Source organism: Paramormyrops kingsleyae, chromosome 4, assembly GCF_048594095.1.
Source record: "Paramormyrops kingsleyae isolate MSU_618 chromosome 4, PKINGS_0.4, whole genome shotgun sequence".
Taxonomy (NCBI): Eukaryota; Metazoa; Chordata; class Actinopteri; order Osteoglossiformes; family Mormyridae; genus Paramormyrops; species Paramormyrops kingsleyae.
This window is the reverse complement of record NC_132800.1, coordinates 16,721,747-16,847,396: the sequence shown is the minus strand read 5'-3', so window position 1 is coordinate 16,847,396 and position 125,650 is coordinate 16,721,747. Positions and strand designations below refer to the sequence as shown.

Sequence of the window (125,650 nt, the reverse complement as noted above, 5' to 3'; positions counted from 1 at the left end):
CCCCCCCCACCCCCCAGCCAGGGCCCGACAGAGCCGGGAGGGCCAGGCCCCGCCAGGCAACCGCCGAGAGTGAGCCAGCACACACCAGAGCATCTAACCCCGGACATCGAGAACCACCAACGCATCGGCAGCCGGAGGCCCCATCCACCGGCAGGGAGTGTGGCGGGGGGGAATAGAGCCTGAGATGTTATTCCAGGTGGAGTCTAAGACCCAACCTGACACATGCGTATAGACAAACAGGCGCACACATACACAAGCATGCTTGTGTACGTTTTACAAATTCAAAGCGCCAGTTCACAGGGCTGCCAACTTTGATCAACTGGCTGGCGTGAGATTTTTAATTCGGAACAAGGCTGCACACACATGCATACGCATTTATATGTATGTAGCAGTTTTATCACCTTGTAAATTGCCTGTAGGGTTTGCAAACTACCATGCTTCGTCTGTGCAGCTACATGAGGATAACGCGACGCATGTGCAAGGTGCAGTACCACCATAAATTGGGGTGGCAGTATGGTCACGTTTTGTCACAGGACATTGTCTTTACATATGGTACAGATAGTATTAAAGTAGCATCTTATTTTTTAAGAATGAGTGGCCAGAAGAACTGTATATTTTCAGAGGCAAGAAAGAAAATATTCCAAACATTACTGTGCCCTTCTGTGTACAGCGGCTTCAAAATTTAATGCCAGTATAAGTTTATAAGAAAGCAGTGTCATATGTACAAAGTACAATGGAATTTTAACTTGAAATTCTTACTTGCCTCCTTTCATAAGTAGCGTTATTTTTCAATACAGTTCCATCCATCCATCCATCCATCCATTTTGTGCCACTTATCTAATCTAATATATATAACATATATATAACATATAATCTATAATGTAGTATATATTATATATAATCTCTGGGTCTGCCCTGGGGCCTCCTCCCAGTTGGACATGCCCTGAAACACCTGAAATCCGAGATCCAGTTGCAGAGAGTGGTGTTCAAGCTTAACCCCCTTAGTTCCACAATCAGCCTTTGAGGGACATATTGAAGTCCATGAATAACATTCTAACATATGTGATTCTCTTATCCAAATGTGTCAGGGAAAGGTGACGGGCAGAGGCTATGGTATCCCCAGTAGACCTGTTGGACCAGTATGCAGATCGGAGAGGGTCTAGAGAGGTAGGAAGATTGGTCTTTATCTCTGCCATGACCAGCCGTTCGAAGCGCTTCATGATGATTGACATGAGTGCTATGGAGAAGTAGTCATTCAGGCCTGTCACTGACGGCTTCTTCAGCACTGGGATGATGATGGTTGATGTGAAGCATACTGGGACAGACGACTGGCTTAAAGAGGTGTTGAAAATGTCTGTGAGATAGAGTACTCCTCACATCAGCTGTGGACAGACAGAGTAACTTGTCGTCGGCTCCTTATTCTGTACATCAGAGTCTGCAAAAAAGTTGTTTAGCTATTCTGGAAGGGAGACATCACTACCACTGATGTGTGGGTTGGCCTTGTAGATCGTGATTGGCTGAATGCCCTGCCATATGCGGCGTGTGTCTTTGGTGCAATTAAAGTGTTCATTGATCCTCTGTGCATGTGCCTGATTGGCTAGCTGCTGCGCGAGTAGGGGCCAGAAGTCATACTGTATCGAAGGAGTAGGTGGCACAGAAAAAAAAATGTTGCGGACAGGAAACGGAAGCCCAATGAACACAATGTGAACTTATAATCCTCTTTTTGTATTTGTATGTCTGAAAGTTCGTAAGTAGAGAAACGCCTGTAAGTCTAACATAACGGAATACATATTAATCTTTACTCTTACTTTCACCTACATTAATTTTTGAAACCGGTGGAAACGCAGGCAGGTTCTCAAAAGGCAGCAAGTGAAAACCAGCCCAGTACTGGCTCCGTGTTGGTGGAAATGAGGCATCAGTACAGTGTTCCCAGGTCTAGCCCAAGGTCTGCTTAAAATCTGCCCAGTGGAAGCTGAAACTAGCCCAATATGTGAAATCCCAGTATACTGTATCTCAAAGAAATAAACCAGTTTGTTGCATCCTCATCACTTTCAAATAGTGCCTCCTGTCTTCTGCAATCCCCCCCCCTTGTGAAACTGAACAGGTAAGAAGTGTGCGCACATACATTAACACGTAGGTCCTCTCTCTGTATAAACACACTGGGTTAGAGGGCGAGTGCCACCTTCTGTATTTATGTTCGGGTGAGTAAGCCTAGTGTAGTCTGGGTTTTTCTGCTCTATCTTTGGTTTTAGTTGTAATCTTAACAGGGTAGGGAAGAGGTCTTATGTTTTGTTAATTTCTTTCCTTTGACGCGTCCATGTTCTTTTCCCTGGGTCTGGCCCATCCTCCCGTGTTCCCAGCACCCAAATCCCTGTATTGGTTCAGTCAGAAAGACTGAAAGCTATTGCTCACCATGAAACCATGACACTGAAATCTACTAATCAAGCCAGAAATCTTGATGTAGTTCTGGACTCAGACCTAAATATCAACAGTCACATAAAGACAATTACAAAATCAGCCTCCCACCACCTTAAAAATAGAGCAAGAATTAAAGGATTTCTCTCTAAACCAGATACAGAAAAGCTTGTTCATGTGTTTATTTTCAGAAGGCTAGACTATTGTAATGGTGTCTTCACATGTCTTGGTAATAAATCAGTCAGCCAGCTGCAGCTCATCCAGAATGCTGCCACCAGAGTCCTCACTAACACCAAGGAAGTAGAGCATATTACAAAGCTCCTTAAATCACTGCACTGACTTCCTGTGCATCACAGGATTGATTTAAAAATATTATTTCTTGTGTACAAGGCACTAAATGGCACTAATTTCCTTGAACGTTGTGAAGCATCCAGACCCCTAAGGGCATCTGGGAAAGGTTTACTCAGTGTCCCAGAATGAAGACCAAGCAGGTGAAGCAGCTTTTACTCTCTATGCTCCCTGTCTGTGGAACAAGCTTCCTGAAGACCTGAGGTCTGCTAACACTGTCAGCTCATTATAATCAGGGCTTAAAACGTTACTGTTTGCTGCAGCTTTTCAATAAACTAAATCAGGAGGAGTTTAGTCATACGCTGCCTCTACAATGTCACTTCTTTTCAGTTAACAATTTATTTGTTATTTGGGCTTTTAGGCTTTTTAAAATGATCTTTTAAATCAACAATGAATGCGTTTGCAATTCCCACCCCAAAGTTCCGAGGTACCAAAAAAACAATAGTACTTTGTGTACTGGAACTTTTGGTACTGGTACTCGACCCAAAGTCAATGGAAATGGGAAAGTACCAAATGTACCGTACCTGGTGCAGCGGAAAAGCAGCCTGAATAAACTTGCCTTGCTTCGCAATTGGATTGAAAGGTTACTGCCATAAACAGCTCATGTAAATGTGAAAGACCAGAAGGCAGCGGGAGAGAGAAAGAGAAGCTCCACTAGCAGAAGAAAACGAAACACAGTAAAACACACTCCACCTCATACAGGGAGAGAGAAGCGTGTGTGTGAACAGACTCACATTGTAAGAATTCTGATCTGGTCCTGGGCACTAATACCGGTAGGATGGTGTCTTTGGTAACTAGAAGGAGACAGAGAGAAACAGGGATGTGAGTGAAAGGAATTTACTTGTGGGAGATGGACTTCACTCACTGTGGAGACAACAGCAGTAGATTATTATCATTATGAGGGACAATAACAGGCATTTTAACAAACTGCAAATCATGGGAGTTACACATAATAAAGATTTTTCTTTCTATAATGTAGAAGAAACATGTTTCATGTGATCTGGGTTTTGCAGCCAGTAGAATGTGGAGCTCTTTCGCCAGTTATCACAAAGATTTAAACATGAAAACAAACTGACTTGGTCACACAAATGTGAGGCTGACTGTACTGCAAACTCTCTCTGCATGGTCTACATCAGGGGTGGCCAGTCTTACCCGCAAAGTGCCAGTGTGTATGCAGGTCTTTGGGATAACCTTTAGGTCAGCTGTTCGACCCCAGGTATGAGGACTCTTCAGCCAATCAGTCCTCTAATTAGTAATCCAGCAAAAGCCTGCAGACAGCAGCCCTTTCTGGGTAAGATTGGCCACCCCTGGTCTATATTAACATGAACAAACTAGAAAATGTATTAACCTGTATGATGGATCTCTGCCATTTTCTTTCTGCAAACATTCTCCAGTTGATCTTTCAGTTCAGAAACCCCCTTCCTTAAATTCCCAAAATCAGATCTTGGACTGACAGAGATTCTGGGTCCAAATCCAGCTTCAGGGTTGACAGGAAGACCCTGGAACCTCTACAGACACACAGTCTGATTAAACAGCTTCATCAAAACAAATGTGTATTGTAATGTAATTAACAGGACCATTAACATCTGACAAATGACAGACTAGCTGAAATACAAATGAGAACATGCATCCATTTGAATACTCTGGTTTTCTTATTGTCAAAGTAGCTGTTCTGTTACCTGCAGGAAATGGATGTGATCCTCTGTGTGTGAAAGCTGCTCCAGCTCAGAGTGTCTCCTCTTCAGTTCATCAATCTTTTGCTTCAGTATCTTCATGTGTCTTTCAGCCTGACTCACTGCAGCCTTCTCCTGATCTCTGATCAGCTTTGTCACCTCAGAGCGTCTTCTCTCAATGGAGCGGATCATCTCAGTGAAGATCCTCTCGCTGTCCTCCACTGCTGACTGTGCTGAGCTCTGTTGGTGACACAGGGAGCAGAGGAGGGTAAATTACAATTGGCCCTTTTTGACAGGAGGTATAAAAACAGCACAGGGCTGGGGTTTGGAGCGTCACCATGCTGGATGCCTCAGGTACTGAAACCCAGCCAGCACTGATTGGAAATGATCACTCATTAAGCTCATACACTGTCAGCTGCAGGGATTTGGCAGAGACTGGTGGCTGTATGGGGCAGGTTGGTTGTCACCATTGGGTCTTAGTTTAATAGGTGACTTTTTGGTTTATTTTTCCATTACACTGGATTGTGCAAAGTTGCATTTTTCTCAAATGGGCCTTTTATGGTACTTTTCTAAATAAATAAGCTACTACTGCTGCAACACTTGGTTAAACTCTGTTATCTAGCAACTTTGTCCCATTAAATCACTGACACAGAATAACCCACAGCAGCACTAATTTGATTAATACCCACAAGTCTGTTAATCTGCAATCTGAAAGAAGATTCAATATGATCACAAGCCAGCTGTTATCTTCTCTTCAGGTTCATACTCACTGTGATTGAGGCCACAGCCTCTCTCAGCTCCTGCAGCTCCTTCTCTCTCATCTGAATTCTCTGCTGAAATTCTCTCTGTGTTTCCTCCATTTGTTTCTACAGATTGTAAACAAGATGGCAAAACAAGTTTGTTTCATTAGCTGAGATCATATTCATTAATCATCCTGTCCAGGGTGGACCCCAGCCTTGGGCCCTATGCTGCCTGGGAAAGGATCCAGGCGCTCTCTGTGACCCTGACCGGGATTACCGGTTAGGAGATGGATGGATGGTTGGATGGATAGATATTATTAAATGATTTATTGACTGTAGGTAGGATAAACTGACCATTGACCCTTTGTTCCTGTTTCCACCTGGTATTAACATGCGTCCTGGGTGATCCAATCACAAGTGGGCAGCGCTAATTACAGGTGTGAAGGCACCCAGGACACATTGAAGATCCATTGAGATCTGATCACTGAAACTGTTGTGTATGGCCACTAACAAAGAGATACATGGACTCAGAGTTGCCGTTCCTACTGCTATCTTTAATGCAATTGCAATAGGTAGATAAACAGTACAGCTACCCGCGCGCTCTGCACATACAGATCTCTCCAGTATATATATAAACCACATTACCCATAAAGCAATGGTAACTAATACGGTGGCTTCACCAGCCCGCAATACACAACAGAAACCACATTGGGAGGTGGTCTGGGCTGCATATGGCCACATTCTTATAGCAATGTGAAGGCGAATGTGTCCTGGGCTGCATTGCAGGACCGGCTACTCAACTGACGTCCTATTTGATTTATGTCAGATCGCATGTCAGTTGATAATGAGCCACTGTGTAGTAAACTGCACTGTGAACAACAACAATGCATCTTTTCTCCTGTGACACTAAAAACTCTGAATCTGCTGGGAAGTTGGTTTAATATTGGACTGTTGTGACCCATTCATATGGAAACCGTGTCATAGTGTGCATCACTGATGTTCTATGCAAATTCAGAAAAGATCATGTGTAAGATGTGATTTATTAAAGATGTTTCAGAATTTGCACAGATCATATATTTAATGTGCATGTTGGGGCGCGGCCTGGTGCAGGCAGGGAAACAAGGTGACGATCCACTTAAAAGCTCCAAGACAAAGGGATTTAAGTAAACTGAACAAAACTGGAAAGACACTAAATAAAGGAACAACAAGGGGTCAGAACTCACCAGGGAAAAAGTAGCTAAAAAAACGACATGCAGACTAACAGAGGGAATGGGGCAGCTAGTGATGTAAAGCTTGACACCGAAGCTCTGAGGTATGTGACAAAAAAACGATTCACTACATTCTGAAGCACAGCTTGGAGGTTTCCGCCATTCTCCCCTAAACATGTGACCATGGTCATCTGAAGCTTTGTTTTGCACTCAACCATGTGACTGCTTTGGAAACCTCATTACCGGTTTCGAATGTCGGCACACACACACTGCAGCATAAGTTTTAATCATAATAATGATTTAATGATAATTTATCAATAATTAAATCATTTAGAAATACAATGAACACAATAAGAACACAATTATTATTATTAAAGTTCAGTTTATTTGTATGAATACATAATATCAGATATGGGTGAGGGTATTACCCGATAATCTGTTTAATATTCCCAGTATAGAGACCAAGAAGCAAATGATTGATGAGGCTTTGATCGATATGATTGTGAAGGATTCACAACTATTCACCATAGTGGACGATGCTGGATTTAGGGAGTTTGTGGATATCCTGGATCCAAGCTACATTCTCCCATCCAGGCAAACATGAAAGGGTCTGGTGGCAGAAATATTTAAGATAGAAAAAGAGAAAGCAAAGGAAGAGGTGAAAAAGGCCAAAGCAGTAAGTCTAACATCTGACATGTGGACATCCATACGTATCCTCCTGAGACCCCACCCATTCATTTATGTCCATTGTAGTGGACATTTTATTTTTGCATCTATCTTTTCACTAATGTTAGGAAACATATTTATTCTTGTTGTACACTAAAGAGGACATGCTGTGAAATTAAAAATAAAAATAAATTTAAAAACATCTAAATTGTAAGATGTCTTATTTCCTCCAAAGACAAATAACCTAAAATTGAAGGACACTTTTTTCCTTGGGTCTCAGGAGGATATGGAAGCTTATTTAGTCAGACACAGAACCTGCCTTGTACATGCACTGAATTTGGTCGTGAAGAAGGCTATTGATCAGACACAAGGACCCGACGATATCAGATCCAAGGCAAGGCAGCAGATGGGCAGACCCACTCTCAGAATGATTCAAGAAGTGGAAACCAGCTGGAATAGCACCTATTCAATGCTGCAGTGATCACATGATCAAGGAGAGCCAGTTGGTGCTGCATTGGTCACTCTGAAGACAGAGCTCACAGCCCTGACCTCAGAGGAATATCACGTAATTTATGATTGTCTGGGTGTTTTATGACGTTTCAATGAGGCAACTGTTCCACTTTCTGAAGAGAAATCAGGATCCAAGGTAATTCCTCTCATCCACATGCTTAGACATGCTGTGAATCTGAAACTGTCCCAGACACAAAATGTTAAGGCCCAGCAGTTGTGCAAGAACCTCTTGAAGTTGCTCACTGAGAGGTTGTCAGTCTATGAGACCATGAGCATAATGACACTGGCCACACTGCTGGGTCCAAGATATAAAACTGCAGGTTTCTGTAGCCAATCAGGCACCAGAACCAGAGCCTGCAGGAACCTCATCTGGTTCTGCAATGCATACCGGTACTGTTGCAACCTTTCACGTTTTAATGATAATGTTCAATTAAACTGAATTGGGATAAATAATTATTATTGCACAGTACAAAATACACAGTGTATATAATGATTCATGCTTTATCATTTTAGTTTGAGGTCTGTGGGATCTTCTGGACAGTGATGTGGGGGAGAGCAAAAGGGTCAAGGGTTCTACAGCAGATGCTACTGTGGAGGTTCAGCAGTACCTCAGTGACCCAAATATGCTGCGTTCTGAAGACCGTTTGCAGTTCTGGGATATGCAGAAGGCTGTGTATCCACACTTATATGAACTTGCAATACAGTTTCTCTGCACTCCAGCGACCTCTGTTCCCTGTGAGCAGGTATTCTCTAAAGCATTGAATAATTGTGAATAAAAAACGTAACCAACTTAGTCCCCACGCTGTTCAACAAGTACTGTTCCTCAACAAAAATCTGTAGTCCAATACCCCCTCTTGAGTTACACATGCACCACTTCCCAGTTAATTCAAAGGTTGCCCAATCCACAAGACATTGCACAGCCTAACTTAACCAGTACATTAATGTTCCTAAAGCACTACAGACCACTTGAATGTTTGCCTATTTGTATATATCCTGATGCACTACACTCAGTCAAAATGAACTGCTATTTACTTATTTGACCACCTAGTGTCACTAATGTTCACCATTTAGAAAATCATTGAGTACAGAATCATTTTTTGACACACTTGCTTCCAAAAGCTTTGTTTTGCCATCATTATGGGCAACTAAGGGAAGATAACCAGGAAAAGCAACCAGGTCGAAAAACAGGCTGCGACTAAAGACAATGACCTAACATTCCACCACCACCACACAAACAATGAATCAGCAACAAACAGGAGGACAAGCACTTAAATACAACAGACAACCAAACTAACGAAGAGGCAGATGTGACACATAAGACAATTAACCAATAACAACGGCGCAGGGAAAACAGGCAACAGGTGCAGTAACTTATACTAATGAACACAAGACTAGGAAAACTCCAACAAACATGGAAGGTAAGAAACACTAATCACACACTAGGAATTCAACACTTAGAAAATACAGAAACATGTGGAACATAATAAAACAAGGCACAAGCTTCACAAGGAGAACACAGAACTAATAAACACTAGGAAGAATAGAAAACCAATAATTAAATGAAAGAGCTGAGGTTGGTTCCTGACCAGCCTCAAACCCATGACCAGCTGGTCCCAGCCTCAGTGCTATACACTCAACCCACTGAGACAAATGCAGCCATGAGGGGAAAAGGAAGAACACACTAGGGCCAAAGACAATGAGACGACAAAGGGGATGGACAGCGATGGCTGCTGGCCACACGGGGAAGAGACACAAGGACAGCGATGGCTGCTGGCCACACGGGGAAGAGACACAAGGACAGCGATGGCTGCTGGCCACACGGGGAAGAGACACAAGGACAGTGATGGCTGCTGGCCACACGGGGAAGAGACACAAGGACAGCGATGGCTGCTGGCCACACGGGGAAGAGACACAAGGACAGCGCACTGTGACGAAGCTTCATTATTTATGTCAAAGCTGCTCCACACTTTATTAATATTAGTGAAATGTGCCGGTAAAAATTACATGAAGGTGAAATTAAAGCGTGTAGGTAAGAATGTGTGTTCAGTAGCCTAGAAAATGGATGTGTGAATAGAAACATATAATAAGAGTGTAATTGTTTATATAGTTTTATATTGGGCTGTCAGGGGCTTCCTGGTCAGAAACACACGAAACACACAGAGGTTCATTGGCTGTAACGTGAAAAAGTTCTGACCCATTTTTTCGAGCTGCGCAACAAGCTTAAGCTATTCATGCATCAGACTGATGAACTCTGTGACAGAATGTATGACTTTCAATGGCTTGCGAAGTTGTCATACCTTGCTGATATTTTCAGTTTCCACAACACATTGAATTTGGCACTTCAAGGGGAAACAGTCACAGTCTTTACTGTACAGGACAAAATTAACGCAGCACGCATGAAGACGGAATTGTGGTGCACTCGCCTCGATCGCTTACAATTCGACAATTTCCCTACTTTGGCAGACTTTCTCCTCACAGCTGAGGAGGTCCTGGACAGCGATACCATTGCAGCTTTTAAGGAGCACCTGCGTGGCCTTCACACGCATTTGGGAAGATACTTCCCAGAATTAGACATGGACTTTGAGTGGATCAGAAATCCATTTGGAGACCAAACCCACATTTAGCGTGTCAGTTCTAAGTTTTCTGCAAGAGAGGAAGACAGCCTTGTGGACATTGCATCTGATGGATCACTGAAGATGGCATTTCCAGAAAAATCCTTGACTGACTTCTGGATCGACATCCAGCCTGAGCACCCTGAGCTCGCGGAGTCTGCTTTAAAAATATCAATGCCGTTTTCAAACACCTACAACTGTGAACTTGGATTTTCAACACTGGTTGGTTTGAAAACAAAACAGCGCAACCAGATCAATGTGGCCCCCAGTATGAGATTAAGACTGTCCAGTTTAGAGACAGACATTCAGTCAGTGATGCGTAATATGCAGCAGCATTATTAGAGCTGTTGTGGATAGGCCTACCTAATTCCTCACAACCATAGGTTTTACCTGGATCTTTCAAAAAAATGTAGTTCCAAACAAATTGACCTCTTTTGAAGTATGTTCCTGTATATATGAGATCATGTGTGTGTGTATGTGGGTTTTGTGGGTGGGGTGGGGGTCGGAGGGTAGCAGTACGTGGCTCAGGGTGGTCTCTGAAAAATTTTTTTTAGACAAAGTGGTCCTTGGTCTGAAAAAGTTGGAGAATCAGTGATCTAGGTATATGTAAGTACTGAAAGACCTTTTTTAATACGTACATTTGTACTGTGTTGAGGTAGGTAAGGTAAGGTAAGGTAGGTAAGGTAAGGAGCACACGCTGATTACAGTGCCTTACCACACCCACCACATGACCAACCACCTCAGGGAGGAGAACCTGAGTGCAGCCGTGCAGTGGGTGACGCCTCAGCACCACACCAGTCTGAATGGACCAGTGTGAGTTTTTTCAAGAGGCTGGAGTGTCAATCCTGAAAAAAAACTGTGTTGATATAGTTTCACAAGAAATATATTTATTTAAGTAATCACATTTACATTACATGTAATAATATTTTATAATAATGACTGTCTAATAAAAATCGCAGCATTAATATGAAATACAATTTTAAAATTATACAAAGAAGACAAGCATTATTATGAAATATAATATCTTTTATGGAATTATTTAAAAATAAAAGGACACATTATTGAAATATTTATTTATTATTTTATTTATCTTTAGATATAATTTATTCCTTTATTTATTTTTTGATATACTTATTTATTTTATTTGAGTATCATGGCGTTCCATACAAACATCTTAGGCATTTTTGTTACTATTTTTGTTGGCTGTTTCTGAGATGATGGAGCCGCTACTCTTATGCTGAGCTCCATTTACCTCGGAGGCCGGAACTCTGAGCTGGGAATGACGTCACAGACGAGTTAAACACGTTCCAGTGCAGCCATTTAGAAAAACCAGGGACCAGTTTCAAAAAGAAAAATTTCTTGTTTACCCAGATAACTTGTTAAATTTAATGTGCCATATTTAAAACATCTTAGCTCACACATCTTAGCCATTCAGATGCTCAGCCAAACAGTAAGTGAACCTCTTCACCTTGTTTGCTTGCTGTATATATTCAGCTGCAGCCACATGATTCGATGTTTGTAGGAGTTTCAGTAGGAATTCAAGCAGAATTTTTTAAACTTGCACTTTCAGTTAATTTTTCTTTCATTTTACCAAACCAGACGTGGTCTGAGTGTTTTGTAGCAATTACACTAACATCTCTTAAGACAAAATCCATTTATTTAATATTGACTTTATATTTATATAAGAAAACTTCTGGCCTGACCTGTATCTCCTCCCTTTGTGCAGCAGCTGAGACTGTATCATGGCCTCTGTGTTTATCCATCGTACAGAGATAACAGATACACTGCTGGTCGGTACGGCAGTAGACCTCCAGGGGTTTATCATGCTGGGAACAGATCTTGTCCTGCAGATGTCCAGTGGCATCAGTCAGCTTGTGCTTCTTAAAAGCTGGAGACTCATAGTGAGGCTGGAGGTGAGTTTCACAGTAAGAGGCCAGACACACCAGGCAGGACTTGACAGCTTTGTGTTTTCTCCCAGTACAGACATCACACTCCACATCTCCAGGTCCAGCATAATGGTCAGCAGGAGTAGCTGCTTGTAGTCCAGTCTTCTTCAGTTTCTCCACCACTTCAGCCAGTATGGTGTTTCTGGCCAGAACAGGTCTGGATATGAAGGTCTGTCTGCACTGTGGGCAGCTGTAAACTCCACGCCGATTCTCCTGATCCCAGCAGCTCTTAATGCAGCTCATACAGTAACTGTGTCCACAGGGAATAGCTACTGGATCCTTTAGTAACTCCAGACAGATTGGACAGCTGAACTGGGTCTGATCCACTGCAATACTGGCTTCTGCCATTTTACCACAAACACTGATATGATTAAGTTTTGTTTTCTCTCACTTCCTGCTTCTCAGGCTGCAGCAGGTGTGGTTTTGGACTGAGGCCAGACTGAGAAGAGCAGACTGGACAAACACTGGAGTTGGAGTTTAAAACTAAAATAGTACATTATGCAAACTATACACACAATAGACATTTATTTAGCTTTTATGAGAATATCTGACATTTTTCCGTAAACAAGCTATATCCTACTCTTTGATTTTGTACCATAGATAGAAATTAGGTAGAAAGGCATAAGAGAGCAGATCTACTGAGAATGAATTTCTGTGTCTGTTTGGTATCATGTAGTTTCAGGTGAAACATGCAGGTTTGTGCAATTATAGACAGACTATGTCAGGATTAGACAGAACAAGCTTTGACAAATACTGTCAATCCACAGATTTGTTTTTTATATTATTCTATATATAGTATTCATGAAAATAAAGGGTGTAGCACATATATGTCATATATCTTCATTTTCTTTCTGGGTGTTTGTGCTGGGAGTGTATTTGTGTTAGGAAGGAGAGTCAGGTGACCAGGTTCAGATTGATAATTTTTCCCACCCAAAATTTTTCCATGATCTAATAATGAAAGTTTATTCTAGATATTCATTAAACACTATTAAGTTAAAGTCTCACATTTAAGCCAAAAGTTTCAGCTTCAGCCACCCGCAGGAACAGAAAGATAAAATATCAAAATAGTATCCAACAAATTCCAATATCTGCTTATCCAGTACAGGGTTATGGGACACACACATCACAGGAAGCACAGAGTACAAGGCAGAGACACCCTGGATGGGAAGCTAGTCCATCACAGGGCAAACACTCACTCACACGCTGAGGACAATCAAGAGACACTAATTCACCAAACTGCATGATCTTGGACAGCAGGAGGAAACCTGAGGAAACCCACAGGAACACGGGGAGAACATGCAAGCTGTACATGCAGAACCAGGAGTGGGAACCAGACCCACAAGCCTGGAGGCGTGAAGTGAGAGCAGCTGGTCTGAAGTCCTGAAGGGAGCTGGAGCCCTTTCTTTGGAACAGTGTGGATCCGTCCTCCATTACTGCTTATCCTGTACGGGGGGAGCCTGGAGCCTGTCCCAGGTGGCACAGGGAGGGGGGCACGATGGATAGGATAGTAGTTTATAGCAGAGCACAGGCTCACACATACAGTCTCACACTAAGGGCAGCTTAGAGATCCCAATCAGCCGATCGCAGTTTAATGTTTTCCAAAGTAGGAGGAGAAAGTCCACATTGGAAGAACATGCAAACTTCACACATACAGCAGGAGGGACAGGAAACAAGCCCAGAGCCAGAGGTTACACCCTGAGACCCCACACCCCCCCCCCCCCCCCCGCCACAATCACACATACTGTTAGGATCTATTTAAAAGTTACATTTTAATGCTACAAAATTATGACTGACTATGAACTTCATATTCCAGAACTGTGTTGGAATGTAAGCTGACTTTAAGAATGTTACCTTACAGGATTTACCTGTTTCCCCACCCTTTACCTAAGCAGGTGTGATCTTTGTTCCTTCAAAGCAGACACACTCACTTGCATATCATTACATTTACATTTCCAGTATTCATCAGATACTGTTGCTGAAAGTGGTGAACAAGTGAGGCAAACATGACACTGCAAACACGCCGCTGTCAAGGTGCTGCTTAGGCACTAGTGCAGCTAGGCTGATATTTCTGAGTCCACAGAGATGTCACTGGCGGTCGGTGTCGTGTCACCGGGATGAAAGACTCGTGGAGCAGGTGTCAGGCAACTAACAGGGACTTATTGGGATCAGGATGTCAGGCTAGAGAACAGGCAACACATGAGGCACTAGATCAATGATCAAATTGGGAAATACAGGACCAGGAAGCACTTAAATACAGGACTAACGAGGGAACAGACTGGAGGCAGCTGGGAGTGTTTAACATGAGGGCTGGAACGAGACGTGAGACCAACAAGCACCAAACATGGCTTGTTAGAGCCAAGCCAGGGAGGAGGCAGGACATTCAATTCAGTTAATTTATTTTTATATAGCGCCTTTCACAGCAGAGTCGTCCCAAAGCACTTTAGATGGATGTGTTGTGATGCAATAAAACATCATTAGTTTTAATTGATTGATTGGCTAATGGGTGTGCTCCCAATTATTGTGAATTACTCTCAGGTGTGTTTGTCATGTGACCATGCCATGTGATTTCCTATTTAAGCTGCAAATAGACCAATAAACAAGAGATTGAGTGTCCTCACCGCATCCAGTGTCCAAGTGGTGTTTATTCTGTCCAAGTTTATGGAAATGATTTAGCCGGTATCAAGTCAAGCTCTGTTCAACAATTAGAGAGAATAATACAGAAGTGACGTGAGGGGTTAGCAGAGTTGGGGGGCGCTGAGGGAGCTGCAGAGCAGTCGGGCAGCAAGGTGACCACAGGACGGGAAGAGGAGGATGGCAAGGGACCTACAGGGCAAGAGCAGAGACTGGCACCCCCTCTCTGGGAGACAGAGATTCATCCTGCCCCATTCTTGGACCCCTACTGATACCAATGACCACCCCAGACACTGGGACCAGAGCAGCCCGTGTCTGGGATGGAGGCTGGGGCCCACATAGCTGGACCCAGGGCAAGTCCAGAGGGTCCCACTCTAAGTCCTCCAGCAGGACATCCTCTGGGTCCATCCTCTCTGGGCTGGTGGCAGCCTGGAAGTTTGGCACAGGGCTGGCAGCGGCTTGTAGGCAGGCGCCGGTGGGACATCAGGATACAAAGCAGGTACCAGCAGGCCGTCAGGAGGCGAGATGGGTGTCGGCTGAACATCAGGGAGCAGTGTGGCAGGTACCGGCTAGATATCAGGGAACCGTGCCAGATTCAATGAGAATCCTGGAGGCAAGCAAGGCCTCACCTGTGTTGGACGCTGAGGGTGCGGGCTGAGCGGCCCTCTCTGGGCCAGGAGCCTTAAGTGCAGATGTAATAACAGGCTTCCCGGGCCAGATGCTGTGCATATGGTGCCAGGGGCAGCCAACTGCGGGGAGCCTTGGGGGAGCTGATTGCTAGCTACAAGGAGCCAGTGGGCAGATGGTGGCTAGCTGGGGAGAGCCAGCAGGAGGACAGGCAGCTAACTGCTCTCGCTGTGCTAGGAGCCTGGAGCAGGAACAGGGCAGTGCTTTCTGAGTCACAGGCTGTAGCCATGACATGGACAGGCTCAGAGTCAGGTTCAGGTGTGGGTCCAGGCCATGCCTTAAGTCTGCAGTTCTGGTGGTGGGAGCTGAAGGAGAGCTTCAGGGAAGTAAACAAAGAGAGGTCACATTTTGCTTCAACACAGTTTTATTGGAAGTCTGTACACAACACAGACGCATGTCAGCGTGCTGCCTTCCTCAGTGTGCTACTGACCATGTACAGTTCCCATTTTAATAGACACTTCCCTGCGAAACAACCAATCGTAACACAACAGGTTTGATGAACATCACCATGGCATTACCGGGTCACGCCCCAAAAACATGGTGTAACAGTAGATGATGTGAAAGGAATAACAAAGCAATGGTAATAGATATGTAGGATCACACATGCACATATCACAGGGCCTAAATTCCAGGTGGCCTGAGACAAGGCCGAGCCTGGTACGAGAGGCACCAAAGGGGGGTTACACACATAAACACACACACACACACACAGATAACAAGGGAGGCCAGCACTCCAACTTTTATTGCCCAAAGATTTAGGGACCTACAGACAAGCAGAGTGGACTTCACGGACAGGGGTCCCTCGACTTGGCACACAACCCCCTCCACATACACTCTGCCTTACATCTCACTCACCCAACAGACGGACACCCTAAAGGAAATTTCATTTAAGTTTGGCTTTTGTATACCCTGTATATTGATTTACTCACGACTACTAGTCTCAATATACAGATACGTTATGTTTGTATGTGTCCTTAGACAATCTTAGTGTTTTGTGTGCCACCCTTATAACCATGTTCACGGAGTATCACCTATTTCACCCCTTTGCACTTGAACACATATAAATTTAAATAAATAGATAGGTATAGCTACCATTGTATGTATGTTCTCATGGTATACCAGAAGAATCTGGAAAGTGAGTGTAATCAATGGGTCCTAACTTTTAGAGAGTCTGCTTTGTTAAAAACCCCCCCTTCTCTTCCAACATTCCTTTGTGGTCCTTATCTGATCTTGGTGGACAGTCACCAAGTTTCTTTGCTCCTCCATGCTATGTTAAAAGAACTGAATTAAGGTGTATCTTATCCATTCTGGAGAAGATGAATTGGCACAAGCCACACCAAACAAAATATGTTGTTTCCAGATGTGCAACTTATATTGATATTACCACAAACTAACGGCCACGCCTATCTATGGATAAGATGTGCTGTTTGTAATAGGAAAATTCGATGTAATATCCACACAAAGTGTAACATCTGTTGAGGTGCAACCCAAAACCCCTGTATCCTATACTGATGTGAATCAGTCACATAGATACAATAATTAATTGTTTAATCAATTAATGCAGATGGTATGAGGTATGTACCTGTGAAGCTGGTATGGCATGTTTGGTATCAAACTGATTGTTAATCACCCCTGATTCCAAATCTGGTCAGTGATTACCATAAAAGTGGATGTATCAAAAGTTATAACAGCTTAATGAAAATCATCAGTAAAGGTAGAATCAGGCGGGCCATAAATCCCAAAAGGACTGATACAGACCCCCTTCCGAAAGCCCGCCAAATGGATGGCCAGCCATTGGGCCGGGAGTCGAATTCCTGGTCATCCCTATTCATGAACTTTAGACCATAAAAATCTAGCACCTCAGAACAAAGCAGCGCAGAGAACAACCAGCAGCAGCGCAGAGAATAACCGCCAGCCCGAAGGAGAACATCAGCCCGGGAGGAGAGAAGCCCACAAGAAGCCCTCCGGTGAAGGCCCAGCTGAACAGAGAACAGCACCCAAGACAAAGCTTCACCAGGAGAGAGAATCTAAAGGGACTCCACTCCACTGCTCCAAACGCCGCGCCTTCCTGAGTGCCATCAGCTCAGCCATCAACTGCCAAGACCCCCCCCCCCCCCCCACTCTTCAACCAAGTAAACCAACTTCCTTTCATTCTAACAACTTAAGCTGTTCTGTTAACCTGCTATAAGACTTTAGGGTCGTGTTTCCACAAACTGTGCTTGCTTTGCAGAACAGTATTTCCCATTTCAGGTTACTCATTTAAATCCGGTCATTGCATTTTCATAGTTACATCGTTTGTTTTATTCCGTTATTTCGTGTTTGTTGTTTGTGTTAGGTGTAATGTCTGTCTTATGTCAGTTGTAGTGTTAGCTAGGAATAAATGCATGTCTTTTACACAACTTTAGCCTCCGTCATTGTGTGTCTCATAATAAGTTCCTGCCTTTGTGCGATCTTGCTACACGCTCTGAACCTCAAACTCGCCTGAAACATCGCAAGACTCTCTCTCATTGGCCGTGAGGGGAGCTTCGCTACCAATCGTGTACATTACCTGGTGATGCAGCTCGCTGGACGAGCCTTCTAACCCAGGTTACTAAGCGATACTGGTAATTAGTGAATCCCATTTAAGTCTCACATTAACAGACTCACAGGGATACCGCAATTGAGTTTGGAGGAGCCGACCATTTGGCATAACAATTGATTAATAATCAGCATTAAATAATAATTAATTAAACTTTAATTCAAACATATTGGTGGAGAATATAAAAATTTATTTGAGCTAATAATTCCTACAGGTAAAACAAATAAAATATCATAAAAAACATGTTAAAGAGAAGCCGTTATTTATGCCATTTGGTACCAATATATTTAAAGCAAATATATACCAGGCTTCCCTTCTAAGAAGGTGCTTTTCTCGATCGGCCCTCTAGGGGCCTGGTTCACTGTCTCCAGACCCATAAACCGTAGGGAGTTACAGTCATGAGCTGCTGTATTAAAATGTCGGGCCACTGGAGACGATTCATTCCTATTGCCAAAAGAACATTTGTGCTGACATATCCTGGTTATTATGTGACGTTTAGTCTTTCCGACATAAAATAATCCACATGGGCATGACAGTAAATATACAACCAATGTGAATAAACATGTGATTCTCCCTCTTACCTTAAACAGTTTGTTCGTATGGGGGTGTGTACTTCCTGAATAAAGAGTTCAAGTCAATGTCGTCAATGACCTCATCAGGTCCTGATCTTATCTTCTCACTAAATTTAAAAGTGGGATCCAAAGGTAGGTGCTTATATGCAGAAGCGTCCATGAGCTGCCTTTCTGTTTCATCAAGGTAAGATGACTTATCCTGAATAACTATTGAGCCCCCCCCCCCCCCCCCCGCCTACCCTTATCGACAGGCTTAGTGACAATATCGTCAGCAGACATTAACTCACGCAATATACTTTATTTTCTGAAGACGAATTATTTTACTATATACTGTGTACTACTAAAACTACAGAAGAGGTTTAGATTAAAGTCAGAATTCAAATAATATTTTCATAGGGGCCCTAATCCTCTTCCGTACTAATGGGATTAAATGTAAATGTGTAGTTTTCTGAATCTTAATCTGAAAGTCAGTTCATCGTTTACCCAGAAGGTGACAGCACATGAACACTGCAAAACTGCAAGCTTGGCATGTCGCTTCGTATACAATAGTGCACAATCCTTATATTAAAAAAACTACATAATTACATAAATCTATAAATGTTTGTCCTTCAAAAAAGAATAGAAGCATGTCTCCACAATTAACCCAAATCTAAAAATCGGCCTTGGCAGCATGTTACGCTGTAGTTTGGTTTTGTTTAAGCTCCATAAATTCCCAGAATTACCCTGGACTACTTCCAGTACTGAAGCCCAAAGAATCAAACACGGAGCTCACATAACTTGGCATGAGGTCCCTGAATTACCTAAAGTGGATGCAGTTTAAACTCCGGCCCATTGGGATTCAGAGCAGATACAAATGATCGTGAACCCATGTCTGATTTACAGTGAAAGGTGACTGAACACAATGCACAGCCTCTGTAATGACTCCACTGTCCAGCAGGGGGCGCCACATGAAAGCTGCACAACATGAGTAAACAGGCTTCCAGAGATGATGCACCGCAGTCCCACAGTCCTCTAGTCTTAAGTGCTCTAATCTTGTGGTCCCTCTATACCCTGGTCTCATAGTCCCTAGTGCCCAATTCCCCCTTTGCCCCACTTCCATGATCCACAAGTCCCTAGTCTCCTCGTTTCTTAGTCCCCTTGATTCTAATCCCATAGTCCACTACTCCTTAGTCCCCTTGTTCCTAATCCCATAGTCCACTACTCCTTAGTCCCCTAGTTCCTAATCCCATAGTCCACTACTCCTTAGTCCCCTAGTTCCTAATCCCATAGTCCACTACTCCTTAGTCCCCTTGTTCCTAATCACATAGTCCACTACTCCTTAGTCCCCTTGTTCCTAATCCCATAGTCCACTACTCCTTAGTCCCCTAGTTCCTGCTCCCTATTCCCCTTGCATTGACAAATAGATACTTAAATGCAAAGACTAACGAGGAGCAACAAGCAACAGGCATGAATCATCAGGGTCTCGCTAGGGAGGAGACAGGAGGGTCAGGCAGATGTGATGGGTAGGACATGACAATGGTCATGTGACACGGGCTGTTGCAGTCGCCATGAGGAACTGCAGGAATGTAAACAGCTTGGAAAAGGCAGCTGGTGTTTCTCCCCTTTATTTCTGTGTGAGCCTATAGTGGGTCCCTTGTTGGATGGGATCCTGTTTCTACTGTGTGTCAGTCGTAAGCGGATCACACTTCTGATCGTTAGGGTGATGCCTGTGGTTTATGGCATTGGCCAGAGTTATTTGGATTTGCTGGAAACTCTACAAACTACACAAACACAATAACCAGTAGCAGGACTTGTAGTCGTTCAGGCACTTGGCCCCAAATGTTTAATTACTTTGACTTTATATCTGAATGTGAATTTTTTGTAATTGACCAATATGGTTCTTATTCATGACAATATTCAGTCAATGTTCTGTTTAAGAATTGCATTGATTAAGGATTGGATAAAATTTATTGATCTCGGGGGGAAATTCTTTTGAAAGCAGCAGATACAAACATACATGTAGTGCATCAGTTGTAAATAACAAATGGAAACTTGCTTCCTTCTGCCTTTTTTTCCAACATCACAAAAATTTTGATGTAGTACTAACGTGATTTATTAAGATTTTATATTATTTATCTTTACTTAGTTAACATATGATTAATTTGATTATATTACTTATCTTTACCTCAGGACCGCTGCAGGTTTTGAGCTAATAAAATGTCTGCCGCCCCCTGCTGGCCAAAGCATCGCCGCTGCGATATCAGGCTGCTGCGCTCAGTCACCAGAGAGCGCGGATTAAGTGTGTTACTCAGTTACGCTTCGGGCAGCGCTGAACCGCGACATTAATAGGATAGAATAAGAAGCCTTTATTGTCAGTGTACAGGTAGCAAATACAATATACAGACAGAAATATATAAAATGTACATATAGAGGGGAGGGGAAAAACCCCCCACTCATCAGGATTACATTTCATTACATTTTATTTTATTCATAATCAGAATTCACTTTATTGGTACAGCTGCATGTACTATGATTTTGTTTTGGCAGTTTTTGTGCATTCACAGTCAACATAGAACAGAAGTCAGAGAAAAACAGTCATATTCTGCCTGGGTTTGGCAAGCTGAACAAACATTCAATTTTGTCTAACATACGTCACACTTCAGACAGAGTAAAAAGGGTTATACTGGTTAAAAAGCAGAGATTTTACCTTTTTGCCATGGAGAAGCAGCGACATGTGACACTCTGATAAGGTAAAAATGATTCCTCCAGCACACAGTGAGCTATCCCAGCATGCACAGGGACACAGAGGAGTTATAAACCGCAAACCCTGGGCAGAGGGGTTCAGTGAATGAGGAGGTGAAGCTGTACAGGAGGGTCAGTCCATCAGAGGAGACTCTGTAGAAGGACAGAGTACCAGCCGCCCAGTCCAGATACACTCCTACTCTGCGGGAGCCTGAGGGCTTTATGGGTATGTCAGTCTGTTTATTATTGTGCCAGACAGAGTAACTGTCAGGATAGCAGAACAGACTCCATGACTTGTCATTGACTCCAAGCCCACAGTCAACACTGCGTCCTTTCCTCCTGATTCCTTTATAAGTCACTCCTATGCAGGCTACATCTCCACTCCACTCAGCCTCCCAGTAACAGCGACAAGTCAGACTCTCTCTGCACAGAACTTGGTACCAGCTGTCAAATCTCTCTGGATGATCAGGATATGGCTGCTCTTCCCCCCATGTCACCTTCCTGTTTCCCTCTGACAGAGACAGGAGGCTGTTTGCTGTGTTGGGGTCCAGCGTCAGCTGGCAGGAGTCTGTAGGCAAGAAGAGGAACGATTAATCCCATCACGAAGCCCAGCATCTCCATCATTATTACTGTCACACCTCACACACTCACTAACACAGAACTCGCTCCAATACACACATTTTATTCCCAATATACTCATGTAGCCGCCCGAGTCTGCGGCGCTCCGGCTGCCCCCTGCGCTGAGAGACTCGCTGGGGACCGAACTGCACTTTAGCCTGCGCTCTATTATTCTGTACGATACACAAAATATAAAAACGAAGCAGGAATTCAAGTATGTGAAATACCTCAGGAAATGTCGGACGCCCGCGCGACGCCGGCGGGAAGACGCGCCAAAATGATGCGCGTGTTAAACTAATAGGCTTAATTACTGGTAGATAAAATTACAAACAGCATTTATCAAACATGTTAACCATAAAATTATACGAAACAGATTACCACTAAAAGTGAGCTTGTCTTTACGTCACAATATGAACTTCTTTCAAACCACTTTGGACACACACCTCTGTCCAGCAGCGAGCCGAGGCGATGCTCCCAACGCGGACGCCGACGCATCTAGGCTGGTTCTCCGCAAAGCGCAACACTCGCGTATCTGCACCGCGCATGCGTACACGGAAACGTTCATAGTTCTGCGGTCAAGCTGTGTACTTTGCTCTTGCCATATTTTAGTATTATTATTAGTAAATTATTATTCTGATATTCCCTGCACACGTACCACAGCAGTGAAGTCTGTGTATATTTCCCTACGTTTTACAAATTCTTTTTTCCCCCTCCACCACCCCCCCTCTGCGGAGGACTGCTTTATTTCTATTTAAATATTTATTTATTTATCTATCTATTTATTTATTTGTTTTTATTTACTTCCTCATCCTTCCTCAAGAGAAGGAGAGGGAGAGAGAGGGGGGGAAAAGGAGATGAAGGGGGATAGAGAGAGAGAGGGAGAGAGAGAGAAAAACAAAAAAAAGTAAAAACTGAATCTGCTTCAATGTCTGCTGAAGAGAGAAAACAACAACCAACATCTGTACGAATCACATCGAAAATCAAACGTTAAATGTTATTGAACAGCACACACACCCAGCATTACAACACATGCCCAGAAGCAACAGCCGATCAAGACAGCGCGCGTCCATGTACACCTGTGTGCACACCTGTGTGTGTCAGTGCGCTGGTGTTCATAAGGTTTCTCCATGTAAATGTCTAGTAGTGTGTGTGGGGAGCCACAGCCCCGCCCCCCCAGGACATGAAGCTGACATGGAGGAGACCCGGGCCCCAGACACCCAGAAAAGGGCAGAGGATAGTTCCGGCGGGGGGTCATCCGGCAGCCACATCGCAGGAGCCCCAGGGGGCCGTGGCGGCAAGCCCGCAGGCTCCGCCGACAGCCGGCCACACCAGGGCAGACCGGAGCCCGGGTCCAGAGATCCAAGGGCCCCCCCACCCCCCAGCCAGGGCCCGACAGAGCCGGGAGGGCCAGGCCCGGCCAGGCAACCGCCGAGAGTGAGCCAGCACACACCAGAGCATCCAACCCCGGACATCGAGAACCACCAACGCATCGGCAGCCGGAGGCCCCATCCACCGGCAGGGAGTGTGGCGGGGGGGAATAGAGCCTGAGATGTTATTCCAGGTGGAGTCTAAGACGCAACCTGACACATGCGTACAGACAAACAGGCACACACATACACAAGCATGCTTGTGTACGTTTTACAAATTCAAAGCGCCAGTTCACAGGGCTGCCAACTTTGATCAACTGACTGGCGTGAGATTTTCAATCCGGAACAAGGCTGCACACACATGCACACGCATTTATATGTATGTAGCAGTATTATCACCTTGTAAATTGCCTGTAGGGTTTGTAAACTACCGTGCTTCGTCTGTGCAGCTACATGAGGTTAACGCGACGCATGCGCAAGGTGCAGTACCACCAGAAATTGGGGTGGCAGTATGATCACGTTTTGTCACGGGACATTTTCTTTACATACGGTACAGATAGTATTAAAGTAGCATCTTATTTTTTAAGAATGAGCGGACAGAAGAACTGTATATTTTCAGAGGCAAGAAAGAAAATATTCCAAACACTATTTTGTCCTTCTGTGTACAGCGGCTTCAAAATTTAATGGCAGTATAAGTTTATAAGAAAGCAGTGTCATATGTACAAAGTACAATGGAATTTTAACTTGAAATTCTTACTTGCCTCCTTTCATAAGTAGCGTTATTTTTCAATACAGTTCCATCCATCCATCCATCCATCCATCCATTTTGTGCCACTTACCTAATCTAATATACATAACATATAATCTATAATGTAGTATATATTATATATAATCTCTCAGGGTATATATTATATATAATCTCTCAGGGTATATATAATATATAATCTCTGGGTCTGCCCCGGGGCCTCCTCCCAGTTGGACATGCCCTGAAACACCTGAAATCCGAGATCCAGTTGCAGAGAGTGGTGTTCAAGCTTAACCCCCTCAGGTCCACAATCAGCCTCTGAGGGACATATTGAAGTCCATGAATAACATTCTAACATATGTGATTCTCTTATACAAATGTGTCAGGGAAAGGTGACGGGCAGAGGCTATGGTGTCCCCAGTAGACCTGTTGGAAAAGTATGCAGATTGGAGAGGGTCTAGAGAGGTAGGAAGATTGGTCTTTATGTCTGCCATGACCAGCCGTTCGAAGCGCTTCATGATGATTGACATGAGTGCTATGGAGCAGTAGTCATTCAGGCCTGTCACTGATGGCTTCTTCAGCACTGGGATGATGGTGGTTGATGTGAAGCATGCTGGGACAGACGACTGGCTTAAAGAGGTGTTGAAAATGTCTGTGAGGACACCAGCCAGGTGGTCAGTGCATTCTCTCAGCACACGGCCAGGTACGTTGTCAGGTCCTGCAGCTTTGTGTGGGTTGACTCTGGATAGAGTACTCCTCACATCAGCTGTGGACAGACAGAGTAACTTGTCGTCGACTCCTTATTCTGTACATCAGAGTCTGCAAAAAAGTTGTTTAGCTCTTCTGGAAGGGAGACATCACTACCACTGATGTGTGGGTTGGGCTTGTAGATCGTGATTGGCTGAATGCCCTGCCATATGTGGCGTGTGTCTTTGGTGCAATTAAAGTGTTCATTGATCCTCTGTGCATGTGCCTGATTGGCTATCCTCATAGCTCGGGACAGGTTGCCTCTCGGCGTCCTGAGGGCAGCCTTGTCTTTAGGTCTTAAAGCTGCATTTCTGATTCTTAGCTGTGTGCGCACTTCCCTCATCATCCAGGGCTTTTGGTCGGCTCTCGTGGTCATCGATCACAGAGTTTATATACTCCTCCAGGTTAATGGCATCACCATTTATAGCAGCCTCCTTAAAAATGTCCCAGTCAGTAGATTCAAAGCAGTCTTGGAGAGCTGAGACGGCACCAGCTGGCCACACTCTTACTGACTGGTTTGTTGAGCTTCAGCAGGGATTTATACGCAGGAACCATGAACACAGTGACACGGTCTGAGTAGCCGAGGTGAGGGGGGGAAGGGCCTTGCAGGCCTCACAAAGTTGTACAAACATTGCCCAGGCAGATTCTCTCTCTAGCTGGGATGTTCACATGTTGGAAGAATTTGGGGGAAACTCGCTTCAGATTTGCCTGATTGAAGTCTAAAGCAATAATAAAAAATACTCTGGTAATTCATTGTTACTGTTTTATATGTATACTTAAAACAACTTAAAATACACTGCATTCATTCCCTATGTATTAATTACTCGATGTGTGCTATCCTTCCTTTGTAGGCTCTTCAAAGCAAGAGTAGTAACAGAGTAGGTGACCTCACTGCCCTCGAATTTAGAAAAGACTGCATAAGGTGCCTCTCCAGAATTGTTAAGAAAGTGCAAGAAAAGAGCCCTTTGAAATACCCCACTGTCAGGCAGATTGCATGTTTGGAGCCTCCTTCATGAGCAGAGACCCAGAATGGTGCAAGGGAAAGATGAAGTCTCTAGTTCAAAGATTTCTGCAGGACAAGCAATTGACAGGAGGGATTTCTGCTGGTAGGAATCAAAATAAAGGTTATGCACAGCTTTTTATGCATGAACTACATACAAGCACAGGTAAAACTACCTGCTCAGCATTTCTGTCTGACGCACCTCCGATGGTGCCGCTTGGCCGGCTGCAGGGTCGTCAGCCGGGAGCCTCCCTTCACAGATGTTCCATCCTTCCATCCATCATCTGCCGCTTGTCCGGGGTTCGGGTCGCGGGGGCAGCAGCTTCCGGAGAGATACCCAGACCTCCCTCTCCCCAGCTACCTCCACCAGCTCCTCGGGGGGGACACCGAGGCGTTCCCAGGCCAGCCGAGACATATAATCCCTCCAGCGAGTCCTGGGCCTGCCCCGGGGCCTCCTCCCTGTAGGACATGCACGGAAAACCTCTCCGGGTAGCCGCCCAGGAGGCATCCGCACCAGATGTCCAAACCACCTCAACTGGCTCCTTTCGATGTGAAGAAGCAGCGGTTCTACTCTGAGGCCCTCCCGGATATCCGAACTTCTCACCCTATCCCTAAGGGAGAGCCCAGACACCCTGCGGAGAAACCTCATTTCGGCCGCCTGTATTCGCGATCTCATTCTTTCGGTCATTACCCATAGCTCATGACCATAGGTGAGGGTAGGGACAAAGATGGACCAATAGATCGAGAGCTTTGCTTTCCGACTCAGTTCTTTCTTAGCCACGACGGACCGGTTAAGTGCCTGCAAAACTGTAGACGCCGCTCCGATTCGTCTATCCAGCTCCCGATCTCGCCTACCCTCAATCGTGAACAAGACCCCGAGATACTTAAACTCCTCCACTTGAGGCAGTACGTCTTCCCCAACCCGAAGAGGGCAAACCACCCGTTTCCGGCTGAGAACCATGGTCTCGGACTTGGAGGTGCTAATCCTCATCCCTGCCGCTTCGCACTCGGCTGCGAAACGCCCCAGTGCATGCTGGAGATCCCCAGCAGATGAAGCCAACAGGACGACATCGTCTGCAAAAAGCAGCAAGGCAATCCTGAGGCCACCAAACTGGACACCCTCAACACCCTGGCTGCGCCTAGATATCCTGTCCATAAATATTATAAACAGGACCGATAACAAAGGGCAGCCCTGGCGGAGCCCAACACGCACCGGGAACACGTCCGACTTATTACCGGCAATGCGGACCAAGCTTCTGCTCCGTTCGTACAGGGACCGGATCGCCCACAACAGCGGACCCCGGACCCCATACTCTCGAAGCACCCCCCACAGAGCACCTCGGGGAACCCGGTCGTAAGCCTTTTCCAAATCCACAAAACACATGTAGACTGGATAGGCAAACTCCCAGGCCCCCTCCAGTACCCTAGCAAGGGTATAAAGCTGGTCCAGTGTTCCACGGCCAGGACGAAAACCGCATTGTTCCTCCTGAATCCGAGATTCGACTATCGATCTTTCACAGATGTTTTGCTCCTTTAATCCCGGAACATCTCAGGGTGGTGGAGCAGCGAAAGGGACGTTTCCCTAACACTCTCCGCAGCCTGCCCTGAGATCCCTCTCTCCCCCACGCCTTGTCCTTAATTCGGACCCAGAGCCAGAAGCTCCCTTACTCTGCCTCATGAGCTAGATCTTGCATTGCTCTCCTCTTCCTGTGGCCTGTGAGACCAAAGGTAACACGTAGGTCCTCTCTCTGTATAAACACACTGGGTTAGAGGGCGAGTGCCACCTTCTGTATTTATGTTCGGGTGAGTAAGCCTAGTGTTGTCTGGGTTTTTATTTTCTATCTTTGGTTTTAGTTATAGTCTTAACTAAACAGGGTAGGGAAGAGGTGTTATGTTTTGTTAATTTCTTTCCTAAACGACTTTGGTTATGTCAAGATCGCAAGAAAAATAAGTTGTGATCTTGAGAAAACGACTTTGGTTATGTCGAGATCACTACAAAAATAATTTGTGATCGTGTTGACATGCTGCCTCACCGTAACCCTGATTAAACGCTAAATCATCGTGTCCCTGATGAAATGCTGAGTCACCAAGGCCCTATTGAAATGCCTTGTCACCGTGTCGCAAATTAAGACAATGTCACGGTGTCCCTGATGAAATACTGGTCCCCACACTTGAAATCACTCACTGAAAATATGAATCTGCCCTGTCCACTAAAACAGTCTTTAATATCCAAACAAAGACTTATTTTTCCCTCCTTTTTCCTTCCTTATTTTTTGCCACCATAAAGCTCAAGGACAGATGTCATGAGAACAGACATGTTGTCGTGACTTGAAGAAGGAAGGACTCAAGGGTAAAAAAGGGGGTTTACTGAACTAGATGGGCAGAAACTGGAAACAAATAGCATCACGAGGGATCACAAACGGGAGGACTGGCAACCAGGAAGGGCACAGGCTACAGGAAGGTTTAACATCAATGACCGGACTGGGGCTGACAAGACAAATGGACACTTAAATGCAAAGATTAACGAGGGGTAACAAGCAACAGGCATGAATCATCAGGGTCTCACTAGGGAGGAGACAGGAGGGTCAGGCAGATGTGATGGGTAGGACATGACAGTGGTCATGTGACACAGGGTGTTGCAATCGCCATGAGGAACTGCAGGAATGTAAAGAGCTTGGAAAAGGCAGCTGGTGTTTTTCTCCTTTATTTCTGTCTGAGCCTATAGTGGGTCCCTTGTTGGATGGGATCCTGTTTCTACTGTGTGTCAGTCATAAGCGGATCACACTTCTTATCGTTAGGGTGATGCCTGTGGTTTATGGCATTGGCCAGAGTTATTTGGATTTGCTGGAAACTTGGCTGCAGACACAAACACAATAACCTGTACTATAGCAGGATTTCAAGCACTCAGCCCCAGATTTTTAATTACTTTGACTTTATATCTGAATCCAACTTTTTTGTAATTGATCAATACACTTCTTATTCATGTCATTATTCAATCCACATTTTGTCTGTGACAGAAAAGTGAGGATCAGAGAGCAAGAGCCTTCCTCAAATGCTCAATGGTGACATAACTTTACCAACCATGGGATTTGACCCCATGGCCTTCCGGATATTGGCATGGACCCCTAACCTGTCAAATTACACACTGCCCTGACTCATTCTTCGATGAATTTCCTGGAAGGATACTTCTTCCCTACTGGAGCTTCAGATTCTTCTGGCATGATAATCCAGTGAGCTTTACAAACAGAAAAATTATTACAACCATCACCGCAAGACTTAATGTGAGGCTGCGGATGTGAGGCAGCCCTCTTTTCCAGGTATATCTTTCTAAATGGTGCATTACATCATTTTTGTGTTTCCCTGAAGGCACCATCAGTCTACCAAACAAAGACATCAGTCTTCCAAAACAAAGACCAGAGTGCCTGTCCTCTCTTCCCCTCCCCGTGGAATGCTAATGGTAGCTGCTTTTTGGCAGCCGAGGTTGTACCATGAGCGCATATATGGGGGTGGTTCAGTGCTTTTTCCCAGAAGGCTTAGCTTATGCTGGAAAGCATCCTGTCTGGATGGCGGCTGCTGTGATGGTCCCTGCCTTGATCTGGGCTCTCCTGCTGTCTGTGGCTCGTTCTGCGCAGTCGCAGGAGATAAGCATAACAATCAACCACATTCATTTATTTTGATTGACAAGCAGCAGATACTGTTTGAGAGCAGAACCACTGGTCCATGTAATGTGTCAATTTGAGGCTTGACACTGATTAAGAATAAGAATAATGTATTGATATCAGGGGGAAATTCTTTTGAAAACACACATTTTGAAAACCACACATACACACTGTTCTTCTGTACAGGACTCTCAGTACTACTCCATTGTAAGTTGTTTACAGTCAAACCCATTGCAAAGTCCTAGTTGTAAGTTGCACTATTTTGCACAGCACATAAATTTGTCTCCTTTCTCATTCCTCTGTTCATTCATTAGTTAGTTCATTCATTCATACTTTCATTCAATATTGTGCTGTGTGTTTATGCTGTCATGAATAAAGCTGTTTTGGGCAAACACTACTTTGTTTCATTGCATGACTGCATATTCTGAATTGAAAAATTCAAGAAAATTTGATTTGACAAAGTGCAAACACCCAAAATACAAAAATAGAATGCTGTAAAACAGAATAATAATGAAAACGATCATAAATTATGGATGTGCAATGAGAAAATAGAGAGCACCGGAGTTTTGATGAAAAATTAATGTTCCAAAGGTAAAGGTCAAAAATTGAAACACAAAAGCTAAAAATAGCAAAATTGAAAGCAAAAAAGATAACGTAAATATGATATTTGCAAATGTAATTAAATGCAATTAAAGATATTTGTTGTAAAAATGGTATCGGGTGACTAGCTTGCCTAAGGGCACCTTCAAACACTTCGTACTTCATATTGCTCTCAGTTTCTACAATGAGTCGAGTTTAAAGGTTAAGTTTGCTCAGAAGGTCGCGCTGTTGCCACCAGAGTCGATTCAAGTCAAGTCAAGTGGACTTTATTGTCATGCCAGCCACATTTATACGGTGGTATGAGACGGCATTTCCCCAGGACCACAGTGCAACATAAGACACATGGGGGCCTGTATGTTTACAATTACAAGGCAAAGAGCAGATAAAGTACTAAAGTGTCAACATGGGGGATGGACACAGACCACACTGTGGATCTTCCTTTTTTCCACCATAACAGCAGCAGTACCCAGTCCACCCGGAGTTCCACCACCCAGTCCACCCACCTAGCCCACCCTACCTGCCTGCTTCCCATTGAATATGAATTGAATGCTAGCGGGTCTCACTTCCCATGTGAAAAGCATGTTAGTGTAGCTTTGAATTATATCGTGATAATCATCAATACCATTTGAAATGAAAAAAATCATGAAAAAATATTTTACCATATGGTCTAGGTTGATTTCAAAACTGATTTACACACAATTGTTTTACGTACTGTCTGTCTGTAGACAGCTTTAATAAGGATAAAACTTATAAAACGATAACCGACAAAAGAATACAATTAGGAAGCAATCAGTTCCCTGTACATGATCAGCCAGAAAATACTTGTATGCATCTAAACTTTTGTAAGCTTTGAATGACTCAAGCGTGTATTGAAATGTGGCGTTAACTAGATAGTTGACAATGATGTCATAGTACTTCAGGTCTGGGATGTCACCCACGCTGCAACACAGCAGAGGTACAAAAGATGACTCAGTTAGGAATACAGATTATGTATATCAACCTTGTTGAGTTTCTGTTGATATCTGGTATTACCTGATATTTATAAGTTATCTAAAAGACTAGATAAAGGAAGATCACCATCAACCGCAGGTGTGTCACCACTGCAATCCGTCATTTGTTTTGACTGACAAAATGGCGGCAGGGAGCTTTGGAGATAATCTTGTCCCTGGACACAAACAACACACACAGCAGGCCTGGGTTCTAAGCATCTTGGTCAAGGGCCCAAATGTGACATCACTCTGCAGACCCCAGGATTTGAACCAGCAACCATTTGACCACAGATCACCCACAACAGACACAGACTGATAGGAAGACCTGATAACCACTAACATCCACATGAACTCAAAGCCAAACCCAAGGTTTAACAGGCTCCTGGAATAGAGGGCTCAGTTCTGTTTAAGAAGAAGTTCATTAGGAAACAGGGATGGGTTTGTGGTTTGGTGAAAAGCAGATCCTGTCTGTGTTTACTGGGGTTTCTTCTGGAAGCTCTGGATGGATGGATGGATGGATGGATGTTTTCTCCAAATATAAGGCTTTGTACATCTACCAGAAATTTCACCTTTTGTCTAGTCTGTCCCTAGAACATTGCTCCTGTAGTTATGTGGAACATCTGCCTGGTCTTTAGCCTACCTCTCATGAACATCACTCTTGTTCAGTATTACATCTCTTTTGATCTGGTCATTGTTCACTTGAACATTTGATGAACAGTGGGTAACCACCACAGTGTGAATTCTTTCTGGTCAAATTTATACCTGACTCCAGTCATCTTATTTCTAAGAGGTCCATACCCTTCACATACATTTTCCCATTACTGACTTTGATTCTTTAACCCCATGTCAGATAAATAATACAGCAATGTAGAACATGTGTGTTGTTTGTTAATTAGGACTGTCTTTATTATTAAATATGGCAAGGCTCCCCACCCCCTGTATAGGATAAGCAGTAATGGAGGACGGATCCACACTGTTCCAAAGAAAGGGCTCCAGCTGCCTTCAGACCAGCTGCTCTCACTTCACGCCTCCAGGCTTGTGGGTCTGGTTCCCACTCCTGGCTCTGCATGTACAGCTTGCATGTTCTCCCCGTGTTCCTGTGGGTTTCCTCAGGTTTCCTCCTGCTGTCCAAGATCATGCAATTTGGTGAATTAGTGCCTCTTGATTGTCCTCAGTGTGTGAGTGAGTGTTTGCCCTGTGATGGACTGGCTTCCCATCCAGGGTGTCTCTGCCTTGTGCTCTGTGCTTCCTGTGATGTGTGTGTCCCATAACCCTGTACTGGATAAGCGGTTTATCCAGTATTTGTTCTTTCTTTTTGTGGCCTTTGCAGAAGCTGGTCATTGTATTTTTGGTGTAGATTTGATATTTTAACTTGGTATTTTTAAATAAATATCATGAATAAATTTTCATTATTACATCCTGGAAAACGTCCTGATAGCAAAATAATGATCACACTGAACCTGGTCACCTGACTCTCCTTCCTAAGACAGATTCAGTCCCACAATAGAAACAGAAACAAAACAAAGAAAATGCCTCATTTGCATATTAAATGAGCATGCAGTTAATTTGCATTGACCATTTATGGTTATTTGTGGGCGGCAACTAAGTTGGAACTCAGCACATTCACAAGTTAATGTTTGTAAGCAGTGGTGGAAAAAGTACCCAGTCCTAATACTTGAGTAAAATATTCTAGCCGAAAATGCTACGCAAGTAAAGGTAATCCAGTAAAATACTACTTAATTCAAAGTAAAAAATAGAATATAGCATTTCAAGTTATAGTGCATCACAATAAGGAAAATGGATATTTTATTTTTATTCAGAAAAAGTGATGATATTTGCGGAGTTTACCGGCGCGGATTAGCGCAGTAGGCCTAAATTTATTATTCTGTCGAAAACGAAAGATTACGGAGCCTGCGAAATCCCGAAAAATTGTATTGTGCGCATAAGATATTATCTTGTTCGCAAAAGGTAATTATATTGTGTGCACAAGATAATATCATTCTCGAGCGAGATAATTATCTTCACAAAACTGAACTCCATACACTGAAACAACACATTGTGCAATAACACCGCAGTATGTGATAACTCAACTTGGTGTCAATGAAGACTCCTTTTGCTAATGAACGTGTGAGATGATATGCATGCATACATACTCTGACGTGACAATAATTTCTCTAACAAATTTGTTTTCCTTAATTGTAACAGACTAAATAAAGCAGAGGTAAAAATTTCTGCGAAGACTAAAAGATTTCATAAGCAAATCAAAACTTTGAAGAAACATCATAAAAATTGCAACAAGAGATTTGAAAAAAGACAGGTAAACGCGTTTTCATAAAGTAACATGCATGTTAATTGTCACAGTTAATCAACATGCATATAATATTAAATAAGTAGTCCTTTTAAGGACTACCAGTAAAGAGCGTTTTCTCCCCAGCAAGTGAGTCTCTGTCTTTCTCTGCTCCCGCGATGCTTCAGTCCACCTGCCACAGTATTGTTAAGTAGCTGCTAATTCCCAGCACTAGTCATGGACATTTGACTAGTGCAGCCAAAATGAAAAAGGCAAGCGGCTCAGCCTAATCAAAGTGGCTTATTTCCTTTCCTTAGTTGGAGAGCTCTGATGGTGCCACCTGTAGTGCGAATACAGACCTGAATGTGGATGAAACCATGCATTTTCACCCAGCTCACTCTGTGTCTACCGGCCAATCAAAGGTGAGTATTCACATTATGATATTAGTATCTCTCTGGGTTGACAGAATGGGTTAGGAATGAAGTTTAAGGGATGAAGCAAATTGTGGTGAAAACATGCAATTTCAAGTGCTTTATAAATTCACTTAAAAGTTTTTAAAATAAAGTGGCCTGTCTAGGAGCTTTGTATGTCTTTTAAAAGTCAAATATGTCACTCTGAAACATGTCCAATATCTACTATATAACAAGAGATCTCTGGTAGAGATTCCTCTCCTGATCAACATTTTTCTGCACATACGTAGGTATACACTCACCTAAAGGATTATTAGGAACACCTGTTCAATTTCTCATTAATGCAATTATCTAGTCAACCAATCACATGGCAGTTGCTTCAATGCATTTAGGGGTGTGGTCCTGGTCAAGACAATCTCCTGAACTCCAAACTGAATGTCAGAATGGGAAAGAAAGGTGATTTAAGCAATTTTGAGCGTGGCATGGTTGTTGGTGCCAGACGGGCCGGTCTGAGTATTTCACAATCTGCTCAGTTACTGGGATTTTCACGCACAACCATTTCTAGGGTTTGCAAAGAATGGTGTGCAAAGGGAAAAACATCCAGTATGCGGCAGTCCTGTGGGCGAAAATGCCTTGTTGATGCTAGAGGTCAGAGGAGAATGGGCCGACTGATTCAAGCTGATAGAAGAGCAACTTTGACTGAAATAACCACTCGTTACAACCGAGGTATGCAGCAAAGCATTTGTGAAGCCACAACATGCACAACCTTGAGGCGGATGGGCTACAACAGCAGAAGACCCCACCGGGTACCACTCATCTCCACTACAAATAGGAAAAAGAGGCTACAATTTGCAGGAGCTCACCAAAATTGGACAGTTGAAAACTGGAAAAATGTTGCCTGGTCTGATGAGTCTCGATTTCTGTTGAGACATTCAAATGTTAGAGTCAGAATTTGGTGTAAACAGAATGAGAACATGGATCCATCATGCCTTGTTACCACTGTGCAGGCTGGTGGTGGTGGTGTAATGGTGTGGGGGATGTTTTCTTGGCACACTTTAGGCCCCTTAGTGCCAACTGGCCATCGTTTAAATGCCACGGCCTACCTGAGCATTGTTTCTGACCATGTCCATCCCTTTATGACCACCATGTACCGATCATCTGATGGCTACTTCCAGCAGGATAATGCACCATGTCACAAAGCTCGAATCATTTCAAATTGGTTTCTTGAACATGACAATGAGTTCACTGTACTACAATGGCCCCCACAGTCACCAGATCTCAACCCAATAGAGCATCTTTGGGATGTGGTGGAACGGGAGCTTCGTGCCCTGGATGTGCATCCCACAAATCTCCATCAACTGCAAGATGCTATCCTATCAATATGGGCCAACATTTCTAAAGAATGCTTTCAGCACCTTGTTGAATCAATGCCACGTAGAATTAAGGCAGTTCTGAAGGCGAAAGGGGGTCAAACACCGTATTAGTATGGTGTTCCTAATAATCCTTTAGGTGAGTGTAGATAAACATTGAAGAAATGCATGAAAGAAATTAGGAACATAAGAACATAAGAAATTTACAAACGAGAGGAGGCCATTCGGCCCATCAAGCTCATTTGGGGAGAACTTAACTAATAGCTCCAGAGTTGTTAAAATCTTATCTAGCTCTGATTTAAAGGAACCCATGGTTTTAGCTTCCGCTACACTAGCAGGGAGACTATTCCATACTCTAACTACACGCTGTGTAAAGAAGTGCTTCCTCAAATTTGTTTTAAAATGTTCTCCCGCTAATTTCCACTTATGGCCACGAGTTCTAGTATTTAGACTAATATTGAAATAGTCATTTGGCTGAACAGCATCCAGACCCGTTAGAATCTTATAGACCTGAATCATATCCCCCCTTAGTCTCCTTTGCTCAAGGCTGAACAGATTCAGTTCCGCTAACCTCTCCTCATAAGACGGTCCTCTAAGACCAGGAATCATTCTCGTAGCTCTTCGTTGCACCTTTTCTAAGGCAGCAATGTCCTGTAACTATTATTTTTACAGTTTTTACATGTTAAAGCACAAAGGAAATCAAACACCCAAATAACAGCCCTTCACTCTAATTCCCTGCCATGCTAGCAGAATGTTACTGAGACACAGCTGATCATTAATGGACTAACAATGAATGTGCCAGGCTGAAAGTAATATGGGTCGTATTGAAAACATCCTGTCAGAGTTTTCTCCAGGACCAGAGATGGGAAACACTGAAATAAATTAGGAACTTCACTGACAATCAGATACTAAGAGGTGCTAGATCTCTGCAGACCTTTACCTGAAATATAATGTCTAAAAGCTGTAGTGCTCTGTATAATATGCTATTAAATCACTGTACTATTCACCTGGTACTTAGTGAATGATCTTTAATTTACCAGGATCCGGGGTGTCTTACGAGTGATCCTGATAGTCATCTTGGACTCTCCCACAACTTCTGATCACTCTGTTCCAGAGCTAAAGAGAACTGAGGGCATATTTGTAAGTCTCTGCATATGTCTGTTGCACACAATATTTGTCATTTTAATTCCCTAAATTCTGATGTTTACGAGCAGGAAATGATCAAATTCTCCTAATGAAAGTATTGTCATGGCATCACCATCCAGCTGTAGCTACAAACTAGTTGGTTGTTCTTTTATACAGTATGTGTGACAAAGCTGGTCTAGATGTCACCGCTGAGCAACCCTGACACACACATGCACACACGCGCACACGCTCACACTTTGCTCCCACACACACACGCGCGCGCGCGCTTACCTCTGAAAAAACCATCACGTTCACTCCTCTCTCGCCGTTTCCGCCTGCTGTCGGCAGCGCGGATGCACACACGCTTCCGATGGCACACGCACATAATGTACATTACTTCCTCTGTTTACGCGCGTTCATAATCCCGGACATTGTAATTTGTCGTGCTATTTTGGGCGTGCAGTTATGTTTTATTTTTAAGCAGGCGTGCGACGGCCGGTACTCCGGTGTGCGATACTGAATCCGGCCAAACCATTGAGTAATGTCAGAAGGGGTGCCTGAATTTGGGGCGGGGAACAACTTACCTACAAAATACATTGTTTCTGTAATGAATTGTTCCTTTTTGTGGTGTGAAAACATTGACCAAGTTGGTGTGAAAATGTCTTAACTATGTGACGGTAGTAAAGTAACGGTTTTTGTATGAAAGTACTTACCCATTAATGAGAGAGTCCCAGGAAGGGGCGGAGTCTGGCCTATAAAAGAGGAGACCAGACTCTTTTTTTTTTTTTGTGTGTTTTTGTTTTGCGTGGCGTGCTAACCAAGTCAGAGCGAGAGTGCAACTGTGGTGCCTTGAGCTAGTTTTTCTATTGTTATATTGGGGATACATCCTGTTTTTTTTTTGGGATTTATTTCCCCACCTTTATTTTCCTGTTTTTGTTTTTTTTGTTTGTGCACTATAAATAAATCTCACTTCACACTGAAGTGCTATTGCGGGTGGAGCCATAATTTTTACCACCTTATACGAACGTTTACCACGTCCGTAAGCAAGTGGGGGTTCTCGCTTTACCACAATATGTCTGTTATAAACTAATGCTGACACAAATGTCTCCCCTTCTAGTTGACCAAAAAATCACTAGGCTACACCGACTTGATTAGCAGTGTCGAAAACAGCGAAGATGAATATGTACCTGAATCATGTGAGAGTTCAGAGGAGAATGACAAGATCATTCCATCAAAAAAAGGAAAATTGCCACCCACTCCAGTACTGTCATCTGAACATGTGTCAGACACTAACAACATGGATGGAATCACGCCCTGCACAATCACATCACCAACTGAGGATGAAGCCAGAGATGCATCAAATTATGACAGCAGCAGTGGGGAGTTTGTCATGAAGCTCCGGAAGAGGGTACATGAGGCAGGTTGTTCAAAACCTTTCAGCAAAATGGAAAGGCATCTAGAAAGAATTCATAAAAATGAAATGGATGCGGCTAAAGCTTTCAGTTTTTCTAAGGGGTCAAAATAAAGAAAGATTCATTTGGGCCTCATAAGAATAAGGGGAATCGTGTACACAACAATGATGTTCTAAAAGCTGGAAAAGGTGTACTGGTCCCACGTCAACAAACAACTTCCAGAAAAGCAGATGTGAAGGACTACATGCACTGTATTAACTGTCAAGGCCTCTTCAGACGATATGCATAGTGGAGGGACATGTCAAGGTGTAGCCTTGCCAAGAACTGTGAAGGTACAAAACCAGGTAAATCAAGAACTCAAGCTCTCTGTGCTTATGCACAGCCGGATCCTGAAGGTGTAAATCAGAACTTATGGCGACTGGTGAGTGACATGAAGCAAGATGAAGTAACACAGACCGTTCAAAGTGACACTTGCATTGTTAAGTTTGGAGAACATCTGTGTAAGAAAATGGGAAGTGACAAGACAAAACATGAATACAACAGACAGAAAATGCGTGAGGCTGGAAGGCTGCTGTTTCACGCTAGAAAATTAGGCAATCTTGGGGCCGGTTTTAGACATGCATATATGAGGGGGCAGACAGAAATGTGAAGGGGGCACATGGTGGCGACGGAGGTGGGAAAGGGGTGGGGTGGTGGTGGGGGTGCTCTGGATAACTGTTTTTGTCATGTAATTGGATTGCACTTTGTCAGGCCTCTACCCTAAGACCTGTCCAACTTGGGGGTCCCACCTGAAGGCTAAGCTTCTGCTGGTGTAGCTCTTAGGGTCACTGAGGCACGCAAAGCCCCTGACCACATAAGGTGGCAATCCCTCAGGGGGAAAACTGAAAAATAAAACAACAAAAAATAAAATAAAATATTCCTCATCAGATTAAAACAAGTAAAAACATGACATTTACCTTAATTGGATGGCCTATATCAAACATATTTGAACCCAACAAAACACTTTTCACTATTGCCGATATTACCAAAACTAAAAAGGGTAGGCTAAGTTATGAAAAAGAAAAAATCAATTCACCGAGTCTTGAAATATAAAACTGAAAAATAGGATCGGTCAGGGTTCATTTCACTACATGTTGTACTTGTTATAACTATGTATGTGACAAATAAAGAATCATGAAATCACACTAGGGGTATCTGAAGTCATTTTACATAAAATTTTCCTAAAAGGTGAGGTTCTTTCTTTTTAAAAAAAAAAAAAAAAAAAGAAACATGTTAAGACCCCCCCCCCCCACTGCTATTTTTGTCTATTTGGGGGGGTCTTGGTCTTGATCGGGGGGTATTGTACCCCCCGTAATTCGAACCATGATCTCACGAGTCGCTATGATTTTGATGAGAGAGCTTGCTCTTCCTCTAAACCTCCCGCAATCACGCAGCTCATTTCGCTCTGCCCTGCCTACTGAGAAACTGGCTCATTTGCATACTAACAGTGATTGGATGTTTAGCTGGGGGGAGGGTGAGTGGGGGATCTCTGCCGAGTGCCGCGTGAGCCCGTGCACAAACAGAACGCGGAGGGAAAGAGCGAACAAGAAGTGAAACTTATCATCTCGTTTGTGCCTTTTTCAGTGGATTTTTCAGCTACTGTAGTAAATCTTGTCTATATTCAGTTGGTGGGTAATCTATTATTTTCTTCCTCAACTTCTAAAAGTTTGATTTAAGGGGGCAGGACGTTTGTTTAAGGGGGCGTTGCCCCCTCTTGCCCCAGCGTAGAGCCGGCCCCGGGCAAGCTCCAAAAGACAGAAGATTGTTTCATTCCTGCAAACTTCAATCATGCAATTGAGGCTGTGAAAAATACCTGTGGATTCAAGGATGATTGTTTCATAAGAACATAAGAACATAAGAAATATACAAACGAGAGGAGGCCATTCGGCCCATCGAGCTCGCTTGGGGAGAACTTAACTAATAGCTCAGAGTTGTTAAAATCTTATCTAGCTCTGATTTAAAGGAACCCAAGGATTCAGCTTGCACTACGTTATCAGGAAGACTATTCCATACTCTGACTACACGCTGTGTAAAGAAGTGCTTCCTTAAATCCAGTTTGAAATGTTCTCCCGCTAATTTCCACCTATGGCCACGAGTTCTTGTATTTGAACTAATGCTGAAGTAACTATTCGGTTGAACAGCATCCAAACCTGTTAGAATCTTATAGACCTGGATCATGTCCCCCCTCAGTCTCCTTTGCTTGAGGCTGAATAGATTTAGCTCAAATAACCTTTCCTCGTATGACATTCCTCTAAGACCAGGAATCATTCTTGTGGCCCTACGCTGCACCTTTTCTAAGGCCGCTATGTCCTTTTTAAGATATGGTGACCAAACCTGTACACAATATTCTAGGTGAGGTCTCACCAAGGAATTGTATAATCTTAGCATTACCTCCCTTGACTTAAACTCCACACACCTGGAGATATACCCCAACATCCTATTGGCCTTTTTTATTGCTTCCCCGCACTGGCGAGAATGAGACATGGAAGCATCAACATACACACCAAGGTCTTTCTCATAATCAGCTACCTTTATTTCAGTAGGTCCCATAAAATACCTGTACTTTATATTTCTGCTCCCTACATGGAGTACCTTACATTTGTCTATGTTAAATTTAATCTGCCAGGTGTCAGCCCAGTCACTAATTAAATTAAGATCCCGCTGTAGCTGCTGAGCCGCTAGTTCAGTATCTGCTACACCACCCACCTTGGTGTCATCTGCAAATTTCACCAGTTTACTGTATATATTGGTTTCTATATCATTTATGTAAATAAGGAACAAAAGTGGTCCTAAAATTGAGCCCTGCGGTACCCCACTATGAACGCAGGCCCACTGTGACATCGAGCCTCTTATAACTACTCGCTGCTTCCTATCCGTTAACCAGTTATCAATCCAAGTCGCTACAGTTCCTAAAATACCTGTCGCTTTGAGTTTAAGTGAGAGCCTCTTGTGGGGAACAACATCAAAAGCCTTTTGGAAATCTAAATAGATGACATCATAGGCCTTCTTATCATCAACTTCCTGAGTAGCTTCCTCAAAAAACTCCAACAGATTTGTTAAACAGGATCTACCTCTCCTAAATCCATGCTGGCTATCCCTCAAAATGTTATTTGAGTCCAGGTAATCTACCATTTTCTCTTTGATTATAGCCTCCATAACTTTACCAGTTATACAAGTTAGACTGATTGGCCTATAGTTTGACAAATTACTTCTATCCCCTTTTTTGAAAATGGGCGTTATGTTGGCATGCTTCCAATCAGAAGGTACCACACCTTCAGATAAGGATTTTTGAAACAGTAATGTTAAGGGTTGGCAAATAATATCCCTCATCTCTTTTAACACTATAGGTAAGATGCCATCAGGGCCCTGTGATTTATTTATTTTGAGCTTAGCTAGGCTTTGCAAAACATCAGCTTCAGTTATATATATATTAGTTATAGACGATGTTGGATTAGTAATAAGAACTGGTAAGTTACTAGTGTCCTCAACAGTGAATACCCGTGCAAAACTATCATTGAACTCATTTACTATGTCAATGTCGTTTTCAATTATAAGACCCTTACTATCCTGCAGATTAGTGATTTCAGCTTTTAGAGCTCTTTTAGAGTTAAAATACTGGAAGAAACTTTTAACGTCATCCTTAGCCTCCAATGCGATCTTCCTTTCGACATTCCTTTTAGCTCGTCTAATGTCATTTTTTAATTCAGCCTGTAGATTTAGATACTCTTGCTTTATTATGTCATCATCAGTTATTTTCCATCTCTGGAACAAAGCCCTTTTCCTCCTTACTTTATACTTTATGTCCCTATTAAACCACCTAGGTTGCAATTTCCTTGATTTATTCTTGTTAGAAACAGGTATGAAGTCCTCTTGTACTTGCAATAATGTGCTTTTAAAAAATCCCCATGCCTCTTCAACAGTTTTGTTAATTAACTCCATCCAGTTCACAGTTTCTAGTTTTAATCTCATACAATTGAAGTTAGCCTTCCTAACATTATATATTTTTGATTTGGACTTTGCTCTTCGGGCACTAAACTTAACCTCAAATTTAACCATGTTATGATCGCTACTGTCAAGTGGTTCTAAAACATCTAATTTACCAATCCTGTCCTGGTTATTAGACAAAACAAGATCAAGAATGGCATCTCCCCTGGTAGGGGTGTTAACAAACTGAGTAAAAAAACAATCCTGTACTAATTCCACCATGTCAAGTTCATTTTCAGAAGAGCCAGCAACAATGTCCCACTGCATCCCCGGTAGATTAAAATCACCCATAACTACCACATCATTTTTATTGCTCATAATCCTAATATCACTGTATAACAATCTGCTTTCCTCAGCAGCTACATTGGGTGCTCTGTAACAAACACCGACAATTAGGCTATTTGAGTTTGTAGCATCTAATTTTACCCATATAGCTTCCGTACTTTTACTTATATCAGTAAGCTCCCTTGCCTGCAAGTTTTCCTTTACATATACTGCAACACCACCTCCCTTCTTACCTATACGGTCTTTACGGAACAATGTGTAACCATCCATATTATATTCTTGTCCATCCTTATCACTCAACCACGTTTCAGTTATTGCTATAATATCATAAGAGTCTGATGAGATAAGAGCCTCTAAATCATGAATTTTATTCCTAATACTCCTGGCGTTTAAATACAGACAACAAAGGGTAGGCCTATTACAGTGCCTACTTATAATATGATTTTTTGAGGCTTTCCGTTTCCCCCCAGTTACATACTTAACTAACCTCCCTGCCCCCCCAGTCCCTAGTTTAAACATTCCTCAACTACTCTACAAATACGCCTTCCCAGTACACTGGTTCCCCTCCGGTTCAGATGCAACCCATCCGGCTTGAACAGGTCCCACCTGTTCCAGAAGGTCCTCCAGTGCCCCATAAACCTAAACCCCTCTTTCCTACACCATCCTTTTAGCCACGCATTTAATCTCCTTATCTCAGTTAACTTAGCCTGACTTGCGCGTGGCACGGGGAGTATTTCAGAAAATACCACCATGGACGTTCTGCTTCTAAGCTTATTGGCGACTTCTATAAATTTATCCTGCAGAACAGCCCTTCTACCCTTGCCTATGTCATTGGTGCCAACATGCACCACGACAACTGGATCCACCCCAGCTGGGGCCAAAAGCTTGTCCACACGATCTGGAAGGTCTCCTACCTGGGCACCAGGCAGGCAAGACACCGTACGGGACCCTCTATCACGCGTGCACACATAACTGTCTACTCCCCTAATAATTGAATCCCCCACTACCACAACCTCCCTTTTTCTGGGGGGAGGGGGCTCCTCAGTGCCCAAGGGCCCACCTGCTTCCCCAGTCCCTTCCGGCTCTAAAGCTGGAAGCACCTGAAACCTGTTAGACACAGACACCTCAGGTGATGCCGCCTCTGTAACATGTGTACGCCTTTTCCTGCGTCTACGACCTACGGTCACCCAGCTCTCTCGACCTCTCTGCTCTTCATTCTCCCTCCCCCCCGCTAGTGGCGTACACACCATCTCCCTAAACGGCGTATCAACTAGCTCATCTAACTCACTGTTGCATTGGATGCGAGCCAGTTGCTCCTCAAGGTCGCGAACCTTGACCATGAGTGAGTCCACTAGCTTACATCGCTCGCAGATGAAGTCCGACTGGACACTAACGTCCAGAAGGGCAAACATCTTGCAAACGCAACACTGAGCCGGCCCCATAATTAACTAACTCACTATGACCCCGTACTCCCAGCCCAGTAAATTTATATAGTGTATTTAACTATAAAGATTAATTTGCGTAACAATAAATGCAGTAACGTGCGGAGTACACTAAAATAAGTTATTACTTGTGTTAAAACGGAACTTAATTATTATTTTATTTAAAATTTTAAACCTGATAAATTTACTACTACTTACCAGAAGAACTTCTGCCTGAACCAAGTATGAACTAAAAACAAGGCGAAATCGAAGTTGCTCTTGGGAGGTCGAAAAACCACAAAAACCCCCTCACAGCAGGCTACTGCCGGAGCGGGAAAAAAGTGGAAAATGTCCTCCCGGCCCCGACTGGCGACCGAGCAAAGCTCAGGAGCAACTGTCCTTTTCCGACGCTGGGTAGCGATACCGACGTTAGATATTATTAGTTATTATCGCCCCGCGGGTGTTTGCTACGGAGTTTAAACGCGGACAGAAAAACGCCGCTCAGAAAAATCGCGCTGTTAATTAACAGACAGGACAGACAAGCACTCACGCTGACCGAAAGAAGAACAATAAATAGAAATAAACAGCCACCCACGTAAACAGGTAAAGCACACAAACACTCAAAACACTCCAAAAAACAATCCCAAACAATCGCTGCAGCTCAACACCACTCTCTCGCAGCAATCCCAGCAATCCTCGCAGCAATCCCAGCAATCCCTGCGCCTCCTGCCAGGCAAGTGTGTTGCTGCGAGTGAGTTCCTTCTTTGGCCCTGAGGTTGGGCCACAACCTTAAAAAATAGCAGACATTGTGGAATGTGAAGCAATGATTGCAGGTCAAGATGAAGTTGTACAGAATGCAAAAAGGTTTAAGCACCTTTATGCAACAAAATGGAATGAGTGTGTGTCAGCTAGTGCTTTGAAGACTCTTCATGAATCAAAATGGAACAATCTGCAACTTCTCCTGTTTACTGAAGATGTGAAGAAAATGCATTTACACCTTGAATCAAGACGAAAAGAGCACCAAAGCAAACTCAACATGGAGAAAAACTCAAAGCACTGGTCAAATCTTGCTCGAGTTACTCTATGTGAGGTAATACTTTTTAATCGTCGGAGATCGGGGGAAGTGTCCAAAATGAGACTAAGTTCCTACATTCTAAGAGACACATCGGTTTTGCATTCTGGCATTACAGATGCCTTATCTGAAGTGGAGCATAAATCATGCCGGCATTTCCAACGCATAGAAATCAGAGGAAAGCGTGATAGCTAGGTACCCATTCTCCTCACCCCAGGTATGCTTGCATCCATGGAGCTGCTGGTGAAACACCGCAGAACATGTGGAGTACCTGATGAAGATCAGTTCAGGTTTGCAAGGTCTGGAGCCAACAAGCACTTCAGAGGGTCAGATGCCATTCGAACATTTCCCAGTGAATGCGGAGCAAAATACCTCAAGTCTTTGTCATCAACTAAACTCAGAAAGCATGTGTCCACCTTATCCAAAGTGCTCAATCTCAGATACTGAAACGGATCAATTAGCAGATTTCCTTGGACATGACATAAGGGTGCACAGAAAATTTTACAGGCTACCAGAAGGTACCTTACAGCTGGCCAAGATTAGTAAGGGGCTGATGGCACCTGAACTGGGCAGAATTTCAGAATTCAAGGGCAAAAACCTAGAGGAGATACATATTGACCCTGACGGTATGAACAAAAATGCAAATGTATTTTGTTGTTTTTTTCTTTGTTCTGTTGTAGTATGCCAGTCTAAATATTTTGTGTGTCTTATTTTTCAAAGCAAGTATATGTGGCCAGTGAGGTATCTGAGAGCTAGGAGGAAGATGAGACAGTGCAGCTACAAAAGGAACGAAATCAGCCACCATCCATGTCCATGGGTACGTATTATTAAAATCCGTTTAGTACTCGCCCTATATTTCATACCATTCCTGCACCTTCTGCTTTCGTAACCCCTGTTTCACTAACACTGCTATCTTACATGTTCATTATTAATACACCTTAACCCCATCCATCCATACTGCATGTACTGCATCATGTGACCACTGCTTTATATGATGCATGAGTGTGTTTGCTGTTTTCTTCCTCCCCAGGTCTTCCTGAGGAGGTTCCAGAGAATCAGTCTGAGGACAGGAATTCAAAAGAACAAAGGGACACTTCAACTTGCAGAGGTAGTTTGATTCCATTTGAATCAGATCACACTTTGCTAACCACTGACCACTTTGTATGTCGTCTCACAACCAAAGTCCATTCGGAAGGAATTCAGAACTTCGCTTACCCCGTGTTTTATCTTACAGAATTACAACAAAATTAATAATTATTTCCCTTCACAATCTACACAGTAATCTATAATAACAAAATATATAAGGTATTTACATATTTGTACATTTTATTAAAAATACAAAATTGAAATGCCACTTTATAATAAGATTTGGGAAAGTGAATAACTGAATACATTCCAAATGCCAGGAAGGTCATGTCATGTTTTCCTGTTTTCAATAAGATTATTTTATAATATAGTGATAAATATTTTTTGCCTGATACAGTTCATGTCTGAGATCTTCAAGGCCAAACTGAAAACTGTTTCTTCCAACATAAAGGTTACACTCTTAGGATTCAGAGCTTGTATGCCTCTCATAATGTCACAGTTTGTTTTGCTAAAACGCCTTTTTATCTCCGTATTTAAGTGATCAAAAAGGGTGTAATATACACCTCTTCTGAATTCATCTCTGTCCCCTTCCTTGCAGCTGTGCTGCCCCACAGTGGACTGTACAACACATCCACATCCACATCCTCATCCACATCCACAGCCTCAGACTCCCACTTTGTATTCTTTTCTCAACAACCTCAACTGCAGCATTACACATTTTTGCTGTATCTACAGCATTTTGCCACAGTTGATCATAACATGATTTACCCCTGTACTCCCATAAAGTGTCCTGTAGGACCTGGATTAGGCCCACAGCTCTAGATAGATCAAGGGAAAGTGCTTGAAGCATGTCTGACAGATATTTGGCATCCCCAAGAATCTTCCTAAGAACTGCTAGAATTCCAATAAAGGTCTATTTGTGTAAACAGGCCCAGTGCGTCCACTGATCTCTCCCCACTGCTCTCTCCATCTATCTCATGTAGTACAGCAATACAGCTGGCAGTCTGTCCATGAGATTTTTACATGCGTAGTACCTACATGCCCATCTGGTATCACTGAGACTCTGTAGCTCTCTAGCTGCATCCTGACACATGTCTTGTTGAACTGACAACCATTTCTGGTGAATATAAGAACCTGAAATGTACACATACAATTTCTGCATCAATGAAAAAAAACAATCAACATCAGGGACTGCCTTCACTGCATCGACAATAAGAAGATTAAGGCAGTGTGCACTGCAGTGCACATAAAAAGCGTGTTTAGCTTCTGCTTTGTTTCTGACTGCTACCCTACTGCATTTCCCTGACATCACTGAGGCCCCATCATACCCTTGACCAATAAGATTTGATTTATATTCAAGGCCACACCTTTCCAAACATCCGTGTTTTGCCCGTTTTTCCTATAACTGTTATCTTTGCATACCTGTGGTTGTATTAGCAAAGTCGAGAGGCTAATTGACCGAACGAATGGTCGGTTTGGCCAGGATGTTTATCATTGATCAGGCATACAGTGCATGAAACACTCTGGTACTACTGACTTTTAGTCGCCTGCATGGTGAGTTCACTTTCAGGGAAACATGGGCTAATTCGTCAGGAACATAATACTAGTTCTCTGAATTAAACTGGTTTGCTATCACCAACTAACATGCAGCCTTTACCTACCCTAAGGCAGGGCTGTTTTAAACAATATTAAATTAGCTTCCTATGACTTCTGATGTTAAACACTACACACATTAGCACGTTCAGTTTACTTACCTATGATTTTACGTCTCCGTTGCACAGAATTAAAAATTCCACAAATAACTTGCGTCTGATTACGTTCACTGTGAACATGTGTGTTGTTGTAGTTCCTCCTCTTCTGTATTAGACTGTTATGCATTAAACTGCATGCATTGATCAATACGCCTGACCAACAAGTTAGTAAAATTATTATGATAAATACTTTTTTTTGGGTGAGGGGTACACAGGGTGGCCACCTAGATTTTAGGGGGGGCCCATGGTGGATTTGAGATAAGGGGTCAGATTTGTTACCCTTAAGCTGCCAAACACAACAGGGCTTGGGCTGTTACATGGTGCTGATTTCAAACACTTTGTCAAATATCCATCCTCTTATCCAGTACAGGGTTACTGGGGTCTGTTACAGGAAGGCAGGGGAGCCCAGGAAACTAGGGAGACCATGGAAACCACACACACACAGAGCAGGGGTGGGACTCAAACCCACAACCCTGGAAGTGTGAGGCTATAAGCTACAAAACCAGGCCCTGTATCAGCTGGCTTTGTTAAACATCCAGCAGCACAAATTCAGAATAAGGACGTCATTGTATTTAGTTAGTTTGGCTGTTAATCTGTTCTGCTTTAAGGTCTCTCTGTTCAGATGACCTGAGAGCCAGGAGGAGCTGATTAAGGCCTTTTCCAGCTATGATAAAATAAAACTTCTCCTAGTGACAGCCACAGTCCATCTTCATAGTGTTTCTCCAAAACAGAGCCTTCTTCCCAGTCTGTGTTTGTGTGCGTGTCTCCAGTTCTGGCTGGAGAATGAGATGGGAAGCAGATTCAAAGCGGCCTTATCTCCGGCTTTGTGTTTCTCCACTTGCAGTATTCCAGACATGTCCAGCGTGGGGTATACAGTATCCCGGAAATAAATCTGCCTTCAGATAATTATCTCTTCCTCCCTGAAAGTGCCCCTGAGAAACTCCCTTTTCAGAGCTATAACTGTCATTTATGACGGCCATATTCCTGCAAGTAAATCACAAACTATACCCTCCTCAGGTCTGTTCCTTGGGCTTCTGATTACTCTGTCTATGCAGGCTGACATGAACTCATAATACTGTATCTTCATAATATCATTAGACAGCTGATCTGCAACCAAACACATATTTATACATTTTTTTCTACAAGACTGTCAATCAATAACTTATTCAGGGAGAGTGCAAGTGATCAAAAGGTTGCTGATCCAAATCCCATTGTCATAAGTTTGCTAGAAGGTTGCTTGTTCAAATCCCCTGGTTGGAAAACTGATTTCACTGTTGGGCCCTTGGGCAAGGCCCGTAACCCCAGCACCAGCTGACCCTGCTTTCTGAAGTGTCCGTCACTGTGGATAAAAGCATTTGCTAAATAAACAAATATAATGAAATCGACAGACATCGATTCTACATAATTAATATAGTTGTGGACACAGAGGCCCTACAGAAGGTCTTATCTTGATCCATCAAGGCACAGGATGTACAGGGGGAACAGAACAAACTGCCTGAGTCCATTTCGGTTTTGGGGGGCTGCATGTGTAGAAGCCTGAACCTCTGTTAGTGTGTCGCCTGCCTCCTCTCTTCACAGGACCCCCAGTGTGCAGAACGGTGAACAGGACATAGATGTGTGATTCCCATGGCGGTGTTCCAGGGACTGACCGGGGGGGCTGGGAATTACCACTGTCACCCTAAAAACCCACATCGTGTCGGAGTGGCGAGGAACTGACATACATTCTGAGCCCCTCCCTCTGGGATCAGGGCTGCCATCATATTTCATGGTTCTGTTTAGCGAGGGGAGGCGTGGCTTCAGTCTGGGTCATACCTGAACCCAGAATGTGATGAGCAACCACTTCATTAACAGATAAACTTTAGCAATCACACTTACTGTAATTAAGTTTTTTTTAACAGATGCTTTTATGCAAAGTGACATACGATTGAGAAAGCGGGTCAGAGAATCTCTGGGGCAATTGGGGGGTTAAGGTTCTTGCCCCAGGCCCAATGGTGATGCATTCTGCTGACCGCGGCCCTAAGTTTGCTGTTCAACTCGCTGCTTTCTCAATTGTAAATCGTTCTGCAAAAAAAAAGTGAGTCAGACCTTCATGCAACTTCAACAAAACATCGGGCGGGGAGGGGACAAGGGACGTCGCGATATAATGTAATCATACGATTACGTTTGCAGCAAAATAATAGGACAGTGAAAATGTCGGATGAAAGCAGAATGGAATATGGGAGTATGGGAGACGATCCATTTATAGCATCCAGGATTTTTAATGTTTGCGAGGCTGAGTTTGTTTATATGGCGAGGAGCCCAGCACCAAGTTACACAAGATAATAAGCTGGAGGAAAGCAGCAGGCAAAAGTTTAAATATTCTCTATTAATATACTTGGCTGGGAGTAAAGGACGGGGACATAGTGAGTTAGGTAATTATGCGGCCAGCTCAGTGTTGTGTTTGCAAGATGTTTGCCCTTCTGGATGCTTGCGTCCACTCAGACTTCGTCTGCGAGCGATGTAGGTTAGTTGACTCACTCATGGTCCAGGTCCGTGACCTAGAGGAGCGACTGGCTCTCATCCAACATAACAATGAGTTAAAGGAGAGAGTTAATACGCCTTCTAGGGAGACTGTGTGTACGTCACAAGCGGGGAGGGGGGAGAATGATGAACAGGTAGGTCGAGAGAGCTGGGTGAACGTAGGTCGTAGACGTAGAAAAGGGCGTACACAATTCACAGAGGCGGCATCACCTGAAGTAACAGTGTCTAACCGCTTTCAGGTGCTTCCAGCTTTAGAGCCAGAAGAGACTGGGGAGGCAGGTCGGCCCTTGGGCACCAAGGAGCCACCTAACCCCAGTAGGAGGGAGGTTGTGGTAGTAGGGGATTCAATTATCAGAGGTGTAGATAGTTATGTGTGCACCCGTGATAGAGGGTCCCGTACGGTGTCTTGCCTGCCTGGTGCCCAGGTAGGGGACCTTCCAGATCGAGTGGACAGGCTTTTGGCCCCAGCCGGGGTGGATCCAGTGGTCGTGGTGCATGTTGGCACCAATGACATAGGAAAGGGCAGAAGGGCTGTTCTGCAGGATAAATTTATAGAAGTCGCGGATAAGCTTAGAAGCAGAACATCCACGGTGGTATTCTCTGGAATACTTCCCGTGCCACGTGCAAGTCAGGCAAAGTTAGCTGAGATAAGGGGATTAAATGCGTGGCTAAAATGGTGGTGTAGGAAAGAGGGGTTCAGGTCTATGGGGCACTGGAAGACCTTCTGGAACAGGTGGGACCTGTTCAAGCCGGACGGGTTGCATCTGAACCATAGGGGAACCAGTGTATTGGGGAGGCGTATGTGCAGAATAGTTGAGGAATGTTTAAACTAGGGACTGGGCGGCAGGGAGGTCAGTTAAGAATTTATGTGGGGAGAGACGGAAAGCCCAAATAAATATTAAAAGTAGACACTGTAAAAGGCCTACCATTAGTGGTCTGTATTTGAATGCTAGGAGTATTAGAAACTAATTAATGACTTAGAGGCTTTAATTTCTTCAGACAATTACGACATTATAGGAATAACTGAAACATGGATGAGTGAAAATGATGGTGATGAATATAATATGGATGGTTATACGTTGTTCCGTAGAGACCGGATAGGCAAGAAGGGAGGTGTTGTTGCAGTATACGTAAAAGAAAACTTGCAGGTAAGGGATCTCACTGATAAAAATAAAAATTCAGAAGCTGTATGGATAAAACTTGATGCTAAAGATTCAAATGGCCTAATTGTCGGGGTTTGTTATAGAGCACCTAATGTAGCTGTAGAGGAAAGCAGAATGTTATATGATGATATCAGGATTATGAGTAATAAAAATGATGTGGTGGTTATGGGTGATTTTAATTTACCTGGGATACAGTGGGACACAGTCTCTGGCTCTTCTGTAAATGAACTTGAGATGGTGGAATTAGTACAGGATTGTTTTTTTACTCAGTTTGTTAATACTCCTACCAGGGGAGAAGCCCTTCTTGATCTCGTTTTCTGTAATAACCAGGATAGGATTGGAAAATTAGAGGTTTTAGACCCATTGTACGGTAGTGATCATAACATGGTTAAATTCGATGTTAATTTTAGTGTCCGAAGAGCAAAGTCGAAATTTAAAGTATACAATGTTAGGAAGGCTAACTTTAATGGTATGAGACAGAAATTAGAAACTGTGAACTGGACAGAGTTACATAGCAAAACAGTTGAAGAGGCATGGGAATTTTTCAAAAGCACATTGTTGCAAGTGCAAGAGGACTTCATACCTGTTTCCAGGAAAACTAAATCTAGGAAACGACAACCAAGGTAGTTTACTAAGGAAATTAAGAATAAAGTCAGGAGGAAAAGGGCTCTGTTCCACAATTGGAAAATAACTAATGATTTCATAATTAAGCAGGAGTATCTAAGTGTACAGGCAGAGAGAAAAAAATGACATTAGGCTATCCAAGAGGGATGTAGAAAGAAAAATTGCATTGGAGGCTAAGCATGACAGTAAAGGTTTCTTCCAATATTTTATCTCCAAGAGAGCACTAAAAGCTGAAATCACTAATTTTCAGGATAGTAAGGGACTTATAATTGATAACGAAATCGATATGGTAAATGAGTTTAATGATTATTTTTCAAGGGTGTTCACAATAGAGAACACAAGTAACTTACCACCAATTAATACGAATACAGCATCGTCTATGACCAATATATGTATAACTGAGGTTGATGTGATACTAAGCCTAGCTAAACTCAAAATAAATAAATCGCAGGGGTCTGATGGCATCTTACCTATAGTCTTAAAAGAGATGAGGGATATTATTAGCCAACCTTTAACTTTAATATTCCAGAAATCGTTATCTGTGGGTGTGGTACCATCAGATTGGAAGCATGTTAATATAACACCCATATTCAAAAAAGGGGATAGAAGTAATCCAGCAAACTATAGGCCAATCAGTTTAACTAGCATTACTGGAAAAATAATGGAAGCTATAATTCAAGTGAAAATGGTAGATTACCTAGATGCAAATAACATTATAAAGGATAGCCAACATGGATTTAGGAGAGGTAGATCCTGCTTAACGAATCTACTTGAGTTCTTTGAGGAAGCTACAAGTGAAATTGATCACAAAAAGGCCTATGATGTGATTTACTTAGATTTCCAGAAGGCCTTTGATGTTGTCCCCCACAAACGGCTCTTGCTAAAGCTTAAAGCTGCAGGGATTTTAGGAACTGTGGCAGCTTGGATCAAAAACTGGCTAACTGACAGGAAGCAGCGAGTAGTTATTAGAGGCACAATGTCACAGTGGGCCTCCGTTCATAGTGGGGTACCGCAGGGTTCAATTTTAGGACCACTATTGTTCCTAATTTACATTAATGATATTGACACAAATACATACAGTAAACTGGTTAAATTTGCAACGACACCAAGGTGGGTGGGGTAGCAGATACTAATCTAGCAGCAGAGAGGCTTCAACGGGATCTGGATTTAATTAGCGAATGGGCTGATACTTGGCAGATGAAATTTAACACAGATAAATGTAAGGTAATCCATGCAGGGAACAGAAATATAAAGTACAGATATTTTATGGGTTCCACTGAAATAAAGGTAGCTGATTACGAGAAAGATCTCGGTATGTATGTTGATGCTTCCATGTCCCACTCTCGCCAGTGTGGGGAAGCAATAAAAAAGGCGAACAGAATGTTGGGTTATATCTCTAGATGTGTGGAGTTTAAGTCAAGGGAGGTGATGTTACACTTATATAATTCCTTGGTAAGACCCCACCTAGAATACTGTGTGCAGGTTTGGTCACCGTACCTCAAGAAGGACATTGCTGCCTTAGAAAAGGTGCAACGAAGAGCTACGAGAATGATTCCTGGTCTTAGAGGAATGTCTTATGAGGAGAGGTTAGCGGAACTGAATCTGTTTAGCCTTGAGCAAAGGAGACTAAGGGGGGATATGATTCAGGTCTATAAGATTCTAACGGGTCTGGATGCTGTTCAGCCAAATGACTATTTCAATATTAGTCTAAATACTAGAACTCGTGGCCATAAGTGGAAATTAGCGGGAGAACATTTTAAAACAAATTTGAGGAAGCACTTCTTTACACAGCGTGTAGTTAGAGTATGGAATAGTCTTCCTGCTAGTGTAGTGGAAGCTAAAACCATGGGTTCCTTTAAATCAGAGCTAGATAAGATTTTAACAACTCTGAGCTATTAGTTAAGTTCTCCCCAAACGAGCTTGATGGGCCGAATGGCCTCCTCTCGTTTGTAAATTTCTTATGTTCTTATGTTCTTAAGCCTGACCCAGATGCGGCCCTGATACACGCTGGTTGGCGGCTGGGGAAACTTGCCACGCATCAGCCATCCGGCGGCTGTTTCTGCTCACGGCAGGAAACCGCCATCTAGTGGTGTGCTTTGGGAATTGCATGTAGCGCCAGAGTTCCTGGATATTGTTACAGTATCATGGACCTAAAGACTGATTGAGGTTTGACTCAAAACACAATATTGTGCAGTTTGGGGATTTGCGTGGGTGTTTCTGTGCTCATAATCACAGGTCCTGAGGGCCCATACTGTCACGCCCCCGGGAGGCGTGACAGGACAGGTGTAGCTCTTTCATCCGTGGATGACGGCTTAGTTAAAAGGGGAGGACTCACGCATTGCCAGTGCGAAGTATTAAGCCGATGAAAAGAAGCTATACCGAGCAATTACTTGTCTTCCGTCTCCCCGATCTCCCATACCTGTCCCAGTTACCTGTTTCTGTTCCTTCGTTCCACAGCCCCGCGCCCGCTCCTGACTTACCTGTTCCATCCAGTCCGACTCCCTGTGTCCTGCCCTCCGTGTGTTCTGCCGTCCTGTGCTTATCCGTCGGATTGACTCCCTGGCTTCTGACCTTCCTGCCTGCCCATCGACTACGATCCCTGCTCAACGCTCTTTGGTTTTGTTTGCTTCGGCTTGCCCCAAGGGAAGCTCTCGGGCTGCGCGTCTCCGCTCCCGCAGTAAGAGTAAAATCTTTCCGTGCCACGGGCATATGCCACTCGACATGTCACCGCTACGTGCGCATGGCAGTGGCAGCTGCCACTCCACATGCCACCGCTACGTGCGCATGGCACTCGACATCTCACCGCTACGTGCGCATGGCAGTGGCAGCTGCCACTCCACATGCCACCGCTACGTGCGCATGGCACTCGACATCTCACCGCTACGTGCGCATGGCAGTGGCAGCTGCCACTCCACATGCCACCGCTACGTGCTCATGGCACTCGACATGTCACCGCTGCGTGCACATGGCACTGGCAGCTGCCACTCCACATGTCACCGCTACGTGCACATGGCACTGGCAGCTGCCACTCAACATGTCACCGATACGTGTGCATGGCACTGGCAGCTGCCACTCGCACGTCACTGCTACCAGTACAGCAGCTGCCACTTATATGTGTGTCTGTCATCGGTCTCAACGCGACTATACACGTCTGTATACGCCACTGGACTAGAATCCCTGAAACCTACGAAATACCTCGGACGCACCTCTCGTGGAGCCCCCCCCCCCCCCTCCCCACACAAACTGCCCGCCCCCTCATCAGCGCCAATCAACACTTATTGTTTTACAAATGAAAGCGAGTTTCACGGTTTCAACCTCGGGTCTGCACAGAAACGTCTTTCTAACAGTGTGGTCTGAGGAATCGTAAAATACATGTAGCCTATATTATAATCAGTGAGAAAAAATAAGTGCAGGAACTCTAATTTTCCGTCATTTGACATTTGTGCGGTGAAAAAAAAATCAAGTCTTTAGGATGTGTTGGTTCAAAAACTATTTTAATTTAATCATTCTTCCAAGCAATAACCTATAGGCATAGGCTACTTTTTTCTAATTCGCAAATGGAATACTGAAAACCATTAAAACAACATGAACCAGACCAGTGTGATACTTGTAGGCCTAACAATAGACTAGGGCTAAAGCTGATGCGATTGGTTGGGACTCAGTGGATGCATATGATAGGGCACTGTCGTGGCTCGTGGGTAATGTAGTCTTTTATCGGTCTTGTGATATTGTCTATTCTCGGGCCACTGTCGCTGCGTCGGATCAGTTTCAGTAAGTACCGGAACGCAGAAAAAAGTGGCGGAACCCAAAAGACGAAAATACAGAAGTTCCGGAACTGCGTTCTGCTGCGTTCTGGCCCACTTCAAGCACTGATTATAATTAATTGAATTTGAAATACAAGTGAATCCCCATTTCTCGATTCAGCAATTGCGATTTCAGTTTCCCAAAAGTATTTGAAAGAATAAATAAATGCATTTGCTTACTGTCTGTAACAATCGGTGCTAATCTCTTTTTCAGTTTTAAAGTTCTATCAGGGCTAAAAGACGAATTAATTAATGTATGTCGTTAAAATTACCCTGGCATGACATTAATGCGATATATGCATTATAAATGTGCCGACAGACGAAGCATTTTTATAAGTAATGAAGAAAAATATGGAACTTGCAACTTAGAATTTGTAAAAACTGTATGAAGTCCAAGCACACAAAAGACTACTGATTACTATCTCAATCTCTTATGAGATGGCACAATGCGCTTTGCACGTAAACACTGATGACGCTACCTTCGAAAAAGATTGCGCAGGTATGAGCACACGAAATACTATAAATTATCAGTAAGGGTCAGTCCCAAAAAGGCAGCTGGCAGGGGGAAGTGACGTCACAGGCACCCGTCAAGGCAGGTAGCGGCAGCTGCCTTTCGGGAACAGTGCCTGCCGGTAGTGGCAGGTCTAGTGGCAGGTGCCGTTCAGATACAGTAGAGAGGCACCTACCAACCGCTCATGGAAGTAAACCAGAGATTCTGTGAATCGGCTAGGATAAACTGGGATACGGAAATAAATTGAGGACTTGTTTAATCCTTGTATGACTATGCATGATGTTATTGTTGTTGATTGCAAAACTCTTCATTGTCATATTTGAGAAGACAATGATTGTACTGTTTATATTTATTATATTATATTTATTAATTTTACAATGTAATAATATTTCTTATTACATTGAAACATCTCTAGGTACTATTCTTATTTGGTATGTAAATTATTTAATTTCCTCAACTTCTATAGCTAAGGAAGCTTTGTATAAAATTACGTTAAAATTCCTGCATTTAGTTGTACTATTTATAATTATAATATTCACAAAATGATCATTAAGCCGATGTACAGAATCTCTGGTTTAGGCTACTTCCAGGAGTGGCGGGTAGGTGCCTCTCTACTGTATCTGAACGGCACCTGCCACTAGACCTGCCACTGGACCTGCCACTAGACCTGCCACTAGACCTGCCACGGGACCTGCCACTAGACCTGCCACTACCGGCAGGCACTGTTCCCGAACGGATCCTGTCACTGTTTAGCGCCACTAGCGACGGACAGAAGTGGCAGCTGCCACTAAGAACTGGCAGCTGCCACTTAATTCTTAGTGGCAGCTGCTGCTACCTGTCTTGACGGGTGCCTGTGACGGAGTGGCAGCTGCCGCTACCTGTCTTGACGGGTGCCTGTGACGTCACTTCCTCCTGCCAGCTGCCGTTTCAAGACCGAACCCCCTCAGTAAATTACTCCGGACGTGTGTGCAGTTATGTATTGGATAATTCATGATGTACCTGTGAAACAGGATGGGCAGTTATGAGCACACAAAAGTGCTAATTACTAGAAACAGATTGCGGTCTAAGTATATTACGGTACAATAAAAAAGACTTTCGCGTTCATCATTTATTTTTGATCATAGAAATGCAAATAGGGAACATTATAGAGGTCTTATTAAAGAAGTGGTAGGTGTGATTATATATATCGTGTTTCTTGTCACTTTATTTCTGTCACTTTAGGTTGCTGTTACTATATATTAAAAGCAACATAGTATTATAATTTAGATTGAAACGTATTGCTTAATTTAGCCTTGACAGTAGTCTTAATATTAATGACAATTTTAATTTTCTTGATCTCCTTTGGTTGTTTAATAGTAATTTGAGAGAATGTTGTGACAGATGCATACAGAGAATACCAGATAAAATGACTAGTGTACAAATGAACGGTGTAGGAAATGGGGTCGTTATAGGCCTCTGAATTTGTAAAATTTGATAAAACACTGGTGCTTAAGGTATGAACAGACAAATGGGTGAGGGATAATTAAAAATAAAGGGGTATTCAGAAACAATTTAAACTTTATGCAGATTTGCAAATAGTTGGTGTAACTAGGCTACATAAAACAATGTATTGAAATGTGACCAAAAACAAACAATACTCAAGGACATAAACAAATGTCAAAGATAACATGCGTGTGAATTCCCATCTCGACAAAAATACATAGAAAAACGAATGTTTTTATATAGTCTCCGACAATATTGGGTAATTTACAAGTGCTCTGAAAGCTTATTCCTGCTAATCCTCTGCTAACCTCCGAAGTTACAAAAAATACCGTGCCCACCACCACGCAAAATGACCCACCATGCAGTCATTTTCGCCGCGCGCACCTCTGCGAGTATAAACCAAGCTTTAAGTGGTGACAGTCGCACGTAGCGGTGACAGGTCGAATGACAGCCGATATGTGAAGACACCAGGTCGAGTGACAGGTTCCTATGGCCGTGCCGGGTCCCGTGAAATGCGCCGATGGCCGTGCCGGGTCGGTTGCCATGCGCATATAACAGTGAAACATCGAGTGCCATGCTCATGTAGTAGTGACATGTAGAGTGGCAGCTGCCACTGCCATGCACACGTAACGGTGACATGTCCAGTGCCATGCTCACGTAGCGGTGACATGTGGAGTGGCAGCTGCCACTGCCATGCGCACGTAGCGGTGAGATGTCGAGTGCCATGCGCACGTAGCGGTGACATGTCGAGTGGCAGCTGCCACTGCCATGCGCACGTAGCGGTGACATGTCGAGTGCCATGCGCACGTAGCGGTGAGATGTGGAGTGGCAGCTGCCACTGCCATGCGCACGTAGCGGTGACATGTCGAGTGCCATGCGCACGTAGCGGTGGCATGTGGAGTGGCAGCTGCCACTGCCATGCGCACGTAGCGGTGACATGTCGAGTGCCATGCGCACGTAGCGGTGAGATGTGGAGTGGCAGCTGCCACTGCCATGCGCACGTAGCGGTGACATGTCGAGTGCCATGCGCACGTAGCGGTGGCATGTGGAGTGGCAGCTGCCACTGCCATGCGCACGTAGCGGTGACATGTCGAGTGCCATGCGCACGTAGCGGTGACATGTCGAGTGGCATATGCCCGTGGCACGGAAAGATTTTACTCCCTCTGCGCTCCCCTGCCGGGGACGGCAGCGCTTCCCATAACGGAGTGCACGGACAGCTTCGCCGGTGTATTATCGCTTGCCCTATTAAACTTCGGCATTTCTCGCATTTCTGGGTCCTCGCTTCTCTCCGCCTGTCTCGTTACACATACATGCTGGTGTTGAGCTCTGATATTCTTAAGTATTATTTTTAATAACTGATGCGCTTGGACTCGATCTTTGATCCAGTGTTTTGCTGTTTATAATCTTTCCAAGCACTTCGGGTACCGGGGTGACGCCCAGCACCGTATCAATTTGCTTCCTTATTTGTTTGTCGTTTTGATAAAAGCGTCTGATAAATATGTAAAATGTAAATAAGTATAAATGTAAATACAACACTAAATATGAAAAAAATGCTGGTAGTTTTCTCTCTGGTAGGTCTCTCTAATCTTACATCCCTCGGAGAAAAGCCTATAGTGTCACATGGGGTTAAATGTAAATGTGCAGTTTTCTGGATCTTAATCTGAAAGTCAGTTTATCGTTTACCTAGAAGGTAGAGTTTATATTCTCTGCCCGAGGCCGAGCCCAGACTTGACCCGACCCGACCCGTGGGCCGGGTCGGGCCGATATTTCCTGCCACTATCTTCGGGCCGGGCCGGGCCGGGCTGGGCGGGGCCATGATCAAGCATTTGTGTGTGTTTTTTTTTTTTTTTAAATCATTACTTAATTAGCCTAATTGGGTGGAGAGCTATGCCATAATTATAAATGTAGCTCCCTCCCGTAAGACACGAGCACAAGAGTCCTTTGCATTTAACTGAGCCGACGGTTTATTCGAAAGACAGTGGCTTCGTTATTATCACCATCATGGCAGATGTGAGAACTAAATACAGATACGGAAACACAAAATCAAGCACATTTACTTACAATATTAGCTAACAAACATTGAAATTCAAATGAAATATAAACATAAATAACAATAAAGACAGCTTAGAGAATTCATATACAGTTAACACGAACCTCAGTTAGCATTTACATGGCTAAATACAACAAACTTAACTAAAACTTAATTAACACATACCTCGTTGGCTGCTTACGGAAGGATTTAACCTTTTTCTTAACCCTTTACTTAAAGTTCGATGCCGAGCACACAAACTGGTTCCAGCAGCAAGCGAACTGGATAAGTGAAAACGTGCTTTTCTTCTAAACGTGTCTCAATAATTGCTGTTTTGCACTACGTTTTATAATAGGCTTTAAAATATTTATTTTGTTTAAAAATATTCTAAAACTTATCATATTTATTAAATATGCCATCCAAAGTTAATTACTTGTTCATTTTCTGTGTTTATCATTGTTCACGTTTTTTTTTCATTCGGATCTATTTGCGATCCATTCTGAATAAACAAACAATGCAGTTTACATGCTTCGTCCTTGTTGCATTTTTCATTAAGATAAATCTAAACTAATTTCTGTAGTTCAAACAACTTAGAATTGTAGTTGAGAACGTCTGTTACAACGGCTCACGTATTAAAAAATAGTCGGGTTTAAATCGGGCTCGGGCTCATAATTACAGTTAATGTGTCGGACCGGGTCGGGCTCGGACACAAGGTGCACGGGCTCGGGTAGGATCGGGTTTAATTTTTTGGGCCCGATCTAAGCTCTACTAGAAGGTGGCAGCACATGAACACTGCAAAATTGCAAGCTTGACATGTCGCTTCGTACACAATAGTGCGCTATCCTTATATTAAAAAGACTACATAATTACATACATAAATAAATATTTTTCCTTCAAAAAAGAATAGAAGCATGTCTACACAATATACCCAAATCTAAGAATCCCCCTTGGCAGCATGTTATGCTGTAGTTTGGTTTTGTTTTCAGCTCCATACTTTCCCAGAATTACCCTGGACTGCTTCCAGTACTGAAGCCCAAAGAATCAAACACGGAGCTCACATAACTTGGCATGAGGCCTCTGAATTGCCTAAGTGGATGTAGTTTTGACTCCGGCCCATGGGGATTCAGAGCAGATACAAATGATCGCGAACCCATGTCTGATTTACAGTGAAAGGTGGTTGAACACAATGCACAGCCTCTGTAATGACTCCACTGTCCAGCAGGGGGTGCCACATGAAAGCTGCACAGCAGGAGTAAACAGGCTTCCAGAGATGATGCACCGCAGTCCCACAGTCCTCTAGTCTTAAGTGCTCTAATCTCGTGGTCCCTCTATACCATGGTCTCATAGTCCCTAGTGCCCAATTCCCCCTTTGCCCCACTTCCATGATCCACAAGTCCCTAGTCTCCTCGTTCCTTAGTCCCCTTGTTCCTAATCCCATAGTCCACTACTCCTTAGTCCCCTAGTTCCTAATCCCATAGTCCACTACTCCATAGTCCCCTTGTTCCTAATCCCATAGTCCACTACTCCTTAGTCCCCTTGTTCCTAATCCCATAGTCCACTACTCCTTAGTCCCCTTGTTCCTAATCCCATAGTCCACTACTCCTTAGTCTCCTAGTTCCTAATCCCATAGTCCACTACTCCTTAGTCCCCTTGTTCCTAATCCCATAGTCCACTACTCCTTAGTCCCCTTGTTCCTAATCCCATAGTCCACTACTCCTTAGTCTCCTAGTTCCTAATCCCATAGTCCACTACTCCTTAGTCCCCTTGTTCCTAATCCCATAGTCCACTACTCCTTAGTCCCCTTGTTCCTAATCCCATAGTCCACTACTCCTTAGTCTCCTAGTTCCTAATCCCATAGTCCACTACTCCTTAGTCCCCTTGTTCCTAATCCCATAGTCCACTACTCCTTAGTCCCCTTGTTCCTAATCCCATAGTCCACTACTCCTTAGTCCCCTTGTTCCTAATCCCATAGTCCACTACTCCTTAGTCCCCTTGTTCCTAATCCCATAGTCCACTACTCCTTAGTCTCCTAGTTCCTAATCCCATAGTCCACTACTCCTTAGTCCCCTTGTTCCTAATCCCATAGTCCACTACTCCTTAGTCCCCTAGTTCCTGCTCCCTTGCATTGACAAATAGATACTTAAATGCAAAGACTAACGAGGGGCAACAGGCATGAATCATCAGGCTCTCGCTAGGGAGGAGACAGGAGGGTCAGGCAGATGTGATGGGTAGGACATGACAGTGGTCATATGACACGGGCTGTTGCAGTCGCCATGAGGAACTGCAGGAATGTAAACAGCTTGGAAAAGGCAGCTGGTGTTTTTCTCCTTTATTTCTGTGTGAGCCTATAGTGGGTCCCTTGTTGGATAGAATCCTGTTTCTACTGTGTGTCAGTCATAAGCGGATCACACTTCTTATCGTTAGGGTGATGCCTGTGGTTAATGGCATTGGCCAAAGTTATTTGTATTTGCTGGAAACTCTACAAACTACACAAACACAATAACCAGTAGCAGGACTTGTAGTCTTTCAGGCTCTTGGCCCCAGATGTTTAATTACTTTGACTTTATATCTGAATGTGAATTTTCTGTAATTGACCAATATGGTTCTTATTCATGACAATATTCAGTCAATGTTCTGTTTAAGAATTGCATTGATTAAGGATTGGATCAAATTTATTGATCTCGGGGGGAAATTCTTTTGAAAGCAGCAGATACAAACATACATGTAGTGCATCCGTTGTAAATAACAAATGGAAACTTGCTTCCTTCTGCACCCCCCCCCCCCCCCCCTTATGTCACCAGAGGGATAAATATTCCTGTTTGCATGTGTGTCACTGTCTGTAAGTATATCACAGATGTGAGAGAAATGCTTGTGCATATAGGCTGTAAACCCTCATGCTCATGCATTTTAGTCTCTGTAAGTGTTACGTTCCGGCTGCTGTCAGGCGCAGGATAAACGGACTCAGACCCAGGATGGCTCGATTGTCAGGGGTCATTTATTAACAAAGAGCACAAAGAGGAGAGAACATAACAGAAAAGGACAATGAAACACTGATGCAGAGCCGAAGCCGGCGTGGTGGCTGCCACAGGATCGATTCCTCTCCCCTTAGCCGGGAACCCACCTTATACACCCACCCCCAGGGGAACAGGTGCACCACATCAAAATTAGACAGGGGGGGAGAGAAACAAACAAGCCACCAGCAGAGGCAGCAGCACAGAATGTGGAGCTCATCACCAGAGGAAGGAGAGGGACGTCAGAGTAAGAATCCACCTTTCCACTGTGTTCAGGGGTATATCTGTATTGCTGCAATGACAGTGTGAGTGTATTGTGGGACACTCTGTGGCTGACAGTGTCAGTGTCATTCCTAAACACTCTCACTCTCTCTCTCTCTCTCTCTCTCTCTCTCTCTCTCTCTCTATATATATATATATATATATATATATATATATATATATATATATATATATAATGAAACCGAATTTATCTTATTTCTGGTAACTGGTAATCACCTACACTGCATCATTGATGATCAGGTGTTTGTTTTCCAACATCACAAAAATTTTGATGTAGTACTAACATGATTTATTAAGATTTTATATTATTTATCTTTACTTAGTTAACATATGATTAATTTGATTATATTACTTATCTTTACCTCAGGACCGCTGTAGGTTTTGAGCTAATAAAATGTCTGTCGTCTTCCGCCCCCTGCTGGCCAAAGCATCGCCGCTGCGATATCAGGCTGCTGCGCTCAGTCACCAGAGAGCGCGGATTAAGTGTGTTACTCAGTTACGCTTCAGGCAGCGCTGAACTGGGACATTAATAGGATAGAATAGGAAGCGTTTATTGTCAGTGTACAGGTAGAAAATACAATATACAGACAGAAATATATAAAATGTACATATAGAGGGGAGGGGAGAAGCCCCCCCACTCATCAGGATTACATTTCATTACATTTTATTTTATTCAGAATCAGAATTCACTTTATTGGTTCAGCTGCATGTACTATGATTTTGTTTTGGCAGTTTTTGTGCATTCACAGTCAACATAGAACAGAAGTCAGAGAAAAACAGTCATATTCTGCATGGGTTTGGCAAGCTGAACAAACATTCAATTTTGTCTAACATACGTCACACTTCAGACAGAGTAAAAAGGGTTATACTGGTTAAAAAGCAGAGATTTTACCTTTTTGCCATGGAGAAGCAGCGACATGTGACACTCTGATAAGGTAAAAATGATTCCTCCAGCACACAATGAGCTATCCCAGCATGCACAGGGACACGGAGGAGTTTATAGGAACCCCAAACCCTGGACAGAGGGGTTCAGTGAATGAGGAGGTGAAGCTGTACAGGAGGGTCAGTCCATCAGAGGAGACTCTGTAGAAGGACAGAGTACCAGCCGCCCAGTCCAGATACACTCCTACTCTGCGGGAGCCTGAGGGCTTTATGGGTATGAGAGTCTGTTTATTATTGTGCCAGACAGAGTAACTATCAGGAGAGCAGCTCAGCATCCATGACTTGTCATTGTATCCAAGCCCACAGTCACTCCATCCTTTCCTCCTGATTCCTTTATAAGTCACTCCTATCCAGGCTCCATCTCCACTCCACTCAGCCTCCCAGTAACAGCGACCAGTCAGACTCTCTCTGCACAGAACTTGGTACCAGTCGTCAAATCTCTCTGGATGATCAGGATATGGCTGCTTTGCCCCCCATGTCACCTTCCTGTTCCCCTCTGACAGAGACAGGTCTCTGTATGCTGTGTTAGGGTCCAGCGTCAGCTGGCAGGAGTCTGTAGGCAAGAGGAAGAGCGATTAATCCCATCAGGAAGCCCAGCATCTCCATCATTATCACTGTCACACCTCACGCACTCACTAACACAGAACTCGCTCCAATACACACATTTTATTCCCAATATACTCATGTAGCCGCCCGAGTCTGCGGCGCTCCGGCTGCCCCCTGCGCTGTGAGACACGCCGCGCTGAGAGACTCGCTGGGGACCGAACTGCACTTTAGCCTACGCTCTATTATTCTGTACGATACACAAAATATAAAAACGAAGCAGGAATTCAAGTATGTGAAATACCTCAGGAAATGTCGGACGCCCGCGCGACGCCGGCGGGAAGACGCGCCAAAATGATGCGCGTGTTAAACTAATAGGTAGAGATGGGGAGTCGACTCCAAAAGAGTCGATTCCTCGACTCTCACTAGCCCTAGTGTCGGAATCGACTCCAGGTCAGGAATCGACTCCCAGTGTCGAGTGTTTTTTTCAAGTTCAACACAGCAACAGTTCATTATAACGAAAAGATTATAATGAATGTAAAGATACAGAAATTAAAACAAAAAGATAAAGAAATGAGAGGAAAAAATAAGTAATGCCAGGAAAACAAAGAACAATAATGTATAGATAGTTTTTTTCTGTTGGGTCTGTTTTGCGGCTCAATCAATCATGATGTGGTTCAATACAGTCAATTGGTTGTGATTGGCACAAAACACTGCAGTAGGTTTTACGAACCAATATGATTTGAAGAAGCTGCGATGTGAAAAGGAGGGGGATTTATAAGGTTTAGTTGATTAAACATTTTAGTATAGGAAACATTTGTATCCTCGCTCTTGACTCCTCAGGAAGCCTCCTCGTTCCTCGCCCTCCTCCCGGTGGAATTAAAGAATTTAGATGTCCTACATGAGAGCGGAGCTCGATCGGTTTCAGGGTCGTAGGACATACGAGCGAGAAGTGAGGAAACGAGGAAGCATATTGAGACGCACCTTCTGAATCCTGACCCTATTTTAATTCAAAGTAAATGGAGTCGAGGAGTCGATTCCACCGACTCCAAAATTAGGAGTCGGGAGTCGGAGTCGACTCCAAAAAAACCGGAACCGAACACCCCTACTAATAGGCTTAATTACTGGTAGATAAAATTACAAACAGCATTTATCAAACATGTTAACCATAAAATTATACGACACAGATTACCACTAAAAGTAAGCTTGTCTTTACGTGACAATATGAACTTCTTTCAAACCACTTTGGACACACACCTCTCTCCAGCAGCGAGCCGACGCGATGCTCCCAACGCGGACGCGGACGCATGTACTAGGCTGGTTCTCCGCAAAGCGCAACACTCGCGTATCTGCACCGCGCATGCGTACACGGAAATGTTCATAGTTCTCCGGTCAAGCTGTGTACTTTGCTCTTGCCATATTTATGTATTATTATTATGGGCCTATTCATGTAATGAAAGGCCCATATTGTTCTTCACCTAGTAAACTACATTTTGCCAATTTGCGCTGAGCCCGTGAAAGCCACGGAGCTCACTTTGGTGCCAAATCGTAGGGCTTACTTAGCTGCACGGATTGACATATCGTTTGTCTCCGTACTGCTTACGGATTGCGTGCAATTGCCTCTCAAAGTCGAAAAAAAAACTTTATTATTATTATGGGCCTATTCATGTAATGAAAGGCCCATATTGTTCTTCACCTAGTAAACTACATTTTGCCAATTTGCGCTGAGCCCGTGAAAGGCACGGAGCTCACTTTGGTGCCAAATCGTAGGGCTTACTTAGCTGCACGGATTGACATATCGATTGTCTCCGTACTTCTTACGGATTGCGTGCAATTGCCTCTCAAACACGAAAAAAAAACTTTATTATTATTATTCTTCCGTGATTTTCGGCAATTAATGCGGGTCGTACCGTAGCATGCAGCCAGGTAATCTATATATCAAAAGTGAGTCCTTCATGGTGTGAGGTGTGCTATTACTTTTCTGCGCAGAATATGTTACCATGGTGACGTTATTCACGTTAAAACACACTAAAAATCCCATAGGAATGCATTGAATGCTAACTTTTACCTAGCATTAGCCTATACCTAACTAACCATGTGAATAGTAGTAAGGATCGTCTTTTTTCATGGCAGTGAATGGCCCATTGACTTCAATGCATTTCAGTCAAAGTTGTCCCACTCGGCCAGCGTTCATACCACAGCAACAAGACTCGGTATTCAACCTTAGGCCTCACCACCCAACACCCCAAGTCCAACATCTTGACCCGCACTCGTCTTTCATCCCTCGTTCTCTCCCATTGACTTCAATACATTTTGGTCAAAGTTTTCCTACTCGGCCAGCGTTCATACCACAGCAACAAGACTAGGTATTCAACCACAGGCATCATCACACAACACCTTAAGACCACCATCCTGACCCGCACTCGTCTTTCATCCCTCGTTCTCTCCCATTGACTTCAATGCATTTAAGTCAACGTTTTCCCACTGGGCCAGTGTTCATACCACAGCAACAAGACTCGGTATTATACCATAGGCCTCATCACTCAACACCGCAAGTCCAACATCTTGTCCCACACTCGTCTTTCATCCCTCGTTCTCTCCCATTGACTTCAATGCATTTCAGTCAAAGTTGTCCCACTCGGCCAGCGTTCATACCACAGCAACAAGACTCGGTATTCAACCTCAGGCCTCATCACCCAACACCCCAAGTCCACCATCTTGACCCGCACTCGTCTTTCATCCCTCGTTCTCTCCCATTGACTTCAATGCATTTCACTCAAAGATTTCCCACTGGGCCAGCATTCATACCACAGCAACAAGACTCGATATTCAACCTCAGGCCTCATCACCCAACACCCCAAGTCCACCATCTTGACCCGCACTCGTCTTTCATCCCTCGTTCTCTCCCATTGACTTCAATGCATTTCACTCAAAGATTTCCCACTGGGCCAGCATTCATACCACAGCAACAAGACTCGATATTCAACCTCAGGCCTCATCACCCAACACCCCAAGTCCACCATCTTGACCCGCACTCGTCTTTCATCCCTCGTTCTCTCCCATTGACTTCAATGCATTTCAGTCAAAGTTGTCCCACTCGGCCAGCGTTCATACCACAGCAACAAGACTCGGTATTCAACCTCAGGCCTCATCACCCAACACCCCAAGTCCACCATCTTGACCCGCACTCGTCTTTCATCCCTCGTTCTCTCCCATTGACTTCAATGCATTTCACTCAAAGTTTTCCCACTAGGCCAGCATTCATACCACAGCAACAAGACTCGGTATTCAACCTCAGGCCTCATCACCCAACATCCCAAGTCCACCATGTTGACCCGCACTCGTCTTTCATCCCTCGTTCTCTCCCATTGACTTCAATGTATTTCAATCAAAGTTTTGCCACTTGGCCAGTGTTAATGCCACAGCAACAAGACTTGGTATTACACCTCAGGCCTCATCACCAAACACCTAGCAACTGCCTAGCAACCACCTAGCAACACCTTAGCAACTACCTACAATTTCATAGCAACACCTTAGCAACCATCTAGCTATGCCTAGCAACCAGCTACTGAGCCCATAGCAACACGTTCTGACAACATACCAACCACCCAGCAACACCTTAGCAACCACCTAGAATTGCATAGCAACACCATAGCAACCATCTAGCTATGCCTAGCAACCAGCTACTGAGACCATAGCAACGCCTTCTGACATCATAGCAAGCCATTTGCAGCACCTAGCAACCACCTAGCAACACCTTAGCAACCACCTAGAATTGCATAGCAACACCATAGCAACCATCTAGCTATGCCTAGCAACCAGCCACTGAGACCATAGCAACGCCTTCTGACATCATATCAACCACCTTGCAGCAACTTGCAACCACCTAGCAACACCATAGCAACCACCAAAAAATGCATAGCAACACCATAGCAACCATTTTGCTATGCCTAGCAACCAGCTACTGCGACCATAGTAACACCTTCTGACGCCATAGCAAGCACCTTGCAGCAGCTAGCAACCACCCAGCAACACCATAGCAACCACCAAAAAATGCATAGCAACACCATAGCCACCACGTAGCAACGCCTAGCAACCAGCTATCAACATCCTTGCAATGCCTAATAACAACATTGCAACCGCCTTGCAATGCCTAGCGGCAGTTCAGTAACCACCTACCAGCACCGTACCACCTAACTTGCAAATCTTAGCAATCACCTAGCAGTGCACAGACCAGCCACTTTATTAGTAGAACAGGCTCTTCCTCGGTCAGCAGAATAGGCCCATCTCAAAATTTCTTCAGGAATTTTCCTTTCTAGTTATGGGCCTATTCATGTAATGAAAGGCCCATATTGTTCTTCACCTAGTAAACTACATTTTGCCAATTTGCGCTGAGCCCGGGAAAGGCACGGAGCTCACTTTGGTGCCAAATCGTAGGGCTTACTTAGCTGCACGGATTGACATATCGTTTGTCTCCGTACTGCTTACGGATTGCGTGCAATTGCCTCTCAAAGTCGAAAAAAAAACTTTATTATTATTATTATTATTATTCTTCCGTAGATTTTCGGCAATTAATGCGGGTCGTACCGTAGCGTGCAGCCAGGCAATCTATATATCAAAAGTGAGTCCTTGGTTGTGTGAGGTGTGCTATTACTTTTCTGCGCAGAATATGTTACCATGGCGACGTTATTTACGTTAAAACACACTAAAAATCCCATAGGAATGCATTAAATGCTAACTTTTACCTAGCATTAGCCAAGTGAATAGTAGTAAGGCGCATCTTTTTTCATGGGAGTGAATGGCCCATTGGCTTCAATGCATTTCAGTCAAAGTTGTCCCACTCGGCCAGCGTTCATACCAGAGCAACAAGACTTGGTATTCAACCTTAGGCCTCATCAGCCAACACCCCAAGTCCAACATCTTGACCCGCACTCGTCTTTTATCCCTCGTTCTCTCCCATTGACTTCAATGCATTTCAATCAAAGTTCTCCCACTCGGCCAGCGTTCATACCACAGCAACAAGACTCGTTATTCAACCTTAGGCCTCATCACGCAACACCTTAAGTCCACCATCTTGACCCGCACTCGTCTTTCATCCCTCGTTCTCTCCCATTGACTTCAATGCATTTCAATCAACGTTTTGCCACTTGGCCAGCGTTCATACCACAGCAACAAGACTAGGTATTCAACCTTAGGCCTCATCACACAACACCTTAAGACCACCATCCTGACCCGTACTCGTCTTTCATCCCTCGTTCTCTCCTATTGACATCAATGCATTTCTGTCAAAGTTTCCCTATTTGTCCACTGCTCCTCTCACTGCTACAAGACTAAATAATTAAATCAATAAGTAAAGGCACCTGCTCTTCCTCGGTCAGCAGAATAGGCCCATCTCAAAATTTCTTCAGGAATTTTCGTTTCTAGTTATTATTATTATTCTTCCGTAGATTTTCGGCAATTAATGCGGGTCGTACCGTAGCGTGCAGCCAGGCAATCTATATATCAAAAGTGAGTCCTTGGTTGTGTGAGGTGTGCTATTACTTTTCTGTGCAGAATATGTTACCATGGCGACGTTATTTACGTTACAACACACTAAAAATCCCATAGGAATGCATTAAATGCTAACTTTTACCTAGCATTAGCCAAGTGAATAGTAGTAAGGCGCATCTTTTTTCATGGGAGTGAATGGCCCATTGGCTTCAATGCATTTCAGTCAAAGTTGTCCCACTCGGCCAGCGTTCATACCAGAGCAACAAGACTTGGTATTCAACCTTAGGCCTCATCAGCCAACACCCCAAGTCCAACATCTTGACCCGCACTCGTCTTTTATCCCTCGTTCTCTCCCATTGACTTCAATGCATTTCAATCAAAGTTCTCCCACTCGGCCAGCGTTCATACCACAGCAACAAGACTCGTTATTCAACCTTAGGCCTCATCACGCAACACCTTAAGTCCACCATCTTGACCCGCACTCGTCTTTCATCCCTCGTTCTCTCCCATTGACTTCAATGCATTTCAATCAACGTTTTGCCACTTGGCCAGCGTTCATACCACAGCAACAAGACTAGGTATTCAACCTTAGGCCTCGTCACACAACACCTTAAGACCACCATCCTGACCCGTACTCGTCTTTCATCCCTCGTTCTCTCCTATTGACATCAATGCATTTCTGTCGAAGTTTCCCTATTTGTCCACTGCTCCTCTCACTGCTACAAGACTAAATAATTAAATCAATAAGTAAAGGCACCTGCTCTTCCTCGGTCAGCAGAATAGGCCCATCTCAAAATTTCTTCAGGAATTTTCGTTTCTAGTTAGTAAATTATTATTCTGATATTCCCTGCTCACGTACCACAGCAGTGAGGTCTGTGTATATTTCCCTACGTTTTACAAATTCTTTTTTTTCCCCCTCCACCACCCCCCCTCTGCAGAGGACTGCTTTATTTCTATTTAAACATTTATTTATTTATCTATCTATTTATTTATTTGTTTTTATTTACTTCCTCATATTTCCTCAAGAAAAGGAGAGGGAGCGAGGGGGGGGGGGGGGGGGGGGAGGAGGAGAAGAAGGGGGATAGAGAGAGAGAGACCGAGAGAGAGAGAAAAACAAAAAAAAGAAAAAACTGAATCTGCTTCAATGTCTGTTGAAGAGAGAAAACAACAACCAACATCTGAACGAATCACATCGAAAATCAAACGTTAAATGTTATTGAACAGCAGACACACCCAGCATTACAACACATGCCCAGAAGCAACAGCCGATCAAGACAGCGCGCGTCCATCTGCACCTGTCCGCACACCTGTGTGCACACCTGTGTGTGTCAGTGCGCTAGTGTTCATAAGGTTTCTCCATGTAAATGTCTAGTAGTGTGTGTGGGGAGCCACAGCCCCGCCCCCCCGGGACATGAAGCTGACATGGAGGAGACCCGGGCCCCAGACACCCAGAAAAGGGCAGAGGATAGTTCCGGCGGGGGGTCATCTGGCAGCCACATCGCAGGAGCCCCAAGGGGCCGTGGGGGCGAGCCCGCAGGCTCCGCCGACAGCCGGCCACACCAGGGCAGAACGGAGCCCGGAACCAGAGATCCAAGGGCCCCCCCACCCCCCAGCCAGGGCCCGACAGAGCCGGGAGGGCCAGGCCCCGTCAGGCAACCGCCGAGAGTGAGCCAGCACACACCAGAGCATCCAACCCCGGACATCGAGAACCACCAACGCATCGGCAGCCGGAGGCCCCATCCACCGGCAGGGAGTGTGGCGGGGGGGAATAGAGCCTGAGATGTTATTCCAGGTGGAGTCTAAGACCCAACCTGACACATGCGTATAGACAGACAGGCGCACACATACACAAGCATGCTTGTGTACGTTTTACAAATTCAAAGCGCCAGTTCACAGGGCTGCCAACTTTGATCAACTGGCTGGCGTGAGATTTTCAATTCGGAACAAGGCTGCACACACATGCATACGCATTTATATGTATGTAGCAGTATTATCACCTTGTAAATTGCCTGTAGGGTTTGCAAACTACCATGCTTCGTCTGTGCAGCTACGTGAGGTTAACGCGACGCATGCGCAAGATTCAGTACCACCAGAAATTGGGGTGGCAGTATGATCACGTTTTGTCACGGGACATTGTCTTTACATACGGTACAGATAGTATTAAAGTAGAGAGAGATGGAGAATACCGCTTTCGTCAAAATGACAGGTTGGGTCAAAGGTCACAAAGGTCAAATAAATCAAAAAGTGACAGGTCCGGGCTGCAAGCCAGGTGACGTCATGAGATGGCTCTTTTTTTTTTGGCTGTGAGCCAGTTGAGCGTTGGGATAGGGGTTTATTTGTATATAGTTTATTTATTTATTATAATTATTATAATTTAATTATTTATTATAATTTAATTATTTATTATTATTTAAGTATTATTATTATTTTATATTGAGTAGAGTGCTTATGAGTGTGGTGTTTTGTCTGCATCCACCGGGTGCCGAGCAGGGGACTGAGCAGGGGGGGTTGGTGCGTTAAGGTCCCAAACACTGGAGCTGAGCGGGTGGGTTACCTGATGGAGTGTGAGCGTACGCTGTACCTTGGGAAGGTCCCGGGCTTTGGAGAATCCGTGGAAAAGGGCTCGGAGAGAGCGATGCTGTGTCTGGTGCGGTACCGTGGTAAGGTCCCGTGTCTTTGGATAATCCGCAAAGGACTCGGAGAGAGCGATGCCGGAGAGCTGAGAGTTGTGCTGCGCGAGACTGAAAGAAACCCTGTGAGAATGAACAAGTTGGAGCTAAGAATGAGAGGAGGAGGTGGGTCTGTGTGTGTGTGTGTGTGTGTGTGTGCGTGAAAGCCGACACCCCCCTGCAGCAGTAGCAGTTTGGCCTTGTGTGGTAGTTTTTTTCAAACTTGTGTTTTTCCTCATGCAACCTATGTACATCCCGATAGGTCAAATCCCGGTCAAACTGTAATTTGGGGGGCCACACATCAAGTTTGACATTTTGTATTTCAGTAAATTTTGTTAAAAGTTTTGTCTTTTCCCCCCGACTCCCCGCCACACATCAAGTTGGACATTTTGTATTTCAGTAAATTTTGTTAAAAGTTTTGTCTTTTCCCCCGACTCCCCCCATACCGTCTGCGCAGTTAAAATGTACATCGAAATAGACAACAGATAAAACTTGACAGGACGTATATTTCTCCTTAAAGAATCCTAAGAAGTAACCAACCCCAGAAATTTTTAGTATGCCGAGCAGGGTTTCCCTCCTTTGGTAAAGAGACACAAGTACCCCACACCCAGTATCATCAAGGCCTTGCCCTACTGGAAAGAGAAAACTACACGGGACCTGCATAGAGTTAGTATATTATTTCTTTTATACACTTTTTATGATAAACACCATACAATAAAATAACTTAAAATAATTATTTTATTTTTAGAGATTCAGCTATTTTGGGTTTGTTTTTTTCTCTACGGGAGACGCTGCGGTTAGAAAACTCCATATAGTGAGTATATTATTTCTTTTATATGTGTGATAAAAACGCTATTCATTAAAAATAACTTATTCTAATAATAGGTATTCTCTGTTTTTTTTTATGTACAAGAGAGACGGCGCGGACCGGTCAAGAGAAAATCTACGCAAGACCTGAATCAGCAGGTATGGACGGAGCAACACCCCCCTCCTATACCCGAAGCGCTATTAAATGAAACAGACAACATCAACAACGCTAATAATGAGAATGATGCGGTTTATCAACACGACTCGCCAGCACCACCACCAGCGCCTATACCCGAAGCGTTATTAAATGAAATAGACATCATCAACAACGCTAATAATGATGAAAATGATGCGGTTTATCAACACGACTCGCCACCCGCGGCGTCTGGCGAGTCCAGGGCCCAAGAGCCCTGTTTCTTACTGTCCTTAGAGACATTATTAATAACCTTCCTGTGCTGTTAGGGTCGGCACCGACCCGTTTTTAAGTTTAACATGCATAAAAGCACCACATACTGTATATTTGTGGCATACTCTTAAAACAAAAGGCTCCATATTGAACCTTTTAGATTGGTACATATATGACACTCCTTGGACATTCTCAATTAAAAGAAATGGCACCTTTTTGAAGGCAATGGTTATATTTCCTCTGGTTAGAACCCCTATAGTTCTACAGTATATAGCACACCCAAGAACCTTTTTTTCTAAATATATACTGCATCAAAGCTTTTTGACTTTGTCAGGAATCTCTATTTAAACTAAATAAATTAAAACAAAATCAAGGTAAGGCATCCCCACACATGTAAGGTAAGATAAGACCAGTTCAGTTTATTTATATAATTCTCTAGAGGTTTATTTTATCATTATTTTTTATTGAAAACGAGAGGAATGCTGTCAAAAGAAAGGTCCAGAAAGCCACACCAAAAATATTAAAACCAATCTTTTCATGGATAAGGAAGCCTAACAAGGTAACCAAGAAGTAAGAAACAAATTGGATGATAAATAATTGTTTTGAGGGTATCTTATGGCTGATGTAAGACACGTGCTGCTTGACACCGACCCGTCTAACATAAGAGACAGGAACAGAAAGCTAACATAGGCCGAAGGTTAAGCGTGTTAAATGAAAGGCAGCGGGATAATTCCCCATAATGCCGCACTATAACAAAATCAAACGCGACGTGAAAATGTTTAATAGACCTCAATAAAAATGTCAGGGACGTCTATGACAAACGCAGATTGTTGACTAGTGGGGAAACTGCCTTTTGGATACCGAACTGTAAAAACTAGCAGCATCGCAAAAAGGGTGCTGTAAGTCTTTAAAAATATTTCATCGAATGAATTTGTTAGTGTAACATGAAAGTTTTTTCAAAGTAAGATGTACAGATGTTTTAAAATGTAACATATGAAAGTTTTTTCAAAGTAAGATGTACAGATATTTTAAAATGTAATATGAAAGTTTTTCAAAGATGTACAGATGTTTTAAAATGTAATATGAAAGTTTTTCAAAGTAAGATGTACAGATGTTTTAAAATGTAACATGAAAGTTTTTCAAAGTAAGATGTACAGATGTTTTAAAAAATGTAACATGAAAGTTTTTCAAAGTAAGATGTACAGATGCTTTAAAAATGTTCGGGTGTTTTATTTTCTAGACGCGTTGTACAAAAACGTTTTGTTATGTGTACGCAGCGCAAGCGTGTTTGTACAAAGTTTTATGCATTCATTTTGCGAATCAGTTTTGAAATCTAATATGAACGTGGCTTTTATTTTACAAAAACAAAGTTGCAAAAAATTTGTAGGCTCTTTATCAAAGCAGATTTTGTTAATATAACATGAAGTTTTTTTTTTTTTTTCTTCAAAGTTGCACAAGGGTTTTAAAATGTAACATGTATACGTGTGTTTTATTTTTCAAACTTGTACAAAAATGTGTGTGTACATTTGTCAAATGAGTTTTAAAATGTAACATGTACAGGTATTTTATTATTCAAAATAAAAGTTGTACATACATTTTGTTATATGTATGCAGCACGGTCATGTTTTTAAAATGTACTCATTTTTGCGGGGTGGTGGGAACCTCTCGTGGAATCTATCAATCTTTAGCAGCTTTTGAACCCTGAGCCACACTGGGACTGGGGCTTTTAACCGTGAGACTCGACACCTACACATTAGATCCTTACTTCAGCAATGGTTCCCATGTACCCAGTGTAGGGTCAGGTCCATCGCAAGAGAATGTCTCCGCCGTGAGAGAACGATCCACCAGCATTTTGTGTATCAACGAATCTGTAACCATTCTTTCCATTCATTATATGCTGAGTTTTCCAAAATTGTTTTTTAGCTGAAGCATAAAAAGCTGTAACTTCGAGTGCACCTGGTTTAATAGCATTTTATTTATAACAGTAGGAGCTTGTAAACTGCATTTAGCGGTCGCATTAAAACACAATAAAAACTTTAAAGAATAAAGCCTTAGTTATTTTTAATAAAGACGGCTTTCTAGTAAATGGTTTTCCTACAAGGTGATCCCGTGGCCTATACTTAAGACATCCGGGCGCCTGATTTGAGATGTTTACTGAGGACGGTATGTTAAGTTAACAGTAGTGACTGAGTTTTTTGCACTATTTGTTTATTGTTTGTTGTGTGTTCTACATACATGTTTTCACTGGAGGATCTGCTTTTATTCTCATTGTACATGTGTATAGTGACAATAAAAAGGCATCCATTCATTCATATAATATGTCGGACACAATGGCTCTGAGCACGAGGGAGTCTGCGGTGAGGCGCACGAGCTGCTAGCTGATGTAACGCTGCGAACGGTCGGGGCTCTGACATTCTTAAGGTGCGGCTATCTATCCCCGAGACACTTTAGCCAGGATCGTGTATATTTGCGCTTATTAATGCTGCAATGTCAGGGTTTTGCTGACTCTTATAGGAAGCTGGCTAGCAATAACATTTTTTAGCTGGTCTTTTTCATTTAGTACATACACGGTTTAGAAGAAAACCTAATTACCATTAAAATAAATAAATAAATAAACGTACAAAACTATTGAAATCTCCCAGAAGCATGTGCATATTTTTCTGGTTTGCGTGTGTGTGTGTGTGTGTGTGTGTGTGTGTGCGGTTACCTAAGCACAGTCGGCCTAGTGTTTGATAGGTGATGGAGAAGCGTACGGTCGTGGGGACAATAAACTACATGCGCCTATGCCAACATGTGCTTAAGTATAGCGACAAACATGGACGCTTTCTTTAACGTAAAACAGTTAAAGGCTCATTCGGTTTTGTTAACATTCTTAATTTTTTTAATTTCAAGTAGCCTCTAATCACCTTACATTAGTTCTGATTTACTGTAGTCACCAATTAGAGTATTTTAAAACAATGTCACTGAAATGTCACCACATGTTAAAGCTATCAAGGAAACATGATTATATCAGCGGAACAAACCAGTCGCCGGTATGTATAGACAGATCATGTGTTGCTCATCAATCGACAGCATTTTGAAATCTATTTGTATTTAGACAAATATATAGGGAATAAAGCGTTGTGTTTTAAAAGGCAGACATTGAGGCCGAATTTAAATTGGTCACAATTGTATTTTTTTCCGCAGCTAGAAGTGTCGGCTGAGCCTGATTTTAATTGGCATGTCGGTTTAGGATTCTTGCAGTAGAAGTTATGCAGTGAATTGCGGTACTCTGAAATTAAGTGATATGTGTATTAGAATCGTGAAGCGTCATCTTCCTTTGTTTTAGGTTCACCCCAGGCATTTTATGAATTGTAATGTAATATCAGACAGTGTGTGATGAATTTCTGAAGGCATGTTATATATGACCATTTCGTGGAAGCGTCTCATGGAAAAATGTAGTTGCAGTTTGTCAGGACTAAAGATGACTAATATGACATGGTGAACAAGTCCTGTGGTTAAAGAATGCCTGCCTGCTGCTTAAAACATTGTGTTGTATGCCGAATGTTTCTTGCCCATAGACTACATGTTGCTATACTGTTCCTTTATAATATTCAAGTATTATTTTTTAAATCATTTAATGAAATAGGTAAATATCTCATCATTGATGACTATGGTCCACCTGATTGACAAGTAACCTGTCCTGGACAGAGGTTTCTTTAAGGCCTGTTGTGGGAACCCCATGGTGTAGGATTAAGAGAAAGAATACAGGGAGTGGTACAAATGAGCAGTTGTCCTGCCCCCTTTTACTCATTTTGGATGCTTAAATTACTAAATTGTGATTTTAATGCTAATCTGTATGATTCTATGGTCTGAGTGAGTCTCCAGTACTACATGAATGGTAAACTTAAAAACTCTACTTCTCTTAGCTTAATGATATTTTCTTTTACTGTGTACGATTGGTAGAAATGAAAATCGTGATTTGCCTCTCAGCTTGTGTGTGTGTGTATGTGTGTGTGCATGCGGTGTATCAACAATGACAATTAATCACTAAATTCTAAACAAACCCACATATAAAACCCCCTCCCCACCCTCCCCAGACACCTATAAAACACAGCATTCTTGCTCTCACCCCCCACTCATTTTGTGAAAAAGCATGTCTGTTGCCAAGACTACAGCTCGTGTCTTGAGTCGTACATACTATGACCCCAGCCACCCGGGGTCATACGGAGGGGCCTCCAGACTGCAGAGAGCCGTGCAGGAAGATATAGGGAAAAAAGTGGCTACTGATGACATCAGAGAGTGGCTGTCTATGCAAGACAGTTATACTTTACATAAGCCGGCTAAAAAGAATTTCCCCAGGAACAGAGTGTTTAATACCGAGAGCCATGTATCAACGGCAGGCCGGTTTATGCGACATGCAAGGGCTGGCGATGTACAACGACAGGTTTAAGTATCTCCTTACGGTGATTGATGTTTTTTCCTAAAAGGCCTACTTGCGTGTGTTAAGAAACAAGACAGGGGTGGTTGTAACGGAGGCCTTTGATTTTATTTTAACCGAGGGGGCGTGTCCCTCAAGTTACACACGGATGCGGGTAATGAGTTTTCAGAATGAACTTTTCAGAAACTTTTAAAAAGTCATAAAATCACCCATTTCACCATTTAACCGAACGTTAAAAGAGAGGATGTCCAAGTCAAATTGTATTTTCTTACAGCTTGAAAACTACATCTTTTCATTGTGCCCCACATACAATGTGTAGTGTACATTTGAATGTGTAGTGTACACATTCAAATGTAACGCTTTTTAATAAAGTAAAAACATTTTGCCCGCAAATAATTCTATTAAACAGTAATATCAGCGACCGCTCTCCCTTAACTACAAGAGTAGCAGGACTGCACACATTAATTTAACATGGGAGCTTGTGGTGTGTCGAGGGACTCTCTGACTCGCGCGCGCGTTAGACTCCTTGGTCCATGTTTCAAGACGGGTCCGGTGGGTAGCCGACATCGCCGCGGACCCCTGGTGCCATTCGTGGGCCGTGATCCGCGCGTGCCGGCGCAACACGGTCGGGCCGCACTGGGGACGGTACGGCCCGGTCGGCAGTCGCGCCGGGGCGCGGTGGCCCCGTCCCTCGCCCAGCAGCCGGGCGCACCCCGTCAGGGGGAACCCGGAGAGGGCGGAGGGAAGGCAAGGTGACAGGTCATCTCCCTCGGCCCCGGGAAGCTGCGAGGTGGTGGCGGGCGGGGGCTGTAACACCCGCCTGCTGACCCCCTCCCCCGAGAGGGAACACACACCACACACTCCCATGTTAAATTAATGTGTGCAGTCCTGCTACTCTTGTAGTTAAGGGAGAGCGGTCGCTGATATTACTGTTTAATAGAATTATTTGCGGGCAAAATGTTTTTACTTTATTAAAAAGCGTTACATTTGAATGTGTACACTACACATTCAAATGTACACTACACATTGTATGTGGGGCACAATGAAAAGATGTAGTTTTCAAGCTGTAAGAAAATACAATTTGACTTGGACATCCTCTCTTTTAACGTTCGGTTAAATGGTGAAATGGGTGATTTTATGACTTTTTAAAAGTTTCTGAAAAGTTCATTCTGAAAACTCATTACCCGCATCCGTGTGTAACTTGAGGGACACGCCCCCTCAGATAAAATTAAATCAAAGGCCTCCGTTACAACCACCCCTGTCTTGTTTCTTAACACACGCAAGTAGGCCTTTTAGGAAAAAACATCAATCACCGTAAGGAGATACTTTAACCTGTCGTTGTACGTCGCCAGCCCTTGCATGTCGCATAAACCGGCCTGCCGCTGATACATGGCTCTCGGTATTAAACACTCTGTTCCTGGGGAAATTCTTTTTAGCCGGCTTATGTAAAGTATAACTGTCTTGCATAGACAGCCACTCTCTGATGTCATCAGTAGCCACTTTTTTCCCTGTATCTTCCTGCACGGCTCTCTGCAGTCTGGAGGCCCCTCCGTATGACCCCGGGTGGCTGGGGTCATAGTATGTACGACTCAAGACACGAGCTGTAGTCTTGGCAACAGACATGCTTTTTCACAAAATGAGTGGGGGGTGAGAGCAAGAATGCTGTGTTTTATAGGTGTCTGGGGAGGGTGGGGAGGGGGTTTTATATGTGGGTTTGTTTAGAATTTAGTGATTAATTGTCATTGTTGATACACCGCATGCACACACACATACACACACACACAAGCTGAGAGGCAAATCACGATTTTCATTTCTACCAATCGTACACAGTAAAAGAAAATATCATTAAGCTAAGAGAAGTAGAGTTTTTAAGTTTACCATTCATGTAGTACTGGAGACTCACTCAGACCATAGAATCATACAGATTAGCATTAAAATCACAATTTAGTAATTTAAGCATCCAAAATGAGTAAAAGGGGGCAGGACAACTGCTCATTTGTACCACTCCCTGTATTCTTTCTCTTAATGCTACACCATGGGGTTCCCACAACAGGCCTTAAAGAAACCTCTGTCCAGGACAGGTTACTTGTCAATCAGGTGGACCATAGTCATCAATGATGAGATATTTACCTATTTCATTAAATGATTTAAAAAATAATACTTGAATATTATAAAGGAACAGTATAGCAACATGTAGTCTATGGGCAAGAAACATTCGGCATACAACACAATGTTTTAAGCAGCAGGCAGGCATTCTTTAACCACAGGACTTGTTCACCATGTCATATTAGCCAGTCTTTAGTCCTGACAAACTGCAACTACATTTTTCCATGAGACGCTTCCACGAAATGGTCATATATAACATGCCTTCAGAAATTCATCACACACTGTCTGATATTACATTACAATTCATAAAATGCCTGGGGTGAACCTAAAACAAAGGAAGATGACGCTTCACGATTCTAATACACATATCACTTAATTTCAGAGTACCGCAATTCACTGCATAACTTCTACTGCAAGAATCCTAAACCGACATGCCAATTAAAATCAGGCTCAGCCGACACTTCTAGCTGCGGAAAAAAATACAATTGTGACCAATTTAAATTCGGCCTCAATGTCTGCCTTTTAAAACACAACGCTTTATTCCCTATATATTTGTCTAAATACAAATAGATTTCAAAATGCTGTCGATTGATGAGCAACACATGATCTGTCTATACATACCGGCGACTGGTTTGTTCCGCTGATATAATCATGTTTCCTTGATAGCTTTAACATGTGGTGACATTTCAGTGACATTGTTTTAAAATACTCTAATTGGTGACTACAGTAAATCAGAACTAATGTAAGGTGATTAGAGGCTACTTGAAATTAAAAAAATTAAGAATGTTAACAAAACCGAATGAGCCTTTAACTGTTTTACGTTAAAGAAAGCGTCCATGTTTGTCGCTATACTTAAGCACATGTTGGCATAGGCGCATGTAGTTTATTGTCCCCACGACCGTACGCTTCTCCATCACCTATCAAACACTAGGCCGACTGTGCTTAGGTAACCGCACACACACACACACACACACACACACACACGCAAACCAGAAAAATATGCACATGCTTCTGGGAGATTTCAATAGTTTTGTACGTTTATTTATTTATTTATTTTAATGGTAATTAGGTTTTCTTCTAAACCGTGTATGTACTAAATGAAAAAGACCAGCTAAAAAATGTTATTGCTAGCCAGCTTCCTATAAGAGTCAGCAAAACCCTGACATTGCAGCATTAATAAGCGCAAATATACACGATCCTGGCTAAAGTGTCTCGGGGATAGATAGCCGCACCTTAAGAATGTCAGAGCCCCGACCGTTCGCAGCGTTACATCAGCTAGCAGCTCGTGCGCCTCACCGCAGACTCCCTCGTGCTCAGAGCCATTGTGTCCGACATATTATATGAATGAATGGATGCCTTTTTATTGTCACTATACACATGTACAATGAGAATAAAAGCAGATCCTCCAGTGAAAACATGTATGTAGAACACACAACAAACAATAAACAAATAGTGCAAAAAACTCAGTCACTACTGTTAACTTAACATACCGTCCTCAGTAAACATCTCAAATCAGGCGCCCGGATGTCTTAAGTATAGGCCACGGGATCACCTTGTAGGAAAACCATTTACTAGAAAGCCGTCTTTATTAAAAATAACTAAGGCTTTATTCTTTAAAGTTTTTATTGTGTTTTAATGCGACCGCTAAATGCAGTTTACAAGCTCCTACTGTTATAAATAAAATGCTATTAAACCAGGTGCACTCGAAGTTACAGCTTTTTATACTTCAGCTAAAAAACAATTTTGGAAAACTCAGCATATAATGAATGGAAAGAATGGTTACAGATTCGTTGATACACAAAATGCTGGTGGATCGTTCTCTCACGGCGGAGACATTCTCTTGCAGTATATAGAACTATAGGGGTTCTAACCAGAGGAAATATAACCATTGCCTTCAAAAAGGTGCTATTTCTTTTAATTGAGAATGTCCAAGGAGTGTCATATACTGTATGTACCAAGCTAAAAGGTTCAATATGGAGCCTTTTGTTTTAAGAGTATGCACAAATATATGTGGTGCTTTTATGCATGTTAAACTTAAAAACGGGTCGGTGCCGACCCTAACAGCACCGGAAGGTTATTAATAATGTCTCTAAGGATGGTAGCAAACAGGGCTCTTGGGCCGTCGCTTCACCAGACGCTGCGGGTGGCGAGTCGTGTTGAGCAAAGTAAACCGCATCATTTTCATTATTAGCGTTGTTGATGTTGTCTATTTCATTTAATAGCGCTTCAGGTATAGGAGGGGGGTGTTGCTCCGTCCATACCTGCTGATTCAGGTCTTGCGTAGATTTTCTCTTGACCGGTCCGCGCCGTCTCTCTTGTACATAGAAAACAGGGAATACCTATTATTACAATAAGTTATAATGTATAGTGTTTAATGTATAGCGTTTATCACATGTATAAAAGAAATAATATACTCACTATATGCATGTCCCGTGTAGTTTTCTCTTTCCAGTGGGGTACTTGTGTCTCTTTACCAAAGGAGGGAAACCCTGCTCGGCATACTAAAAATATCTGCGGTTGGTTACTTCTTAGGATTCTTTAAGGAGAAATATACGTCCTGTCAAGTTTTATCTGTTGTCTATTTCGATGTACGTTTTAACTGCGCAGACGGTATGGGGGGAGGAGGATAGCGTCAGACCCAGACCCTCCTCCTCCTCCTCTCATTCTTAGCTCCAACTTGTTCATTCTCACAGGGTTTCTTTCAGTCTCGCGCAGCACAACTCTCAGCTCTCCGGCATCGCTCTCTCCGAGTCCTTTGCGGATTATCCAAAGCCACGGGACCATACCACGGTACCGCACCAGACACAGCATCGCTCTCTCCGAGCCCTTTTCCACGGATTCTACAAAGCGCGGGACCTTACCACGGTACAGCGTACGCTCACACTCCATCAGGTAACCCACCCGCTCAGCTCCAGTGTTTGGGACCTTAACGCACCAACCCCCTGCTCAGTCCCCTGCTCGGCACCCGGTGGATGCAGACAAAACACCACACTCATAAGCACTCTACTCAATATAAAATAATAATAATACTTAAATAATAATAAATAATTAAATTATAATAAATAATTAAATTATAATAATTATAATAAATAAATAAACTATATACAAATAAACCCCTATCCCAACGCTCAACTGGCTCACAGCCAAAAAAAAATTGCCACCTCATGACGTCACCTGGCTTGCAGCCCCCACCTGTCACTTTTTGATTTATTTGACCTTTGTGACCTTTGACCCAACCTGTCATTTTGACATAACCGGTATTCTTCATCTCTCTAAGTAGCATCTTATTTTTTAAGAATGAGTGGCCAGAAGAACTGTATATTTTCAGAGGCAAGAAAGAAAATATTCCAAACACTATTTTGTCCTTCTGTGAACAGCGGCTTCAAAATTTAATGGCAGTATAAGTTTATAAGAAAGCAGTGTCATATGTACAAAGTACAATGGAATTTTAACTTGAAATTCTTACTTGCCTCCTTTCATAAGTAGCGTTATTTTTCAATACAGTTCCATCCATCCATCCATCCATCCATCCATCCATTTTGTGCCACTTACCTAATCTAATATACATAACATATAATCCATAATGTAGTATATATTATATATAATCTCTCAGGGTATATATTATATATAATCTCACCAGGTATATATAATATATAATCTCTGGGTCTGCCCCGGGGCCTCCTCCCAGTTGGACATGCCCTGAAACACCTGAAATCCGAGATCCAGTTGCAGAGAGTGGTGTTCATGCTTAACCCCCTCAGGTCCACAATCAGCCTCTGAGGGACATATTGAAGTCCATTAATAACATTATAACATATGTGATTCTCTTATCCAAATGTGTCAGGGAAAGGTGACGGGCAGAGGCTATGGTGTCCCCAGTAGACCTGTTGGACCAGTATGCAGATTGGAGATGGTCTAGAGAGGTAGGAAGATTGGTCTTTATGTCTGCCATGACCAGCCGTTCGAAGCGCTTCATGATGATTGACATGAGTGCTATGGAGCAGTAGTCATTCAGGCCTGTCACTGGTGACTTCTTCAGCACTGGGATGATGGTGGTTCATGTGAAGCATGCTGGGACAGACGACTGGCTTAAAGAGGTGTTGAAAATGTCTGTGAGGACACCAGCCAGGTGGTCAGTGCATTCTCTCAGCACACGGCCAGCTATGTTGTCAGGTCCTGCAGCTTTGTGTGGGTTGACTCTGGATAGAGTACTCCTCACATCAGCTGTGGGCAGACAGAGTAACTTGTCGTCGGCTCATTATTCTGTACATCAGAGTCTGCAAAAAAGTTGTTTAGCTCTTCTGGAAGGGAGACATCACTACCACTGATGTGTGGGTTGGGCTTGTAGATCGTGATTGGCTGAATGCCCTGCCATATACGGCGTGTGTCTTTGGTGTAATTAAAGTGTTCATTGATCCTCTGTGCATGTGTCTGATTGGCTATCCTCATAGCTCGGGACAGGTTGCCTCTGGACGTCCTGAGGGCAGCCTTGTCTTTAGGTCTTAAAGCTGCATTTCTGATTCTTAGCTGTGTGCGCATTTCCCTCATCATCCAGGGTTTCTGGTCGGCTCTCGTGGTCATCGATCACTGAGTTTATATACTCCTCCATGTTAATGGCATCACCATTTATAGCAGCCTCCTTAAAAATGTCCCAGTCAGTAGATTCAAAGCTTGGAGAGCTGAGACGGCACCAGCTGACCACACTCTTACTGACTGGTTTGTTGAGCTTCAGCAGGGATTTATACGCAGGAACCATGAACACAGTGACACGGTCTGAGTAGCCGAGGTGAGGGGGGGAAGGACCTTGTAGGCTCACAAACGTTTGTACAAACATTGTCCAGACAGATTCTCTCTCTAGCTGGGAAGTTCACATGTTGGAAGAATTTGGGGAAACTCGCTTCAGATTTGTCTGATTGAAGTCTAAAGCAATAATAAAAAAGACTCTGGATTAGCTTAACAACCTAGTCATAGGAATGGAACTTGGCCGTTAAGTGAGGAGTGTCTGTATAGAAAATGCTGCAGCAGTACCACAAAATTAGCAGCTCACTGTGTAGGCAGTGATTGTACAATCCACCACCCCCCCCCCCAGTTTTATTGAACGTTGTATGTCAAAACTATGGGAGGTATTTTCTACAAAAAATAAAATGAAAATGATAAAAAGAAAATACAATCTCCAATTTGCCATTTAGTTTTCAAAGTCTGTGCACAAAAAACCTGCAAAAATGAAAATTAAAGTGAAATAGCACCATTTGCATTTTAATTTTCCACTCATGTATGAGCTTCCGACCGGTCGTGCAGAGTTGTTGGAGAACCAGATGTTTGAAAAGAAGATTTCTGTGTGAAATCTCACATGCAGTCAGACAGCCACAAATCAGTTGTAAGAGGTAGACACAGTCAACTGTGGCTAGTTACTTTTCTGTAACCAACAACGTAATGTCTTCAGCAACTACCGCGACCACCACAAACAGCACAACTGCAGCTGTAGTGAACACTACCGTCGGAACATCGAGCACTCTTCGAGCGTCATTTGGATCGAGTGCGACACTGCAGGGGGAGGTTCTCTGGTGTCTGAACAGAAATAGCCAAATCTTTCACCTGTGGAAAGGACAAAACTAGCTACATTTTAAAGTTTGGACTTGCCCCACACTTCAAAAACGAACTGATTTCTGCAGCTAACAATGCAGGACCATTTGTACTGATGTCTGATGAAAGTTTCAACCGGTCAATAAAAAATAAACTAGATGTCCATGTTCGATTTTGGGAGGCTGGTGGTGTCCAGTCACGTTATCTTGGATCACAGTTCATGGAACATTCAAAGGCTGAAGATCTGCAGCACCATTTCAAAGTAAGTGTAGTTAGAGTTTTTGTTCATGGAATGTTATTTGGATGATTTAAAGATACAAGATGTGTTCATTTAATTGAAGCTTATTGCTTTTAGATGGAGTTTTAAAATATTTCTGAAATTATAAGCAAATTTGCAATCAAACATGGTGTAATCGTTTCAGTTTTTCTTTCTCATGTCAAATTGTTTAAATAAAATATTTCTATTCTTAGGATTGTGTGCGCCTACTAGACATGAAGAATCTCCTTTCCATCAATATGGATGGGGTAAATGTGAACTGGAAGTATCTTAATAATTTCCAGCAAGAACATGCTGAACTACATGGAGGTCGGCAGTTAATTAATGTTGAACGCTGTGGATTGCACACATTCACAATTCACTCAAGACTGGCTTCTCTACATGGAATATTGAGAAACTGTTGAGAGCAATGCACTTTGTTTTTTCACAATGTCCCTGCAAGAACAGAAGATTATACAAAACTTACAGGCTCATCTCTTTTCCACTCCCATTCTGTGGACACAGATGGGTGGAAAATCTGCCTGTTGCAGAGAGAGCCATTGAGGTATGGCCAAAGCTTAAAGAATATGTGGAGGCAGTCCATGGAAAAGAGCTACCAAACCCTGCAACCTCCTCTTTTGATACTATTCAAGCAGCAAGATCCCCTGATAGTAGTTTGCTATCAGCTTCTGGATGCTTGATGGTACATGGAAAAACTCCCGGGCGAAGGTGATGAGCTGGTGGGGAACTGAGCCGAAGGCGTTTGTGAGGTCTAACCAGATGACATGCAGGTCCGACTTGCTGTGCCTGGCTCTCTGGGTTTGTTCCCAAATCATCGTAGCGTGTTCCACGCAGCCAGAGAACCCTGGGACGCCTGCCTTCTGGCAACCAATATCGATGTAATTGTTGACTAGGAGGAAGTTGGTCAGGCATATAGCCAGGATTGAGAAGAAGAGGTTTTTGGACTCCTTTTCCTTTGGGATGAAGGTGGTAACTGGGATGCTGGGAGTACGCACACTATGCTGCAGTGCGGCGGGAGTAGGGGCCAAAAGTCGTACTAGGCTGAATTGGCGCACAGAAAAAAAAAATTGATGTTGCGGACAGGAAACGGGAGCCCAATGAACACAATGTGGACTTACAAATCTCTTTGTTTGTATGTCTGAAAGTTCGTAAGTAGAGGAACGTCTGTAAATCCAGCATAACGGAATACATATGAGCCTTTACTCTTACTTTCACCTACATTCATTTTTGAAATTCGGTGGAAACGCAGGCAGGTTCTTAAAAGGCAGCAAGTGAAAACCAGCCCAGTACCGGCTCCGTGTTGGTGGAAATGAGGCATCAGTACAGTGTTCCCAGGTCCAGCCCAAGGTCTGCTTAAAATCTGCCCAGTGGAAGCTGAAACTAGCCCAATATGTGAAATCCCAGTATACTGTATCTCAAAGAAATAAACCAGTTTGTTGCATCCTTATCACATTCAAATACTGACTCCTGTCTTCTGCAATCCCCCCACCTTTGTGAAACTGAACAGGTAAGAAGTGTGCGCACATACATTAACATGTAGGTCCTCTCTCTGTATAAACACACTGGGTTAGAGGGCGAGTGCCACCTTCTGTATTTATGTTCGGGTGAGTAAGCCTAGTGTAGTCTGGGTTTTTCTGTTATATCTTTGGTTTTAGTTATAATCTTAACAGGGTAGGGAAGAGGTGTTATGTTTTGTTAATTTCTTTCCTTTGACGCGTCCATGTTCTTTTCCCTGGGTCTGGCCCATCCTCCTGTGTTCCCAGCACCCAAATCCCTGTATTGGTTCAGTCAGAAAGACTGAAAGCTATTGCTCACCATGAATCCATGACACTAAAATCTACGAATCAAGCCAGAAATCTTGGTGTAGTTCTGGACTCAGACCTAAATATCAACAGTTACATAAAGACAATTACAAAATCAGCCTCCCACCACCTTAAAAACACAGCAAGAATTAAAGGATTTCTCTATAAACCAGATACAGAAAAGCTTGTTCATGTGTTTATTTTCAGAAGGCTAGACTATTGTAATGGTGTCTTCACAGGTCTTGGTAATAAATCAGTCAGCCAGCTGCAACTCATCCAGAATGCTGCCACCAGAGTCCTCACTAACACCAAGGAAGTAGAGCATATTACACAGGTCCTTAAATCACTGCACTGGCTTCCTGTGCATCACAGGATTGATTTAAAAATATTATTTCTTGTCTACAAGGCCTTGAACGTTGTGAAGCATCCAGACCCCTGAGGGCATCTGGGAAAGGTTTACTCAGTGTCCCAGAATGAAGACCAAGCAGGGTGAAACAGCTGTTAGTCTCTATGCTCCCTGTCTGTGGAACAAGCTTCCTGAAGACCTGAGGTCTGCAAGCACTGTCAGCTGATTATAATCAGTGCTTAAAACGTCACTGTTTGCTGCAGCATTTTAATACATTATATCAGCAGGAGTTTAGTCATACGCTGCCTCTACAATGTAACTTATTTTTAATTATTTTTTTTGTTTGGCTTTTAGGCTTTTTAAAATTGTCTTTTAAATTGACAATGAACGTGTTTGTAAGTCCCACACTAAAGTTCCGAAGTACCAAGAAAGTACCCCAGCTGCAATGATACTTTAGGTACTGGTACTCAAACGGAAGTCAATGGAAAAGGGAAAGTACCAAATGTACCGTACCTGGTGCAGTGGAAAAGCACCCTGAATGAACTTGCCTTGCTTCGCAGTTGGATTCAAAGGTTACTGACATAAACAGATCATGTGAATGTGAAAAGCCAAGAGTCAGAGGGAGAGAGAAAGAGAACCTCCACTAGCAGAAGAAAATGAAACACAATAAAACACACTCCACCTCATACAGGGAGAGAGAAGCGTGTGTGTGAACAGACTCACATTGTAAGAATTCTGCTCTGGTCCTGGGCACTAATACCGGTAGGACGGTGTCTTTGGTAACTGGAAAGAGACAGAGAGAAACAGGGATGTGAGTAAAAGGAATTTACTTGCGAGAGATGGACTTCACTCACTGTGGAGACAGCAGCAATAGGGGAACAATAACAGGCATTTTAACAAACTGCAAATCATTGTAAGTTTCACTTAATACAGATTTTTGTTTCTATAATGTAGAAGAAACATGTTTCATGTGATCTGGGTTTGGCAGCCAGTAGAATATGAAGCTCTTTCGCCAGTTATCACAAAGATTCAAACTTACTGAAAACAAACTGACTTGGTCACACAAATGTGATGCTGACTGTACTGCAAACTCTCTCTGCATGGTCTACATCAGGGGTGGCCAGTCTTACCCGCAAAGTGCCAGTGTGTATGCAGGTTTTTCGGATAACCTTTAGGTCAGTTGTTCGACCCCAGGTATGAGGACTCTTCAGCCAATCAGTCCTCTAATTAGTAATCCAGCAAAAGCCCGCAGACAGCAGCCCTTTCTAGGTAAGATTGGCCACCCCTGGTCTATATTAACAAGATCAGACAGAAAAATGTTTTTATTTATCAACCTGTATGATGGATCTCTGCCATTTTCTTTCTGCAAACATTCTCCAGTTGATCTTTCAGTTCAGAAACCTCCTTCCTTAAATTCCCAAAATCAGATCTTGGACTGACAGAGATTCTGGGTCCAAATCCAGCTTCAGGGGTGACAGGAAGACCCTGGCACCTCTACAGACACACAGTGTGATTAAACAGCTTCATCAAAACAAATGTTTATTGTAATGTAATTAACAGGACCATTAACATCCGACAAATGACAGACTAGCTGAAATACAAATGAGAACATGCATCCATTTGAATACTCTGGTTTTCATATTGTCAAAGTAGCTGTTCTGTTACCTGGAGGAAATGGATGTGATCCTCTGTGTGTGAAAGCTGCTCCAGCTCAGAGTGTCTCCTCTTCAGTTCATCAATCTCCTGCTTCAGTCTCTCCATGTCTCCTTCAGCCTGACTCACTGCAGCCTTCTCCTGATCTCTGATCAGTTTTGTCACCTCAGAGCGTCTTCTCTCAATAGAGCAGATCATCTCAGTGAAGATCCTCTCGATGTCCTCCACTGCTGACTGTGCTGAGCTCTGTTGGTGACACAGGGAGCAGAGGACAGTAAATTACAATTGGCCCCTTTTGAGACTCCAGAGAGCCTCATTGTACAATAGTGATGTGAGCTGACAGGAGGTATAAAAACAGCACAGGGCTGGGGTTTGGAGCGTCACGATGCTGGATGCCTCAGGTACTGAAACCCAGCCAGCACTGATTGGAAATGATCACTCATTAAGCTTATACACTGTCAGCTGCAGGGATTTGGCAGAGACTGGTGGCTGTATGGGGCAGGTTGGTTGCCACCATTAGGTCTCAGTTTAATAGGTGACTTTCTTGGTGTTTATTTGCATTATGCTGGGTTGAGAAAAGTTGTATTTTTCTCAAATGGGCCTTTTATGGTACTTTTCTAAATAAATAAGCTACTACTGCTGCAACACTTGGTTAAACTCTGTTATCTAGCAACTTTGTCCCATTAAATCTCTGACCCAAAAAACCCACAGCAGCATTACTTTGACTAATACCCATAAGTCTATAAATCTGCAATCTGTTGAATCTGAAAGAATTAAAATGATCACAAGCCAGCTGTTATCTTCTCCTCAGGTTCATACTCACTGTGAATGAGCCCACAGCCTCTCTCAGCTCCTGCAGCTCCTTCTCTCTCATCTGAATTCTCTGCTGAAATTCCCTCTGAGTTTCACCCATTTGTTTCTACAGATAGGAAACAAGATGATGACAAAAGTTTGTTTCATTAGGTGAGATCATATTCATTAATCATCCTGTCCAGGGTGGACCCCAGCCTTGGGCCCTATGCTGCCTGGGAAAGGATCCAGGCGCTCTCTGTGACCCTGACCTGGATTACTGGTTAGGAGATGGATGGATGGATGGATGGATGGATGGATATTCTTAAATGATTTATTGACTGTAGGTAGGATAAACTGGACTTAGACCCTTTGGTCCTGTTTCCACCTGGTATTAACATGCGTCCTGGGTGATCCAATCACAAGTGCACAGCGCTAATTACAGGTGTGAAGACACCCAGGACACATTGAAGATGCATTGAGATCTGATCACTGAAACCACATTGGGAGGTGGTCTGGGCCGCATGTGGCCACATTCTTACAGCAATGTGAAGGCAAATGTGTCCTGGGCTGCATTGCAGGACCGGCTACTCAACTGACGTCCTATTTGATTTATGTCAGATCGCATGTCAGTTGATAATGGGCCACTGTGTAGTAAACTGCACTGTGAACAACAATAATGCATCTTTTCTCCTGCGACACTAAAAACTCTGAATCTGCTGGGAAGTTGGGTTAATATTGGACTGTTGTGACCCATTCATACGGAAACCGTGTCATAGTGTGCATCACTGATGTTACATGCAAATTCAGAAAAGATAATGTGTAAGATGTGATTATTAAAGATGTTTCAGAATTTGCACAGATCATATGTTTAATGAGCATGTTGGGGCGCGGCCTGGTGCAGGCAGGGAAAGAAGGTGACGATCCACTTAAAAGCTCCAAGACAAAGGGATTTAAGGAAACTGAAGAAAACTGGAAAGACAAAAAATAAAGGAACAACAAGGGGTCAGAACTCACCAGGGAAAAAGCACTGTGAAACTGCACTGTGAACAACAATAATGCATCATTTCTCCTGTGACACTAAAAACTCTGAATAAATGTGATTTACTAAAGATGCTTCAGAATTTGCACAGATCATATGTTTAATGAGCATGTTGGGGCGCGGCCTGGTGCAGGCAGGGAAACAAGGTGACGATCCACTTAAAAGCTCCAAGACAAAGGGATTTATGGAAACTGAAGAAAACTGGAAAGACACAAAATAAAGGAACAACAAGGGGTCAGAACTCAACAGGGAAAATGTAGCTAAGAAAACGACACGCAGACTAACAGAGGGAATGGGGCAGCTAGTGATGTTAAGCTTGACACCGAAGCTCCGAGGTATGTGACAAAAAAACTATTCACTACATTCTGAAGCACAGCTTTGAGGTTTCCTCCATTCCACCCTAAACATGTGACCATGGTCATCCGAAGCTTCGTTCTGTACTCAACCATCTGATTGTTTTGGAAATTGAAAATGAGGCGCAAAAACACAAAATAAAGTCTGATGCTAGAGACTGATGCTGCACCAAATTTGATTGCCTGTGTCAGACACACAACCTGCATTGTACATGCACTGAATTTGGTTGTGAAGAAGGCCATTGATCAGACACAAGGACCTGACGATATCAGATCCAAGGCATGACAGATTGTGCGTGACCAACTTCAGAACCAGTACAACTGCTAGAGAAAGGCTTTGTCAAATCCAACAGCAGATTCAAGAAGTGGAAACCAGCTGGAATAGCACTTACTCAATGCTGCAATGATCACATGATCAAGGAGAGCCAGTTGGTGCTGCATTGGTCACTCTGAAGACAGAGCTCACAACCCTGACCTCAGAGGAATATCACGTAATTTATGAGTGTCTGGGTGTTTTATGACATTTCAATGAGGCAACTGTTGCACTTTCTGAAGAGAAGAGAGTATCAGGATCCAAGGTAATTCCTCTCATCCACATGCTTAGACATGCTGTGAATCTGAAACTGTCCCAGACACAGAATGTCAAGGCCCAGCAGTTGTGCAAGAACCTCTTGAAGTTGCTCACTGAGAGGTTGTCAGTCTATGAGACCATGAGCATAATGACACTGGCCACACTGCTGGGTCCAAGGTATAAAACTGCAGATGCTGTAACCAATCTAATGCTCAGGCTGCTGTGAAACGCCTTACAGCAGAGTGTGCATCCAGCATAAGATTACAGGAGGCCCAGCAGAAGGCATCCACACCCACATGCATCCAGGCACCAAAACCAGAGCCTGCAGGAACCTCATCTGGTACTGCAATACACACCGGTACCGTTGCAACCTTTCTCATTTTAATAGTAATGTTCAATTAAATTGAATTGGGATAAATAATTATTATTGCACAGTACAAAATGCATAGTGTATATAATGATTCATGCTTTATCATTTTAGTTCCAGGTCTGTAGGATCTTCTGGACAGTGATGTGGGGGAGAGCAGACAGGTCAAGAGTCCTACAGCAGATTCTACTGTGGAGGTTCAGCAGTACCTCAGTGACCCAAATATACTGCGTTCTGAAGACCCTTTGCAGTTCTGGGATATGCAGAAGGCTGTGTATCCACACTGATATGAACTTGCAACACAGTTTCTCTGCACTCTAGCGACCTCCGTTCTATGTTAGCGGGATTCTCTAAAGTGGGAGAAGTTGTTAATAAAAAACCCCTGACTACTTTGCTCCTTTTACTTCACTTGTTCCAAGTCAGACATATAATTCAGCACATCAGGCAAATCAATGTCAACATTAAATGTCTTTGTTAACATTTTCACAAATTTTGAGCTTCACTGTTTATGATTAAAAGCCAAAATATTATCCTATGGCAACCAACACAATGCATTAAAGGCTGAACCCTTTAATCTTGAATATAAATGTATTAATCTAGGTATATCTTAGAAAATACCTTTTTAATATGTACATTTGTACTGTGTTGAGGTAGGTAAGGTAAGGTAAGGTAGGTAAGGTAAGGAGCACACGCTGATTACAGTGCCTTACCACACCCACCACACGACCAACCACCTCAGGGAGGAGATCCTGAGTGCAGCCGTGCAGTGGGTGACGCCTCAGCACCACACCAGTCTGAATGGACCAGTGTGAGTTTTTTCCAGTGGCTGGAGTGTCAATCCTGCAAAACAACTGTGTTGACGTAGTATAAAAATGCATGTGTATAACATGAAAAATTTATTGTGAAATATAGTTTGAATTATTTAAGTAATCACATTTGCATTATGTCAAATAATATATTATAATAAGGACTGTCTAATGAAAATCGCGACATTATTACAAAATACAAATTAACAATTATACATAGAAGACAAGTGTTATTATGAAATATAATACCGTTTATGGAATTATTTAAAAATAAAGGGACACATCATTGAAATATTTATTTATTATTTTATTTAGCTTTAGACATATTTATTTATTTTATTTGAGTATCATGGCGTTCCATACAAACATCTTAGGCATTTTTGTTACCCTAAAATGTGCTAATAGCTTCTGATTCCTTCTTGTCCTTCTTTTAATGTTCGGCAGATTCTGCATATGGAAGTTATTTACCTGCTTATTTTAATTACTGCGGAAAGTGAGATCCAATTACAAACGGTCAGTCGAGATGCGTGTGGAGACGCTTGTTAATACCAGGTGTGAACAGAGCCTTTGACTCACCACTGTTGTACTGAGCTCATAGTTTTGTGTTTGTGGGTTTCCTGTCAGCTTAAACAGGGCTGGTCATTCTCATCGGACCTCTCTAATTAACAAGGTGTTTCAATAATAACAATAATTGATACCTTCACTGATCCCTGTGGAGAAATTCCACCCATAGCAGCACCCAGGGAGCTGGGGGTTAAGGGCCTTGCTCAAGGACCCCCAGATGTGCCAAGGCCAGGCTTGAACTGGCAATCTTCTGATCATAGGCAGAGAGGCTTAGCCCACTCAGCCACAGGCTGCCCCAGAATTATCACACTCTGGCTGTTTCATGTTTACTGCACCATTCTCAGGAAACTCTACACACTGGAGTGTGTGAAATTAAAATCCCAGGACTGTGGCTGTTTCTGAGATGATGGAGCCGCTACTCTTATGCTGAGCTCCATTTACCTCGGAGGCCGGAACTCTGAGCTGAGAATGACGTCACAGACGAGTTAAACATGTTCCAGTACAGCAAGTCGGAAAGCCATTTAGCAAAACCAGGGACTGGTTTAAAAAAGCAAAATTTCTTGCTTAGCCAGATAACTTGTTGGATTTAATGTGTCCCAGTTTAAATGGCCTTTTTCTTCATTCACTTGTATTTAGCCCAGAGTACATTAAATACATCTGGCTGAGCAAGACATCCTGCTTTCTGAAACGGGCCCCAGTTCCAGCCCAGTTAATTGTTAGCCACTGTATGTGTGATCACACCATATTTAAACCCTCTTAGCTCACACATCTCTGCCATTCAGATGCTCAGCCAAACAGTAAGTGAACCTCTGCACCTTGTTTGCTTGCTGTATATATTCAGCTGCAGCCATATGATTCGATATTTGAAGGAATTTCAGTGCAAATTCAATCAGAACTTTTTAAACTTGTTAGTTAGTTTTTCTTTCATCTTACCAAACCACACTTGTTTTGCGTTTTTTTTTTTAGCAATTACACTAACATGTGTTAAGACACAATCTATTTATTTAAAATTAACTTTATATTTATATAAGAGTACTTCTGGCCTGACCTGTATCTCTGTCCTTCCTGCAGCAGCTGAGACTGTATCATGGCCTCTGTGTTCATCCAGCATACAGGGATAACAGATACACTGCTGGTCGGTACGGCAGTAGACCTCCAGGGGTTTGTCATGGTGGGAACAGACCTTGTCCTGTAGATGTCCAGTGGCATCAGTCAGCTTGTGCTTCTTAAAAGCTGGAGACTCATAGTGAGGCTGGAGGTGAGTTTCACAGTAAGAGGCCCGACACACCAGGCAGGACTTGACAGCTTTGTGTTTTTTCCCAGTACAGACGTCACACTCCACATCTCCAGGTCCAGCATAATGGTCAGCAGGAGTAGCTGCTTGTAGTCCAGTCTTCTTCAGTTTCTCCACCACTTCAACCAACATGGTGTTTCTGCCCAGAACAGGTCTGGGTGTGAAGGTCTGTCTGCACTGGGGGCAGCTGTAAACTCCAGCATTATCCTCCTGATCCCAGCAGCTCTTAATGCAGCTCATACAGTAACTGTGTCCACAGGGAATAGCCACTGGATCCTTCAGTAGATCCAGACAAATTGGGCAACTGAACTGGTTCGGATCCAGTGTGGAACTGGCTTCTGCCATTTTACCATGAACACTGATAGGATTCAGTTTTGTTTTCTCTCACAGTCGTCTGTGTGTGAGAGTGGGAGGAACTTCCTGCTTCTCAGGTTGCAGTAGGTGTGGTTTTGGACTGAGGCCAGACTGAGAAGAGCAGACTGGACAAACACTGGAGTTGGAGTTTAAAACTAAAATAGTACATCATGCAAACTATACACACAACAGACATTTATTTAGCTTTTATTAGAATATCTGACATTATTTTTCCGTAAACAAGCTATATCCTACTCTTTGATTTTGTACCGTAGATAGAAATTAGGTAGAAAGGCATAAGAGAGCAGATCTACTGAGAATGAATTTCTATGTCTGTTTAGAAACATGTTTGGGATCATGTAGTTTCAGGTGAAACATGCAGGTTTGTGCAATTATAGACAGACTGTGTCCGGATTAGACATAACAAGCGTAGATAAGTACTGTCAATCCACAGATTTGTTTTTTTTACATTATTCTACATATAATATTTATGAAAATAAAGGATGCGGCAGGTATAGGTCATATTTTTTTTTCATTTTATTTCTGTGTGTTTGCTGGGAGTGTATTTGTGTTAGGAAGGAGAGTCAGGTGACCAGGTTCAGAGTGAATAAAATTTTTCCATAATCTAAAGTTATCCTATAGATATTCATTGAATACTATTAAGTTAAAGTCTCACACTTAAGTTAATGGACCCACTTCAGCCATCCTCAGGAACAGAAAGATAGAAAATATCAAAAAAGTATCCAACAAATTCCAATAACCGCTTATCCAGTACAGGAGAAGTATTTTCTGCGATGAGTGAGCAAGCTGTTTGAGGGCATGACAGAATTTTTTATGGGAAATGGTGTGTTTTGTCTTAATACTGTTTATGAATTGTTGGTGGTGAAAAAAAGAGTTTGAAGTGCTTAGTTTTCATTTTATTAACACTTATATTTCACTTCCTGACACTCGACCCGTTTAAAGATGGATATCATGGTCATTTTTTATTTAGTTATTGCAAATAAACTGTGGCACAATAATTGCGCAACTTTCTACATATATTATTTGAAAGGTTTTTCAGAGTTTAAGAAGTTTGATAGATTTGTTTCTTTTATTGAACGTCATTTTTCTGTTATTAAAAACTTGAACGTATGCCTCCAAACCACTAGAGGGCGAATTCTGAAGAGGTGCGGATGTAACGGCTGCCAGAACTGGCTCTCCTGGGCCAGATGCTGTAGATGTGGTGTCAGAGGCGGCCAACTGCTGGGAGCCTTGGGGGAGCTGATTGCTAACTGCAAGGAGCCAGTGAGGAGACTGGCGACTCACTGGGGAGAGCCTGCTAGGAGCCTGGAGCAGGAACAGGGCGGTACTTTCTGAGTCACACGCTGGGGCTGTAGCCATGACATGGACGGGCTCTGAGTCAGGTTCAGGTGTGGGTCCAGGCCATGCCTTAAGTCTGCAGTGCTGGTGGTGGGAGCTGAAGGAGAGCTTCAGGGAAGTAAACAAAGAGAGGTCACATTTTGCTTCAACACAGTTTTATTGGAAGTCTGTACACAACACAGACGCATGTCAGCGTGCTGCCTTCCTCAGTGTGCTACTGACTATGTACAGTTCCCATTTAAATAGACACTTCCCTGCGAAACAACCAATCGTAACACAACAGGTGTGATGAACATCACCATGGCATCACCGGGTCACGCCCCAAAAACATGGTGTAACAGTAGATGATGTGAAAGGCATAACAAAGCAATGGTAATAGGTAAAACAAATAAAATATCATAAAAAACAGGTTAAAGAGAAGCCGTCATTTATGCCGTTTGGTACCAATGTATTTAAAGCAAATATACACCAGGCTTCCCTTCTAAGAAGGTGCTTTTCTCGATCGCCCCTCTAGGGGGCCTGGTTCACTGTCTCCAGACCCATAAACCGTAGGGAGTTACAGTCTTGACCTGCTGTATTAAAATGTCGGGCCACTGGAGACGATTCATTCCTATTGCCTAAGGCACATTTGTGCTGACATATCCTGGTTATTATGTGACGTTTAATCTTTCTGACATAAAATAATCCACACGGGCATGACAGTAAATATACAACAAATTGTGAATAAACAGTTTGTTCCTATGAGGGTGTATAGGCTACTTCTGTAACAAATAGTTCAAGCGATTGTTATCAATGAACTTATCATGTCGTACTTTCTTTAATTTTGATTTTGTCCCCTCACTAAATTTAAAGTGGGATCCAAAGGTAGGTGCTTATATGGACAAATGTCCAAGCCTTTGTATTTCATCAAGGTAAGAATAACTATAGAGCCCCCCCCCCCCCTTATCGGCAGGCTTAATGACAATGTCGTTAGTCGACATTAACTCACGCAATGCTTTATTTTCCAAAGACGAAAGATTACATCTTACTTTATGATGTGTACTATTAAAACAGACAGTAGGGTCTTGTTCAACCAGCTGACAAAGTGTTCCCACAGAGTGATTTGGATCAGGAGAGAGAAATATACTTTTAGGTCTAAAAGGAACTTTTTGAGCAATAGAAGAGCTTGAGATATACCAGCGGAGTCCATAGTTACCTTTGAATAAAAAGATTTAAGTCTAATAGACTTTAAAAAAATTAAACAACTCAACCATTATGTTGAATGGATCACTACATTTAGCTGGAATGAAGGAGAGTTCTAAACGTTTCCAATAAAACCATGTTGAAGCAAAGTCCGACCTCTACTGTGGTCCAGCACTCTGACAACTATAGAACGAGGAGTGAAGCCCGTTCTTCTGTGTTGGAGAGCTTTGGGGAGCCAGCGGTCACTTCCGCAGCGAGCAGGGGGACCTCAGTAAGTCCTGGAAAAGCGTCCCGTTGTCAGACTCCAAGTGACAATGAGGAGGCAGGTCGCCCCACGGCGAGCGAGGTGGAGTCGGCGGGCTCCTTTTCTCCAGAGCACTGCTCCTCTGCAGGGTTCAGCCACTCGCTTCATTCCAGAGGCCCTGAGGATCTCTGCTATAGCTGTCACATCCTCCACTTGGGAGTCGGGGGAGAGGGCGGCTATGGCCTCTGTCAGAGATGGGCCGTTCTCTCTGGGGAAAGATGTACTGCGGCCTGAAGGAGCAGCATTAGGTATGTTTGAAACAAGCAGCAGTGATGGGCTGTAGGGACCTGGGGAATCCACTGGGGCTTGTTGAGGTCCCTCATTCTATCATGTGTGCCTGGACGAATGACTCTGGGAGCTGGTGTTGTCAGACAATAAACTGGGATTTACTGGGATCAGGATGGCAGGCTAGGGAACGGGCAACATGTAGGGCACCACATCAATGATGAAACTGGGGAACACAGGACCAGGAAGCACTTAAATACAGGAATAACGAGGGAACAGACAGCAGGCAGCTGGGAGTGGATAACATGAGGGCTGGAAGAAGAGGTGAGACCAAGGAGCAGCAGGCATGGCTTGTTAGAGCCACGTCAGGGAGGTGGCAGGACGTGACGTTTGGGGCTAGGGTGGGGTTAGGGTAAAGTATGGATGGGCCTGGGACTTTCCTCCAGAACTCCAGAGCTTGATGGAAGTACTGGGAGCTTCTTAAACCCTTACCTGAGGAAAGAGGCTCCCAACCTGTGGTGACTTTTACTGGATCTTCATTAAATCCTTACATGCGGAATGAGACACCTCATCCTTGGCCTCCATGCCTGGAAGTACCCGGAGCCCTGGGAGCCTTAACCTCACCCCTGGCCCTAGACCCAAACTTAACCCTAACCCATAAGCACAGGTTCGCAGCATGAGCGGTTTTCACCTTATAACATGTATGGTTTTCTGCTCTTAATCTGAAAATCAGTTCATCATTTGCCCAGAAGGTGGCAGCACATGAACACTGCAAAACTGCAAGCTTGGCATATTGCTGCAGCAACAACTATGTGCTATACATACTGTATATTTAGAAAAACTACATTATTACATAAATCAATAAAAAAAACCAAAAAGAACAGAATGATATCTATAAAATATAGCTTTAATAGTATAATTTAATAATTATAGTTATAATTTAATAGTGAAAAGCCGTCCTCACTATCTGCCGCGGGAATTCACAGCGGTGTGTATAGTGGCTGTTTACGCGCCTCCACATGCTACCGCTAACGATGCTCTGAGGGAGCTACATGACAGCATCGGCTCCTACAAAATAAACACCCAGAAGCTGTATGTGGTGCTGGGGACTTTAACCACGGGAATCTGCAGGACATTCTCCCCATATTCCACCAACATGTAACACCACTCGAGGGGGAAACACTCTGGACAAACTATTCACCAACAATCGAGGACTGTACAGAGCAGTGCCCCCCCCACCTCGGGACCTCAGATCACACCTCCCTCCTGCTGGCTCCTGCATACAGCCCCCTGTTGAAGGAGCAAAACTATAACAAAAACCATCTCTATGTGGCCTGATGGTGCTGAGTCCCTGCGCCAGGACTGCTTTGGGACTACAGACTGGCAGATATTCAGGGAGGCTGCAGCACCGGGGAGCAGTGTGGACCTGGAGGAGTACACATCACCTGTCCTAGGCTACATCAGGAGGTGCATAGAGGATGTGACCACCTGCAAGACCATCACCATCCGGCCGAACCAAAAGCCTTGGCTGAATGCAGAAGTGCGCCCCCTGCTGAGAGCCTGTGATGCTGCATTTAGGGATGGTGATGCAGCAGCACTCAGAGCAGCCAGAAGGAACTTGTCAGGGGGCAGAAGGAGAGCAAAGTCCATACATGCTCTCAAGATCCAGGGCCACTTCAATACAAATGAGCCACAAAGCGTGTGGAAGGGCATCAGGTGCATCACTGACTAGAAGAAGAGTGACGCACAGTGACTGGTGGATCCTGCTCCCTGACACCCTGAATGCCTTCTCCGCTCGCTTTGAGGCCTCGAACACCACCACCCCCTCCCGGTTCACCGCTCCCCCAATGAGCCCCCAGAAATCAGCGTAACAACAGCAGAGGTGAGGAGAACGCTGCAGAAGGTCAACCCTAGGAAGGCCTCAGGCCCTGATGGGATCCCAGGCAAGGTTCTGAGGGACTGTGCAGACCAGCAGTCTGAAGTCCTGATGGACATATTCAACATCTCGCTGTCCCAGGCCAGAGTTCCATCATGCCTCAAGACATCCACAATCACCCTGAAGCCAAAGACCTCCGCAGCTTTGTGCCACAATGATTACCGCCCCATTGCACTCACCCCGATAATCATGAAGTGCTTTGAGAGGCTGGTGATGCAACACCTGCACCAGACCATCAGTGTGGCTGAGGACTCCCACCAGTATGCATACAGGTGGACCCGGTCCACAGCTGACCCTATCTCTGCTGTGATACACCAGCCCCTCTCTCACCTGGAGAATAAGGACTCCTACGTCAGGCTGCCGTCTCTGGACTTTAGCTCTGCATTCAGTACCATCATTCCGCAGAAGCCCGTGCCCAAGCTGGCAGCATTTGGTACCTCCTCACACCTGTGTTACTGGGTCCTGGATTTCCTGACCTGCAGGCCACAGAGAGTAAGGATCAATAACAACATGTCCTCCACTATCCTCCTGAGCACTGGCTCCCCCCAGGGCTGTGTGCTCAGCCCACTGCTGTACACACTAATGACCAATGACTGCAGAGCTCACTACAAGAACAAAGTCATGGTGAAGTTTGCAGACGACACAGCAGTGGTAGGACTCATCACCCTCGGGGACGAGACGGCGTACTGGCTAGACGTGGAGGACCTGATACGGTGGTGCAAGGACAACAACCTCATCCTCAACATCCAGAAGACCAAGGAGATGGTCGTGGATTTCCACAGGACTGGCACCCTCCCCCCCCACCACTTTACGTAGATGGAGCAGCTGTGGAGATGGTCACCTCACTCAAGTACCTTGGGGTTCACCTGACCAACACCCACACCTGGCGCACCAAGACCGCGGCCGTCATTAAGAAGACCCAACAGCGCCTCTATTTCTTTGCAGAAGCTGAAGAGAGCAGGACTGGAGGCTGACGTCCACAGGTCCGTTTACAGCTGCGTGCTGGAGAGTGTCCTGACCTCCTGCCTCACTGTGTGGTTTGGCAGCTGCAGTGTGGCAGAGAAGGAGGAGCTACAGAGGGTGGTGAAATCTGCCCAGAGGACCATCGGGTGCAGCTTCCCACCCATCGGGGATATATACACCGCTAGATGCATAGGAAAAGCCACCTGCATCCTTCATGATCCCACCCACCCTGCACATGAACTGTTCATCCCCCTGCCGTCAGGAAGGAGGCTGCACTGCATCTGAGCAAAAACATCCAGACTGACAAACACTTTCTATCCAACTGCAGTCAGACTGAATCAAATCTAAAAATCCCCCCCAAGTTTGGTTTTGTTTAAGCTCCATACTTTCCCACAATTACCCTGGACTGCTTCCAGTACTGAAGCCCAAAGAATCAAACACGGAGCTCACATAACTTGGCATGAGGTCCTTGAATTACCTAAAGTGGATGGAGTTTTTACTCCGGCCCATGGGGATTCAGAGCAGACACAAATGATCGTGAAGCCATGTGTGATTTACAGTGAAAGGTGACTGAACACAATGCACAGCCTTTGTAATGACTCCACTGTCCAGCAGGGGGTGCCACATGAAAGCTACCCAGCAGGAGTAAACAGGCTTCCGGAGATGATGCACCGCAGTCCCACAGTCCTCTAGACTTAAGTGCTCTAATCTTGTGGTCCCTCTATACCCTTGTGGTCCCTCTATACCCCCTTTGGTACACTTCCATGATCCACAAGTCCCTAGTCTCCTCGTTTCTTAGTTCTCATGTTCCTAATCCCATAGTCCATTACTCCTTAGTCCCCTTGTTCCTAATCCCATAGTCCACTACTCCTTAGTCCCCTTGTTCCTAATCCCATAGTCCACTACTCTTTAGTCCCCTAGTTCCTAATCCCATAGTCCACTACTCCTTAGTCCCCTAGTTCCTAATCCCATAGTTCACTACTCCTTAGTCCCCTTGTTCCTAATCCCATAGTCCACTACTCCTTAGTCCCCTAGTTCCTAATCCAATAGTCCACTACTCCTTAGTCCCCTAGTTCCTAATCCCATAGTGCAATACTCCTTAGTCCCCTAGTTCCTAATCCCATAGTCCACTACTCCTTAGTCCCCTAGTTCCTAATCCCATAGTCCACTACTCCTTAGTCCCCTTGTTCCTAATCCCATAGTGCAATACTCCTTAGTCCCCTAGTTCCTAATCCCATAGTCCACTACTCCTTAGTCCCCTAGTTCCTAATCCCATAGTCCACTACTCCTTAGTCCCCTTGTTCCTAATCCCATAGTCCACTACTCCTTAGTCCCCTAGTTCCTGCTCCCTATTCCCCTTGCATTGACAAATAGATACTTAAATGCAAAAACTAACGAGGGGCAACAGGCATGAATCATGAGGGTCTCGCTAAGGAGGAGACAGGAGAGTCAGGCAGATGTGATGGGTAGGACATGACAGTGGTCATGTGACATGGGCTGTTGCAGTCGCCATGAGGAACTGCAGGAATGTAAACAGCTTGGAAAAGGTAGCTGGTGTTTTTCTCCTTTATTTCTGTGTGATCCTATAGTGGGTCCCTTGTTGGATGGGATCCTGTTTCTACTGTGTGTCAGTCGTAAGCGGATCACACTTCTTATCGTCAGGGTGATGCCTGTGGTTTATGGCATTGGCCAGAGTTATTTGGATTTGCTGGAAACTCTACAAACTACACAAACACAATAACCAGTAGCAGGACTTGTAGTCTTTCAGGCACTTGGCCCCAGATGTTTAATTACTTTGACTTTATATCTGAATGTGAATTTTTTGTAATTGGCCAATATGGTTCTTATTCATGACAATATTCAGTCAATGTTCTGTTTAAGAATTGCATTGATTAAGGATTGGATAAAATTTATTGATCTCGGGGGGAAATTATTTTGAAAGCAGCAGATACAAACATACATGTAGTGCATCAGTTGTAAATAACAAATGGAAACTTGCTTCCTTCTGCACCTTCCCCCCCCCCCCCCCCTTATGTCACCAGAGGGATAAATATTCCTGTTTGCATGTGTGTCACTGTCTGTAAGTATATCACAGATGTGAGAGAAATGCCTGTGCATATAGGCTGTAAACCCTCATGCTCATACATTTTAGTCTCTGTAAGTGTTACGTTCCGGCTGCTGTCAGGCGCAGTATAAACGCACTCAGACCCAGGATGGCTCGATTGTCAGGGGTCATTTATTAACAAAGAGCACAAACAGGAGAGAACATAACAGAAAAGGACAATGAAACACTGATGCAGAGCCGAAGCCGGCGTGGTGGCTGCCACAGGATCCATTCCTCCCCCCTTAGCCGGGAACCCACCTTATACACCCACCCCCAGGGGAACAGGTGCACCACATCTAAATTAGACAGGGGGGGAGAGAAACAAACAAGCCACCAGCAGGGGGAGCAGCACAGAATGTGGAGCTCATCACCAGAGGAAGGAGAGGGACGTCAGAGTAAGAATCCACCTTTCCACTGTGTTCAGGGGTATATCGATCTGTACTGCTGCAATGACACTGTGAGTGTATTGTGGGACACATTGTGGCTGACAGTCTCATTCCTAAACTAGAAACACCTTGATGTAGTACTAACGTGATTTATTAAGATTTTATATTATTTATCTTTACTTAGTTAACATATGATTAATCTGATTATATTACTTATCTTTACCTCAGGACCGCTGTAGGTTTTGAGCTAATAAAATGTCTGCCGTCTGCCGCCCCCTGCTGGCCAAAGCATCGCCGCTGCGATATCAGGCTGCTGCGCTCAGTCACCAGAGACGCGGATTAAGTGTGTTACTCAGTTACGCTTCGGTCAGCGCTGAACCGGGACATTAATAGGATAGAATATGAAGCCTTTATTGTCAGTGTACAGGTAGCAAATACAATATACAGACAGAAATATATAAAATGTACATATAGAGGGGAGGGGAAAAGCCCCCCAATCATCAGGATTACATTTCATTACATTTTATTTTATTCATAATCAGAATTCACTTTATTGGTACAACTGCATGTACTATGATTTTGTTTTGGCAGTTTTTGTGCATTCACAGTCAACATAGAACAGAAGTCAGAGAAAAACAGTCATATTCTGCATGGGTTTGGCAAGCTGAACAAATATTCAATTTTGTCTAACATACGTCACACTTCAAACAGAGTAAAAAGGGTTATACTGGTTAAAAAGCAGAGATTTTACCTTTTTGTCACAGAGAAGCAGCGACATGTGACACTCTGATAAGGTAAAAATGATTCCTCCAGCACACAGTGAGCTATCCCAGCATGCACAGGGACACGGGGGAGTTTGCATAATAAACCCAAAACCCTGGATAGAGAGGTTCAGTGAATGAGGAGGTGAAGCTGTACAGGAGGGTCAGCCCATCAGAGGAGACTCTGTAGAAGGACAGAGTACCAGCCGCCCAGTCCAGATACACTCCTACTCTGCGGGAGTCTGAGGGCTTTATGGGTATGACAGTCTGTTTATTATTGTGCAGGACATAGTAACTGTCAGGAGAGCAGATCAGCATCCATGACTTGTCATTGGCTCCAAGCAGACAGTCAGCACTGTCTCCTTTCCTCCTGATTCCTTTATAAGTCACTCCTATCAGGGCTCCATCTCCACTCCACTCAGCTTCCCAGTAACAGCGACCAGTCAGAGTCTCTCTGCAAAGAACTTGGGGCCGGCATTCAAATCTCTCTGTATGATCAGGATATGGCTGCTCTGCCCCCCATGTCACCTTCCTGTTCCCCTCTGACAGAGACAGGTGTCTGTGTGCTGTGTTGGGGTCCAGCGTCAGCTGGCAGGAGTCTGTAGGCAAGAGGAAGATCGATTAATCCCATCACGAAGCCCAGCATCTCCATCATTATCACTGTCACACCTCACACACTCACTAACACAGAACTCGCTCCAATACACACATTTTTATTCCCAATATACTTGTAGTAGGAGGAGGAAACGATAACGTGTGTGTTATTAAGCCCTGGGGGGTGAGTAGCCAATAGGAGAGGGCGCTCAGACTATAAGGGTTACCCTAGCACAGATGCGCTATGCTCCTTCTCGGCGGTTATTGTAATTGTTGGATTCCCGGTTTGTTCCGGGATTAGTGGTCGGGACATCTTGTACCGGGGGTTCAGCCCTTGGGTGGTGTAAATGGTCCAAGCTGCGACAGGACGCCTGATGCTGGGAATAATGCAGCGGGGTTTCTCCTAAGGTGTGAGTTAAATGTTTCGCCTGGTTTGTAGGTGGGTAGATGGCGTTACCTTATGATTAATTAGCCCCTTACCTTACTGTTTTGTTACTATAGGGTCCCGTGTGCTGTGGTGCGGCGGTGACTGCTGCTCCATCTTACGTGGAACCACTGCTGCTCTGCCTACGGCGGCTCTGTGCTGCCTTACTGCCGCTCTGCCTACGGCGGCTCTGTGCTGCCTTACTGCCGCTCTGCCTACGGCGGTTTTGTGCTGCCTTACTGCTGTTCTGCCTACGGCGGCTCTGTGCTGCCCTACTGCTGCTGTTTAGTGACGTTTGCACCGTGTCGCGCTTTGAGCGCTTCCGGTTTGAGTTGTTGTATTCCGTCCAGCCTGTGGCCGGCCGATTCACCAGCGGGTGCTTAGCTGGGGAGCGGTTTGGCTGGGGGGGGGGGAAGCCTGGTTACTTGCGTGCGACGGTGTTAGAGGGGCTGATTGGTCCCTCACTTTTCAAAGGTTGGTTTTTGTTTTAATTGTATTACGTTATTTGTTTGATATATTGTCCTGTTTTGAATGGGTAAAAATGTGTTTTGTGTTATCAATGTAAATTGTTCGCTCGGGTATGTGGCTATGTATTTTATTTGTTTGGTTGATTTTTTTTACTTGACTGCAGTGTTTTCTTTGGGTTTTGTGTGATTATTGTGGTGGCTTGTAGTTATATATATTTTTGTTGGTTTGTATGATTGTATGCATTTTCCGGGTTTTCTTGTGCTGTTTTAGGGTTCAGCGCCCAGTCTCAGACCGGCAAGACGTGGCTGCTGGTGTCCAGGCTGTATCTTAGGCCTATGGTGTTGTGACTGACTAATTTTGTGGTTTTAGTTCTAATAAAATTTGTGTTCGAACAATATCTCTCCGCTTTCATGGTAAACGGACCTGTGTGCCTTGGCCCGGGGTGTAGGGCGACCGAACTTTCTCCGGGGGTAGTACCTGGGGTGGCGTAGTCGAGCTGACTTGTGGCTATTGGTACCATTGGTTGGTACCCTTCGGGAGTATACCATCACCACTCGCTACATACTCATGTAGCCGCCCGAGTCTGCGGCGCTCCGGCTGCCCCCTGCGCTGTGAGACACGCCGCGCTGAGAGACTCGCTGGGGACCGAACTGCACTTTAGCCTGCGCTCTATTATTCTGTACGATACACAAAATATAAAAACGAAGCAGGAATTCAAGTATGTGAAATACCTCAGGAAATGTCGGACGCCCGCGCGACGCCGGCGGGAAGACGCGCCAAAATGATGCGCGTGTTAAACTAATAGGCTTAATTACAGGTAAATAAAATTACAAACAGCATTCATCAAACATGTTAACCATAAAATTATACGAGACAGATTACCACTAAAAGTGAGCTTGTCTTTACGTCACAATATGAACTTCTTTCAAACCACTTTGGACACACACCTCTCTCCAGCAGCGAGCCGACGCGATGCTCCCAACGTGGACACGGACGCATCTAGGCTGGTTCTCCGCAAAGCGCAACACTCGCGTATCTGCACCGCGCATGCGTACACGGAAACGTTCATAGTTCTCCGGTCAAGCTGTGTACTTTGCTCTTGCCATATTTAAGTATTATTATTAGTAAATTATTATTCTGATATTCCCTGCACACGTACCACAGCAGTGAGGTCTGTGTATATTTCCCTACGTTTTACAAATTCTTTTTCCCCCTCCACCACCCCCCCTCTGCGGAGGACTGCTTTATTTCTATTTAAATATTTATTTATTTATCTATTTATTTATTTTTTATTTACTTCCTCATACTTCCTCAAGAGAAGGAGAGGGGAGCGAGGGGGGGGGGGGGGAGGAGAAGAAGGGGGATAGAGAGAGAGAGGGAGAGAGAGAGAAAAACAAAAAAAAGAAAAAACTGAATCTGCTTCAATGTCTGCTGAAGAGAGAAAACAACAACCAACATCTGTACGAATCACATCGAAAATCAAACGTTAAATGTTATTGAACAGCAGACACACCCAGCATTACAACACATGCCCAGAAGCAACAGCCGATCAAGACAGCGCACGTCCATGTGCACCTGTCCGCACACCTGTGTGCACACCTGTGTGTGTCAGTGCGCTGGTGTTCATAAGGTTTCTCCATGTAAATGTCTAGTAGTGTGTGTGAGGAGCCACAGCCCCGCACCCCCAGGACATGAAGCTGACATGGAGGTGACCCGGGCCCCAGACACCCAGAAAAGGGCAGAGGATAGTTCCGGCGGGGGGTCATCCGGCAGCCACATCGCAGGAGCCCCAGGGGGCCGTGGCGGCGAGCCCACAGGCTCCGCCGACAGCCGGCCACACCAGGGCAGACTGGAGCCCGGGTCCAGAGATCCAAGGGCCCCCCCACCCCCCAGCCAGGGCCCGACAGAGCCGGGAGGGCCAGGCCCCGCCAGGCAACCGCCAAGAGTGAGCCAGCACACACCAGAGCATCCAACCCCGGACATCGAGAACCACCAACGCATCGGCAGCCGGAGGCCCCATCCACCGGCAGGGAGTGTGGCGGGGGGGAATAGAGCCTGAGATGTTATTCCAGGTGGAGTCTAAGACCCAACCTGACACATGCGTATAGACAAACAGGCACACTCTGGATAGAGTACTCCTCACATCAGCTGTGGACAGACAGAGTAACTTGTCGTCGGCTCCTTATTCTGTACATCAGAGTCTGCAAAAATGTTGTTTAGCTCATCTGGAAGGGAGACATCACTACCACTGATGTGTGGGTTGGGCTTGTAGATCGTGATTGGCTGAATGCCCTGCCATATGCGGCATGTGTCTTTGGTGCAATTAAAGTGTTCATTGATCCTCTGTGCATGTGCCTGATTGGCTATCCTCATAGCTCGGGGCAGGTTGCCTCTCGGCGTCCTGAGGGCAGCCTTGTCTTTAGGTCTTAAAGCTGCATTTCTGATTCTTAGCTGTGTGAGCACTTCCCTCATCATCCAGGGCTTTTGGTCGGCTCTCGTGGTCATCGATCACAGAGTTTATATACTCCTCCAGGTTGATGGCATCACCATTTATAGCAGCCTCCTTAAAAATGTCCCAGTCAGCAGATTCAAAACAGTCTTGGAGAGCTGAGACGGCACCAGCTGGCCACACTTTTACTGACTGGTTTGTTGAGTTTCAGCAGGGATTTATACGCAGGAACCATGAACACAGTGACATGGTCTGAGTAGCCGAGGTGAGGGGGGGGAAGGGCCTTGTAGCTCACAAACGTTGTACAAACATTGTCCAGACAGATTCTCTCTCTAGCTGGGAAGTTCACATGTTGGAAGAATTTGGGGAAACTGGCTTCAGATTTGCCTGATTGAAGTCTAAAGCAATAATAAAAAAGACTCTGGATTAGCTTAATGATCTAGTCATAGGAATGGAACTCGGCCGTTAAGTGAGGAGTTTCTGTACAGAGAATGCTGCAGCAGTACCACAAAATTAGCAGCTCACTGTGTAGGCAGTGATTGTACAATCCCTCCCCCCCCTCCCCCCAGTTTTATTGAATGTTGTATGTCAATTCTATGGGAGGTATTTTCTGCAACAAATAAAATGAAAATGATAAAAAGAAAATACAACATCCAATTTGCCATTTAGTTTTCAAAGTCTGTGCGCAAAAAACCTGCAAAAATGAAAATTAAAGTGAAATAGCACCATTTGCATTTTAATTTTCCACTCATGTATGAGCTTCGGACCGGTCGTGCAGAGTTGTCGGAAAACCAGATGTTTGAAAAGAAGATTTCTGTGTGAAATCTCACATGCAGTCAGACAGCCACAAATCAGGTGTGAGAGGTAGACACAGTCAACTGTGGCTAGTTACTTTTCTGTAACCAACAACGTAATGTCTTCAGCAACTACCGCGACCACCACAAACAGCACACCTGCAGCTGCAGTGAACACTACCGTCGGAACATCGAGCACCGAATGCGACACTGCAGGGGGAGGTTCTCTGGTGTCTGAACACTGCCGTGCAGCACCACTCATACGCATCCAATGAAGGTGTTTCTCAGTTGTTCTAGGCAATGTTTTTGGATTCAGAAATAGCCAAATCTTTCACCTGTGGAAAGGACAAAACTAGCTACATTTTAAAGTTTGGACTTGCCCCACGCTTCAAAAACGAACTGATTTCTGCAGCTAACAATGCAGGACCATTTGTACTGATGTTTGATGAAAGTTTCAACCGGTCAACAAAAAATAAATGACTAGATGTCCATGTTCGATTTTGGGAGGCTGGTGGTGTCCAGTCACGTTATCTTGGATCACAGTTCATGGAACATTCAAAGGCTGAAGATCTGCAGCACCATTTCAAAGTAAGTGTAGTCAGAGTTTTTGTTCATGGAATGTTATTTGGATGATTTAAAGATACAAGATGTGTTCATTTAATTGAAGCTTATTGCTTTTAGATGGAGTTTTAAAATATTTCTGAAATTATAAGCAAATTTGCAATCAAACATGGTGTAATCGTTTCAGTTTTTCTTTCTTATGTCAAATTGTTTAAATAAAATATTTCTATTCTTAGGATTGTGTGCGCCTACTAGACATGAAGAATCTCCTTTCCATCAGTATGGATGGGGTAAATGTGAACTGGAAGTTTCTTAATAATTTCCAGCAAGAACATGCTGAACTACATGGAGGTCGGCAGTTAATTAATGTTGAAAGCTGTGGATTGCACACGCTTCACAATTCACTCAAGACTGGCTTCTCTACATGGAATATTGAGAAACTGTTGAGAGCAATGCACTTTGTTTTTCCACAATGTCCCTGCAAGAACAGAAGATTATACAAAACTTACAGGCTCATTCTGTGGACACAGATGGGTGGAAAATCTACCTGTTGCAGAGAGAGCCATTGAGGTATGGCCAAAGCTTAAAGAATATGTGGAGGCAGTCCATGGAAAAGAGCTACCAAACCCTGGAACCTCCTCTTTTGATACTATTCAAGCAGCAAGATCCCCTGATAGTAGTTTGCTATCAGCTTCTGGATACTTGATGGTACATGGAAAAACTCCCGGGCGAAGGTGATGAGCTGGTGGGGAACTGAGCCGAAGGCGTTTGCGAGATCTAACCAGACGACATGCAGGTCCAACTTGCTGTGCCTGGCTCTCTGGGTTTGTTCCCATATCATCGTAGCGTGTTCCACGCAGCCAGGGAACCCTGGGACGCCTGCCTTCTGGCAACCACTATCGATGTAATTGTTGACTAGGAGGAAGTTGGTCAGGCATGTAGCCAGGATTGAGAAGAAGATTTTCCCCTCCACATTTAGCAGGGCAATGTCTCTGAACTGACTGAGGTTTTTGGACTCCTTGTCCTTTGGGATGAAGGTGGTAACTGGGATGCTGGGAGTACGCACACTATGCTGCAGTGCGGCGGGAGTAGGGGCCAAAAGTCGTACTAGGCGGAATTGGCGCACAGAAAAAAAAAATTGATGTTGCGGACAGGAAACGGGAGCCCAATGAACACAATGTGGACTTACAATCCTCTTTGTTCGTATGTCTGAAAGTTCGTAAGTAGAGGAACGTCTGTAAATCCAACATAACGGAATACATATGAACCTTTACTCTTACTTTCACCTACATTCATTTTTGATATTCGGTGGAAACGCAGGCAGGTTCTCAAAAGGCAGCAAGTGAAAACCAGCCCAGTACTGGCTCTGTGTTGGTGGAAATGAGGCATCAGTACAGTGTTCCCAGGTCCAGCCCAAGGTCTGCTTAAAATCTGCCCAGTGGAAGCTGAAACTAGCTCAATATGTGAAATCCCAGTATACAGTATCTCAAAGAAATAAACCAGTTTGTTGCATCCTTATCACATTCAAATACTGACTCCTGTCTTCTGCAATCCCCCCTGCCTTATGAAACTGAACAGGTAAGAAGTGTGCGCACATACATTAACACGTAGGTCCTCTCTCTGTATAAACACACTGGGTTAGAGGGCGAGTGCCACCTTCTGTATTTATGTTCGGGTGAGTAAGCCTAGTGTAGTCTGGGTTTTTCTGCTCTATCTTTGGTTTTAGTTATAATCTTAACAGGGTAGGGAAGAGGTGTTATGTTTTGTTAATTTCTTTCCTTTGACGCATCCATGTTCTTTTCCCTGGGTCTGGCCCATCCTCCTGTGTTCCCAGCACCCAAATCCCTGTATTGGTTCAGTCAGAAAGACTGAAAGCTATTGCTCACCATGAATCCATGACACTAAAATCTACAAATCAAGCCAGAAATCTTGGTGTAGTTCTGGACTAAGACCTAAATATCAACAATTACATAAATACAATTACAAAATCAGCCTCCAACCCTCTTAAAAACACAGCAAGAATTAAAGGATTTCTCTCTAAACCAGATACAGAAAAGCTTGTTCATGTGTTTATTTTCAGAAGGCTAGACTATTGTAATGGTGTCTTCACAGGTCTTGGTAATAAATCAGTCAGACAGCTGCAGCTCATCCAGAATGCTGCCACCAGAGTCCTCACTAACACCAAGGAAGTAGAGCATATTACACAGGTCCTTAAATCACTGCACTGGCTTCCTGTGCACCACAGAATTGATTTTAAAATATTATTACTTGTGTACAAGGTACTAAATGGCACTAATTTCATTGAACGTTGTGAAGCATCCAGACCCCTGAGGGCATCTGGGAAAGATTTACTCAGTGTCCCAGAATGAAGACCAAGCAGGGTGAAGCAGCTTTTAGTCTCTATGCTCCCTGTCTGTGGAACAAGCTTCCTGAAGACCTGAGGTCTGCAAACACTGTCAGCTGATTATAATCAGGGCTTAAAACGTTACTGTTTGCTGCAGCATTTTAATACATTATATCAGCAGGAGTTTAGTCATACGCTGCCTCTACAATGTAACTTCTTTTTAGTTAATTATTTTTTTTTCTTGGCTATTAGGCTTTTTAAAATTGTCTTTTAAATTTACAATGAACGTGTTTGTAAGTCCCACACTAAAGTTCCGAGGTACCAAGAAAGTACCCCAGCTGCAATGATACTTTGGGTACTGGAACTTTTGGTACAGGTACTCAAACAGAAGTCAATGGAAAAGGGAAAGTACCAAATGTACCGTACCTGGTGCAGTGGAAAAGCCCCTGAATGAACTTGCCTTGCTTTGCAATTGGATTCAAAGGCGACTGACATAAACAGCTCATGTAAATGTGAAAGACCAGGAGGCAGCGGGAGAGAGAAAGAGAAGCTCCACTAGCAGAAGAAAACGAAACACAATAAAACACATTCCACCTCATATAGGGAGAGAGAAGCGTGTGTGTGAACAGACTCACATTGTAAGAATTCTGCTCTGGTCCTGGGCACTAATACTTGTAGGATGGTGTCTTTGGTAACTAGAAGGAGAGAGAAACAGGGATGTGAGTAAAAGGAATTTACTTGTGGGAGATGGACTTCACTCACTGTGGAGACAACAGCAGTAGATTATTATCATTATGAGGGACAATAACAGGCATTTTAACAAACTGCAAATCATGGTAAGTTACACATAATACAGATATTTGGATTCTGTAATGTAGAAGAAACATGAATCGTGATCTGGGTTTTGTAGCCTGTAGAATTTAGAGCTCATTAGTTTTCATAAAAATTTAGTCTTATTGGAAACAGAAACTGACTTTGTCACACCAACATGAGACTGACTGTCCTACATACTCTCTCTGCATGGTGTATATTAACAAGAACAGACTGAAAAATGTTTTTATTTATCAACCTGTATGATGGATCTCTGCCATTTTCTTTTCGCAAACATTCTCCAGTTGATCCTTCAGTTCAGAAACCACCTTCCTCATATTCTCAAAAGAGCAGCGTGGACTGACAGCGATTCTGGGTCCAAATCCAGCTTCAGGGGTGACAGGAAGACCCTGGCACCTCTACAGACACACAGTCTGATTAAACACCTTCATCCAAGCAAATATGTATTGCAATCTAATTAACAGGATCATTAACATCTGACAAATGACAGACTAGCTGAAATACAAATGAGAACATGCATCCATTTGAATACTCTGGTTTTCTTATTGTCAAAGTAGCTGTTCTGTTACCTGGAGGAAATGGATGTGATCCTCTGTGTGTGAAAGCTGCTCCAGCTCAGAGTGTCTCCTCTTCAGTTCATCAATCTCCTGCTTCAGTCTCTCCATGTGTCCTTCAGTCTGACTCACTACAGCCTTCTCCTGATCTCTGATCAGCTTTGTCACCTCAGAGCGTCTTCTCTCAATGGAGCGGATCATCTCAGTGAAGATCCTCTCGTTGTCCTCCACTGCTGACTGTGCTGAGCTCTGTTGGTGATACAGGGAGCAGAGGAGGGTAAATTACAATTGGCCCCTTTTGAGAGTCCAGAAAGCCTCGTTGTACAATAGTGATGTGAGCTGACAGGAGGTATAAAAACAGCACAGGGCTGGGGTTTGGAGCGTCACCATGCTGGATGCCTCAGGTACTGAAACCCAGCCAGCACTGATTGGAAATGATCACTCATTAAGCTCATACACTGTCAGCTGCAGGGATTTGGCAGAGACTGGTGGCTGTATGGGGCAGGTTGGTTGTCACCATTGAGTCTTAGTTTAATAGGTGGCTTTTTGGGTTATGTTTGCATAACACTGGGTTGTGAAAAGCTGCATTTTCTCAAATGGGCCTTACATGGTGTTTTTCTAAATAATCAAGCTATAACTGCTGTAAGGCAAGGTTGGTTAAATCATGTTATCTAGCACTTTTGTCCCATTAAATTTCTGACCCAGAATAACCCACAGCAGCATTCATTCGATTAATCCCCAAAAGCCTATAAATCTGCAATGTGTTGAATCTGAGAGAAGATTTAATATGATCACAAGCCAGCTGTTATCTTCTCCTCAGGTTCATACTCACTGTGATTGAGCCCACAGCCTCTCTCAGCTCCTGCAGCTCCTTCTCTCTCATCTGAAGTCTCTGCTGAAATTCCCTCTGTGTTTCCTCCATTTGTTTCTACAGATAGGAAACAAGATGACAAAACAAGTTTGTTTCATTAGCTGGGATCATATTCATTAATCATCCTGTCCAGGGTGGACCCCAGCCTTGGGCCCTACGCTGCCTGGGAAAGGATCCAGGCGCTCTCTGTGACCCTGACCTGGATTACCGGTTAGGAGATGGATGGATGGATGGATATTATTAAATGATTTATTGACTGTAGGTAGGATAAACTGGACAGAGACCCTCTGGTCCTGTTTCCACCTGGTATTAACATGCGTCCTGGGTGATCCAATCACAAGTGGGCAGCGCTAATTACAGGTGTGAAGGCACCCAGGACACATTGAAGATGCATTGAGATCTGATCACTGAAACCACATTGGGAGGTGGTCTGGGCTGCATATGGTCACATTCTTACAGCAATGTAAAGGCGAATGTGTCCTGGGCTGCATTGCAGGACCGGCTACTCAACTGACGTCCTATTTGATTTATGTCAGATCGCATGTCAGTTGAGAATGAGCTACTGTGTAGTAAACTGCATTGTGAACAACAGTAATGCATCTTTTCTGCTGTGACACTAAAAACTCTGAATCTGCTGGGAATTCGGACCGTCGAATTGGAGCAACATTGAAATGTTGTCTTTGTATTTTTAACCTCGTATTTTTGCATGAGAATTCAGACCATCGAATTTCCGATGCATATTTCCAATGCATAAATATTCAATGTTAGAATTTCAGTGGCATATAAAATTCAAATTCTGATGACACAGATTTACTTCCATAAGATTCAGTACAAATTCAATCAGAACTTTTTAAATGTGCATTTTCTGTTAATTTTTCTTTCATTTTACCAAACCAGACTTGCTCTGAGTATTTTCATAGCAATTATACTCGCATGTGTTAAGACAAAAGTCATTTTTATTTAAAATAAATTTTATCATTTATATAAGAGCATTTCTGGCCTGACCTGTATCTCTGTCCTTCCTGCAGCAGCTGAGACTGTATCATGGGCTCTGTGTTCATCCATCACACACAGCAGACAGATACACTGCTGGTCTGTACGGCAGTAGACCTCCAGGGGTTTGTCATGGTGGGAACAGACCTTGTCCTGCAGATGTCCAGTGGCATCAGTCAGCTTGTGCTTCTTAAAAGCTGGAGACTCATAGTGAGGCTGGAGGTGAGTTTCACAGTAAGAGGCCAGACACACCAGGCAGGACTTGACAGCTTTGTGTTTTCTCCCAGTACAGACGTCACACTCCACATCTCCAGGTCCAGCATAATGGTCAGCAGGAGTAGCTGCTTGTAGTCCAGTCTTCTTCAGGTTCTCCACCACTTCAGCCAACATGGTGTTTCTGCCCAGAACAGGCCTGGGTATGAAGGTCTGCCTGCACTGGGGGCAGCTGTAAACTCCAGCATTATCCTCCTGATCCCAGCAGCTCTTAATGCAGCTCATACAGTAACTGTGTCCACAGTTGATAGTCACTGGATCCTTCAGTAGATCCAGACATATTGGACAGCTGAACTGGTTCTGATCCAGTGTGGAACTGGCTTCTGCCATTTTACCACGAGCTCTGATAGGATTCAGTTTCGTTTTCTCTCACAGTCGTCTGTGTGTGAGAGTGGGAGGAACTTCCTGCTTCTCAGGCTGCAGTAGGTGTGGTTTTGGACTGAGGCCAGACTGAGAAGAGCAGACTGGGCAAACACTGGAGTTTGAATGTGTGCGTAAAATCGAACATCAGATTAACTATACAGACACACACACAGTTCAGACTAGATAATCCACCTGAAGTTAAGCTGGTTAAGACCTGGCCAGTACTTGGATAGGAGACCAACTAGGAAAGTTAGGTTGCTGCTGAAGAGGTGTTAGTGTGGCCAACAAATTAGCTCAACCTGTGGTCTGTGTGGATCCCAGTGCAGTGATGGGGAGACTGGGCTGTATAAATGGTGTGTCCTTTGGATGAGATATTAAACTGAGGTCCTGACTCTCTGACGTCACATGGCTAAAAACTATGGCCCTGTGCAATCTGGTCTCTTAATCCTCCCCTATATCAAATATTCTCTCCTGCCCCTTCACCACCTTAGTTACTGTCTGGTTTGCGTACTGGTGCAGAATGGCTGCTGTCACATCATCCTGGTGGGGGCCACACAGTGGTGGTGATTGAAGTGGCTTCCCTTTGCTTCTGTGAAACCCTTCATTCATTCATAACTGTTATTGACATTGTTTTTCCCCAAACAAGCTGTTAGAGCCATAATATAGATAAGGAAGTATAATGTTATAGAAGTATTTAAAGTAGTAACTTTATTTGTAACGTGGAATTTCACTTTAATATTGTTCACCGGATGTGAAGAACTGTCTGACGTCACGGGTTAAGTGCCGTAAAAAATGTGTAGTGCTGTATGCGACTGAGGGCGCAACAGTCTTTGACCGTGGCTACAAATTATTGTTAAATAGTGAAATAACTTTGAAGTTTGTACTGTGGTATGTTTACATAATAGAGATTTTGGAAAGTTTTAAAGAAGTCTCGCGTCAATTACTTTATCCCCCACGAAAGAAGAACGCGGAATACTATGAACAGCACTAACATCAGTCAAAGACTGCCGTGTGGATACTCCATGGTGGAACACGGTTGCTGCAAGAGGAAACCGAAGTTTCACAGACTCTGCTAGAAGGAAGGTAAACGAAAGAAGATCGTTTATATCAAGATTTATTACGGAGAAAGGTTTGATGTTTCAAAACGCTAGATAAAGCTCGCGTAAATAAGAGCAGCGTACACACAGTAAAATGGCTGACGAGTCGGCAAGTGAAATCCTGGAGTCTGTTAGGCGGAAAAGGACGCCAAAACCCACAGAGATCGCTATAGAAGAGAAGCTGAATAGACTTCGCTATAGGAGGCAAGGAAAATTAGCACTGCTCACTCGCGAGATGCATGATATTGAGCAAATGAAAGAAGTAAAGGACAACGTAGAAATAGTGGAAGACGAGTTGTCACATGACTTTCAACGCCTATTTTGTGAGTTTAAAAGGGCAAATGAAGAAGTAGTTCAGTATTTATGGGAAGAAGAGAAAGAAGAGGACCAGGCTAATTGGTACAAACCTAAATGTGACGCCTTTGAAAAGTTTATTCTAGATATTGGGAAATGGGTTTCGGAAACACGAAAAATCCTTAATGAAGAAGAAGAAGACAATGATGACGTTATGCCAAAGGATAGTGTTTCAGCAATCTTTACAACAGGTGCTGGAAGTGCGCAAGGATCTGTGGCACAATCCACAACCAGCTCTGTGCGCGTGAAAGCTGAAGCAGAACATGCAGCTTTGCTTGCACGTGCAGCAGCTTTAAAGGGAAAGCAAGAATTAGATGCTGAAGAACTGAAGTTAAAGGTTAAACGAGAGCATATTGAGATGGAGGCAGAGATTGCAGCTTCTACTGCCAGGCTGAAAGTACTCAGTGAACATGAAGATGCTCGTGATGATATGAACTATTATTATCAGTCGCACAGAAGCAAGAATGAAGCGCGCAAAATAGATTTCTATGATCCTCCCTGGAAAGAAGAAGGAATTACTTTACCTACTCCTTTAAAACAGTTATCACAGACATTGAGTAGTCGCAGTGAAGCAAACGCTTTAGCAAAACGAATTCCTGACTCTAGATACTCACAGCAGTTAGGTGGCCATGAGAAAGACCTTCATAGGATAATGCAACGCCAGAATGAAGTAACTGAGCTATTGGTAAAGCAACAAGGCCTGTCTCAACTCCCGCAGAGAGAAGTCCCAGTATTCACTGGAGATCCCCTGACCTATAGGTCCTTCATGAGGGCATTTGAAAGCGCAATTGAAAAAAAGACAAACAAACAGTGAACAGGACAAGTTGTTCTATTTAGAACAGTACACAGAGGGTGAACCAAGAGATCTTGTCCGCAGTTGTGAACACATGAGACCAGATAAAGGTTTCAAGGAGGCTAAAGGACTGCTCCAGTATCATTATGGCAATGAGCTGAAGATAGCTACAGCATACTTGGACAAAGCACTCAAGTGGCCACAGATTAAAGCTGAGAATGCAAAGGGCTTGAAGATGTACAGTATGCATTATTTCTCATTGGATGTAGAAACACCATGATTGATGTTCAATTTATGGATGAAATGGACAATCCGAGTAATATGAGAACAGTGATCTCAAAACTTCCATATAAAGTCAGAGAGCGGTGGAGGAACACTGCATTTGACCTTCAAGCGCGTAAAGGAAGACGAGCTAGGTTTGAAGACCTGGTCGACTTCATCGACCGGTATACACAAGTTGTAAATGATCCACTCTTTGGTGACATACAGGAAGTGACCATGGAATCAAAGGGCAGGTCCAAGCCGGTGGTGAAAAGCAGCAAGAGGTATGAGGGTAAAGGAGCCAGCTTTGTTACGGATGTCTCCACCATTGTTAGAGAAAATACACACCCTCCAAAACAACACAATCAGAATACAGTTAAACCCGCTGACACCTCTGAAAAGGTTTGTTTGTATTGTGAGAAGGCTCACACTCTCAGTGCATGCGGGAAGATTAAGGAACAAGAACATCAAGAAAGAATACAGTTCCTAAAGGTCAAAGGACTTTGCTTTGGATGTCTAACTAAAGGACACTTAAGCAAAGACTGCAAGAAAAGACTCACATGTACAGATTGTGCTATGAAGCATCCAACAATACTTCATATCACGAAAGAAAAGACTTATACGGATGGGAATAACAATCCTACAGTGTCAAACGCTCCTCTGTCACTGTATCTGCAGACTTGTGGATCTACTGGGGCCGGAGACAATGAGTGCATTCTGTCAATTGTACCTGTGAAAGTAAAATCAAAGAAAAGTGACATGACTGTGGAAACATATGCCTTTTTAGATCCAGGAAGCACTGCTACTTTCTGCACCGAAGATCTGATGCACAGTCTTAAAGTCCGTGGCAAGAAAACAGACTTCTTACTGTGCACAATGGGACAACAGAAGAAGACACAAGGACATATAATAACAGATTTAGAAGTGTGTGCATTAGAAGGAACCACATACATTGATCTTCCAAAGGTGCTGACACAGAAGCAGATTCCTGTGAAGAAAGGTAACATCCCTAAACAACATGATCTAAATAAGTGGCCTTATCTGTGTGAAGTGCATGTACCACACATTGAAGCAGATGTTGGACTGTTAATAGGTATGGATGCTTATAAAGCAATGGAACCATGGAAAGTGGTGAACAGTAGGGGTGAAGGCCCATATGCAGTGCAGACAGTTCTAGGCTGGATTGTGAATGGGCCAAATCAAGAGAACTCAGGTGTGAGTCCTGATGCTTTACACAGTTACTCAGTGAATCGTATAGCGGTAGAGACTATTGAGGACTTGATAGTTCAGCAATTTAACACAGATTTTCCCGAAAGGAGATTTGAGGATAAAACAGAAATGTCTCAGGAGGATCATCGATTCATGCGATTAGTAGCAAAATCAATACAGTTCAAGGACGGACATTACCATATAGGGTTACCTTTGAAAGATGAAAATATTCAAGTACCAAATAATAGATGTGTAGCGATGCAAAGGCTGTCAAGCCTGAAAAGAAAGCTCACAGTTAATTCTCGGTTTCACCGTGATTACTCAGAATTTATGGACAACATGCTTGTTAAGGGATATGCTGAAAGAGTACCAGAGAAGGAGTTACTTGAACACAGAAAGGTGTGGTATATCCCACACCATGGGGTTTATCACCCTAAGAAGAATAAGATACGAGTGGTTTTTGACTGCAATGCGTCTTTCCAAGGATTCTCACTGAACGGTCAGTTACTTCAAGGGCCCAACCTCACAAATACTCTGCTTGGAGTGTTGAACAGATTTCGCAGACATCCAATTGGGATCATGGCTGACATTGAATCAATGTTTTACCAGATCCGGGTTCAAAGGAAGGATGTAGACCTTCTTAGGTTTTTGTGGTGGCCTGAAGGCAGTCTGGAAAAGGAGGCAGTTGATTACCGGATGTGCGTACACATATTCGGTGCTACCTCCTCTCCAAGCTGCTCATGCTATGCTCTTAGAAGAATAGTGGAGGATCAACAGGATAAGACAACAGATACGGCAGCTCAGACACTCCTAAATAGTTTTTACGTGGATGACTGTTTAATTTCAGTGGAGACAGAACAGGAAGCAGTCATACTGGCCAGGGACCTGAAAATTCTCTGTAGCAATGGTGGATTTCGTTTGAGGAAGTGGATGGGCAATTCGAGAGCCTTTCTGTCATCTATTCCTGAGGAAGAACGAGCCACAGAAGTGAAGAATCTAGATTTGGACAACGAGTTACCTACTGAACGAGCTTTAGGGGTGGCTTGGTGTACTGAAGATGACACATTCACATTTAAGATTAATGTGCAAAACAAACCTCCTACAAGAAGAGGTATCTTGTCTGTAGTTGGCTCTGTATATGATCCCCTTGGATTTTTGGCACCGTTTGTACTGTTAGCGAAGATGCTACTAAAAGACCTCTGCAAAAGCAAGACAGGTTGGGATGAGGAGATAGCAGAGAAACACATGAAACAGTGGACAAGATGGACTGTTGATTTACAGAAGTTTTCCACCTTTAAGGTGCTAAGATGTTTTAAGTCTGCAAGTTTTGGACCTGTCAAAACTGCACAGTTGCATACTTTTTCAGACGCCAGCGAAGATGGCTATGGGACAGTGACTTACCTTGTGTTAACCAATGAACATGAGCAGAAGTCTTGCTTGTTTGTGATGGCCAAGTCCAGAGTGGCACCACTTAAACAAATAACTGTACCAAGAATGGAACTGACAGCAGCAACTGTGGCAGTCAAAATGGACAGAATGTTGAGGCAGGAACTGGATATGCAATTAGAGGAATCATTGTTTTGGACAGACAGCCAGTCTGTCTTGAAATACATTGAAAACGATGCAGCTCGATACAAGACATTTGTAGCCAATCGAGTGTCATACATAAGAGAGGCCACTAAGCCATCACAGTGGCGGTTTGTGAATTCGGCAGAGAACCCAGCAGATCATGCTTCACGGGGTTTGACAGCAGAAAACCTTATGAAATGTGAAAATTGGATTAAAGGACCTAAATTCCTCCTGAAATCATGTAAGGAGTGGCCGGTTGGAATGAATCAAGGTTCAGTGTCAGAGGATGATTTGGAGATGAAAAGAGATGTTTTGTCTAGTGTCATCATGACTCAAGAAAATGAAGATGCTCTGGGAAAGCTCATTGCATATTATTCCAATTGGCATCGTCTAAAAAAGGCAGTAGCATGGCTCACTCATATAAAAAGGATGCTATTGTGCTTGAGTCATACAAGATCAGAACTACGAAGGACCCTTAGCATATCAGATGACAAACATGATGGACAGCAAAGTGTAATGAAACATAAAATGATGGCATTTAGGAAAGTCTTTAAAGGCACTTCTATCAGCATGCAAGATTTGAACAATGCAGAACTTGATCTAATTCGCTACAGTCAACGGCTGAAATATGGAGAAGAGATTAAGATGTTACAGGAAAAGAACCAAGTTAAAAAGTGCAGCCATATTTACAAACTGGATCCTTGCCTAGATAACGGAGTATTGAGAGTTGGAGGAAGGTTATGTAGGGCAGTGATGCCAGAAGAGACTAAGCATCCAGCTATACTGCACAAAGACCTCAAGATTTCCTCTCTTATTCTTCAACATATTCACCAACAAGTTGGGCACTGTGGACGGAATCATGTCCTGGCGCGGCTTAGGCAAAGGTATTGGATACCGCAATCAAGTTCTGCCATAAGAAAAATGTTATCAGATTGCTACACCTGTCGCAGATTGCACGCAAGGGCTGGTGAACAGAAAATGGCAGATTTGCCTATGGAGAGACTGACCCCGGACAAACCACCTTTTACATACGTGGGTGTTGACTACTTTGGACCATTCCAGGTAAAAAGAGGACGTTCCATAGTCAAAAGATATGGTGTTCTGTTTACTTGTTTAACCATTAGAGCAGTTCATATAGAGGTTGCACACTCTCTGGACACCGATGCATGCATCAATGTCCTGCGTCGTTTCATCAGTAGGAGAGGACAAGTGTCCGTTATCAGGTCAGATAACGGAACAAATTTCGTTGGTGCCGAAAGAGAATTGCGTGAAGCAATACAGAACATGAATGAGTCCAAGATCAAAGAAGAAATGTTGAAAAGAGAAGTCGAATGGATTTTTAATCCACCTGGTGCGTCCCATCAAGGAGGTGTCTGGGAACGCCAAATTAGGACAGTGAGGAAGGTACTTGGTGCTCTGCTAAAGCAACAAGTTCTGGATGATGATGGCTTACACACACTGTTGTGTGAAGTGGAGTCCATAATCAACAGCAGACCATTAACAAAGATGTCTGATAATCCATGTGATCTTGAAGCACTCACTCCAAATCATCTGTTACTGATGATAATAAAGCCTATAATACCACCTGGGGTCTTTGAGAAAAGTGATGTATATGGAAGAAGGCGTTGGAGACAGATACAGTACTTGTCTGACCTGTTCTGGCACAGATGGACCACAGAATACTTACCCCTGCTGCAAGAACGTCAGCGTTGGTCCAAGCTGAAGAGAAACTTTGCAGTGAATGACATTGTGTTGATTGTGGATCCTTCAGGTCCACGAAGCTCATGGATGATTGGCCGTATCATCAAGACCATGCCGGATTACAAAGGCAATGTTCGGAGTGTGCAAGTTCAAACGAAGGGCAGTGTTCTTGAAAGACCTGTGACCAAGTTATGTTTATTGCAGGAAGCAGGGTGAAAGTTGTATGCTAGAATGCTTGCCCAGTTTAAATAGATTGTAATGTCAATTATAGTTTGAAATGATGTTTTAATGATTGTTTAATTAATGGCTCTATTTGATAGGTAAGTAAAAGGTAATTGATGTTGTCTCTGCCTACACAATTAGGGGCCGGACATGTTAGAGCCATAATATAGATAAGGAAGTATAATGTTATAGAAGTATTTAAAGTAGTAACTTTATTTGTAACGTGGAATTTCACTTTAATATTGTTCACCGGATGTGAAGAACTGTCTGACGTCACGGGTTAAGTGCCGTAAAAAATGTGTAGTGCTGTATGCGACTGAGGGCGCAACAGTCTTTGACCGTGGCTACAAATTATTGTTAAATAGTGAAATAACTTTGAAGTTTGTACTGTGGTATGTTTACATAATAGAGATTTTGGAAAGTTTTAAAGAAGTCTCGCGTCAATTACTTTATCCCCCACGAAAGAAGAACGCGGAATACTATGAACAGCACTAACACAAGCTATATAACTACTTTGATTTTATAGAAAGAAAATAGGTAGAAAGGTATTAGGGAGCAGTTCTATTGGATGAATTTATCTGTCTGTTTAGAAGCTTGTCTGTTTATTCTCCACATGAAGCAAATGTACTGCAAAAACTTGAAGATGTCATGTGGTTTCAGGTGTAACATGCACATATGTGCAGTTATCGATAAACTGTGTCAGGTTTAGACAGAACAAGCTTTTTTTTTGTTAACAATTATTTTTATTGTCATTTCAGAATGGTAGAGAATACAGTACATTAATTTAGACTAATATCATACCCCCCACCCACCAACCCACCCACCCGGTAAACTTATTCAGTACAGAGGATATACAGGATATTGCAGTGGAGAATGGTACAGAATGTAATACTTAACCACAAGAAAAGTAAAAAACTATACATCAATACAAAGTAAACTGTACATCAGAAAGAGGTAACAAAAGATTTAACAATATCAAAAGTAGCAGTCCAGGTCTTTAAAGTTTTTGTCTTTGCTCCATGGATGTGGGCTGTAGATAATTCCAAAGCGACAATGTCGAGCAGGGATAAGCCCCATACACGTCTAGACATTAAATGAGGAGGAATCCAGCGACTGACCAACATTTTCTTAGCAGCAGTGAGAGCAGCTAAAAGTAGATTTCTCTGTTGCTGTGACAGAGCCAATCCAGAAAAGTTATTTTAAAAAAAAAGATCCAGAGTCAACACCACATCTTTCTCTAACAAGAGTGAAATGTCATGAGCAAGTCATGCATCTAATAAAGAAAGGAGGCTATGCATCGGTTAAGTTGCTCAGTAGAAACAGTCTGGGAGTAAGAAGCATTGACACTAGATCTATCAAGATCATTAGACATTACACATTCATATCTGTTCCCATTACTATCTCGAAGTCAGTTAGATCAGTGAGATAGGAAGATAATTCAGAAAAAAAAGTTGGATCCGGACTACATGGTGCGTAAACTGAGAGAAATACAATCTTCCTACTCCCAACCATAGTCTTTATACAAGTTATTCTGCCAGCCTTATCACCAGTTCTGTCTAAAATGGAAATATTTAATTTTCTTCTAACAATTATCAATACACCTTTAGTTTTACTGTCAGTCATCACAAAAGAAACCACCTCGTAGTATTTATTATTGCATCTACAGGTACGCACATCATCCTTCAGCAAATGGGCTTCCTGGATTAAAGCAATGTCAACCGTTTTTCGTCTTAATAATTCTAAGAAACCTGTACGTTTGTGGGGGCCATTTAAGCCATTGATGTTGCAACTTAGTATATTAATTTCAGTCATAACTATCCAA

At 43.6% G+C, this 125,650-nt stretch overlaps 2 protein-coding genes across 5 annotated transcripts; both read right to left on the bottom strand.

Moving 5' to 3' along the window:
- Positions 1-5,179: 5,179 nt before the first annotated feature.
- On the bottom strand, positions 5,180-12,499 carry LOC140588921 (E3 ubiquitin/ISG15 ligase TRIM25-like). Its single transcript, XM_072711582.1, has 2 exons — positions 11,876-12,499; positions 5,180-5,302 (listed from the first exon to the last, which is right to left on the bottom strand). Exons 1-2 carry the CDS (start codon positions 12,464-12,466, stop codon positions 5,180-5,182), a joined length of 714 nt encoding a protein of 237 aa, XP_072567683.1. The 5' UTR covers positions 12,467-12,499.
- A 50,712-nt stretch (positions 12,500-63,211) lies between these two features.
- On the bottom strand, positions 63,212-116,621 carry LOC140588909 (tripartite motif-containing protein 16-like). Of its 4 annotated transcripts, XM_072711563.1 has the most exons (7): positions 115,999-116,621; positions 114,955-115,050; positions 114,138-114,371; positions 113,807-113,966; positions 88,814-88,873; positions 72,229-72,427; positions 64,055-64,194 (listed from the first exon to the last, which is right to left on the bottom strand). In XM_072711563.1, exons 1-7 carry the CDS (start codon positions 116,587-116,589, stop codon positions 64,167-64,169), a joined length of 1,368 nt encoding a protein of 455 aa, XP_072567664.1. In that variant the 5' UTR covers positions 116,590-116,621; the 3' UTR covers positions 64,055-64,166. The 4 variants fall into 4 exon arrangements, 3 of the variants coding, with proteins under 3 accessions (XP_072567663.1, XP_072567664.1, XP_072567662.1); XM_072711562.1 differs by lacking the exon at positions 72,229-72,427 and having other exon boundaries at positions 63,212-64,194; XR_011990148.1 differs by lacking the exons at positions 64,055-64,194; positions 72,229-72,427 and adding an exon at positions 81,952-82,421 and having other exon boundaries at positions 82,501-88,873.
- Between the last annotated feature and the right edge of the window lie 9,029 nt (positions 116,622-125,650).

Excerpts from the sequence above, each read along its gene's own strand:
- LOC140588921 (XM_072711582.1), bottom strand. The coding sequence starts at position 12,466 with ATGGCAGAAGCCAGTATTGCAGTGGATCAGACCCAGTTCAGCTGTCCA. Across the intron at positions 5,303-11,875 it reads CACAAAGGGAGGAGATACAG|AAACAAATGGAGGAAACACA; the intron begins GTCAGGCCAGAA and ends TACAATCTGTAG.
- LOC140588909 (XM_072711561.1), bottom strand. The coding sequence starts at position 116,589 with ATGGCAGAAGCCAGTTCCACACTGGATCAGAACCAGTTCAGCTGTCCA. Across the intron at positions 114,372-114,954 it reads AGGCTGTGGGCTCAATCACA|AGCTCAGCACAGTCAGCAGT; the intron begins GTGAGTATGAAC and ends TATCACCAACAG. Across the intron at positions 113,967-114,137 it reads ATCACATCCATTTCCTCCAG|AGGTGCCAGGGTCTTCCTGT; the intron begins GTAACAGAACAG and ends GTGTGTCTGTAG.